Raw genomic sequence first — 144179 nt, 5'->3', positions numbered from 1 at the left:
TATTTAATATAGCTACATTAATTAGTAATGAACTAGACCATATTCATATTACTTATATATATATATACTCGATCAGCCACGTACGCATCGCGTGGATGTATGGCTAGTTAGTATTAAAGCGCAGACTTAGCATAACATCAGTATCGATTGGAAATATATAGAAAAATAAACAATAGTAATTGTTTATGGCAAAATAACATTTGATAGAACAATAATTATTAATTCTTGTTTTTTTTAAAAAAAAAAATAAGAATCCAGTTTAATTTTCAGCAACAAAGTGAATTCCTTCAATCGAAATACACAAATTAATTATAATGTCTTTTTAATTATTTGATGATCTATATATTATATATATCGAAGCTTCTAGCTAGGTAGGTGGAGCGTAGAAGTACAAGCAATAAAAAGTAAAATAAACAAGTTGGATGGGAGATATATAGCCTCATCAGTTCCATCGATCACAACCATTTCCTTTCAACAAACCCTAGAAACGAAAAATGGAACCCATAATCACCAACCAAATTGCATAGAAGCTAAGAAACATGAAGTACGTACGCACAAATTAGTAAATTACTAACAAAATTAGCTAAATATATATCTGCACATGATTACACGCACGTAGATTACTTAATTATTTTACCTGCGTTTTAGTACTAATTAATTTACTCAATTTTGAAACAAAAAATGATAAAATATAAAAATCCAACTGTTACGTACACAACTGTATATGAATCTATGATATATCTAATGAAATTTTTATTCTTTTATTTTTTATTTTTTTTACACCTTCTTTGACTTGATGTGTTTGAATTCTTAAAAGTTATTATTTTCTTACGGAGCTGTGAATTAGTAGTTGTGAATTCATTTGTATTTTCTTTTTAAAATATTACTAATTATTGGGAACAATTAAAATTGAGTCAATTGGGATTTAGGAGCATTCGATCTTTGCTAGCACGTTTGATTATTTTTTGTATTATTCCGTCAAATTATAGAGATGTTTGAATAAAAAAGAATAGTGCTACACATATATACAATGCTATACTTACTGATGAGTAAGCTGATCTATTTTATCCTTGTTTTTTTTTTTTTTTTTAACTTGAATTTCAAATTTTGGGTTTTTTAAAATCTTCACCATTTTTTTTTTTTTTTTGATAACCAACGATTCATTCATTCCAAATAGAAAAGTCCTTACAAGATCTTCACCATTTTAAATAGCTATAGCTAACACATAAGTAATACGTATGATTATGTAAGTAACATTACTATATAATATTGGCATTCATTTTGGATAGATTTAGGTGTCGTTTGGATTCGAAAATGAGTTGAGATGAGTTGAGATGGATTGTGAATAGTAGTGAGATGGGTTGTGAATATTAGTGAAATTTGTGAGTTAAAGTTGCTGAATAGTAGTAAATAGTAATTAATGAGATGAATTGAGATGAGTTGTGAATATAAACCGGGTCTACTCATAAGGACTTCATGCACGTACATGATAATGATCATTATAAACGAGTTGGGAAAAAAAGTTCTTTCATGGAAACACTAATCTTTAATCATCCTTTAATTAAATTTGAATAACATGACTATCATCTGAAAAAAAAACGCTAATATTCCTTGACAAGCCTGAGTCTAAGATAAAACTTTCATGCATTAATTAAAATACGTACACATAATTAATCCTGATCAGATATATATCATTCGGTCATGCCGATTGATATATATGTTTATTAAGGTGCTACGCCTGGAGATCGAGGCCGAAGAATTAAAATCCATGTCCAACAGTACTACGTACTTTTGTTTGAGCAGCCCTCGTAGCAGGATTCCACATAACTTCCCACTTCATAATATGAATCTATCACAAAGAAACAAATACGTAAAACTTTTATATATTCTCTTCAACCAAATAGTATAAAATAGAAATAGAGAGAGATCACGAGTTAAAATTATTAGAAAAATTCAGTGGAATATCATACCAGGTTTAAACGCGGTGGTGGTCTTGAATACAACGCACTTTTGAGTACAATCATAGACGACTTCATTCGGAGAGTGTATGCATCCTATCAAGCATAGACTTAAGCAAAGTCCATACTTTACATAACCGAATTTAACGCTCGGCAAGCATTTGATACCACATTTTAGAGGGCATGAAAGAAATCCTTGTTCATGCTTATAAGGGAACCCAGGAGAGGGAGGAGGAGAGACTTCTTGTGCTTGTACAACAATAATAGCAAGCAAAAGCATCATCACCACCAACACCCTTTTTGTTGCACCAATTGCTCCCTCCATGGCTCCTTTAATTTTCTTACTCTCAAGACTCTCGAAATATTTTGCTTTAGGTACTACTTATGCTGCTGTTGATTAAACATGATCATGTTAACCCTCTATTTATAGGGACTGAAGTACGTACAGTACTTGTCCATCTAATTTTTAGTCCAATGAATATGTACACGTACAGTGTTCTAGAATAATGCAAGATCATAATTTAATCTATATGTGGAAACTTGTTAGGAGTTATATATAGTTGTTGTTACCTATGCAAATGTCGGTAATCAATTGGTCGGGATAGATATCTCATGTGGTGGGTTTAAAATCTTCATAGATTCCACATGAGCTTTTCTTTCTTGTTTTCACTTTTTTAATTTTAATGAAAATATACACATTCTAAATAAATGTTATGAGAGCATTTGTTTTTTTGTTGTTTTTAGTGGATGCTTTTAAAACCAAACAAATCAATTTTGGTATACATGTATGCAGTAAATTTTGTTAATTTAGCATTTATTTTTACGATTTTTTTTCTTAATGCTTGGTAACCATTTCAATTTAATATCATTTAGGAGATTTCTTACCACTTTCGTTCTAGAGATTTGATCCTTTTTATATTTTGAATTTGATTTTTCACCAAAGATTTAATTAGTATGACATGATGTATATATATATGGTTCGGTTTAATGACCATGCATGCATTATATTCCTAAACAGAAAATGAGATGGGAACATGCAATTTATTGTTGTTGTGGTTTTATCATTATCGTTAGAACTTTTATTTTTTAATTTCCTAATTATATTTTTTACGTTGCTCATGAGTGTAAAAAATAGAAGCTGTATATATACTGTTGTGTGTTACTTATTTTCAAAATGTGCATTCTCATAAACCTGTTTCAATAAATATTAGCCACAAAATGCGTAGATAAAGAATGAAAATAACATCGTGCAAGATACTAATAATAATACGAAGTAGGAAATATGGGTGACAATATATGACACAATTCATGAACCCAACATGACCACACACAAAATTAACTAGTTTGAGTTTGATATAAATGGGTTCAGATCAACCCATTTACAAGAAATTAGTTGAAATGAGTCGTGTCATATATTGCTGACCTAACATAGGTTAAAACGGGATATGACACGACCAGTTATTTAAATGAGTCGGGTTAGGATTTGAAAAATTGACAGGATTAGCTTAACGGATCAGGTTCGAATTAGCCTATATATATAGTCTAATAATCATGACTTGACATGATACGAAATCGACTTGTAAACATGAATTACCACCAGCCCCTAATAGGAAATATGTATGGAAATGGTGAAATATAACAACATTAAAATATTTCACAAACCAAATTTATTGTTAATGCAATATCTAGCTTTTGGATATGCATATAGTCTTTTATTTACACCAACGTATTCTCTCTGTCTCTCTCTCTTCCTGCCCTTGTTTTATTTTCTCTATATTTAATATAACTACATTAATTAGTAATGAACTAGACCACATTCATATTACTTATATATACTCGATCAGCCACGTACGCATCGCGTGGATGTATGGCTAGTTAGTATTAAAGCGCAGACTTTAGGGGCTGTTTGAATTCAAAATTCACCTCAATTCATCTCAACTCATTTCATCTTCATCATTACAATTTTCTTAAATTCTCTCATAAATATAATAAACAATTCAACTTTTTCAAATCTCAAAACAATTTTTCCAAATTTACACATAAAATATAATAAATAATTTAACTTTTTCAAATCTCAAAACAATAATAATATAAAAAAATAATATTTTAAAAACATTTTATTCTACTATTCACAAACCATCTCAACTCATTTCTGAATCCAAACCACTCCTTAGCATAACATCATTATCGATTGGAAATAGAAAAATAAACAAAAATAATTGTTTATGGCAAAATAGCATTTGATAGAACAATAATTATTAACTCCTGTTTTTTTTAAAAAAAATAAGAATCCAGTTTAATTTCAACAACAAAGTGAATTTCTTCAATCGAAATACACAAATTAATTATAATTAATTATTTGATCTATATATTATATATATCGAAGCTTGTAGCTAGGTGGAGCGTAGAAGTACAAGCAATAAAAAGTAAAATAAACAAGTTGGGTGGGAGATAGCCTCATCATCAGTTCCATCGATCATTACCATTTCCTTTCAACAAACCCTAGAAACGAAAAATATTGAGGAATAATTTTACATTCTCTGTAGATAAGGTCTTGAATATGTTTATAAGAAATGAGTAATTCTCTCTTATTGAACCGGTTTTATGAGATGACTTAAGGTCATGAATTTCTTTATGATATCAAAGTCTGTCACAGGACGAATGATGACCCACACTACTTATTCTGTGACGAGGACCATAAAAAAATACTGGCTTGCACGTTAGGGAGGGTATTAATAAATAATCTCACATTGTCCGTGGACAAGATCTTGGACATGCTTATAAGGAATGAACAATAATTTCTTGTTAAACCAGTTTTATAAGATGAGTTAGGTCCATAAATTTCTTTAGAAACCGATGATCACCAACTAAGACGTTGTATAGAAGCTAAGAAACAGGAAGTACGTACGCACAAATTAGTAAATTACTAACAAAATTAGCTAAATATATATCTGACCATTATTACACTCAATTTTTAAAACAAAAATGATAAAATATAAAAATCCATGCAACTGTTACACATAAAACTATGATCTAATATATGAAATTTTTATTCTTTTATTTTTTATTTTTTTACTCCTTTGACTTGATGTGTTTGAATTCTTAAAAAATATTATTTTCTTAGGAAGCTGTGAAGTAGTTGTGAATTCCTTTAAAATATTACTAATTGTGAACAAAATTGAGTCAATTGGAATTTAGGAGTACTATTCAACATGAATGAATGTTTCATTGACCCAAAAGGAAGATATTGGGAAGTTTAATTAATTTGGGCTTTATGAAGATCGATTGTTTACAGCTAATTATGGAGATTGATTTTTTGGTTTTTTAGATGACAAAAGACTGCTAGCACGTTTGATTATTTTTTGTATTATTCCGTACTCAAATTAAAGAGATGTTTGATTAAAAAAGAATAGTGCTACACATATATACAATACTATAATTACTGATGAGTAAGCTCTATTTTATCCTCTCTTTTTTTTTTTTTTTTTTTTAACTTGAATTTCGAATTTTGGATTTTTAAAATCTTCACCATTTTAAATAGCTAACACATCAGTAACGTATGATTATGTAAGTAACATTAAGATATAATATTGGCATTCATTTTGGATAGATTGAGTAAACTCATACGAACTCCTGCATGCACATACATGATAACGATCATTATAAATAAGCTAGGAAAAAAGTTCTTTCATGGAAACACTAATCTTTAATCATCCTTTTATTCCTTAATCATCTGAAAAAATGCTAATAATATTCCTTGACAAGATTGAGTCTAAGATAAAACTTTCATGCATTAATTAAAATACAAATAATTAATCCTGAGATATATATCATTCGGTCATGCCGATTGATATATATATGTTTATTAAGGCGCTACGGCTTGAGATCGAGGCCGAAGAATTAAAATCCATGTCCAACAGTACTACTTTTGTTCGAGCAGCCCTCGTAGCAGGATTCCACATAACTTCCCACTTCATAATATGAATCTGTCACAAAGAAACAAATACGTAAAACTTTTATATATTCTCTTCAACCAAATAGTATAAAATAGAAATAGAGAGAGATCATGAGTAAAAATTATTAGAAAAATTAAGTGGAATATCATACCAGGTTTAAACGTGGTGGTCTTGAATACAACGCACTTTTTAGTACAATCATAGACGACTTCATTCGGAGAGTGTATGCATCCTATCATGCATAGACCTATGCAAAATCCATACCTTACAGAACCGAATTTAATGCTCGGCAAACATTTGATACCACATTTTAGAGAGCATGAAACAAATCCATTTCCATGCATAGGGGACCCAGGAGAGGGAGGAGGAGAGATTTCTTGTGCTTGTACAACAATAATAGCAAGCAAAAGCATCATCACCACCAACACCCTTTTTGTTGCACCAATTGCTCCCTCCATGGCTCCTTTAATTTTCTTACTTAACTCAGACTCTCGAAATATTTTGCTTTCGGTACTACTTATGCTGCTGTTGATTGAACATGATCATGGCAACCCTCTATTTATAGGGACTGAAGTACGTGCAGTACTTGTGTCCATCTAATTTTGAGTCCAGTAAGTATGTCCACGTACAGTGTTCTAGAATAATGCAAGATCATAATTTAATCTGTATGTGGAAACTTGTTAGTAGTTATAGTTGTTGTTACCTATGCAAATGTCGCTGATCAATTGGTCGGGATAGATATCTGTGGTGGGTTTAAAATCTTCATAGATTCCACATGAGCTTTTCTTTCTTGTTTTCACTTTTTTAATTTTAATGAAAATATACACATTCTAAATAAATGTTATGAGAGCTTTTTTTGTTGTTGTTCATGTTTCTAGAGGATGTTTTAAAAACCAAACAAATCAATTTTGGTATACATGTATGTAGTAAATTTTTTTAATTTAGCATTTATTTTTACGATTTTTTTTTCCTTAATGCTTGGTAACCATTTCCATTTAAATTTATTATTTAGGAGATTTCTTACCACTTTCGTTGTAGAGGTTTGATCCTTTTTATATTTTGAATTTGATTTTTCACCCCCATGCAAAGATTTTAATTAGGATGACATGATGTATATATGGTTCGGTTTAAATATGGCCATGCATGCATTATATTCCTAAACAGAAAATGATGATGCGAACATGCAATTTATTGTTGTTGTGGTTTTATCATTATCATTAGAACTGTTTTTCTTTTTAATTTCCTAATTATTTATTTACGCTGCTCATGAGTGTCAATAATAAAAGCTGTATACCATGTTGTGTGTGTTACATCTTTTCAAAATGTCCACTCTCAAACCTGTTCAATAAATATTAGCCACAAAATGCGTAGATAAAGAATGAAAATAACATCGAGAAAGATACTAATAATAATATGAATAAGGAAATAAGGGTGAAAATATATAACATAATCCATGAACTCAGCATGACCACAATATAAAATTAACAGGTTTGAGTTTGATATAAATGGGTTCGGGTCAACCCATTTACATGAAACGGGTTGAAATGAGTTGTATCATGTTAACCTATTTCTAATTAATTATTAAACAGGTCAAAACGAGTGACACGATACGATCAGTTATTTAAATGACTCGGGTTAAGGTTTGAAAAATTGACACGATTAGCTTAACGGATCAAGTTCGGATTAATTCATATATTCAAATGATTATGACTTGACATTATACGATCACGCCTTGCAAACATGAATCACCACTTGCCCCTAGTAGGAAATAGGTATGGGAATGGTGAAATATAACAACACTCAAATATTTCACAAACCAAATTTATTGTTAATGCAATAGCTAGCTTTTGGATACACAAATATAGACTTTTATTTACACCGACTCTCTCTCTAAAAAAATAATATTCTCGCTCTCTGCATTTTCTCTCTACACAAAACAACCGCCCCTAAAAAAAAAACTCAGACTAGAGGGGGCTTGGAGCTTTGGCTCCTCCCTCCCTCCCTCATCCATCCTCCCCCTTCTCTTTAGTTTTTCTTTTATTTTTTTGGGTTTTTTTTTTCCGTTTATAATAGGGTGAAAGGTATATCTGTTGTTCTTCAGAGCCAGCCGATCACCACGCGCCCCACTGCAAGATTCTCTGTGGCGCCCCAATCCCCCTTATATAAATACACAGGGATCGAGATGCCAGGATGGTGACAACACGGTCACACATCCCAACGAAGTGCCAGTGTGTGTACATGCAACAGTGTTCCAATAAAATAACGCAGCAGATAGTCAACTAAGTACCAGAATTAATCACAATCAAACATCAGTAAAGATTTAAATAGCAGTTATACAGTCATCCATAAAATAATTTACAATAGTTTTAAAAGTACAAACGAGTGATCCCAGATCACTCCTCAGGCGGAGCCGTCTCCTCAGGCTCGCCCTCCTCCTCCTCATCAGCATCAAAATCTGCGACACCACAAAATGGTCTCGCAGGTAAGTATAACCCAAACAACAACGTAATATAAAATGCATTAAACGCAACTAACACGCATGCACATGAAAACATGCATTTTTCACAAAACATCATTTTCCCCGAAAATGATAAATTTTCCAACACACACCAAAATCTCATTTTGGTCCAAATTATCCGTAAATCATTTTCCCAGAAAATGATTTACCCAAAAATCAACTCGCACTATTTTCTCAGAAAATAGTGCATTAATCCCAAATGCGCCATGCATTATTTCTCTATGCACCATGGTCTCCCCTATGGACCATCCGCACGTCCTGGCTTCGCAGCGGTGCTCAGTTCCGCGCCCAGCGCGTACATGGCCAAGCACTCACACTACGCAACGAGCGATGCCCAGTTCCGCGCCCAGCGCGTACGTGGCCAGACATCCTCTAGTCCCCGCCAGTAGAAGGACCACGGAGTCGGCACGAGACCATCTCGTCCGATCCCATTGTCGCCCGGCGACAATCCAGGGGACGTTACTCAGTATATTCCGCTCCCGAGTAACCAGAGGAGCTCCACCGAGTTAATGCCCCATCTCGGCTTGGGGTCGTGATACACACGCACCAAAAATATTATCACATAAATTCATAGCTTTAAAAATCACATGAACATGAATGCAATACACGAAAACCCAGTTTTCTTTTACAAACATGATCATGCATGAAATAATGAAATGCACATGTACCAACACAATATCCAAACCAACAAATCCAACCAACCCATCAACAACAAATATCCAATCAACCAAATCAACCAAACAACTCCAATCACAAATCCATCCGACCCCCGAACTCCTCGGACTCAGTCCGGCATGCCAAAAACACAGTGAAATGGGTTAGTGCAAAAATACATTTAAATTACGAAAGTTCTTTGGAGAAATACTTACAGTGCAATATAATAATTTTCCGAGGATCACGAAGTTGAAAAATCGTTTGAGCAACACCACAGTGTAAAATACACTGGCCGTGGGTCACAAATACCAACTTTTCAACGAGGACAAACGAAGACCCAAGATTGATAGGGTAGGGCCTAGGGAGGTCGGTGAAGCTAGTGGTGGTGGTGGTTTGCCGTGGGTGGCGGCGCAAGGGGTGGTTTTAGGCCAAAAATGTGCAAATCGGAGATGGACTTGGTGGGGCTTCACCGGTGACGGATCGGAGCTGGGGTTGGGTCCAATGGGTTGCTAAGAGGCCGGGGATGAAGTGGTAGGAAGATGGTGGCCGGAGGTGGCGCGACGGCGGCGCTGGAACGAAAGTGACGCCGCGGCTTGAATGGGCTCGTGGTGGCTAACGGCGGCGCGAATGGAGCTGGAAACGGAGGTGTGGCGTCGCCGGTGGCTGGGGAAGCTGGGGAGCCGGGCGGTGTCGACCACCGCCGGCGCACGGCGGCGGGCTGGGGGAGAGATGAATGCACGGCGAGAGAGAGAGAGTGAGAGGGAGCTGGGTCCGCGCCCGGGGAGGGGAAATAAGGAGGAAAAAAAGAAGAAAAAAAAAGAAAAGAAAGAAAAGAAAAGAAAAGGAAAAGAAAAAAATAGAGGGAAAAGAAATGAGGTCCAATCCTCATAACTTGGGTCACAAAAATGATCCAACGGAAACGATTTCAAAACCTCAAGTTAAATAAAATAATTTAAACGTAATGGTAAAGTCAAATTGAAATAATTAAATCCCACGGTAATTAATTAAATATGAAAAACAATTTAAATGCACAACAATAAATAAATATTAAGAAAGCACATAAAAATTAATTTCCACCAATTAAAATCATAGAAATAAACTCATTAAAAATCCAACCAATTTTAAAATACAAGAATAAAATTTAAATAAATAAAAATAATCCTTTAGTAAAAATACACTAAAATGCGGGGTGTTACATTCTCAATGTGCCGATCTTTCAGACGGACGAATAATCTCGTCGAATGGAGCAGTGCGCGAGCCACACGCTCAACCCAAAGTTCGTGCATGACATCCATGCGCCACCGCAAGGAGAGCTCTATCGCCGCCATGCTCTGCTTTTCTGGGACTTGGGCCATCGGATTCTTTAGACCTAACATTCCACCGTACTTCCAGGGTGGCCCTCACACGCTACCACTGTCTCAATGTTTACTTTTTTTATTTCCTCTAAGGTTGAAAACGTGGATCTACAGCTTTCCAAGCTGTAATTCGTTATTTTCTCGTGTATCTTTTACGTTTTCTGTTATTTCTTTTATTTTAGGTTAAAAAAAATCACAGTCTCTTAGATTTTTGTCCATAGACTGTATCATCTACTCTGCCTTAGACAAAGTGTATGTTGTTTAATTCAATCTTAGAACAAATTGTGGGGTTTGTTAAATCTGTCTTAGGACAGAGTGTTGTCTCTCAGATGGTTTGTCAGTAGAGACAGTGGCGAAACCAGCAATTGTGTCGAAGGGGCCCAATTTTTCTACTATGTGACACATTTATGTAAAGAGTAATGTTAAATACAGTCTTAAGGTGTGCAACTTCTACGCACTCCTTTTGAAAAAAAAAAGTGAGGTCCAACATTAATAAATGATTTTTTTCATGTGGGTCCTAGATTTACCTACTTTTTTCAAAGGTAGTGGGCGGGGCTTGCACATGATCCTAAGACTGCAAACATCATTTCTCTTATGTAAATTAAAAAGATATTGAAAAATCATAAAAACATAGCTTCAAACTATTTTTCATATAAATCATTGACCTTAAATAATTTTTCTTGTAATTTCACTTTGTATTCCAAATTAAGAAACTCAATATTGTATAACAAAAACTTTGTGATATGTATTAATAAGTTTATTATTTCTCCTAAACTTAGTTTTAATTTTAATTTTGGAGAAGCCACATCCTTGAAAATAGATAATATATAGAAATAAAACAAAATTTTGGGACTATAAAAAAAATGGAGAGAGACATTTTTTGGTATATTGAAATTTTAAAAAATTTTAAAAAGCATATGGAGATTATAATTTTTTTTTTTTTAGGGGGGAGGGAGGGGGGATTTTCAATATTTGTAAAATTATGTATAAAATCTAGAGGGTATTTTATGATTTCAAAAAGGTTTGGGGGGGCCATGGCCCCCTTAGTACAAAGTGGTTCTGACACTGTGTAGAGAATTACAACAATAAACTAGACCATGTCAGTAAAAAAAAAATTTGTGAATTGGGAAAACTTAAAAGCAGTAGTTGACTTGTATTCTATATGAGTCAAAGTTGTAATGTCTCGTCATAAATGAATGGAGTTTGTTCTACTTTAAAAAAAAATGAAAGGTACTCTCTCTCTCTCTATCCTTTGAGTAATGAACTAGACCACATTTATATATATATATATATATATATATATATATATATACACACACACACACTCAGCCACGTTCGCATCGCGTGGATGCATGGCTAGTTAATTAGTATTAAAGTGCAGACTTAGCATAACATCATTATCGATGGGAAATAGAAAATGAACAACATTAATAATAGCTTATGGCGAAATAACATTTGATAGAACAATAATTATTATTTCTTGTTTTTAAAAAAATAATAAGAATCCAGTTTAATTTCAACAACAAAGTGATGAATTCCTTCAATCGAAATACACAAATGAATTATAATGTCTTTTCAATTATTTGATAGATATATATATATATATATATATATATATATATAATATATATATCGAAGCTTGTAGGTGGAGCGTAGAAGTACAAGCAATAATAAAAAGTAAAATAAACAAGTTGGATGGGAGATATATATATAGCCTCATCATGAGTTCCATCGATCACAACCATTTCCTTTCAACAAACCCTAGAAACGAGAAATGGAACCCATAATCACCAACCAAGTTGCATAGAAGCTAAGAAACAAGTACGTACGCACTAAATTTCTAACAAAATTAGCTAAATATATATCTGCACATGATTACACGTAGATTATTTTTTTTTACCCGTGTTAGTACTTTACTCAATTTTTAAAACAAAAATGATAAAATTTAAAAATCCATGCAACTGTTACACATTAACTATGATCTAATATATGAAATTTTTATTCTTTTATTTTTTTATTTTTTTTACTCCTTTGACTTGATGTGTTTGAATTCATAAAAAATATTATTTTCTTATGGAGCTGTGAAGTAGTTGTGAATTCATTTGTATCTCACTTTTCTTTTTAAAATATTACTAATTATTGGGAACAATTAAAATTGAGTCAATTGGAATTTAGGAGTATTCAACATTGAATGTTTCATTGACCAAAAGGATGATATTGGGTAAAAACAGTGCACACAAAGTGCTTGATGAAATGCCTCAACTGACGTGAGAGTTTTTGAGAGTCTATTTTATTTATATACTTGGCATATTGTATCAATACATGAGAGTTTGTACTGATTGGAAACCTACGATATATGCAGTAATGGAAAGTAATTACAAAATAATAAAGATGTTAGCCGTTGCACGATTTATGGAGATGGGCTGGCTGTTCCAAAATTCATGGACGTAATCTTGCTTGTAGCCGTTGGTTCTGTGTATGGAAGGTAGCCGTTGGGTTCTTCACAAGGTAAGTTTCCTGCTGCCTTGTCTTCTATGTTAATATTGGGAAGTTTAATTAATTGGGCTTTATATAATATGAAGATCGGTTGTTGACTTATGGAGAGTGGTATTTTTGGTTAATTAGTTTTTAGATGATAAAAGACTGCTAGCACGTTTGATTATTTTTTGTACTCTTCCGTCAAATTAAAGAGATGTTTGATTAAAAAATAATAGTGCTACACATATATACTATACTATACTTACTGATGAGTAAGCTCTATTTTATCCTTGTTTTTATTCTTTAATTTGAATTTGAAATTTTGGATTTTTAAAATCTTCACCATTTTAAAAATAATACATTATGAGTAACATTAATATATAATATTGGAATTCATTTTGGATAGATTGAGTAAACTCATACGTAAGGACTTCATGCGCGTTCATGATAACGTACAATCATTAATGAGCTATGAAAAAAAGTTCTTTCTTGGAAACACTAATCTTTAGTTAAATTTGAATAACATGAATATCATCTGAAAAAACGCTAATATTCCTTGACAAGCCTGAATCTAATATAAAACTTTCATGCATTAATTAAAATACACATAATTAATCCTGATCTGATATATATCATTTGGTCATGCCGATTGATATATATATGTTTATTAAGGTGCTACGGCTGGAGATCGAGGCCGAAGAATTAAAATCCATGTCCAACAGTACTACGTACTTTTGTTTGAGCAGCCCTCGTAGCAGGATTCCACATAACTTCCCACTTCATAATATGAATCTATCACAAAGAAACAAATACGTAAAAATTTTATATATTCTCTTCAACCAAATAGTATAAAATAGAAATAGAGAGATATCATGAGTAAATTTATTAGAAAAATTAAGTGGAATATCATACCAGGTTTAAACATGGTGGTCTTGAATACAACGCACTTTTCAGTACAATCATAGACGACTTCATTCGGAGAGTGTTTGCATCCTATCAAGCATAGACCTAAGCAAAATCCATATTTTACAGAACCGAATCTAACGCTCGGCAAGCATTGTATAGCACATTTTACAGAGCATGAAAGAAATCCATTTCCATGCATAGGGGACCCAGGAGTGGGAGGAGGAGAGACTTCTTGTGCTTGTACAACAATAATAGCAAGCAAAAGCATCATCACCACCAACACCCTTTTTGTTGCACCAATTGCTCTCTCCATGGCTCCTTTAATTTTCTTACTTAACTCGGACTCTCGAAATATTTTGCTTTCGGTACTACTTATGCTGCTGTTGATTGAACATGATCATGGCAACCCTCTATTTATAGGGACTGAAGTACGTACAGTACTTGTCCATCGAATTTTGAGTCCAGTGAGTATGTCCACGTACAGTGTTCTAGAATAATGCAAGATCATAATGTATATGTGGAAACTTGTTAGTTGTTATAGTTGTTGATACCTTATATGCAAATGTCGCTGATCATTTGGTCGGGATAGATATCTGTGGTGGGTTTAAAATCTTCATAGATTCCACGTGAGCTTTTCTTTCTTGTTTTCACTTTTTTAATTTTAATGAAAATACACATTCTAAATAAATGTTATGAGAGCTTTTTTTGTTGTTGTTGTTTCTAGAGGATGTTTTAAAAACCAAACAAATCAATTTTGGTATACATGTATGTAGTAAATTTTATTAATTTAGCATTTATTTTTACGATTTTTTTTCTTAATGCTTGCAGGTAACCATTTCAATTTAATATCATCTAGGAGATTTCTTACCACTTTCGTTCTAGAGATTTGATCCTTCTTATATTTTGAAGTTAATTAGGATGACATGATGCATGTATATATGGTTCGGTTTAAATACGGCCATGCATGCATTATATTCCTAAACAGAAAATGATGAAGCGAACATGCAATTTATTGTTGTTGTGGTTTTATCATTATCATTAGAACTATTTTTCTTTTTAGTTTCCTAATTATTTTTTTACGCTGCACATTAGTGTCAATAATAGAAGCTGTATACCATGTTGTGCGTGTTACTTCTTTTCAAAATGTGCATTCTCAAACCTGTTTCAATAAATATTAGCCACAAAATGCGTAGATAAAGAATGAAAATAACATCGAGCAAGATACTAATAATAATATGAAGTAGGAAATAGGGGTGATTATATATGACATAATCCATGAACTCAACATGACCACAACACAATTAATAGGTTTGAGTTTGATATAAATGAGTTCGGGTCAACCCTTTACATGAAACGGGTTGAAATGAGTCGTGTCATGTTGACCTATTTCTAATTAATTATTATACGGGTTAAAATGAGTGACACAACATGACCAGTTATTTAAATGAGTTGAGTTAGGATTTGAAAAATTGACACGATTAGCTTAACGGATCAGGTTCGGATTAACTTATATAATCAAATGATCATGACTTGATATTATACGAACACGACTTGCAAACATGAATTACCACCGGCCCCTAGTAGGAAATATGTATGGGAATGGTGAAATATAACAACACTCAAATATTTCACATGCCAAATTTATTGTTAATGCAATCGCTAGCTTTTGGATACGCAAATATAGGCATTTATTTACACCAACTCTCTCTCTAAAAAAATCATATTCTCTCTCTTTCCCTTTTCTCTCTACGCAATAGCCCCCACAAAAACTCAGACTAGAGGGGGCTGGGAGATTTGGCACCTCCCTCCCTCATCCCTCCTCCCTCCTCTCTCTAGTTTGTCTTTTATTTTTCTGGTTTTGTTTTTTCTTTTCATTCAAAGCAGGGCGAAATGTAGATCTGTTGTTCTTCAGAGCCAGGCGACCACCACGTGCCTCACCGCAAGATTCCCAAGGTAACGATCTTTCAGACAGACGAATAAATCTCGTCGAACGGAGTAGTACGTGAACCACATGCGCAACCCAAAATGCGTGCGTGACATCCACGCGCCACTGCAAGGAGAGCTCTATCGTTGCCACGCGCAGCTTTTCTGGGACCAGCTCCATCGATTTCTTTAAACCTAACATTTCGTCGTACTTCCAGGGTGGCCTACGCGCTACCACAGTCTCAGTGTTTGCATTTTTTGTTTCCTCTAAGGTTGAAAACACGGATCTACAGTTTTTCAAGCTGTACTTCATTATTTTCTCGTGTGTCTCTGTTATTTCCTTTGTTTTAGGTTTTAAAAAAAATCACAGTCTCTTGGATTTTTGTCCATAGAGTGTCTTCTACTTTGTCTTTGAAAGAGTGTGGGGTTGTTTAATTCTGTCTTAAGACAAAATATAGGGTTTGTTAAATCTGTCTTATGACAGAGTGATGTCTCTAAGATGGTTTTGTTTGTAGAGACAATGGCGGAACCAGCAATTGTGTTGAGGGGGGCCAATTTTTCTACTGTGTGATACATTTATGTAGAGTAATGTTAAAAATAGTCTTAAGATGTGCAAACTCTACATACTTCATTTGAAAAAAAAAGGGGATCCACCATTAATAAATGATTATTTTCATGTGGGTCCTAGATTTACCTATTTTTTTCAAAGGGAGTGGGCGGGACTTGCACATGATCATAGGACTGCAAACATCATTTCTTTTATGTAAATTAAAAAGAGATTGAAAAATCATAAAAACATAACTGCAGACTATTTTTCATATAGATCATTGACCTTAAATAATTTTTCTTATAATTCACTTTGTATTCCATATTAAGAAACCCAATATTGTATTAACAAAAACTTTGTGATCCATATTAATAAGTTTATTACTTCTCTTAAAGTTAGTTTTAGTTTTAATTTTGGAGAAGTCACATCCTTGAAAATAGATAATATATAGAAATTAAACAAAATTTTGGATCTATAAAAAAAAAAAAAAAAAAAAAAAATTGGAGAGATACATAATTTCTAGGTATATTGAAATTTTAAAAAATTTTAAGCATATGGAGATTATAATTTTTTTTTTGCCGGGGGGGGGGGGGGGGGGGTTCTATATTTGTAGAATTATGTATAAAATCTAGGGGGTATTTTAACAGATTTCCTTGTTTTTCTGTTAACTTTTCATGTATTCCGTTAAGTTCCCTTAATTCCGTTTGTATAGTAAAATTAAAAACAGTGTGAAGAGTTACTGGAATGCCTATTGAATATACCACAGATATATTGACCCTTCGACTTCACCGATGATCTGCAACATGTTGGAAGACCAAACGTCTCCTCCACCAACGGTGCGAAGTGGCCAAGAATCACCAGGTTTACTATGCCTACCATTTATTTCTTTCATCATCATAAATTTTTGGTACACAGACGGACTGAGGCAAGTTTTTTTTTGCAGTTTATAAGAAGTCTGTGTGTCGTCTCAAGTTAAGGTTTGCTATGCCTGCCGTTTCTTTCTTTCATCATCATAAATTTTTGGTACACAGATGGACTGAGGCAAGTTTTTTTTTCTGTGTATTCTTCGAGGTCGATTCTAACAAAAACCCAGTTGAAAGATAAATTTTTTTACAAGTTTACAGAAACAGAGTGAGAGAAAGAGAGAACACGGGAGGAAGATACAAAAGCTTACGACAGTGTAATGGTGATCGACCTGGGCAGTGTCTCACGGCTGGGCTATGGTGCACGACGGCAAGTGGCTGGGAAGCTTCAGTCGTTGGCAGCGGAGGTGCAACGGTTGACTCTGTTTTTGGCCTCCTAAAACAGAGGCTCACTAGCTCGTGCTTTGTTTGAGGCTAACGGGAAACGATTTAAATATAAATAATATATATATTTTGGTCTGGCTTCGTAGGGGGGAAAACTATAATTTCCAAGGACTTTTGGTTGCTTGGGAGGTGATTCTGAAAATTGATAGTTTAGGGTATCATTGCAGCTTGTATGGTTTCTCATATATATATATATATATATATATATATATATATATATATATATATATATATGTTTCATCGATTATTATATATATATATTTTGGTCTGGCTTCAGTTTAAATGTAATTCGGTTGTATAGAGACATTTGAGCTCTTATGGTGTTCTTAAAAGAAAAGATTCATGCTTTCTTGATTGGTTGGCAAATGAAAAGCTCAACGTTATATACGAAAAGTTAAAAGGTCTTCCAGATCAAACAAACTGGATTGGGGTTAATCATATTTAAGCGAATTTGAAGTTATATTAATGAGCAGTTGTTCTGAAAAAAAGGATGTAATTGGCAATCTAGATTTTTTTTTTTTATATATATAAGAAGACAGTCTAGACTTTAAGGTACCTCTAATTGTTGAGTTTTTTTTTTTTGATCGTCCATTACTTTCGTCAATGAAAAGTTTCATATTTTGTTTCTATCGTTTGTGAGGCAACTCATAATCCAATTATCTCTTTTTTGTTTTTGTTTTTATTTTTATATTGTTTGTTTATGGATATGTGATAGCCTTTACCATAAAGACTATGCAAATATGGCACCCTTAAAAAACGACCATGTCGATATAGTTTTGAAGCTGTTTCGTAGTTGTTCATTTTTAAGAGTGGTATCATGTTGTCTGGTTGGCTTTTACGATTACATCTGGTGGGCGCTGGTTTCCCCTTTAAAACTGTGTAAATTTAGTCCTGAAGTTTTCTTAATTTGTTATTTTCAAGCGTGATATCATCTTGTCTGGTTTTTAGAATTATCCATGGTACACACTGCCTGGTTCTTCCATCTAGCCATTTTAATAATATCATGCGAGGTGCTTTATGATGGAAAATTTTAGTGTTAGGTCGAATGCCTATAGTACAAAAACTTTTCATTTAGTAGGAGAGTTGTTTGGCACCAATGATTATGAGATTTGTTTATACCATGTATCTTCATGTACACACATAAATAGTTATATAAGTCACTTGTTTTTCTTTGGATCAGTTAAACAATAATTTCATTAATGAAAAAGTTGTAAATCACTTGTCCTAAGTGCATATAACATTGCTTTCTATAATTTAGTTGTATAGATGTTGCTTTCTGAATTGTCTTTTGTTTACCAAACTGTTTAATTTCTACTGGCTGGAATACAGTTATATTAGCAAACGCAACCTAAACAAAGTTGTAATGCTTCTTTCCTTAGAAGAGCCTATAGAATTGCACTGTTTCTGATTGAGCATCCTATAGTCTCTTTGCTCTTACTATATTATTTGTATCCTTAGTGGAGTTGGAGATGGGCATTGAATATGCTCCTCATATGTTCTAACTTCTCATAGCAATGCATCTACACAATGGTTGTTGCGTCGTCCCCAATTACTCTTTTCGAATTTGGATTATTCAATGGTTTCAGCATCCTAGGTAAAATGTAGCTTAAAGCTGAGATTTACATCTTATGTAAGCATAGAATTCGTAAGTCAGAGGTCAGCTCTTTGATTTGGCTATGATAGTTTATTTGATTTCACTTTTGATGGTTTTTGTAGGAACCTATTCGATGTCTTAAGAGAAGCAATTTCTACCCATCAGGTTCTTTCACTATACAAGGGTCTGGGTACAAAAAACCTGCAATCCTTCATTGCACAGTTTGTCTACTTTTATGGCTACGGCTACTTCAAAAGGCTATATTTGGAAAGAAGCGGTGCCAAAAGAATAGGAACAAAAGCAAACCTAGTTATTGCAGCTGCTGCTGGAGCTTGCACTGCCATTGCAACACAGGTAAGCCATTGAAAGGCCACACCTCCTTCATTTTGGTATTGAATCATCCCTCATTACACAATGTAAAATCCAAAATCTAATAGGTGCCAAAACTACTGTTCTGGACAACTATATTTGTGATTTTCTTTTTATAACTATATTCCTAATGTTAGTATCCATGTTTGCAGAATATTTCAAATATGATGTTGGGAAAATAGAATATGCTATTGGAACCAAAATTAATTATATTTAGAAATGTCTATGTGAAACAAACATTTCTCTTTAGAAATATATGTATATATATATATGAATTATATTTTCATGTAATGCTTCATTTGGTTCTTTAAAGATTGCAAAAAAAGGTGTGATGAGAGATCTGGGGTTTCAAATTTCAAACGGAATTTTGTTTGACACTTTTGTTCCGCTTATACCCTGTGTGACCGAGTGTTATTAAGCTTCTACCCCATCTTCGATCCTCGATCGTTCTTACCCAGCACAAAGATTTCGGGAGTGAGGCCACGAAGACGAAGAAAACCTTTCTCTGGCCCTCTGTATTTCTCGATTCTTTATCTTTGTTCTTCGTCCTGGTGCGTTGTGGGTATGATGTTTCTCGATCCTTGGGCAATAAAATTGAGATTTTCTCTACTATACCTTAAATTATTAAGTGAAATCAATCATTTTTATAAAATATATATTATTTTTTAGGAATAATCATTTCATAAAACTAGGTAAATGTGCTTTGCACGTTGCTCCCACCTAGTATATATATATATATATATATATATACACACAGACACACCCAGCCATGCGGTACGCATCTCGTGAATGCATGGCTAGTTATTTAGTATTAAAGCGCAGACTTAGCATAACATCATTATCGATGGGAAATAGAAAATGAACAACATTAATAATAGCTTATGGCAAAATAACATTTGATAGAACAATAATTATTATTTCTCGTTTTTAAAAAAATAATAAGAATCCAGTTTAATTTCAACAACAAAGTGAAGAATTCCTTCAATCGAAATAACAAACGAATTATAATGTCTTTTTAATTATTTGATATATATATATATATATATATATATATATAAAATATATATCGAAGCTCGTACGTAGGTGGAGCGTAGAAGTACAAGCAATAATAAAAAGTAAAATAAACAAGTTGGATGGGAGATAGCCTCATCAGTTCCATCGATCACAACCATTTCCTTTCAACAAACCCTAGAAACGAAAAATGGAACCCATAATCACCAACCAAGTTGCATAGAAGCTAAGAAACAAGTACGTACGCACTAAATTTCTAACAAAATTAGCTAAATATATATCTGCACATGATTACACGTAGATTATTTGTTTTACCTGTGTTAGTACTTTACTCAATTTTCAAAACAAAAATGATAAAATATAAAAATTCATGCATTAACTGTTACACATTAACTATGATCTAAGATATGAAATTTTTATTCTTTTATTTTTTATTTTCTTTACTCCTTTGACTTGATGTGTTTGAATTCATAAAAAATATTATTTTCTTATGGAGCTGTGAAGTAGTTGTGAATTCATTTGTATCTCACTTTTCTTTTTAAAATATTACTAATTATTGGGAACAATTAAAATTGAGTCAATTGGAATTTAGGAGTATTCAACATTGAATGTTTCATTGACCCAAAAGGAAGATATTGGGTAAAAACAGTGAACACAAAGTGCTTGATGAAATGCCTCAACTGACGTGAGAGTTTTTGAGAGTCTATTTTATTTATATACTTGGCATGTTGTATCAATACATGAGAGTTTGTACTGATTGGAGACCTACGATATATGCAGTAATGGAAAGTAATTACAAAATAATAAAGATGTTAGCCGTTGTACGATTTATGAAGATGGGCTGGCTGTTCCATAATTCATGGACGTAATCTTGCTTGTAGCCGTTGGTTCTGTGTATGGAAGGTAGCCGTTGGGTTCTTCACAAGGTAAGTTTCCTGCTGCCTTGTCTTCTATGTTAATATTGGGAAGTTTAATTAATTGGGCTTTATATAATATGAAGATCGGTTGTTGACTTATGGAGAGTGATTTTTTTGGTTAATTAGTTTTTAGATGACAAAAGACTGCTAGCACGTTTGATTATTTTTTGTACTCTTCCGTCAAATTAAAGAGATGTTTGATTAAAAAATAATAGTGCTACACATATATACAATACTATACTTACTGATGAGTAAGCTCTATTTTATCCTTGTTTTTTTTCTTTAATTTGAATTTTAAATTTTGGATTTTTAAAATATTCACCATTTTAAAAATAATACATTATGAGTAACATTAATATATAATATTGGAATTCATTTTGGATAGATTGAGTAAACATACGTAAGGACTTCATGCGCGTTCATGATAACGTAAAATCATTAATGAGCTATGAAAAAAAGTTCTTTCATGGAAACACTAATCTTTAATTAAATTTGAATAACATGAATATCATCTGAAAAAACGCTAATATTCCTTGACAAGCCTGAATCTAATATAAAACTTTCATGCATTAATTAAAATACACATAATTAATCCTGATCAGATATATATCATTCGGTCATGCCGATTGATATATATGTTTATTAAGGTGCTACGCCTGGAGATCGAGGCCGCAGAATTAAAATCCATGTCCAACAGTACTACGTACTTTTGTTTGAGCACCCCTCGTAGCAGGATTCCACATAACTTCCCACTTCATAATATGAATCTATCACAAAGAAACAAATACGTAAAACTTTTATATATTCTCTTCAACCAAATAGTATAAAATAGAAATAGAGAGATATCATGAGTAAAAATTATTAGAAAAATTAAGTGGAATATCATACCAGGTTTAAACATGGCGGTCTTAAATACAACGCACTTTTGAGTACAATCATAGACGACTTCATTCGGAGAGTGTATGCATCCTATCAAGCATAGACTTAAGCAAAGTCCATACTTTACATAACCGAATTTAACGCTCGGCAAGCATTTGATACCACATTTTAGAGGGCATGAAAGAAATCCTTGTTCATGCTTATAAGGGAACCCAGGAGAGGGAGGAGGAGAGACTTCTTGTGCTTGTACAACAATAATAGCAAGCAAAAGCATCATCACCACCAACACCCTTTTTGTTGCACCAATTGCTCCCTCCATGGCTCCTTTAATTTTCTTACTCTCAAGACTCTCGAAATATTTTGCTTTAGGTACTACTTATGCTGCTGTTGATTAAACATGATCATGTTAACCCTCTATTTATAGGGACTGAAGTACGTACAGTACTTGTCCGTCTAATTTTTAGTCCAATGAATATGTACACGTACAGTGTTCTAGAATAATGCAAGATCATAATTTAATGTATATGTGGAAACTTGTTAGGAGTTATAGTTGTTGATACCTTATATGCAAATGTCGCTGATCATTTGGTCGGGATAGATATCTGTGGTGGGTTTAAATAAATGTTATGAGAGCTTTTTTTGTTGTTGTTGTTTCTAGAGGATGTTTTAAAAACCAAACAAATCAATTTTGGTATACATGTATGTAGTAAATTTTTTTAATTTAGCATTTATTTTTACGATTTTTTTTTCTTAATGCTTGGTAACCATTTCCATTTAAAATTATTTAGGGGATCCCTTACCACTTTCGTTCTAGAGGTTTGATACTTTTTATATTTTGAATTTGATTTTTCAACCCCCATGCAAAGATTTTAATTAGGATGACATGATGTACATATGGTTCGGTTTAAATATGGCCATGCATGCACTATATTCCTAAACAGAAAATGATGATGCGAACATGCAATTTATTGTTGTTGTGGTTTTATCATTATCATTAGAACTATTTTTATTTTTAATTTCCTAATTATTTTTTTACGCTGCTCATGAGTGTCAATAATAAAAGCTGTATACCATGTTGTGTGTGTTACATCTTTTCAAAATGTCCACTCTCAAACCTGTTTCAATAAATATTAGCCACAAAATGCGTAGATAAATAATGAAAATAACATCGAGAAAGTTACTAATAATAATACGAAGTATGAAATAGGGTGACAATATATAACATAATCCATGAACTCAGCATGACCACAGCACAAAATTAATAGGTTTGAGTTTGATATAAATAGGTTCGGGTCAACCCATTTACATGAAACGGGTTGAAATGAGTTGTATCATGTTAACCTATTTCTAATTAATTATTAAACAGGTCAAAACGAGTGACACGACACGATCAGTTTTTTAAATGAGTCGAGTTAAGGTTTAAAAAATTGACACGATTAACTTAACGGATCAAGTTCGAATTAATTTATATTGTCGAATAATTATGACTTGACATTATACAATCACGACTTGCAAACATGAATCACCACTTGCCCCTAGTAGGAAATATGTATGGGAATGGTGAAATATAACAACACTCAAATATTTCACAAATCAAATTTATTGTTAATGCAATAGCTAGCTTTTGGATACACAAATATAGACTTTTATTTACACCAACTCTCTCTCTAAAAAGAATCATATTCTCGCTCTCTCCATTTTCTCTCTACACAAAACACCCCCCCCCCCCCAAAAAAAAACTCAGACTAGAAGGGGCTTGGAGCTTTGGCTCCTCCCTCCCTCCCTCATCAATCCTCCCCCTTCTCTCTAGTTTTTCTTTTATTTTTTTGGTTTTGTTTTTTTGGTTTTGTTTACAGTAGGGTGAAATGTAGATATGTTGTTTTTCGGAGCCAGCCAACCACCACGCCCCCCACTGCAAGATTCTCAATGTGCCGATCTTTCAGACGGATGAATAATCTCGTCGAATGGAGCAATGCGTGAGCCACACGCTCGACCCAAAATCCGTGCGTGACATCCATGCGCCATCGCAAGGAGAGCTCTATCGCCGCCATGCCTGCTTTTTTGGGACTAGGGCCATCGGATTCTTTAGACCTAACATTCCACCGTACTTCCAAGGTGGCCCTCACACGCTACCACAATCTCAATGTTTACATTTTTTATTTTCTCTAAGGTTGAAAACGTGGATCTACAGCTTTCCAAGCTGAAATTCGTTATTTTCTCGTGTATCTTTTACATTTTCTGTTATTTCTTTTATTTTATATTAAAAAAAATCACAGTCTCTTGAATTTTTCTCCATACAGTGTGTCATCTACTCTGTCTTAGACAAAGTGTGGGGTTATTTAATTCTATCATAGAACAAATTGTGGGGTTTGTTAAATCTGTCTTAGGACAGAGTACTGTCTCTCATATGGTTTGTCAGTAGAGACAGTGGCGAAACCAACAATTGTGTCGAGGGGGCCCAATTTTTCTACTATGTGACACATTTATGTAAAAAGTAAGTTGAATTCAGTCTTAAGGTGTGCAACTTCTACGCACTCCCTTTGAAAAAAAAAGTGGGGTCCACCATTAATAAATGATTTTTTTCATGTGGGTCCTAGATTTACCTACTTTTTTCAAAAGGAGTGGGCGGGGCTTGCACATGATCCTAGGACTGCAAACATAATTTCTCTTATGTAAATTAAAAAGATATTGAAAAATCATAAAAACATAACAACAAACTATTTTTCATATAGATCATTGACATAAATAATTTTTTTTGTAATTTCACTTTGTATTCCAAATTGAGAAACTCAATATTGTATAACAAAAACTTTGTGATCTGTATTAATAAGTTTATTATTTCTCCTAAACTTAGTTTTACTTTTAATTTTGGAGAAGTCATATTCTTGAAAATAGATATATATAGAAATTAAACAAAGTTTTGGGACTATAAAAAAAAATGGCACTACAAGGAATATTGTCATTTTCGACGAACTCAATCGCCCCAAAAACATCAAGTTTCAATCACAAGTAACCAATTGCGTCTAAATTAGACTCTCACCATATCGCGGCAATTAAGTTGACTTAATTGAGAAGTTGTCGCGAGAAATCAACTGAGATGCAACAGATTGATTTTTTGCAGCGCCTGATGCTACCGTAAAAAGATTTAATTACCGCTGCAAAAGTGGTTTAAGTATTTGGAGTCCTCGCCGCAACGCATAAATCTATTATTGCGGTTATTGCCAGCCACAAATGATCTGGAGTACTGGTCTGCATTACCGACGATAAATTTATCATTGTGAATAAGATATTGCCGCGACACAAAGTCGCCGCTATAAGTTGTTGCAGCGATATTATTTAGAAGAGAAAAATATTGTTGGTCGATGCAAAAAAACAAATGTGGCCACACGCTATAGCCACAATTGAACGGTTGATGCATACCCTTTTCTGGCAATATTGTAATCGCAATAAATAGTATTTTTGGCGACAATTTTGATCGCCACCAAGGGCAAAGACTTAATTTTGTTTTCTGGCAATCTTAGATCACCGGAAATAGTGTGGATTTTTTTTTATTAAACTTTTTTTATTGTTGTAGATGAGAGTGTGTAGTAGGCAATTTGCATTTGTTAAATTTTATTTCCCCCTATTGATTTAGCATGCTAAGGTGTTTATTCAATGCATCGGTTTAAAAAAAAAAAAAAACTTAGCTCATGTATATAACACAATAGAAATGTAGGTACTTCATATAACACAACAGCTAGAAGGGGCTAACATCATCCATTCATGAAGAACATGCAGGGACAAGCGCATGCCTAAAGCCATCATACAGCCTACTGTCTATTGCCGTTCATGACAAACCCAAAAATCACATGCCAAAGCTAGCCACAATGTCATTGATCATACATAACTAAAGATGCAACAACCTGTCTAACTATTACTGGCCTAATAATATTCATCCACCCAACTTGTGATCGATGGAACTGATGAGGCTATCTCCCATCCAACTTGATTATTTTACTTTTTAATATTGCTTGTACTTCTACGCTCCACCTACAAGCTTCGATATACATATATATATATATATATATATTTATATATCTATCAAATAATTAAAAAGACATTATAATTAATTTGTGTATTTCGATTGAAGGAATTCATCACTTTGTTGTTGAAATTAAACTGGATTCTTATTATTTTTTTAAAAACAAGAAATAATAATTATTGTTCAATCAAATGTTATTTTTCCATAAACTATTATTGTTGTTCATTTTCTATTTCCCATCGATAATGATGTTATGCTAAGTCTGCGCTTTAATACTAATTAAGTAGCCATGCATCCACGCGATGCTTACGTGGCTGAGTATTTATGTATATATATACTATTCAACATTAATGAATGTTTCATTGATCCTAAATTAAAATATTGGGAAGTTTAATTAATTGGGCTATATATATGAAGATCGGTTGTTGACTTATGGAGAGTGATTTTTTTGGTTAATTAGTTTTTAGATGACAAAAGACTCCTAGCACGTTTGATTTTTTTTGTACGTACTCTTCCGTCAAATTAAAGAGATGTTTGATAAAAAAATAATAGTGCTACACATATATACAATACTATACTTACTGATGAGTAAGCTCTATTTTATCCTTGTTTTTTTTTTTTAATTTGAATTTTAAATTTTGGATTTTTAAAATCTTCACCATTTTAATACATTATGAGTAACATTAATATATAATATTTGCATTCAATTTGGATACATTGAGTAAACTCATACGTACGGATCTCATGCACGTTCATGATAACGTACGATCATTAATGAGTTAGGAAAAAAAGTTCTTTCCTGGACACAATAATCTTTAATCATCCTTTAATTAAATTTGAATAACATGACTATCATGATCTGAAAAAACGCTAATAATATTCCTTGACAAGTCCGAGTCTAAGATAAAACTTCCATGCATTAATTAAAATACGTACACATAATTAATCCTGAGATATATGATCATTCGGTCATACCGATTGATATATATATATATATATATGTTTATTAAGGTGCTACGGCTGGAGATCGAGGCCGAAGAATTAAAATCCATGTCCAACAGTACTACGTACTTTTGTTCGAGCAGCCCTCGTAGCAGGATTCCACATAACTTCCCACTTCATAATATGAATCTATCACAAAGAAACAAATACGTAAAACTTTTATATATTCTCTTCAACCAAATAGTATAAAATAGAAATAGAGAGAGATCATGAGTAAAAATTATTAGAAAAATTAAGTGGAATATCATACCAGGTTTAAACGCGGTGGTCTTGAATACAACGCACTTTTTAGTACAATCATAGACGACTTCATTCGGAGAGTGTATGCATCCTATCATGCATAGGCCTATGCAAAATCCATACTTTACAGAACCGAATTTAATACTCGGCAAACATTTGATACCACATTTTAGAGAGCATGAAACAAACCCATTTCCATGGATGGGGGACCCAGGAGAGGGAGGAGATACTTCTTGTGCTTGTACAACAATAACAGCAAGCAAAAGCATCATCACCACCAACACCCTTTTTGTTGCACCAATTGCTCCCTCCATGGCTCCTTCAATTTTCTTACTTAACTCAGACTCTCGAAATATTTTGCTTTCGATACTACTGAAGTACGTACGTACGTGCAGTACTACTTGTCCATCTAATTTTGAGTCCAGTAAGTATGTCCACGTACAATGTTCTAGAATAATGCAAGATCATAATTTAATGTATATGTGGAAACTTGTTAGTTGTTATAGTTGTTGATACCTTATATGCAAATGTCGCTGATCATTTGGTCTGGATAGATCGATATCTGTGGTACTGGGTTTAAAATCTTCATAGATTCCACGTGAGCTTTTCTTTCTTGTTTTCACTTTTTTAATTTTAATGAAAATATACACATTCTAAATAAATGTTATGAGAGCTTTTTTTGTTGTTGTTGTTTCTAGAGGATGTTTTAAAAACCAAACAAATCAATTTTGGTATACATGTATGCAGTAAGTTTTGTTAATTTAACATTTATTTTTTACGATTTTTTTTCTTAATGCTCGTAGGTAACCATTTCAATTTAATATCATCTAGGAGATTTCTTACCACTTTCGTTCTAGAGATTTGATCCTTCTTATATTTTGAATTTAATTAGGATGACATGATGCAGTATATATGGTTCGGTTTATGCATGCATTATATTCCTAAACAGAAAATGATGAAGCGAACATGCAATTTATTGTTGTTGTGGTTTTATCATTATCATTAGAACTATTTTTCTTTTTAATTTCCTAATTATTTTCTTACGCTGCACATTAGTCTCAATAATAGAAGCTGTATACATACCATGTTGTGTTACATCTTTTCAAAATGTCCACTCTCAAACCTGTTTCAATAAATATTAGCCACAAAATGCGTAGATAAAGAATGAAAATAACATCGAGAAAGATACTAATAATAATACGAAGTAGGAAATAGGGGTGACAATATATAACATAATCCATGAACTCAGCATGACCACAGTACAATTATTTAAATGAGTCGGAAGTAGGAAGTAGGAAGTAGGAAACGGGTTGAAATGAGTTGTATCATGTTGACCTATTTCTAATTAATTATTAAACTAGTCAAAATGAGTGACACGACACGATCAATTATTTAAATGAGTCGGGTTAGGGTTTGAAAAATTGACACGATTAGCTTAACAGATCAAGTTCGGATTAATTTATATAGTTGAATGATTATGACTTGACATTATACGAACACGACTTGCAAACCTGAATCACCACCTGCCCCTAGTAGGAAATATGTATGGGAATGGTGAAATATAACAGCACTCAAATATTTCACAAACCAAATTTATTGTTAATGCAATAGCTAGCTTTTGGATACACAAATATAGACTTTTATTTACACCAACTCTCTCTCTAAAAAAATCATATTCTCGCTCTCTCCATTTTCTCTCTACACAAAACACCCCCCCCCAAAAAAAACTCAGACTAGAGGGGGCTTGGAGCTTTGGCTCCTCCCTCCCTCCCTCATCCATCCTCCCCTTTCTCTCTAGTTTTTCTTTTATTTTTTTGGTTTTTTTTTTGTTCATAGTAGAGCGAAATGTAGATCTGTTGTTCTCTAGAGCTAGTCGACCACTACGCGCACCACTGCAAGATTCCCAAGGTGCCGATCCTTCAGACGGACGAATAATCTCGTCGAACTGAGCAGTGCATGAGCCATACTCCCAACCCAAAGTCCATGCGTGACATCCATGCGCCACCGCAAAGAGAGCTCTATCACCGCCATGCTATGCTTTTCTGGACCAGAGTCATCGAATTCTTTAGAACTAACATTCCATCGTACTTCCAGGGTGGCCCTCACACGCTACCACAGTCTTGATATTTGCATTTTTTATTTCCTCTAAGGTTGAAAACGTGGATTACAGCTTTCCAAGCTGTAATTCGTTATTTTCTCATGTATCTTTTACGTTATATGTTATTTCTTTTATTTTAGGTTAAAAAAAATACAGTCTCTTAAATTTTTGTCCATAGAGTGTGTCATCTACTCTGTCTTAGACAAAGTATGAGGTTGTTTAATTCTATCTTAGAACAGATTGTGGGGTTTGTTAAATCTATCATAGGACAGAGTGCTGTCTCTCAGATGGTTTATCAGTAGAGACAGTGGCGAAACCAACAATTGCGTCGAGGGGGCCCAATTTTTCTACTATGTGACACATTTATGTAAAGAGTAATGTTAAATACAGTCTTAAGGTGTGCAACTTCTACGCACTACCTTTGAAAAAAAAAGTGGGGTCCACCATTAATAAATGATTTTTTTTCATGTGGGTCCTAGATCTACCTACTATTTTCAAAGGTAGTGGGCGGGACTTGCACATGATCCTTGGACTATAAACATCATTTCTCTTATGTAAATTAAAAAGATATTGAAAAATCATAAAAACATAACTACAAACTATTTTTCATATAGATCATTGACCTTAAATAATTTTTCGTGTAATTTCACTTTGTATTCCAAATTAAGAAACCCAATCTTGTATAACTAAAACTTTGTGATTTGTATTAATTAGTTTATTATTTCTCCTAAACTTAGTTTTAATTTTAATTTTGGAGAAACCACATCCTTAAAAATAGATAATATATAGAAATTAAACAAAATTTTGGGACTATAAAAAAAAATTGGAGGGAGACATTTTTTAGTATATTGAAATTTTAAAAAATTTTAAGCATATGGAGATTATAAATTTTTTTTGGGAGGGGGGGGGCGATTTTCTATATTTGTAGAATTATGGATAAAATCTAGGGGGTATTTTATGATTTCAAAAAGTTTTTGGGGCATGCCCCCTTAGTACAATGTGGTTTCGACACTGTGTAGAGAATTACAACAATAAACTAGACCATGTCAGTCACAAAAACATTTGTGTATTGGGAAAACTTAAAAACAGTAGTTGACTTGTATTCTATATGAATCAAAGTTGTAATGTCTCATTATAAATGAATAGAGTTTGTTCTACTTTAAAAAAAAAAAAAATGAAAGGTATTCTCTCTCTCTCTCTGTCTCTACCCTTTGAGTAATGAACTACTAGACCACATTTATATTACTTTTATATATATATATATATATATATATATAAATACACACACACTATCAGCCACGTACGCATCGTGTGGATGCATGGCTAGTTAATTAGTATTAAAGCGCAGACTTAGCATAAAATCATTATCGATGGGAAATAGAAAATGAACAACATTAATAATAACTTATGGCAAAATAACATTTGATAGAACAATAATTATTATTTCTTGTTTTTAAACAAATAATAAGAATCCAGTTTAATTTCAACAACAAAGTGATGAATTCCTTCAATCGAAATACAAAAATGAATTATAATTTCTTTTTAATTATTTGATATATATATATATATATATTGAAGCTTGTAGGTGGAGCGTAGAACTACAAGCAATATTAAAAAGTAAAATAAACAAGTTGGATGGGAGAAATATAGCCTCATGATCAGTTCCATCGATCACAACCATTTCCTTTCAACAAACCCTAGAAACGAAAAATCCTAGAAACGAAAAATGGAACCCATAATCACCAACCAAGTTGCATAGAAGCTAAGAAACAAGTACGTACGCACTAAATTTCTAACAAAATTAGCTAAATATATATCTGCACATGATTACACGTAGATTATTTTTTTACCTGTGTTAGTACTTTACTCAATTTTTAAAACAAAAATGATAAAATATAAAAACCCATGCAACTGTTACACATTAACTATGATCTAATATATGAAATTTTTATTTTATTTTATTTTTTTTTTACTCCTTTGACTTGATGTGTTTGAATTCTTAAAAAATATTATTTTCTTATGGAGCTGTGAAGTAGTTGGGAACAATTAAAATTGAGTCAATTGGAATTTAGGAGTACTATTCAACATTAATGAATGTTTCATTGACCCAAAAGGAAGATATTGGGAAGTTTAATTAATTTGGGCTTTATGAAGATCGATTGTTTACAGCTTATGGGGAGTATTTTTTTGGTTAATTAGTTTTTAGATGACAAAAGACTGCTAGCACGTTTGATTATTTTTTGTATTCTTCCGTCAAATTAAAGAGATTTTTGATGAAAAAATAATAGTGCTAAACATATATACAATACTATACTTACTGATCATGAGTAAGCTCTATTTTATCCTTGTTTTTTTTTTTTTAATTTGAATTTCAAATTTTGGATTTTTAAAATCTTCGCCATTTTAAATAGGTAACACATGATCAGTAATTAATACGTATGATTATGTAAGTAACAATATAAAATATTTGCATTCATTTTGGATAGATTGAGTAAACTCATACGTACGGACTTCATGCATGTTCATGATAACGTACGATCATTAATGAGCTATGAAAAAAAGTTCTTTCATGGAAACACTAATCTTTAATCATCAATTTATTCCTTAATTAAATTTGAATAACATGACTATATTTATCTGAAAAAACGTTAGTATTCCTTCACAAGCCTGAGTCTAAGATAAAACTTCCATGCATTAATTTAAATACACATAATTAATCCTGAGATATATGATCATTCGGTCATGCCGATTGATATATATATATATATATGTTTATTAAGGCGCTACGGCTGGAGATCGAGGCCGAAGAACTAAAATCCATGTCCAACAATACTACTTTTGTTCGAGCAGCCCTCGTGGCAGGATTCCACATAACTTCCCACTTCGTAATATGAATCTATCACAAAGAAACAAATACGTAAAACTTTTATATATTCTCTTCAACCAAATAGTATAAAATAGAAATAGAGAGAGATCATGAGTAAAAATTATTAGAAAAATTAAGTGGAATATCATACCAGGTTTAAACGTGGTGGTCTTGAATACAACGCACTTTTTAGTACAATCATAGACGACTTCATTCGGAGAGTGTATGCATCCTATCATGCATAGACCTATGCAAAATCCATACTTTACAGAACCGAATTTAATGCTCGGCAAACATTTGATACCACATTTTAGAGAGCATGAAACAAACCCGTTTCCATGGATGGGGGACCCAGGAGAGGGAGGAGAGACTTCTTGTGCTTGTACAACAATAACAGCAAGCAAAAGCATCATCACCACCAACACCCTTTTTGTTGCACCAATTGCTCCCTCCATGGCTCCTTTAATTTTCTTACTTAACTCAGACTCTCGAAATATTTTGCTTTCGGTACTACTTATCCTGCTGTTGATTGAACATGATCGTGGCAACCCTCTATTTATAGGGACTGCAGTACGTACAGTACTTGTCCATCGAATTTTTAGTCCAGTGAATATGTCCACGTACAGTGTTCTAGAATAATGCAAGATCATAATTTAATCTATATGTGGAACTTGCTAGTAGTTGTAGTTGTTGTTACCTATGCAAATGTCGCGCGCTGATCAATTGGTCTGGATAGATATCTGTGGTGGGTTTAAAATCTTCATAGATTCCACATGAGCTTTTCTTTCTTGTTTTCACTTTTTTAATTTTAATGAAAATATACATTCTAAATAAATATTATGAGAGCATTTGTTTTTTTGTTGTTTTTAGTGGATGTTTTTAAAACCAAACAAATCAATTTTGGTATACATGTATGCAGTAAGTTTTGTTAATTTAACATTTATTTTTTACGATTTTTTTTCTTAATGCTTGCAGGTAATCATTTCAATTTAATATCATCTAGGAGATTTCTTACCACTTTCGTTCTAGAGATTTGATCCTTCTTATATTTTGAATTTAATTAGGATGACATGATGCGTGTATATATGGTTCGGTTTAAATATGGCCATGCATGCATTATATTCCTAAACAGAAAATGATGAAGCTAGCGAACACGCAATTTATTGTTGTTGTGGTTTTATCATTATCATTAGAACTATTTTTCTTTTTAATTTCCTAATTATTTTTTTACGCTGCACATTAGTGTCAATAATAGAAGCTGTGTATACCTTGTTGTGTGTGTTACTTCTTTTCAAAATGTGCATTCTCACACCTGTTTCAATAAATATTAGCCACAAAATGCGGTGTGTCATGTTAACCTATTTTTAATTAATTATTATACGGATCAAAATGAGTGATACGACACGACCAGTTATTTAAATGAGTTAGATTAGAGTTTGAAAATTGACACGATTATTGTTAATGCAATCGCTAGCTTTTGGATACGCAAATATAGTCATTTATTTACACCAACTCTCTCTCTCTCTGTAAAAAAATCATATTCTCGCTCTTTACCTTTTCTCTCTACACATCAGCCCCCACAAAAACTCAAACTAGAGGGGGCTTGGAGATTTGGCACCTCCCTCCCTCATCCCTCCTTCCTCCTCTCTTTAGTTTTTCTTTTATTTTTCTGGTTTTATTTTTTCTTTTCGTTTAAAGCAGGGTGAAATGTATATCTGTTGTTCTTTAAAGCCAGGCAATCACCGCATGTCTCACCGTAAGATTCCCAAGGTGACGATCTTTCAAATAGACGAATAATCTCGTCGAACGGAGCAATGCGTGAGCCACACGCGCGACCCAAAGTGCACGCGTGACATCCACGCACCACCGCAAGGAGAGCTCTATCGTTGCCACGTGCAGCTTTTCTGGGACCAGCTCCATCGATTTCTTCAGACCTAACATTCTGTCATACTTTCAGGGTGGCCCTCACTCGCTACCACATTCTCAGTGTTTCTAATTTTTTGTTTCCTCTGAGTTTGAAAACGCGGATCTACAGTTTTTCAAACTATAATTTGTTATTTTCCTGTGTATCTTTTACATTCTCTGTTATTTTCTTTGTTTTAGGTTTTAAAAAAAAATCACATAGTCTCTTAGATTTTTGTCCATAGTGTGTGTCCTCTACTCTATCTTTGACAAAGTGTGGGGTTGTTTAATTCTGTTTTAAAACAGAATGTGAGGTTTGTTAAATCTGTCTTAGGATAGATTGCTGTCTCTAAGATGGTTTGTCTGTAGAGACAGTGACAGAACCAGCAATTATGTCAAGGGGCCCAAATTTTGTACTGTGTGACACATTTATGTAAAGAGTAATGTTAAATATAATCTTAAGATGTGCAAGCTCTACGCACTTCCTTTGAAAAAAAAAAAAAGTGGAGTCCACCATTAATAAATGATTTTTTTCATGTGGGTCCTAGATTTATCTATTTTTTTCAAAGGAAGTGGGCAAGGCTTGCACATGATCCTAGGACTGCAAAAATCATTTCTTTTATGTAAATTAAAAAGAGATTGGAAAATCATAAAAACATAACTACAAATTATTTTTCATATAGATCATTACCTTAAATAATTTTTCTTGTAATTTCACTTTGTATTCCATATTAAGAAACACAATAGGTATTTTATGATTTCAAAAAGTTTTTGGGGCATACCCCCTTAGAACAACATGGGTCCGCTATTGTGTAGAGAATTACAATAATGAACTAGATCATGTCAGTCACAAAAAAATATGTATATTGGAAAAACTTAAAAGCAGTAGTCGGCTTGTATTTTGTATGTCTCAGGTCTCCCGGGCGGGGGGAGGCCCCCCTTAGACATGAGTCTACTACTGTGTAAAGAATTACAACAATGTACTAGACCAAGTCAGTCACAAAAATATTTGTGTATTGGGGAAACTTAAAAGCAGTAGTTAGCTTGTATTTTGTATGTCTTAAGTCAAAGTTGTAATGTCCCGTTATAAATTAATGGAGTTTGTTCTACCAAAAAAAAAACTCTCTCTCTCTCTCTCTCTCTCTCCCCCCTTGTTTTCTTTTCTCTATATTTAATATAATTACAATTAGTAATGAACTAGACCACATTCATATTACTTATATATATATACACTCAGCCACGTATGCATCACGTGGATGCATGGCTAGTTAATTAGTATTAAAGCGCAGACTTAGCATAACATCATCAGATCGATGGGAAATAGAAAATAAACAACAATAATAGTTTAGGGCAAAATAAAATTTGATAAAACAATAATTATTGTTTCTTGTTTTTAAAAAAATAATAAGAATCCAGTTTAATTTCAACAACAAAGTGATGAATTCCTTCAATCGAAATACGCAAATTAATTGTAATGTCTTTTTAATTATTTGATATATCGAAGCTCGTTGGTGGAGCGTAGAAGTACAAGCAATATTAAAAAGTAAAATAAACAAGTTGGATGGGAGATATATAGCCTCATCAGTTCCATCGATCACAACCATTTCCTTTCAACAAACCCTAGAAACGAAAAATGGAACCCATAATCACCAACCAAGTTGCATAGAAGCTAAGAAACAAGTACGTACGCACTAAATTATTATTTTTTCTTATGGAGTACTAGTTGTCTCACTTTTCTTTTTAAAATATTACTAATTATTGGCAACAATTAAAATTGAGTCAATTGGGATTTAGGAGTATTCAACATTGAATGTTTCATTGACCCAAAAGGAAGATATTGGGAAGTTTAATTAATTGGGCTTTATATAATATGAAGATCGGTTGTTGACTTATGCAGAGTGATGTTTTTGGTTAATTAGTTTTTAGATGACGAAAGACTGCTAGCACGTTTGATTATTTTTTGTACTCTTCCGTCAAATTAAAGAGATGTTTGATTAAAAAATAATAGTGCTACACATATATTCAATACCATACTTACTGATCATGAGTAAGCTCTATTTTATCCTTGTTTTTATTCTTTAATTTGAATTTTAAATTTTGGATTTTTTAAATCTTCACCATTTTAAAAATAATACATTATGAGTAACATTAATATATAATATTGGAATTAATTTTGGATAGATTGAGTAAAGTCATACGTAAGGACTGCATGCGCGTTCATGATAACGTACAATCATTAATGAGCTATGAAAAAAAGTTCTTTCATGGAAACACTAATCTTTAATTAAATTTGAATAACATGAGTACTATCATCTGAAAAAACGCTAATATTCCTTGACAACCCTGAGTCTAATATAAAACTTTCATGAATTAATTAAAATACACATAATTAATCCTGATCAGATATATATGATCATTCGGTCATGCCGATTGAGATATATGTTTATTAAGGCGCTACGGCTGGAGATCGAGGCCGAAGAATTAAAATCCATGTCCAACAGTACTACGTACTTTTGTTCGAGCAGCCCTCGTAGCAGGATTCCACATAACTTCCCACTTCATAATATGAATCTATCACAAAGAAACAAATACGTAAAACTTTTATATATTCTCTTCAACCAAATAGTATAAAATAGAAATAGAGAGAGATCATGAGTAAAAATTATTAGAAAAATTAAGTGGAATATCATACCAGGTTTAAACGCGGTGGTCTTGAATACAACGCACTTTTTAGTACAATCATAGACGACTTCATTCGGAGAGTGTATGCATCCTATCATGCATAGACCTATGCAAAATCCATACTTTACAGAACCGATTTTAATACTCGGCAAACATTTGATACCACATTTTAGAGAGCATGAAACAAACCCATTTCCATGCATGGGGGACCCAGGAGAGGGAGGAGAGACTTCTTGTGCTTGTACAACAATAACAGCAAGCAAAAGCATCATCACCACCAACACCCTTTTTGTTGCACCAATTGCTCCCTCCATGGCTCCTTTAATTTTCTTACTTAACTCAGACTCTCGAAATATTTTGCTTTCGGTACTACTTATCCTGCTGTTGATTAAACATGATCATGACAACCCTCTATTTATAGGGACTGAAGTACGTACGTACGTGCAGTACTTGTCCATCTAATTTTGAGTCCAGTAAGTATGTCCACGTACAGTGTTCTAGAATAATGCAAGATCATAATTTAATGTATATGTGGAAACTTGTTAGTTGTTATAGTTGTTGATACCTTATATGCAAATGTCGCTGATCATTTGGTCTGGATAGATCGATATCTGTGGTACTGGGTTTAAAATCTTCATAGATTCCACGTGAGCTTTTCTTTCTTGTTTTCACTTTTTTAATTTTAATGAAAATATACACATTCTCAATAAATGTTATGAGAGCTTTTTTTGTTGTTGTTGTTTCTAGAGGATGTTTTAAAAACCAAACAAATCAATTTTGGTATACATGTATGTAGTAAATTTTATTAATTTAGCATTTATTTTTACGATTTTTTTTCTTAATGCTTGCAGGTAACCATTTCAATTTAATATCATCTAGGAGATATCTTACCACTTTCGTTCTAGAGGTTTGATCCTTTTTATATTTTGAATTTTATTTTTCACCCCCCATCATGCAAAGATTTTAATTAGGATGACATGATCATGTATATATGGTTCGGTTTAAATATGGCCATGCTGCGCATGCATTTTATTCCTAAACAGAAAATGATGATGCGAAGATGCAATCAATTTATTGTTGTTCTGGTTTTATCATTATCATTAGAACTATTTTTCTTTTTAATTTCCTAATTATTTTTTTACGCTGCACATTAGTGTCAATAATAGAAGCTGTATACATACCCTGTTGTGTGTGTTACTTCTTTTCAAAATGTGCATTCTCAAACCTGTTTCAATAAATATTAGCCACAAAATGCGTAGATAAAGAATGAAAATAACATCGAGCAAGATACTAATAATAATATGAAGTATGAAATAGAGGTGATTATATATGACATAATCCATGAACGCAACATGACCACGACACAAAATTAACAGGTTTGAGTTTGATATAAATGGGTTCAGGTCAACCCATTTACATGAAATGGGTTGAAATGAGTCGTGTCATGTTGACCTATTTCTAATTAATTATTAAACAAGTCAAAACGGGTGACACAATATGATCAGTTATTTAAATGAGTTGGGTTAGGGTTTGTAAAATTGGCACGATTTGCTTAACGGATCAAGTTCGGATTAATTTATATAGTCAAATGATCATGACTTGACATTATACGAACTCGACTTGCAAACATGAATTACCACCTGCCCCTAGTAGGAAATATGTATGGGAATGGTGAAATATAACAACACTCAAATAGTTCACAAACCAAATTTATTGTTAATGCAATAGCTAGCTTTTGGATACCCAAATATAGACTTTTATTTACACCAACTCTCTCTCTAAAAAAATCATATTCTCGCTCTCTCCCTTTTCTCTCTACACAGCAGCCCCCCCAAAAAATTCAGACTAGAGGGAGCTTGGAGCTTTGGCTCCTCCCTCCCTCATTCCTCCCTCCTGCATCCCTAGTCATCTCTCTAGTTTTTTTTTTTTTTTCTGGTTTTATTTTTTTTTTTTTGTTCACACTAGGGCGAAATGTAGATCTGTTATTCTCCAGAGCCAGATGACCACCACGCTCCCCACCGTAAGATTCCCAAGGTGCCGATCCTTTAGACGGACGAATAATCTCGTCAAACGGAACAGCGCGTGAGCCACAAGCGCGACCCAAAGTTTGCATATGACATCCACACGCAGCCGCAAGGGGAGCTCTATCGCCACCACGCTCTGCTTTTCTGGGACCAGGGTCATTGGATTCTTCAGACCTAACATTCCGTCGTACTTCCAAGATGGTCCTAACGCGCTACCACTGTCTCTATGTTTGCATTTTTTATTTCCTCTAAGGTTGAAAACGTGGATCTATAGCTTTCCAAACTATAATTCGTTATTTTCCCGTATATCTTTTACGTTTTTTGTTATTTCTTTGTTTTAGGTTAAAAAAATACAGTCTCTTGGGTTTTTGTCCATAAAATGTGTCATCTACTCTGTCATAGACATAGTGTGAGGTTGTTTAATTCTATCTTAAGACAGAATGTGGGGTTTGTTAAATTTGTCTTGGGACAGAGTGCTGTCTCTAAGATGGTTTGTCTATAGAGACAGTAGGGGAACCAGCAATTGTGTCGAGGGGGCCCAATCTTTCTACTGTGTGACACATTTATATAAAGAGTAATGTTAAATATAGTCTTAAGGTGTGCAAGCTCTAAGCACGTCCTTTGAAAAAAAAAGTAGGGTCCACCATTAATAAATGATTTTTTTCATGTTGATTCTAAATTTGCCTACTTTTTTCAAAGGGAGTGGGCGGAGCTTGCACATGATCCTAGGACTGCAAACATCATTTCTCTTATGTAAATTAAAAAAAAGATTGAAAAATCATAAAAGCATAACTACAAACTATTTTTCATATAGATTATTGGCCTTAACTAATTTTTCTTGTAATTTCACTTTGTATTCCACATTAAGAAACCCAATATTGTATAACAAAAACTTTGTGATCCATATTAATAAGTTTATTATTTCTCATAAACTTAATTTTAATTTTAATTTTGGAGAAGTCACATCGGTGAAAGTAGATAATATATAGAAATTAAACAAAATTTTGGGACTATAAAAAAAAATGGCACTACAAGGAATATTGTCATTTCCGGCAAACTCAATCGCCCCAAAAACATCAAGTTTCAGTCGCAAATAACCAATTGTGTCTAAATTAGACTGCCTCCATATCGCGGCAATTAAGCTGACTTAATTGAGAAGTTGCAGCGAGAAATCAACCGAGACGCAACAAATTGATTTTTTGCGACACCTGATGCTGCCGTAAAAAGATTTAATTATCGCCGCAAAAGTGGTTTAAGAAGTCAGAGTCATTGCCGCAACGCATAAATCTATTACGGTGGTTATTGCCCGCCACTAATGATCTTAAGTATTGGTCTACATTACCGACGATAAATTTATTGTTGCGAATAAGATATTGTCGCCACACAAAGTCGCCGTTATAAGTTGTTGCAGCGATATTATTTAGAAGAGAAAAATGTTGTTGGTCGACGCAAAAAAACAAATGCGGCCACATGCTATCACCACAATTGAACTGTTGATGCAAACCCTTTTCTGGCAATTATCGTCAGAAATAGTATTTTTGGCGACAATTTTGGTCGCCACCATAGGCAAAGACTTAATTTTGTTCTCTGGTGACCTTTGATCGCCGGAAATAGTGTGGATTTTTTTTTATTTAAACTTTTTTATTGTTGCATATGAGAGTGTGTAGTAGGCAATTTGCATTTGTTAAATTTTATTTTCCCCCTGTTGATTTAGCATGCTAAGATGTTTACGCTCAATGCATCGTTTAAAAAACAATAACTTAGCTCATATATATAACACAATAAAAATGTATGTACTTCATACAACACAACAGAAGGGGTTGACATCATCCATTCATGAAGAACATGCAGGGACAAGCGCATGCCTAAAGCCATCATACAGCCTACTGACTATATTGCCGTTCATGACAAACCCAAAAATCACATACCAAAGCTAGCCACAATGTCATTGATTACACATAACTAAAGATGCAACAACCTGTCTAACTAGTACTGGCCTAATTATATTCATCCATCCTACTTGTGATCGATGGAACTGATGAGGTTGTCTCCCATCAAACTTGTTTATTTTACTTTTTAATATTGCTTGTACTTCTACGCTCCACCTACAAGCTTCGATATATATATATATATATATATATCAAATAATTAAAAAGACATTATAAATTTGTGTATTTCGATTGAAGGGATTCACTTTGTTGTTGAAATTAAACTGGATTCTTATTATTTTTTAAAAAACAAGAAATAATAATTATTGTTCTATCAAATGTTATTTTGCCATAAACTATTATTGTTGTTCATTTTCTATTTCCCATCGATAATGATGTTATGCTAAGTCTGCACTTTAATACTAATTAACTGGCCATGCATCCACATAACGAGACAATTTTGAGTTGAGACATACAGAATACAAGTCACCTATTGCTTTTAAGTTTTCCCAATATACAAATTTTTTTATGACTGACATGATCTAGTCCATTATTATAATTCTCTACATAGTGGCAGACTCACATTATACATGGCCCCCCAAAAAAATTTATAATCTCCACATTCATATTACTTACATATATATATATATATATATATATATATATACACACACACACACACTCAGCCACGTACGCATCGCGTGGATGCATGGCTAGTGAAGTGTTCAAGAAAATGTAAGTGTGAGTAAAACCCCATTCTCGACAGAAAGGGGTATTTATACCTGGTCGGGATGGGTCCCGAGGTGATGGTGATCGGTGTGCGGCTTTGTACTGGGATCCCATGTCCCTGGCAACCTCCTACTTTCTGCCAGTCCTGACCAGGGTCGTTGCTAACACCTAGGAGGGCATGCCCGTTGTATGTCGTCCAGACAGCAGTGTCAGGGATGGGGATAGGGCTGTGCATAATGGGCTGTAAGCCCGATCCGTTCGCCAGAACCGACTTCTCCAACCCTTGAAAGACGAGTTCATCAGGTCAAATGTATAATACCGGGTTTTAGTAAAATCAACCCGTCGAAACCGACTCTGAGTTGAAGAAGAAAACAGAGCTGAAGATGACTAGAACACTTACTAGGCTGAAGACGAAAACACTCTCCTATCCACTGCGGAAACCCTAGTCATTGTCGCTATTCTCCGTCGCCGTTCGCGTCGCCGGTTGCCGGTCGCAGCGGTCATCGCAGAGGTGCGTTCTCTCTCTCTCTCTCTCTCTCTCTCTCTCTCTCTCTCTCTCTCTCTCGGTAAGATTTAAGTTTTTGAGCTTTGTTTGGTGCTCTGTGTGTGTGTGCGTGTGTTTGTTTGGGTATTAGATGTTCATAATTTTTGGGTGATATTTTTAATTTGCACACCACAGTTTGATGGATTTTTGCATGAAATCCCTACTTTGTGATGGGCACTTTCTCTGGGTTGCAGAGTTTGTTGAAATGTTGAACTAGTTTGTGAGTTTGTTGTTGGGTAGAGCAACTTAAATTGCACCGAAATGGAGGACCCCTTTTATCCATTAGTTTCTATTTCTCATGGGTTTGAGAGCTGTAAATGGAGGACCATGGAATGCCCATTTAAGCATGGGTACCGAAATGGAGGACCATGGAATGCCCATTCTAACAATCTTTATATATTTTGGGTTTTTTCTCATCTTGACAACGATGGGTACAAACCCAGAAAAGCTTTTGGGTTTTGTTCACTGATTGGCATGGTTAATGTGGATTCATGTGCAAATTTTCTGGGATAAACCCTGTTTGGGGATGCCCTTCTGATAAGGATGTTTGGCCTCTTTGTTGTAAAAAAAAATTGAAAGTGTAGTCTTCCTTATCTCAATTTTATGGACCTGGTTCTTACCATAGAAGGGTATTTAGAAGCTGCACATTTTGAACTCTTCTTGGTTATTGCTAGACTTTTGTGGCTAAGACGCAATAAAATTTTGTATGAATATGATGGTATTTTCCAATATGCCTCTTTATTTTAGATTGTTTTTTCGAGTTGTGTCAATGTGTTGTTATTATAAGAACTAAATAAATAAATACATTGGGGTTTTTGTTTCCTCTGGGTAGCTTTCCTAAAACTGGTCTAAGTACATTGTTTTTTTGCTGAAATTCTGTTATGAGGTTGAGTTTGAGGTTGCTGAAATTCTGAAATTTTTTGAACTTTCTTTAGCCAGGCATGAGAATGGAGGCAATATCATACTACATCGATTTCCAACACATGTTGATTCAGTTACTAACATTACTCTTGGAGTAGAGCTCTACAACTCTACAATAATCTCTTGCTCATTGGATTGTATATGTAAGTTCTAGAATCTTTCACGTGGGACACATCTTAGGACAGTGGCATTCCCATGCATAATTTTTGGAGTTGCACTAGACCCAACAAAGTCTGAGTTTCATGTAGCAAGGTCAAATGGTTCTGTTTACAAGGGAACATTGAAGGTTGGAAGCAAAAAAATTGTTAGCCAACGGGGGGAACTGGTGAAATGACCTAAAAACATGATGGGGGAGTCATATCTTTGGGGATAACAAATGAGGGGCGGAATTTGGTATCTGCAGCAGAAGATGAAAGTGTATGGATTTGGGTAATCAGGACTGGAGAGATCATTATGGCTCTTAAAAATGAGATGGGGAGCATTAGTGATATGGTGGTGAGCACAGGGAGGATTAGTTATGGCAAGGGGCATGGCGTTGGAGGGACTTATGCAACTGATATATCAAGGAATCGGAGTCTTTTTGGTAGAGAGTTGAGTTTTCCCATGAAGCAAACACTAGAAATGGAAGAGATATTGACTTTGGTGGCAAAGGACAGGAGCAGAGCCATTGACATGCTTGAATCTGCCATCGATATGTACGAGAAGCTCTTGAAATTGATTCTCAAAGAAGCCAAGGAAGGCACCGGCACGGGTAGTGAGTAAGCGAAAGATGTCATGTATACTTTAAGTAGCTAAGTTTGTTATCCAAACAAATAAGAAAGCAGCACAACTGATTTGATGGTTCTTTTTAATCTCATTTAAAAGCACAAAGAACAATTCACTATATTACATGTCACAATAACCACCATGGCATGTAGCAGGCAGGCAGAGAAAAAAAAAAAAAAAGTCTGTGACATGTAACAAACCCAACCCGACCTTGTACAGTAGCGGGTCGGGTCAGGTCGGACCGGGTTGGCCCGCAAACAGTGCCGGGTCGGGTCGGACAGAGTCCAGACCCGGTTAAATGTCATCGGGTTGCAGGCCTAGATGGGGATGCCCCTGACGTTCGGCCAGTTTGGAGTGTCAGGTTGTCCTGCCATGTCAAGGTCTGGGGTACCTCTGCCAGTGGTGCCACGGTACACATTCTCTCATCCTCTTGTCATGACTCTTGCCCTGTGTCTTCCTTTATGGGCCATCTCAGCCAATCCTGGTTCTCATACACTAGCCCGGACCAACCCTTGGGGAATTCTCCCCTCACAATTGTTGTTGTGGTTTTTAATATATATAAATATATATATTATCATTATCAGTACTAGCTTTCTCAATCTTCTAAACATAACGATTTCCGTTGCTGTTTGATAAGTGTCAATTATACGAGTATACTAGTGTTTTGTGTGTGTGTGTGTGTTTCTTCTTTTTCATGTGTATTCTCAAATTTATTTCAATGAATATTAACCACAAAATGCGTAGATGAAGAATGAAAATACCGATAGAGCATGATAGCTAATAATAATAAGTATGAAATAGGAAATATATATGGGAATGATTAAATATAACAACAGCTAGCTAGCGCACTCAAATATTTTACAAACCGAATTTATTGTTAATGCAATAGCTAGCTTTTGGATACCCTACATGCATGTTTGGATTTGAGTTTTTGTGCTTAAAAAGTTATTTTAATAGCCAACTCTTTTAAAGAAACTATAGTACGTTTTTTTTTTTTTTTCGCTTGTAAAACTATAGTATGTTTGATAAATTTATAAAAAGTGCATTAAGCACCTTAAAAAGTCGAAAATCTATTTTTTTTTTTTTAAAAGCACCAAATTGAAGTTTTTGTTGAAAAGCTCAAGAAGATAATGCTATATTTAAAAAAAAAAAATAATAATATAACTAACTTTAAAGGGTGGTGCTACTATACCGCCTAGCATTTACCGCTGGCATGCCGCCGCCCATGCTTTTTTTTTTTTTTTTTTTTTTGCTTTTTCCTTTCACATTTTTTTAATATATTTAAATATTTTAAAAAATTAAAAAAAAAATCAATACACTTAAAATCACTTCCTTAATCACTAAGTAAAAAAAATATATATTTTGACCAACAGTCAACAAGAGTAGTCAAACTAGGTGGGCAAAGAAGCTTTTCCGACTTACTTTGCCGCCTAGAGTAGCCCACTCAACTTGACCGATAGGCAAAATGTGTATTTTATTTTTTTCTCATTTTTCTTTTTACATTTTTTTAATATATTTAAATATTTTTAAAAAATAAAAAAAATACACCAATATACTTAAAATTACTTCCTTAATCGCTAAGTAAAAAAATATATATATTTTAACCAACGGTTAACTAGAGCGGTCAAACTAGGTGGGCAAAAAAGCTTTTCCCAAATAGTAAACAATTGTTTGATAGTAGAGTTTTTTAATAAAGATCTATAATTAAAAACACTACTAAGCCTTATTTCTTACTGCAATCTCAAACATATATTGTTATGTAGTCTTTTATGTAGAATAATTATCTGATCTCTCTCTATATCGCCCCCTTTGTTTCTCTATATTTAATATAATTACAATTAGTAATGAACTAGACCACATTCATATTACTGTATATAAGCAGCCACGCATCACGTCCATGCAGGATTCATGGCTAGTTTGTATTAATTAAAGCGCAGACTTAGCATAGCATCAATCTTATCGGAACTAGAAAAGAAACAACAACAATATTAATCTATGGATAAATAACCTCTGATAAAACAATAAATAACACTTGTTATTTTTTAAAATAATAATCTAACTTTCAACAAAAATGTGCATTCCTTCAATCGAAATACACAAATAATGTCTTTTTATCTCATATATTGAAGATTGTAGGTGGAGCATAAAACAAGCAATACAGAGTAATGCTAGATATCTTCGAATGTGCAATCATCGTACACTTCATTTAAAAAATAATGAAGTTCACAATTAAAAAATTTTGTCATTTTTTTAAAAGAAGTACACGGATCTTGCACACACTAAGAATGCAAATATCATTTCTCTCCTGGAAAAACTATCAGGCTCGGTCCCTCAATTTGCAGCAAAGTGGACGGTCCAATGTTCGCCTGTGTTAGATTACTCAATTTTTAAAACAAAAATGATAAAAGAATGAAAAAATCCAACTATTACTCATGAACCATCTAATGAAACTTTTACTCTTTTATTTTTTTATTATTATTATTTTTTTTTTTTACTTCTTCTTTGACTTGATGTGTTTAATTGAGTTCTTAAAAGTTATAATTTTATTATGGAGCTCTATAGTTGTTGTGAATTAATTTGTATAGGAAATAAAATAAAATAGAAAATAAAATGGAGAAGAGAGAATGAGTGAGAGATCTGAGCCTCTAGGGGCTATCATGGATGAAAAAAACGTTGTGAGACATGACTAGGAAGCTGATGGCTCTAATACTAAAATGCAACTCATATAGTCGATTGATGGTCTAATATGAGGAAAAAAATATAATGAAAAAAAGATGAGAAAATTTTGTGAGAGCTGGATCAGCGGGCGGAAGAACTTTAAAAGAAATAATGCACAAAAGCGAGCCTGTCATTAGTCAAGGGCTCTAACACCATGTAAAAAACAAAATAAAGTATTAAAGGAGATGGAGAGAGAGAGAGAGAGGGAGTTATGTCCCTATTTATAGGTGAATATTGAGACTAGAGAAAGAATGAAAATAATATAAATCAATGACATTAATTGATCTACATAATAAACTAAATATGATACAGAATAAGTCATATTATGATACATATTAGAATATTATAAATATATTCTATATTAAGTATGGCAATATTATGAGATACTTTGTATTGGTTTACACAATTTGTATATCACTTTCCTTTTAAAAATATTACCAAATGGGAACAAAATTGAGTCAATGGGATTTAGGAGTGATCATCAAAACTATTGAGATTAAAGGATACAACTGAGCATATAGAACCCACGATTCCACCTGATAAAGATGCAGCAATTACATGAGGCCATTCTGTTATGCATTCTGTTATACGCTATCAATTATTTCTTATTTGTTATTATTATTTCATTCCATTTTTGTAATCTATAAATAGTAGCACACTGCTAGTACAGACATATAAGAATTTCCAATACAATTTAATTATTCCTTCTTCAATATCTGTGGCCTTCTTCTTCTTCTTCATTGTCTGCTCTCGTATTTCTGCGTTCTATGCACTACTGTTAACATGGTATCATGAGCCATGACAGACCTACCTCCATCCAACGATAAAAATATGTCCTCCAATCCTGAGACCAATCCACACCACCCAGCTAGTCCATATTATATCCAACCCGGTGAAGGAGCTTCTTCTCCACTGGTTCCTGATCTTCTAACCACTGAAAATTATGTCACCTGGGCAAGGACCATGTGCCGAGCCTTGAATATCAAAAACAAATTAGGATTCATTGATGGCAAGATTCTCAAATCATCCACTGATTCCGATCCTCTCTATACTGCTTGGGAACGTTGCAATGATCTGGTGATAGCTTGGATTCAACACTCCGTTGGCTTTGAACATCGAGCAAGCGTTGCTCATGCAAACACTGCCGCAGCTGTTTGGAATGATCTCCGCGAGCGATTTTCGATTCAAAACGCTCCACAGATTTTTCAGCTTACTAAATCGATCTCAACACTTACTCAAGATGATGAATCGATTAGTCAATATTATAATAAACTTAAAGGTCTCTGGAATGAGTTAGAAATATATGAACATATGCCTTCTTGTACGTGTGGAGCAGTGAAGACTTTGCTGGATTACACTCACCGAAGCAAAGTCATGCAGTTCCTCAATGGACTGCATGAATCATTTGATGCCATTCGTGCACAAATATTACTCCATGATCCTCTCCCAGCATTAAATCGAGTTTTATCTCTTATACAACAAGAAGAAAGGTGCCGACAACTTAATTCCCCTCCTTCACCAATTACAATGGCAGCACGAGAACCTAATCAACGCAACCATTCCTCCTCGCGGAAAGATCGACTGTTTTGCACTCATTACAACATCCAGGGACACCCATTGGACAGTGCTTCAAAGCAAATCCTAATTTCCCTGTGTGTTCTCACTGTCGCATACCAGGACATACCAGAGAGAAGTGCTACAAGCTAAATGGATTTCCTCCAGGTCACAAAAATAATTCCAAGTTTAAATCACATGCTAATCAATCTTCACTTGACCAGGAACAAATCGGCAATGGCTCACCTATTACTCAAGAGCAGTACACTCGCCTCCTTGCCTTACTCCAATCTCCTCAACTCCCAGTTACTACATCAGCTGCAAATCACACTTGTTCAAATTCATCTACTTCTGGAATTTCTCCTGTTTCTGGTACTCCTTGTTACATTTCCACAAACACATCACATAACATCACAAAAACCACTCACTCTTGGATAATAGACACTGGAGCTACAGATCACATGATCTGTAGCCCCAGTCTTTTTACTCATAATATCACCCTCATCTCACATATAATCAGGTTACCAAACGGCACCACAATACCCGCCACACACGTTGGTGACATTCAACTTTCTGATCAACTCATTCTCAAACATGTGCTTTATGTACCTGCCTTCTCCTTCAATTTACTCTCTGCCAAGTCTTTATCCATTCATTCCAATTGTTGTCTCATTTTTTCTTCTAACTCTTGCTACATTCAGGACCTTTCATCATGGAAGACGATTGGCATGGGGACAGTGCATAATGGACTCTATCATCTTCAAAATACCAAACCAGATCCCACGGCTTTACAATCTTTTTTTTCTATTTTCTCTTCCAGCTATGTTAACACTACACATGCTTCAAAATTTGATGAATTCACACTATGGCATTACAGACTTGGACATAGTTCCATGACACAGCATGTATTGAATGATATTCAAAAATCAAATTCAAAGTCCACATTTCCGTCCAACATTCCTTGTGAAATTTGTCCACTCGTAAAGCAGCGCAAACTGCCATTTTCTCAATCAAACACCATGGCTTCAAGCCCATTTGACTTAATTTCTGTTGATATTTGGGGTCCCAATCCGATCCAAGCTTACAATAATGTCAAATATTTTCTTACAATAGTGGACCAATTTACTAGATGCACATGGATATATTTACTCCAAAATAAATCTGAAGCTCGCACATCCATTCAAAATTTCTTTTATCTTGTGACTACCCAATTCAACACACAGATCGAAACTATAAGATCTGATAATAGTGCCGAGTTTAATATGCCCTCAATCTATGCTTCCAAAGGGACATTGCATCAACTCACTTGTGTTGCCACTCCTCAACAAAACGCCATTGCTGAGCGTAAACATCAGCACATATTGAACATTGCATGAGCCTTGAAATTTCAGTCAGGTCTACCTATGAGATACTGGACCGAATTCATCAACCATGCCGTCTACTTAATCAACCACACCCCTTCTCCAAACCTTCAAGGCAAGTCTCCTTTTGAAATGCTCTATAACAAGAAACCCTCATATTCCCACCTCAAAACATTTGCATGCCTCTGTTTTGCTTCAACATTAACCCATGGAAGTTCCAAGTTCGATGCTCGGGCCAGAAAATGCTTGTTTATCGGCTATCCCTATGGGGTTAAGGGATATAAACTCCTCGACACCGCCACAAACCAGATATTTCTTTCCCGCAACGTCATATTTCATGAAGATATTTTCCCTTTGAAACAAACCAACATCGAACCCCAAGAATTACAAGTCTCGCCTCCTCCTCCCTCACCTACGGCACTTATTGACACCAACCATCAAACACCTCCTGTGCAACTCAGTTCTGCAACCCCCATCGACAGCCATCAAACACCTCTTGTGCAACTCAGTTCTACACCCCCCATCCACAACCAAGACATTCATACCACCTCTTCGATTCACTCATCCCCACCAATTACTAATATCTCTCATCAAACACCTTATCTACTCCCAGCTGACAATCAAAAATTTGCACCAACTGAATTGCCCTTACGGCGATCCACCCGAACTCGAACTGCCCCTGCTTACCTCAAAGAATTCCATTGTAATGCATTGTCTCCATCTCTGTCCTATTCTGAGTTGAAAGCTACTGAATCAAGCAAAAGAACAGGTTCGAACATTCTATTTCCCCTCTCTTCTGTGTTGTCTTAGGATTATTTATCACCATCATTCAAAGCATTTATAGCTTCCATATCCGTTCACACCGAACCAACATCACACATTCAAGCTCTCAAAGATCCCATCTGGTGTAAGGCAATGGATCAAGAGCTCACTGCTCTAGAGCTCGGTGAGACATGGTCCATCATCGATTTACCCCCAGGCAAGAAGCCGATTGATTGCAGGTGGGTGTACCGATACAAATTCAAAGCTGACGGCTCAATCGAACGTGCAAAAGCGAGATTAGTTACGAAGGGCTTCACTCAGCGTGAAGGAATTGATTTCCATGATACATTTTCACCGGTTGCTAAGATGGTATCCATCCGCACTCTTCTTGCTGTGGCTGCCATAAAGGGATGGGACTTACAGCAATTGGACGTGAACAACGCGTTCTTGTATGGAGAACTTAACGAAGAACTGTATATGCTACCTCCACCTGGCCTTGCTTTGCCACATGCAAACAAAGTATGCAAACTACACAAGAGTATCTATGGTCTACAACAGGCATCCCGTCAATGGAACACAAAGCTTTCATCCACCCTTGCTGAATTTCGCTTCGTGCAGTCTAAGTCTAACTACGGCCTCGTCTTTTACAGCTTTGTTGATCTACGTTGACAACATTATTTTGATGAGTTTGGACCATAAATCAACTGATGAAGTCAAGCACTTCTTATCCACCAAATTCAAAATCAAAAATCTGGGTTCACTCAAATACATTCTGGATATCTTATCCGAAACTAGTATGCTTGCTGCCAAGCATTCACCCATACCAATGGAACCAAATATCAAGTTTCAAAAGGAGGAAGGAGCAATATTTCATGATCCCACTCTGTATAGGAAACTGGTTGGTAAGTTACTTTTTCTGACTAATACACAACCAGTCATCAGTTACAACGTGAATCTTCGAAGTCAGTTCATGGAAGCCCCACGGATACCTCACTATGATGCTCTCATTAAAGTCATTCGGTATCTCAAAAATGCACCAGGCTAAGGTCTTTTTTTTTTTGACCAATTCACCGTTAAAACTCAGCTTACTCAGATGCTAATTGGGCCAATTGTCATGATACTCGACGATCAACCACTGGTTTTTGCGTGTTCCTTTGTCAATCTCTCGTTGCCTGGAAATCAAAGAAGCAGAACACAATATCACGATCCTTAGCTGAATTAGAGTATAGAGCCATGGTTGCCGTAGTTTGTGAGCTCACATGGCTTCGATACTTTCTCAATGACCTCTGCATTACAATTAATGGTCCAGCCACTCTGTATTGCGATAACTTAGCCGCATTGCACATAGCTGCCAACCCCGTGTTCCATGAGCGCACCAAGCACATCAAACTAAATTGTCATCTAGTTCGCGATAAAATTTCAGCTGGCCAAATAGCTATTGCACACGTCCTTTCCTCTGAACAGTTTGCTGATCTTCTTACCAAACCAGTGCACTCTCCAGCACTCACTAGATGTTTGTCCAAGATGGGAGTTTTAAACATCTACTCTCCATCTTGCAGGGGGCTATTGAGATTAAAGGATACAACTGAGCATATAGTGCCTATGGTTCCACTTGATAAAGATGCAGCAATTACATGAGGCCATTCTGTTATGCATTCTGTTATACGCTATCAATTATTTCTTATTTGTTATTATTATTTCATTCCATTTTTGTAATCTATAAATAGTAGCACACTGCTAGTACAGACATAAGAATTTCCAATACAATTCAATTATTCCTTCTTTGATATCTGTGGCCTTCTTCTTCTTCTTCTTCTTCATTGTTTGCTCCCGTATTTCTGCATTCTCTACACTGTTGTTAACAACGGTGGGTTTGGATATGCAAAACATCTCATCTCATTATTACAATATAGAGATCATTTGTTGACTCAATTATGGAGAACCATTCTTTTCTTGACGTTAATTAATTTCTAGATAACAAAAAGAGCACGTTTCATTCTTTGTATTCTTCCGTTAAAAGAGATGTTAGATTAAAAAAATGGGAGTCTGACAAAAAAGAAGCGTCTTGCTTTATTTCAATGTCTCTATATTAATGTTAGATAAAGTGTGTAAATATTGTGTATTTATTTTTAAAAAGATGGGATTTACTATTTTAACATTATTTTTTTTTTTTATATAGAGATCCCATATTTAACCATTTTTCAAAAAAGAAATGCACAAGATTTCCACATCCAAGAATATAAATATCATTTATCTTTCTTGAATTAAGCCAATTTGTGGAGAAAATAAAAGAATTGGAACCAAAGAGCCGGATGGCAGCTAATATATATAAAGAATAATATTAGTATGTTCTCTCAGACCCCTTATGTATTTGATATTTTTTAATTTTTTTTTTCCTTACTGATGAGAGTGCTTGCATCGTAACAAGCAGCGGCCGAGGCAAACCGAGTACTGTACAGGGCCTTCTTTTAACTTCAACAAGCATGTAGGGACCATACTATAGAGAGCGGTTGGGACCGGAGGCAGAAAAAGTGACTGTTTCTCACCCTCCAAAGACAGGTGGATATGGGCTGGTTGGAGTCTATTAATTGGAGCGAATTGAAGGTGAGGTGAGAAAGGGTTAAGAAATATATATCCATACTTGACAACAGAATATAGCCTTCAATTGAAAAGATGTTCCACGTGTTACAAGGCCATCAGAAATGGAAAGTACACGTAATCTGAATCAATACAAGCAAATACATCTATAACATCCAAAAATGAGCAGAGAAATAAGAACATAAAACTTTATAAAAAAGAGGAAAAATTGAATAGAATATAATAAATGGATTTCGAGTGAACCTTGAATCCATCTATGTGACACCGGCCCAAGCCATGAGAACTTGAAACCGACGAGCTGTAGTCTTTTATGTACACGAACTCTCTCTCTCTCTCTCTCCATTGTCCCTCCCTTCTCATGATTCTAACACAGGAATAGAGAATGCATTCAGGCTGAATGGTCTCACCCACCAAAAATGCGATGAAAATACGAGTCGTCAACCAATATACGTCCATCTTTTAATAATATTTGTAACTCGAAGAACCAGACTGTGGTGGTGCCGGGGGCAACCGATTAGGAGTACGACGGCTGCTAGAGTTTGAACCGGAGTTCACATCCCCATTTTGGGCTGGGTCGCTGTGATGTCGGCTGTGACCATTGGATCCGGATCTAGAAGTATCGCCATAGGAATTATAATCAACAGAGCCATTAGCAGCTGCATCAAAAGCAGATCTCCAGTCATCTCCAGATGGACCATTGGTCCTTGGGCTGCTTTCTGCAAAGGTAACAGAGATTTAAGAAACATGTACTTACTATCTATTTCCTATATAATGTTTTTTAACATGTCCTTTTGCTTCTATTGAGTCACCTCAATATTTTTACCTAATTGCCGGCACAAGACCCACGTCTCCTAAATATATTAAAAAATATATTGTATATATATATATATATTTACCTAATTAATTTTATTCTTTTTTAACTTTCATTATTGAATATCAATAAATTTTTTAATTAAATTTTAAATAATACTATCATGTCAAAAAATTTATGCAATTCAAAATTTTAAAGGTCTTAGACACTTCCCCCATATTTCCTATGTAACCCTTGTTTTCTTTTCTTTTCTTTTTTCTCTTTTTTGATAGGTAAAAATGTAACCCTTGTTTTCTTTTCTCTATATTCAATGTATTACAATTGATACTGAAGAATAATACCACGTTCAGATTTGCTATATAATCAACCACGCATCAATATTTAAGCGTAGACTTAGAATGGCATCATTATTCGAAACAGAAAAGAAACAATAAAACACAACAATAATAAATCTACTAAACAACATCTAGGCCTTGCCACGCAACATAAATTGCATTCTTATTAGAACTATTTCAATTCAATTCTTATTGTAACTATTACATGTTTTCATATACTTAAATTGCATTTTAAGTAAGATTGAAATAGGTGATTCAATCTTGTCATGAGTTGCCCGGTTCAATGCATCGGTCCCCAATTTTAATTCCAATTCGAATTTTTGGAGCCTTGGTTTTAATTAATGATTTGGCATTGCTCAAGTGTTTAGAGAATGTAAATAACAAAGACCAAAGACCTTTTGCATTTAGACCACAGCTTTTAAATAGATACCTGTTCCACCACCATTAGACCAGTTGGAGGCAGCAGCGGCCCGGTTGTCATGAATGCTAAGTTGGCGAGTTAATTTTGAAAGAAGAGAAGACTGCTTTTGGTAGCGCTCCCTCCTACCTTTTACATTCTGGTCCTCCTGAAGCAACTCTTCAATCCTTGCTGTGCTTTGTGCACTACCCACCAACAAATATAAACATGATTATTGTTATGTAACAAATATAACATGATTAAAATTATTTTGTTCTCGTATGAATATATAAGAATTTTGTATTCTAGTGGTCATTTTAATAACAGTACATTCAAGAGCCAATAATTGCAGGAAAATATTGAGGCACATCACCAGATGGAGCTAAACAACAAGAAAGGCAGCCTGCAAGAGCCCATTGGACAAGCACATGCTTGGACAAAGAAAACATCTAGTGCAAATGCACGCAGCAAATTCAGAGCAAATTCAGAGCAAATAGAGAAGTTTTCAACCTGACGGAGCTATACAACTGATTTAACATGTCTTCCTTCGCTTTCTCGACTTGGCAAAGAACAACTGCCTGCTCAACCAGTCAATCCCAAATGTTTTCAATCATTTCAATATTGATTCTAAGCATGAAAAATGTAAAGTTAATGATATAAGCTTACTTTGGGAACATTTGCAGCCAAACTGTTCAAAACTGCTTCAACATAACCACGTACTTCTTGAGACATCCACCGAAGCTCTTCTTCAGGATCAGCAGGTTTTCGAGCCATCATATCCTTAAAGAGGGGAGGGACAGCAGGGAAAATAATACTTGATTAAACTTCATAACTTAGTGCAATAACATGTATGAGTTGCTTAAAGCAAAATAGAGGTTAGCAGTCTTAGCAGATCTAAAATTACAGAGAACTAAATCATTCACCACGAGAAATTGAGTGCAAATAGAACATAAAAGCTACCATAAACTGAATGAGAAAATGGCATTTATCGAAAATTTCCATAAAAACAAAGTTACTTACCAGATAACCATCAGAATGGCTTTGTCGCATACCACCTTCACTCTTCATCTGTCCTCCTCTAGAAGGTTGAATAACATTTCTTATCTTATTCATCCATTCACTCTTATCGGCCACACTCTCAGCCTTCAATACAACAGCACTATGGGCTGAAAAATAAATCGAGAATGGATTCAAGATACTCTTAAGTCAAAACAATAAATGGAGGGTGTGAGGCAGTATCCACATCTAAGTAATTGACTGATGAAAGGAATGGACGTGCCTTTCAAAACGGTTTTATATGGAACCTTGCTAGTGATCTTGAACAAAAGACTTGGTGCTTTTCCAGAATCTGGCCCATTAGCCTTCTTATCCTTCGAACTCTTTGATGAAGGTTCTTCCTCATCCGATACCTCTTCAATATTACATTCCTGCATGATATGCTTTGAAGGTTTAATTCTTTATTTTTTTTATAGAATGGGTGATCACTATTAGAATGAAGTACTCTAATAGTGATTCTCTGAAGTTTAGACTACTCTTCATTGGCAAGGGCACACACATATAAGCTGTGCGTCTGTATATAGTTCAATCATAAATGCATCCAGTATGAAAATGGAAAGGCTACTATGGCATAGGGTTCTCCCAAACCAAAAAGACATGCATCCCTAATGATATATGTCCAGATCTACAAAACCATATGTGCTATAGCTTGTATTGCTGAGAGCAATTAATTTTCTAAAAAGTTAGAAACAACTCTAACATTTACATAAAATGTAGAGTTTCCGGAGACCAAATTCGCTCCACAATCGCATAGTGTCTAAAATCTAAGCAAGATAGTCAGCAAGAGATTTTTCCTCCTTCCCTGTTGATATTGAGGCATGAAAAGGGAAAAACAAATATCAAACCTAGGGTTCCAAATTAACACAGTTGCTAGGATGAACTTTGCATATCTGAATGCACAGTTTATTACCCAAGAACCATCGATGCATCCTGTCCAGCACTACTGACCATGATAGAATTCTAAATGGTAGAAGTCTTTCTAAAACTTGTGAACTGCACAATTAGAAAACCTGTATCTGAGTAGAAAAATATCAACAGCTGTCCTTACCTCCAAAGTGATGACTCCTCGAAAATTTCTTTCCTCCTGCTTTTTGGTGTAACCAAGCTGTCAAATAAACGAGAGGTCAATCCTAATCATAGGTATAATAATGACACAATCATAAGTATCATAATGATAAGATCATAAGAGTCACATCAGCTACTAGTACACACCATATTGCAAAAATTCTCATGTCTCAATATAAGAGACCTCATAACTTAAAATCTAAGCTTGAATTTGGCAGGCTTGGAAGTAATGTCACATACCTTTCCAGTCTTCTCATTCAAAACAAACCACCGACGGCTCCATCCATTAGTTTTTGCACTTTTCTTTAACATAAAACCTGAAAAAAAAAATTAACATTTAATAGAATGCAACTCCAGAGAAAGGTAGCCTACAGCTCAAGTCTTTGAATTCACTCAGGATATTTTTTCATCAATATATGCCCCAAAAACCGAGATGAACCCAAGAACCATCCATGCTAATTGCATCATAAATTCTATTTTGGCATAAAAAATATTTTTTATTATGCAAACATTTAATAAAAACGACCTAGGGCAGAACTATGCAAACAAAAATCGTTTTACGTAGAAGTCATTTTCCTAAATAAAAAAGTATCTTCATAAAGTGACACATTTCAATGATCTAATATAAACAAGTGACCAAACCAGCATCAATTTCCACAACCAAAATGTTGTACCTATAATGAAAAGAAAACTACCCCCGAGATTTTCCTTGCATTCTTCTATAGGGAGATTTATATTTTCTGCATACTCTGCTGTAGCGTTTCTTATGATAGAGAATTAGGAATAGAGTATCTCCATTAAAGAAAGATCTAAATGTTGCATTTTGAAATAGTGGCATCCATATTCTCATATGAATTGTAGAATAATGTGCATGTAATTTGAAGACAAACCTGCTGTTATTTCTCCTTCAGGACCTGCAGTCTTTAAACCTGAATTCTCCTGAACGTCTTTCTCTGCCTGACCAGATTTGTCCTTCATTGTTTTCAAACTTCCACCAGCCTGCTGACCACTTGTTTGAGGACTAGTTGCCTAGGACAGAAAAATATATATATAATGAGCAAGGCATACAAAGGACAAAACAACTGAATTAATGAGATATACAGTTCAAGGAAAACATGGACAACCAAACCCACTCAACGTATTCCTTCAAAAACTTGTATTCAAATTGACAAAGAGAAGGAGATCTCCTACCCTGTTTAGTGTTGCCTGCTCTGCCTCTTGCCCCTTTTTTGAAGATCGAGTTTTAAGCTCCTCCTCTCGGCGCTGTCTCTCCATCCTAAAGAAGAAATTTACAGATCACCCTGGTAAGTTGCAGGTAAATATTGGAAAAGGGTAGATACAACTTCATTGCTACATTGTTGCAGGTAAATATTGAACTCACAGCGACATATAACACACTTAGGAGCAAGACATACTTGTGAAAGGGGGTAGAGAGAGAGAGAATAAATTCTACCAATCTAGGTAGTAACAACATATCAGTTAAAGCATATTCATGGAGAAATGATGCAAGGCATGCCATCATGTTACAAATGTTTACAGTTTAACTCGACCACTTGAATAACTTGCAAGCATTTCACCAATGTCAAGTTATGTTATAATCTAAAACGAGATACTAAATAAAATGTTTCAATATGAAACCAAATGCTAAAATATTATTTTTGTTCAAAAAAACATTTTAAGAATACCTCCTTTGCACTAAACGTATGAAGTGTTGTGGGGGTACAAAAGCTCGCTCCATATCCACAAGCGCAACAACCATTTTCTTTGCATCATTCTTAAACCCATCTAAGGCAGCACTTGCAATGGCCACAACCTTGTATAATATTAGCATAGTTTAATCCACAAATCTAAGAATAAATAAATAAATAAAGAAGTGAATTGAAAACTGCAGAGACTTATAGTCATACTATTGAACAGAGTGTAATTTATAAAAAGCAAATTAACAAACAGGAAAACTTGAACCGAGAAAGTAAGGCACCATACCTCTCTCTTGAAAGGAGGGTATCTTCCAAGACCTCGGGTAGCATTTGCAGAAGCAGAAACTATATCTACCAGGACGCGATGCACCTAATTAATCAGTCAGTAATCGATGCAGACAAGGACTTTATTAGACAGTTTGTACAGAATAATCTAAATAAATATTATATAGAAAAGCATAGATGACATGAATCAACCGTTTCCAAATCAAATAATTAAAAACACTAGTTGATCCAAAAGTTTAATCATCTTAAGTATAAGTATCAGAAGAGAGATTGAAAAGCTCATGAAATGAAGCATCGTTCTACAGCCCAACCCATGCAAAACTAAACATACAGTTAGGGGTGGCAATATGTGACACGACCCATTAACCCAACACGAACACGACACGATAATAGTAGGTTTGGGTTTAGTCTTAACATGTTTGGGTCAAAACGGTTTGATCTGTTAAGCACGATTGCTTAACAGGTCAAACCGTTTTGACCCGTTAAAAAAATTAAAGTTACAATTATATCCTTATACCTAAAAGAAAATTTGTTGGGATTTTAATTTCGATATTTTTATTGTTTGGATTGTAATTTTGGACTTGTAGTTAGTTTTATATTTTTTTATAGATATTGTGATTTTAACATTTATACAAAATTATGCTAAACTTAATCAGGTCAAACAGGTTAATTTCGAGTCTGTTCAACCCATTTCCATAAAATTGTCGAAACAGGTTAGGTCGACCTATTTTGTAGTATTCACTAATGGGTCAAAACGGGTCGTGTCGTGTCAATCCATTATGTTAATGGGTCGTGTTAAGATTTAAGATTTTGACACGATAAGCTTAACGAGTCGTTTTTGGGTTGACCCATATAGTATAATATACATGTCTTGACACGACATAAACACAACCTATTAACATAACGGGCTGACACGACACCATACATACAGTAGAAGAAGAGAATATGGGAAACCACTAACGATCATAAGTTAGAATCCAGATGGTCCACCATTATAAACAATACCAAAGCTACAAGAGATTCAAATCATACTACGGCAAAAAGCAGCAAACGCCCAAGTTTACCTCATCAACACAAAGCCTTGATGGTTCTTTTGCAAGCTCCAAGACACCTTTAATCAAGGATCTTAAACCCTTTTCAGGGGAAATGAGATATGGTTGATAGCCATCCGCTTCCAACACAATCTAGTACAACATTTTAAAAAAATAAAAGCTCATAAGACACAAAAAACCCTTGAAATCAATACAAGGTAAGCTACAATAACAAAATTTGAGAAAAAGAGGAAGGCCAAAATATACCCTCTTGACATTGTTAATATCGAAATGCCTGTCTAAAGGAAGCTGCTTCATTCTATTTGGAAAGGTCCCTTCAAAACTGGCAACAATTTTCCAACCAGCACCCTTCAAAAAAATAATTTTAGCACCAGCTAAGACTTGTAATAAGAAACTCAATGACAATTAACGGAATGCCACAACTAGCTTCAGCAACTCTAGAATATGAGGAAACTTGTACTGCCACAGGCTATCCAAGTGCAAGACCAGAGTCACAAATGTGAAGAAAGCTGGGGATGGCACCAGATAATTTAACAGAAAAATTACTTTCAATAAATACAATTACAATATTTGAAGTGAACTGTCATATCATAGACAGCTTCATGAAGAAAAAAACAAAGGACAAACAGGAGGAATTTAACACAATCAAAGTAATAATTTCCATGATAATCCACTCATCAACAGAGGCATACCCAAGTAATTTTCACTCGGTCTAAATTTTTTAAAAACTGATTAAAAAAAAAACGAGGCATACCCAAGTATTACAAAAATTTCTTCATAATATTCTTCCAATAAAATTTGTTGCATGTACTAGCCTATATCATCAATAAAATCCTGTTTACTAATAAAAAAAGTCTTCAAATAAAGTTCAAACAAGCTGCATCTAACAATTCTTGACTCACTCAGTGCCTTATAAGGACCTTTATTGTGTTTATCACTGCTTGCTGTGCGCCTAACTAAGGGCTTGTTTGGACACTTCGAATATCTTGGAATATATGTGAATAGTAGTGAAATTGTTTGAGTTAAAAATTTTTATTGAGTTTTGAGAAATGAGAGAAAAAGTTGAATAAAAATATTATAAAGTTAAAAAGTTGTTTGAATATAATTTTTTAAGATAATTTTTGTTTTGAAATTTGAAAAAGTTGTATTTTTTTTTTTTTTGTTTAGAAGTTTGGGAAAGTTGTAATGATTAAGTAATTATTAGATAAAAAAGTTGAAGATTTAAAATTGAAAATTGTTTTGTGTACGAGTGATGTTTGGGATGGAAATATCTAAGAATATATGAGAATACCTGGGATATTCTCAGTGTCCAAACTAGCCCTTAATTAGAGGAATTCTTTAGCAGTTTTCAAATGTATGCCTCTCACATTCACCGTCCAAACCAAACAGCTTCGAGAATTTACGAGAGTGGCATTTGTTCCATTTCTCAAAGGTTCTCTTCAGGGATCTACCCATTTGAAGTTGATAAGCTTGGTTCTTAAATAGTGAAGGGTGTGGCGCAACTTCAAAGATCTTTAACCTCAAGAGAGGAAAAACTTCCTGACTGATGGTAACAAGAGCTTCTACAATATAAGTAGGTATATTTCATACAAAGGTTTTAGAGCACACTTATATCCACCTTGGAGGGAAAATGTTTATTTCTCTCTCTAACATCAGTTTCCTTTATCTTTCGCCTTCAACTCCTTATCACTCTTTATTTGCATTTCATGTAATATCTTAGGGTATGTTTGGGTAATGAGATGAGATGAGAATTCGGTGAATAGTAATTAAATGGTTTGAGTTAAGATGTTTTATTGAGTTTTGGGAAATGAGAGAGAAAAAGTTGAATAAAAATATTATAAAGTTAAAAAATTATTTGAATATAATTTTTTAATATAATTTTTATTTTGAAATTTGAAAAAATTATATTGTTTTTTATGTTTTATTTGGAAGTTTGGGAAAATTGTAATGATTAGATAAAAAGTTAAAAATTTCAAATTGAAAAGCGTTTTGTGTTTGAGAAGGAAATTATGAGAAATTTTGAGATGAGATGAGATGAGTTGCACACTTCCCAAACATGGCCTTAGTGTAATATCACTCATAGACCTTATTAGTAATCAGCAAAACTGCATGCTCAAATCAAAATTTAAAATTTGATCAATACATATATACTCACCTCTCCAGATGTAACATGCAGGAGAAACCTATCCTCAAATTCACGGCAAAGTTCCAATGCTAGAGCTCGGGTGCCCTCGGAACTTTGGACCATTTGCTCACCAAGCCTTACTAGCTCATCCTGAACTATTTGAGACTTCCCTTGTAACCTGCATAAATGAGAAGGACAGGCATTGATAGGAACTCAATTTATAATGCTTGATGGAAGAAACAGTATATGCATCCACTCAAAAGGAGTAGTTTCAAAAAAAGGCAAGTGGTCTTGTGATTATATGCATGGAATCCATATATCTACAAGCAAAGCACTTGATCAACTGGATTCATCGGTTCAATGTAGCCTCCATGCTGGTCGTTACTCGGAAGTGTCAACTCTGGCCAAAGTAGACAGCTTGAAATTTGAGCTAGATTTTACATCAATTGATTTTAATATTATAATAGCATCTGAAAACTTCCTTGGCCGAGTTTTTTTCTTCGCATCTTTTAACTCCAAAGCTCAAATTTCTCGAGTTTTAACAATATAGAGGAAACAAAGTCGCCTAACTAAAAACGTATTCCTTCCAATAATTAAACTTATTTTTTTAAAAAAAATACTAATAGATGCATAAAAAACACAACAAAAAATGACAATATAGCATCAGGAAAATTCTCACCCAGAGAGGAGATTTGGAAGCCGAACTTTCATGCGATTCCGAATCTGCTGTCCCAGAGCATCCACCAAAGCTATTCTCCCAAGCTTACTTTGTGGGGCTCCAGTTAGAATGGACTTGAGACTTTCACTCTCTGCCCTCCATGCAGTTTCCAAAGAACTCTCTGAGCCAACTGATCCAGATTGTGAAGAGGCTATTGACACTGATTGACCTATCAAAGCAACCCACGGGATATCGGATGCCCTTGATGGCCCCTGATTTAACAGGAGAGCCCGAACTGCAGCCAGAGATTTCTGATCCGATGCAGCTTGATCTATTTTACTAATGACACCAATGGTTCTGGTACCTGTAATAAACATTTAATCACATGATTATTCAATAAAATAGGATGGGAAAGGAAGAGGACGAATGCATCAGACACCAAAGGGCATTAAACATTTGAACAGCAATGCCTCGTGCATTCATACTAGGGAACAAGACCAAATTTAACCTCCTTTCCCCCAGGAAAGGATCATGGATAAAAAAGCAAGTTACCATCTCCATCATATTCCTTGACAACTCTGATGGCTCGAGATGAAGCTATTTCAGGTGCCTGTGAGGCAGGTACTATAACTAGCAGAATGGCGTCGTTGTGCTCAGCATATTCACTAACCTATGCAAGGACCATTGAAACGTTATTAATAAAAACTACTCTATTTTTAATATAAATTTATATGCCCTAGCGCTATGACAGAATGACTAATTGAGAAACTATCTAAAGTGTATATATAAATAAATTACACAGATCGGAAAGAATTTATTGCCAAAATGATGAGCTCCAGAGTCTAGGCCACATAAATCCTTGAATTTAAAAAATATTTTAAAAAAAAGGTCTATACATGCTTCATTCTACTCACCAGCGAGTCATCCATGATCCGTTGATCCAGCCCGGGTAAATCAACCAACTTCAAGGGAGGAGCTGAGGAAAATTCGTATTAGATAGAAATTCATGAAATAAAATAACAGGAACCAACTAATAAATTATACATGATAGCAGGGAATCAGATGAACCAAGCACAAACCCAAGACAGATGTCTGTATAACATGGAGTGAACTTTAAGAAATCTTCTGATGGTGGATCATAAGAATAGCAAATAGATTCATGCAAATATAAACTCCTCGTGAGGTAACATCCAGTTTTACCATCTACAGACAATATCAGTCAATGGCCATATTTCGAGATATGCATCTACACATGTAACATGTTAAGATTTACCCCAAAGTTGAAATGTAACAACCATGCACGGAAGCACCTAAAGCTCTTGTCTTCAAGTTTTCACAGTTGCATGAGTTTAATATCAAAATAAATTAACCAAACTTCATAGAATCATATATAATTATATGAAGCACAAGTAATATGGGCAACGTTTATTTAATGCAGTGAGTCTTAGTCCCACCTGCTAAGAAAATAGATGGGACAAAGTATCATACTTAATTCTGTTTTATTTACTAAAAAAAATATTTTTCACAATCATAGAAGGTCCAACGCAAAATTTTCCAATTCAAAAGTTTTTCTTCAAGGAGATAATCTACCCCAAAAACTGTAATATGACGTTAAAAGAATTGCGTCACATGTCATAGATAAGATATCTTCTTCTAATCATAAAGGGAGAAAGGGTAACAGAGCATACAGAGTACCTTACAAACTTTGTAACTGAGAACAACCAAACATATATATGACATTCTTTTAATGTGAAATGACATGTCAAATTGTCAATACATGTCAATATCAAAGCTAATTAAATTTCATGCATCTATCACGGAAATGAAAACAAAAGGATATAATTATGGTTAGATTCTGTCTAGTGTCAATACTTTTAGCCATTGCATATCCGGACACTAATATCTTTTAAATATCAAAATGTTGACTGGTGCTCCATAAGTTTATGCATATTCCGAACCTCTTTCAGTACCAATATAATCATTTTAGGAACAATTTCTCATTTTGAAAAGTATGAAATCATCCAAAAGACAAACATTTCTAATTAAACATTTAAGCACATAAGTAAAGATAGATCAAAGACTATCAATCATAGACCAACCTGTACTTGTGCGTAGCTTCAAATATATTTCATCTCGACTCTTGCCCGTGGAACCCTTACTCAATCTATCCTGTAGAGAATGACGTAATGCACCTGCAGAAGAACCACAATAATCAAATAAACACAAAAAAGACTTAAAGTTCATTTAAAAAAAAAACCATTATTTCTCATATTTTCACTAAACACCATATAACATGAAGATTGTAGGTTTCATTGGTCACCCTGACCTGACCCTGCAGTTCTAGAATGACCAATGAAATCTGCCTAGCAAGGACTTTATGAATTAATGGTAATGACTACTAATTGAAGTTACTGACTTGCAGAAACTTGTTGAGACTTATTGTCAATCTGCAAAATAATCGATTTGCTGCTCAAAGAACCATCCCTCTGTAAATCAATACTTATGGGAGCTCGAGTGGCACCGTTTTCACCAGTTGGCTGGATGAAGAAGAGGAAGGAAGCTTAATAACGAAGATAAAGCTCAACTGGGTTCTATGCTTTATAAGAAGTAATAATTAAAAAAAAAAATCTAGTACTCCACACTTACCAAAACGGGATGCCCTATTAAACTGTTCAAAACTGCAGATTTACCAGCACCCTACAGAATTTGTGGCGCACCAAAAGATAACAAGAAAATACATCAGGATCTCCATACAAAAAAAAAAAAAAAAAAAAAAGCAGGCAATGATGGTTATAAAAAACACAGAGAGTCTGAATTGATCTTCAAACAGTTTCTTTTCTTTTTTTGTGATAAGTAATCAACGGTTTCTTACAGTTTATAATCATCAATGAAACACAACTTGGACATTACACTTGAAGCTTAAATTAAATCAGAGTATAATACTTCACGGAGCATTCAAGCGCGAAATCTGGTAGGCATCAGCATTAACCACCGAGTGAGAAAGTATGAAAAAAGCTTACACCAATCCGAATTAAATAAACTCCGTTATTTCAAGCAAATATAAAAAAATAAAAAATAAAAAATAAAAAAAACATCATGATGAGATTGAAAGTAGTTAGCTAAACACAACTAAACAATCACAAAAGTAAATTATCTCTCCATAATTTTTTAAAGCCCCAGAAACGCTTTCGAGTAATGAAACTATAGTTTTTCTTAGTAAGAGCATCTACGAGAATTCAGTCAGCGTGCAGACGACAGTGCTACTAAGACATATAACAAAAGATTAAACATATCTTCCTTTACATAAGAGAGCTCGAAATCTACAAACTTAGGCGTAGAAAAATCGATGCGATCTCCCTCTCTCGAAGAGAAAAACAACTATTACGCATTTATATAGTATATAATATATATATACACACACAGAGACACGAAAACAGAACCAGAAGTAGAGACATGAACGGGTGGACTTACAACATTGCCAAGAGCTACGACATTGAGGAAAGTAGATGCCCTTCTAGAAGAACCGGATGAGGACCCGGGGTTTTCGTCAACGTCTTCGTCGGCAAGCAGAGCCGCAGCTTGCCGCATCGACTCCGATAGCTGAGCCAACTCTTCGATCGCCTCCATAGACCCGATATTTCAGAGATCAACGATCTGATCCCGACAGATATAACCCCTTCAGACAATAAAAAGTAAGAACGAGGTGCGAGGGCGATCAATCGAGTGAAACCCGAACAGAAGGGAACGGAATCAGAGAGATCTGTGGGAATTAGATCTATTCGTGACTTGATTAGAAGATTTAGGGCTTGAATTTCGATGAATCGAAGGCAAAAAGACGGACGAGAGGAAATGCTCAAGAAAGAATAACCCCCCTCTCTCTCCACTGCCTCTCTCTCTCTCTCTCTCTCTCTCTAAATTTTGAACCTTGTTTTAACTCTGCAGTCGGTCCTCTTTTTTTTTTTAAATTTTAAATCTGTCTGCCAAACTCTGTTGTTTTCTTTCTTTACAGTTTTATTTTACTCGTAAACTGGATCCGTCTTTTTGTATTTTTTGATTTTCTTTTTCTTTTCTCTTTCTTTAACCTTTTTGTCTCCCTTTTTTTTTCCTTTACGTTTTCCTAATTTTTCTCAGCCTTCATTAAAAACTCACTCTTGCGGTTGGGATCGGGTGCTGCCATATCAGCGTCCAAAGAGACCCCCCACTGCATTAGCATTTCCTACTGACATGCCAGCTTTCTCCTTGCCAATCCAATTTAACATTTAAATAAAATAATAAAGAAAATTTCTGTCTAATCTATATATTAAAGCATATATAAATGAACGAGCACGCGAGTATTCTATATGAGCGGTCCTGTTATATCTCTTCAATTTAAATGCACAAGGAATCAAAATAAGCGATCATACTAACGTTATTTTATATAAATTAAAACTATTTTTTTTCATTTTTGTCATGGACTTTCAACTGCATGACGAGAGAACTGTATTCACAAGAATATAAATAGAATTCCTTCTCAACGAATAAGCCATTTTTAGGCCCTCAACGGCAACAAATGAAATTCTTACACATCACTAATTTTCATATAAATTTTATGAGCCACATTATAGGATAACAAAATCAAATACACTATAAATTTCTTTTCTCCCTCTGCACTCCCTTCTGAGTCCCCACTACCCACACCGTCGCAACCCCCTTTGCACTCCACACCGCCGCACCTCCACAACAAACTTTTGCACCCACCCACATCGCTGCATACGGTAAGAACTTCATACTGCCGCACAAGCTCCATACTAGCGCACCTTCAAGCCGGCCAACTCTCTCCCTCTCTCGAGGCTCTTGCTTTTTTTTTTCTAATATATTGCACTGCCACAAACTATGGGGATAATATTTGAACTTAGTTTAGTTGCAAGCTTCCATATATATGAATGGTGTAAAAAAAATTTTGAAATCTAGAAATATGAGAACACTCAAGTGCAACATCACAAATAAAATTAAAAGAAGTAAGTTCAAAAGAAAAAACTCAAATACAACATCCAATTGTAGCATCAGAATAACTATGAGAAAATTTGTATGCAATATAAAAAAAAATTGAAATCTGGAGTTACGAGAACACCCAAATGCAGCATCATGATTTTGCACACACAAAGAGATAGAGAGGGGGGTGGGTTTCCGTAAGGAAGGAAGAGAAAATTGTTTACTCAATCTGCTGCAGTGTGGCTACACCGTTAGTAAATTAAATGCCTACGTCTCACATGCAATTTTATTGAATGCCTTTTTGAAGGAAGAGCAGTGATGCCTACAAGAAGATATTCTCATGTAAATAATTAAGTGGCTCACAAAAACCTTTTATTATTATATTTTTTTTATATAAGTACAACAGTAACTCAAAATTTATTGATATAACCTCCCTATTATAGTAAGAAAATATCAGCGGTTACAAAATCTAAAAAATAAAATATTGTAAAAACATTGTTAACTAGTTTTTTTTTTTTTTTTAAAAGGAACTTCCATTTCGTCAACGCCTAGCTCTATTATAAAGTTGTGAAGCTACTCGATCGTTTCCATGCATCGACCCGATACACTCTTAAATGCAATTATTATTCCTTGGTGAAAAAATATACTAATTACTTTAATGTAACGCACCCACATGCTACAAGTTTTCCCCTTCAGACAAATTAAAAATATATCATGACGCAAATATCAGATAAGAAAGCACACCCAAAATCTCTCATCCGTATGACAATTGAAGATAAAGCAAGAATGATCATTGTGATATGATGATGTACCTATACTATCTCCTGCCAAACGCTAATTAACGAATATTAGACACGTATTTTGATTCCGTTGAGTCATGCATGCATGCATGCGCGCGGTACTTCGTGAAAATAAGTCTCGTTTGGTTGTTAAATTCATTTGAATTCAATTTAATTCAATCTTATTTTTAGTTAAATCTAACGTCAAAATACCTAACTTTTAAATTATTAAACTCATCTTAACTCAAAATCTGTTTATACGTGAGATTCACAATTTTTTTCAGTTTCTGATTGTAAATACTTATAAATTCATCTTAACATCCAAACACATTTAAATTCATCTTAAGTAGACTTTACAAAATTCATTCTACCATTTCAACTCATTACTATTTATAAATAATTCAATTCATCTCAATATCCAAATGCATCATTTATCACAACGGTTACTACTTCATGCATGCATTTTCTCAAGCCCCATGCAAGCATCTCACATTGCCAGAGCAACACTTCCTGGTTCCACGCAAGTTCTAGGCAATCTATTGGACACTCAACGAAACGTACGTAGCCTAAACATGCAAGTATCTCGATCGTAATATATAATACATCTTTAAATTAAGCTACTGAATATGAACACAGTAATTCAGCTGTGGACACAATAACTCAATTTTCTCCCCTGATTGGAAAATAGCGTACAAGAGGCCATTCGCATGAGTTGAATTGAGAATTATGCGAAAAGTGATCAAATAGAGGTGAAAAATGAAAAGTCAAGATGTAGTTGGTGGTATCCATAATGATGGAGCCCCAGGCCCTCCACATATATATCGGCATATTGCTTCTTTGTCCATCCTGTAATGATTCTACAATCTTCAAAATTAACTTGAATATCAATGTGTGAATCCATCAGAGGAGTTGGGCGTTTCCAAAGCGGAAAAAAAAAAAAAAAAAAAAAAAAAAAAAAAAAAGAAGGTATGTGGGCGTCGTTGGATGGCGTGATGTAAATAACAATGAAAATGATTTCTTCACAGTACTGGCTTTCAATATGGTCGGTGCATATAATGGGGTGACTCAATAAAAGTAAGTTGGTTGTCCTGCTTCGTTGGAAAATGACGTCTCCAATTGGAAGAAAGAGGATTAGATACATTAAACATGTCCACTTCCAACTTCAAAAGATTAGGCAGGCTCAAGCCCAGCATCCACAAACACGAAGTAGAGAGTGGGTCTGGGCGTTTACAATCGTGACAATTTACAAAGTGTCACGTCTGCATTAAGGCTAGGGTGTTTGAGTTGCATCTGCCTCGTTAATCTCTAACGTCAGGTCGTTGATCAGAGCTTTTCTCCAGGAGAGAGAGAATCTTTTGAATTTGAATATCAATGGGAAACGATATTGTAAGAATAAAATTATAGTTCTATTTGAGATTAATATTTATTAGAGCTCATATTAGAACTCCAATATTTAATATTGTCCGTATAAGATTTTCAAGTAATACGAATCAATTAGAACTCTTCATTTAATCATTTAATGTTTTAATTACTTCTCTTTATATTATATCGTCAGACTAATTCTGTCAAGCAATTTGCAGAGAGTTTGTTGTATGATGGGCTTTCATGTGAATTGCGTGAATTGCGAAGGATGAAGGCTCGAATGAAAGCGAATGAAGGCTTCATGACCCTTAAGCTTAGCATAAGTAAAGCTTATGACTCAATTGATTGGTATTTTCTTAAACATGTAATGGAAAAGATGGGATTTGATCAAAAATGGATAACACTGGTGATGAGATGTGTCAACTCAGTTTCTTATTCTCTGATTATCAATGGTGCCCCACAGGAGCAGTTCTATCGATCTCGGGGGTTAAGGCTGAGTGATCTATCACCTTACCTTTTTATTATTTGCTCAGAAGTTCCTAGTAGCTTATTAAACTCAACAAAAGGAGCAAGTTTGATCACTGGTTTCACCATGGCCAGAGGTCAAATCTCTATTGACCATCTCTTTTTAGCAGATGATAACTTACTATTTTGTAAGGCAAATTCTTTAGAATGGAGTAGGCTATTCATGCTGTTCGATTCTTATGAGAAAGCATCAGGACAAAAATTGAATAAGGACAAGACTTCCATCTTTTTCGATAAGAACACTCGAGAGGCTACAAAGATGTCATAATCAACATAGCAAGTGTAAGGGCCACAATCTCGTATGATAAGCATTTGGGCCTCCCAGCACTAGTGGGGAGATCAAGAGCCAGCATTCTCAGAAACTTAATAGACAAGGTGAATGACAGGTTGAGGAATTGGAAAACCAAGTTCCTCTCTTAGGCAAGCAAGGAAATCCTTATCAAGGCAGTGGTACAAGCGATTCTCACTTACAGCGTGGGTCTCTTGAAAGTTTCCAAGCAACTGTTATACGAGCTCAACATATGTATGAGAGATTACCAGTGGGGACAACAAGCTCAAGAGCACAAGATACATTGGATAAGCTGGCATTAAATAGGGAAAGCTAAAAAGAACGGAGGTATGGGGTTCAGAGATTTGAACTATTCAACATTACTATGCTAGCTAAACAAGGGTGGAGGCTTATTTAAGATCCATCCTCCATTGTTGCACAGGTACTTAAGGCCAAATACTTCCCTGCAACATATTTCCTCAAAGCCAAAATAGAGAGTAATCCCTCTTATATCTAGCAAAGCATTATTGGGGCTCGACCTCTTCTTAAAGAATGACTTATATGGTATATTGGAAATTGGTAAAGAAGTAAGCCTATGGATTGATAGGCGGCTTTTACATCAACAACTTTGAAACCCTAAAGTTCCATCAAATTTTTACATGCAGATACCAAGGTGTCTAATCTAATAGACTGTGATACACACTAGTGGAAGAAGGCTCTTGTGAATATCACTTTTAACAATGAAGAAGCTGCTCGCACCAAAGCCATTCCAATTAGTGATTGCAATAGGCTTGATAAATTAATTCGAAGATGCACTACTTCGAGAACATTTACAGTTAAGAGTGCATATCACCTCAGTGGGGAGATACATGATCAGACGAAAGAGTAGTCCTCAACTTCACACACTAAGCAATAAGAGTGGACCAAACTTTGGCATCTGCAGGTACCTAATGCTTGCAAAGTTTTTCTCTAGAGAGCATGTCTTGATGGTCTTCCTACGAGAGTCAGCCTATACATAAAGAATGTTGTTGATAATCTTGATTGTGTCATCTGTAAGCAAAGGACTGAGACAGTGGATCATGCACTAAGGGAATGCCCTTCGGCTAGTGATGTATGGGGGCTATGTGCAAGAAGCATTCAGCAGAGTGGATCAAATAATCAAGCATTTAAGGAGCAAATAGATAAGTTATTGACTATTTTAACTCAAGAATATATGGAAGAATTTGCTGTAGTGTGCTGGAAAATTTGGAAGAGGATAAATGAGTTTATTTTTAAAGACATTTTCCAACATCCTCTAAAACTAGTTTAGGAGGCAAAGCACTTATTGGAGATTAGACAACGTCCAACCTTTCATAGAAATAACATATCAGAACATAACATCTCTGTTGAATGACAAGCTCCTCCACAAGGTACTTTTAAATTAAATTGAGATGTAGCAATGGACAATACTCATTGTTTGGTAGGAATTGGTGCCATTGTTCGTGACTGGAAAGGAAGCGTCAAATCAACTCTAATAATGCAAAAAGACCCTTTACTCTGATTCATTTTTAGACGAAGCGGCAATTGCTCTCTAGAAATCTCTGTTTTGTCAAGATTTAGGCTACGTTTGGGTATCGAGAGTACTTCAAGTACTCTCACTACTATTCTTTACTTTATTATTACTTTTCACTTACTTTTTTACTATTCATTACTTTTTACTTACTATTCATTATTCTATTATTACTTTTTCACTACTATTCACAAATATTCTCAACACTTTTCAAGTATTCTTACTATCCAAACGTAGCCTTAGATTTTAAAAATATTATCCTAGAAGGTGATACTTTGCAAGTGGTTAAAAGCATTAACTGCAATGAAGAGATTGGAACCAATGTTGGTATGATACACGATCGGTTCTAAACAATTTTGATTCTTGGTCAGTAGTTCATTCCGGTAGGAATAACAATACACTTGCCCATGTCCTTAGCAAGGATGCTCTTAAGCAACAGAATAAGTTTATTGTATTGGAGGAAATTCCTCGTTGTATTCGGTCTTTGCGATAGGGATTGATGAATAAAGTGTCTGCTGGTCATAAAAAAAAAATATAGAGAGAGCATAAAAGGCATGAATGCACCATTCATGCAGCAACTCATAAGATTCCAAGTCCCTTCTATACTTTCTTTTTTGCTTGCTACAATTTGTGGGGTACACTGCTCATATTTGGACCATTCATGTCTTGCCTACCTTTGGTGGGACAACATTAATTGGCCAGCAAGAATTTTCTTCCTTCTCATCATTCCATCAATCGTATCATTAAAGGGTTCGTTTTTTGTTTTAAATTTTTTTTGAATTGGACCGCCAAAAATTGCAAGACACTAGTCGCAGCATGGCAGAACAAAATTAACAAAATTGCCATACTGAGTTATCAGTTTTGGATACAAAATTAAACCACGTTACTAATACAGCTAGGTTTGGATAAAAAAAAAGTATTTTATCTTATTTTATTTAGTTCTCGCTTGAATATAAAAATAATCTCATCTCATCTCATTTAATTTTTATAATTTTTTTAAATTTTTACATAAAATATAATAAATAATTTAATTTTATTAAATAAAAATAATAATATTAAAAAATAATATTTTAATAATATTTTATTCAGACTACCTAAATTTAATTTTTTATCCAAACTCCCTCTAAAAGCAAACAAGATTATTCATATCAGATCGATTTCCATCTCATCGATGTGGTTGGAAAGTACGAGCCTCGTACACATTGAAGTTCACGTGACAGGTTTACACAGGGCGAGTTCCTTGTAAGCGGATATAAGATATAAGATACGGTAATGGTAGATATAAGATACGGTAATAAATTATGTAAATTTTGAAATTATTTTTTAAAATAGTCTAATATTAAAAAAATAAATTTTTATATAAATCTCAGATTTATACTCATTTTTCAAAGGGCGTGAGACTTACCTACCTTATAACTATAAATATTATTTTTTTTATAAGAAACTCCTTCTCTTATGACAAAGGAGTTTGGTTTTGAACTCTTGTCATCCCATAGTTTATATGCAAATTAAGGACATTCTTATGTGATAAGTGAGAGGTTATTCTTAAGTTGATGTGTAAAACTTATTATTTAAATAATAAGATTTAAATTTTAAAATTTATTTTTTAAATTAAATTATATTATGTAAATATTTTATAGGTAAATTCAGTAGTCTGTATACGGACCGGAGAATTTTTCTCATGAGTATGCAATATTCAATTGATTGAGCGTTGATTGCTGCCATGTTCTCGGGTTACATACATCTCAACAAAAAACCTTCTTCGGTAATCGCCAAAGGTTATCAAATTGAGTAATGTTCGCGCCCAATAATGGACGGGGCCCTTGAGCAACAAGCGGGAATTCCTATTCTCTCAAATTGACAATTGCAAGTTCGCTTAGATTGAAACCGTCGCTTGAACGAAAGAACTGACACGATAGTTCTTCAAGAAGAAGGTGCCGTCTACACCCTTCGTTTCCATTCTTCCAATTTAGATCAGTACAGTACGCGGCCCAATCTCTGTGCTCTGTATCTCGATTCTCCACTCCAATCCAATAAAGTCCAAAACTTTGTGCGGGCACCGGAACTCCCCAACTTATATTTTGGGAAAGTGGAACTCCCGACTCTAGGAACTCCCAAATCCCAATCCATCCAGGTCCGGCCCCTTTCATACGTATGGTCGGTTGTCTTTCTGGCTTATTTTCCGAACAGGAGTTGCTCGACCAAATGCCCTGCTCAACTTGCCACCCCGGATGGAGAACCTTACTTTCTTGGTTCCACTGTCCAAAGATGAAAGGTGGTTGACTGGTTTCTGGGTGCTCAAAAAGGATAACAAAGGCAAGACTTGGTAGGTTTCCAGTCTCGGGACTAGTAGGTTGTCCACACGGGAGTGTTTTATTGCTAATGGCAACCTAATCACAGTTTTTCGAATAGTCAAACTGCTTCTTTCTCTCTTTCCTCTCTCTGAGGTTAAGAACGCTGAATGATAACAATATCTCACAGGTTCAATACGTCCTTCAATCAGTTACCAACCTGCATCATGGCATTAGCAACATCATTCCTTCTTTTCTTGTCCTTTTCCTTTTGGTTCAATGCATTAGCAACATCTCATGCATCGCCAACCGCTCCATTTCTCTTCCCTGAAACCAAATCAACTGTAGTTCCAAATCCTCGACGTTTCTTCTCTCCCCATCTCCTCTCGGCTCCTCTTCCCACAAACTCGTTTTTCCAAAACTTTGTGGTCGGAAAAGGTGAGGAACCCGAATACATTCATCCATATCTCGTTAAAACCACAACCTCCTCTCTTTCTCTGTCCTACCCATCTCGCTTGTCCAACTCCTCCCTCGTTCGCCAGGTCTTTGTTCCTGACCTCACCATCACTTCCTTGAACAAAACTAGCCCACGATCTATTCGGAACACACGGCATAGAATCTCTTCTTTTAGTGATCTCAGCGTCACTTTGGATCTAACTTCCAGTAATCTCCGCTTCTTCCTCGTTCGGGGAAGCCCTTTCTTGACCTTTCGTACTATCAGTCGCAGCACCACAGGTCTTTCCATTTCAACCACCCATCCCATCCTCTCGTTCTCTTCCACTGATTCTCTCACCAAACACACTGCCAAGCTCAACAATGGCCAGACATGGCTATTCTATACTTCAGTGCCTTTACCTTTGACTCATAGCACATCTCAGATTACTTCCTCGGACTTCTCTGGAGTTATACGGATTGCTAACTTACCTGATTCCAACGCAAAATATGAGGCAATACTTGATAAGTACAGCCCGTGCTATCCAATTTCAGGTCATGTGGAATTGACTATGCCTTTTCGTTTGGAGTACACATGGAAGAAAGAGGGGAGAGGAAAGCTGCTGCTGCTGGCACACCCTCTCCATCGCCGCCTGTTGTCAGGCAACAATGTCTTAGCGGGTTTCAAGTACAAAAGTATTGATGGTGATCTTGTGGGTGTTATAGGATATTCGTGGGTGTTGAAACTGAAACCCGTTCCAGTTACTTGGCATTCCATTGGAGGAATAAGGGGGAAACACTTCCCTGAAATTGTTTCTGCACTACAAGACGACGTTGATGCGCTGAATTCAACAACAATATCAACATCATCATCTTATTTCTATGGAAAATCAGTTGCGAGAGCTGCAAGGTTGGCCCTGATTGCAGAAGAAGTGAGGTTTCCCAAGGCAATTCCGCTGGTGGCCAAGTTCTTGAGAGATTCGATTCAACCGTGGTTAGATGGAAACTATGGCAGGAATGGGTTTTTGTATGAAAGGCAATGGAGCGGTCTTGTCACTAAATTAGGATCCTCAAATTCCACCGAGGACTTTGGGTTTGGAATATATAATGATCATCATTTCCATTTGGGCTACTTTGCTTATGCAATTGCAGTGCTTGCAAAGATTGACCCGGAATGGGGGAGGCAGTATAAGCCACTAGCTTATTCACTCATGGCCGACTACATGAACATAGGCCTCGGATCATTTTCCTATTCTTTTTATCCTCAGGTTAGATGCTTTGATCTGTGGAAATTACACTCTTGGGCTGCAGGGCTGTATAATTTTTCTGATGGGCGAAATCAGGAGAGCACAAGTGAAGCAGTAAATGCATATTATTCAGCCGCACTGTTGGGATTAGCCTATAAAGACAACCATCTTAAGGGTATTGGATCAACACTTGCCGCATTGGAGATTCTGTCTGCTCAAACATGGTGGCATGTGAGAAAGGGAGACGATATGTATGGGAAAGAATTCACCAAGAAGAATAGGTTGGTAGGCATTTTGTGGGCTAACATGAGGGACTCCAAACTTTGGTTTGCTCCAGCTGAGTTGAAAGCTTGCAGATTGGGAATTCAGGTCCTTCCCATATCACCAATCACAGAGGTATTATTCTCTGATGCTGATTTTGCTAGAGATGTTGTTGAGTGGGCATCCCCATCTTTGACCTTGAGTGGAGTGGGAGAAAGCTGGAAGGACTTTGTCTATGCTTTGAAAGGAATATACAACTATGGCAGTGCGATAAACAGTATCAGGAAGTTGAAGGTACATGACGATGGAAATTCCCTTGCCAATCTTTTATGGTGGATTCACAGTCGAGGGGGTTGAAATCTTTAAACAAGCAGATCTCCTTGAAACAATTTTCTTATCTTTCTCTGCAAGCTTCCTTCGATGGTTGCTCTTAAGTTTTTTGGGTGCTCAAAATAGTATCGTCATCATTGCTCATTAGATGAATGCATGATTTGTCAGTTTAAATCGATTACTCGTATTCAGTTGGATTTCAATAAAATTTTATTCACTTTAAACCTAGGAATCTTTTTGAGTATATTGTTATGCCTATCAATTAGCTTGATCAAGTATTTCATATGTTGAGTTTAATCAGATTAACACGAAAGATTATCTGCATTCTGCAAAATAGTAGACAGCTGCAGCTAGCAGATACTGCAAAATTAAATTCAATTAGGGTTCCCATTAAAGTTCTAGATCGATTATCCAAACTCCAGATTTCCATGCAACCACGGCAAGTTATACTTCTTCGCATAAAGAATGTCAAAAGCTTTCATAAGTTACAAAAAAGGGAGGTGATCCTGAGCGAGTCTCTAAGATCCCGTCAACAAAACACGCACGCAGCGATCACGGCGTATCTCACATTTGAAAACTTCTGTTGAAACATGCACGTTGTCAATGCACACAAAATAAAATGATATAATAAAGCCCAGTTGCTACCTAGAGACGTGTTCTCTCGAACGAACTACAATGCGAGTTGAATTAGAAATCACGAATATATATTGAATATTGGGGGGGGGGGGGGGGGGGGGCATGCATGTCGTTCACAAGCGTGCGTGGGTTTGGGTGCATGGCAACGTGGTTTTCACGACCGTTGGAAGTATTTGACTCTAAATTAATGTTAAATGAACTAACATATATAATGTAAGTGGTCAAAGGGCCATTTGGAATGGCATGGAAGACTATTTGTTTTGCCGGGCCAATGCACATTAATTTTCATTTCATATCAGGATTATTGGCAACGTATTAATTGATTCTGTCGCCCAATTAAATTAATCGCTACTTTTGTGTCAAGTGGTTGGTCTGAATTGGATAACTAATTTCTTGTCGACCATTTGGTCCATCAATTCAAGAAGCGCGCATATTTTGGACCGCATGAAAAAGTCAATGCTCTAACCAAGTTTGTATCGTAGCGTTGACCAGAGAAATACTTGAAAATGAAATGGGACGAGAATTTAATGAATAGAAGTAAGATAATTTACGAATAGTAATGAGATAATTTGAATTAAATATTTATTAGATTTTGAGAATGAGAGAGAAAAAGTTAAATAAAAAAATATTATAAAGTTAAAATCTTGTTATAATATTATTTTTTAATATTATTTTTATTTTAAAATTTGAAAAAAGTAATTTATTTTTTATTTTTTGTTTGGAAGTTTGAAAAAATTATAATGATTAGTTTGAAAAAATTGTAATGATTAATTTAAAAATATTTATATTTAAATAATGTATGAAAAAAAGAAATGAGATGAAACAAGATGAGGCATAAATTATTTTCATACATTCCCTAAAATGGATGCCAAGCACCAATGCATTGGCTAAGAACGTACATCTATCAATAAAATCTCTATAACAACCGGCAAAATGTTGCTCTTTTTGGAGCAAGGAGGAGGTGGAGGGTTAGGTTATGGGGAATTGGTGATGCCTTCACTGGAGAAAAAAAAGGTGATGGCTCATTTTGCTAAGTTAAGTTATGATCAGTACGTAATCTTCCATTTTTCTTGCTATTTCTCCTCGATCGCCCAAATTCTGCTGCTAATTCTCATTATCATTTATATTTATCTCAACCGGACCAAATCTGCTCAGCCTCAAACCAAACTGGCAGACCACCAATTAGATTATCTTCTCAGCTTGATCTCTTGTCAAGCCTAACACTTTCATTCTCAAAATCGTACGGCACAAGCATCTCATGTAGGGGTGTACAAAATCCGTTTAAACCGGCCGGGACCGACGAGCACAAGCTGCCGGAGTACGAAACCGGCTGAAACCGGTAGAGAACCTATTGGCTGACAGTAGATATAAGTTTAAACCAATGTCGACTAGTTCGGTTCTGATTTGAACCTGATTAAAACCGTTGAACTGGCCAATTATATATCTCTATTTTGTTTATATATATTTTAGGTAAAACGACATTGTTTCATTTAAATGAAACGGCATCGTTTTACACGTATTGTCTAGAAAAAAAAATGAATGAAACGACACCGTTTGGTTTAACACACCAAACGACGTCATTTCAATTTAAGGTTTAATACCCCCTCTTCCCTCCTTATTCTTCTTCTCCAAACTCTCTCTCTCTCTCTCTCTCTCTCTCTCTCTCTCTCTCTCTCTCTCTCTCTCATATCTCACCTCCCATCTCTCTCTCATCGCGATGCCAAGCCATCTCTCTTTCTCTCTCATCGCACGGTCGAGACTCGTAGTCTCGCACCTAAATTTATGAATTTTGAACCATTCGCAACACCAAAGGGACATCGACGACTGATTGGGATTACACCGAAACTGACGTCGCCGATTTTCTCCCCCTTTACCGGTCGGTTTGGGCCAATTTTGTCCATGTATAATAGTTGTCGGTTCAGCTTTCACCCTTAATCTCATGGTTCTATACTTCTATTCCAACGGCCTAATCAACTACTTCAAAGCCACACCAAAAAGGTTGTCTTGTGCAACCCTAATCCTCAACCCCATAAAAAGAGCTTGGTCCAATAATCTTCAACCCCATATTATATATATACTCATTTTTAATCACCTAAGCATGTAATTTGACACTTATTCCAAAAGGTTAGACCAGGCTAGGGGTGTTACTTGCATATGTTGGAGGGGGGTCGGGCGGGGGCCGACATCTCATATGCCCTGCCCCCGCCCATTCTAATGGTACCGATGACCCATTGGACCTAAAACTTATTTATGATTTTTGGACCCAAACTATTATATAATTTAACTTGTAAATTTAAATTTGTAAATATATATATAACCATAATTTATAAACTAATAACCTAATTTTTAAATTTATTAGACTTATATTCACAAGATTGCATTACATTGCATTGGCCTCCTAGGCTAACTTTTATATAGGAGACCAATGTATTACATGAGTCTTACTTAATCAATGTCTGACTCAATAAACGAGGGCAGGGAGGAGAAAATGCAGGTCGGGATTGGGCCCAACCCACCCCCGCTAAGGGGCCAGATGCCCACCCCTAAGCCAAGCTAATAAGAAGTGTTAAATTTTGGCTGTGTTTGGTTGTAAGACTCAGCTGAGTTCAGACTAATTTTAAACTGAGTTTAAAATCCAAACACCCAACTCTTAAATTACTAAACTCATCTTAACTCAAAACCACCTTACACGTGGGATCCACAACTTTTTTAAACTTTACATAAAAAATACTAAACTTATTTAATATCTAAACACACTTTAAACTCAGTTTAGATAGACCTCACATAACTCTTTTCACTACTCAACTCACTATTATTCATAAAGATATAAGTTCTGCTCAACATCCAAATGCTGCCTTAATCTCTCATAGGTGGATCCCAACACTAGTGGCGGCCGAGCCACGTTAGGCCCAAAGTTGGTTTTTCAAAATTAAATTTTTTTTTTTCTATTTTTTCTCAAAACTTTTTTATATGAAAATTGGCTCCCCAAAAAAATTATATACATAGAAATGCTTCTCTTCCATTTTTTTATGTAGTCCAAAATTTTATTTAATTCCTATAGATCATGTATTTACAATAACGTGGTCCCTTCAAAATTAATTTCTTTACTCCTAACCGTTCTTTCAATTTGATTGGTAAATTCTAAAAAACGCCTAAAACTAAAAGTAAATGTATGAAATATAATTTTATGGACTCCAAACTTCTTGATTGTATTAGATTAAGTTTCTTAATATAGAATTTAAAGTGACATTTTATATGAAAAAATAGTTGACAACTTTTATTTTTTAGATTTTATTAAGCAAGACAAAATTTATTTGAAGCCTCAATTGTAGCATTATATAATGAATGTGGCACCAAAACATCCATATTTAAAATAAATAAAACTGCTAGTATAAACTAATTTACGTACTAGCTGAGTGAAAAATGATTTTATAAAAAATCACCTGTTAGTTTTTATTGAGAACAAAATTTCTAAAAATATATTTACAAAAATGATAATTGATGAATATTATTACATGAAATACGATAATAGGAAATCTAAACGAGATTCTAAGTTGTGTTTTTTAGAATCTTATTTCTAAATATATATATATATACACATGAAAAACTTTATATTTTTTCTTCAAAATGAAAGTTCTCTTTAAAGATAACTTTACCCAGACGTAACTTTTATTATATATAATTATGATTTTAAGATTTACTGTGAAATTGAACTTCAAATTTATTTCTTTTCACGTTAAAAGATGCCGCCACGGTAGTACTACAGAACAATGCGTATTCCGTCATTGGCCAACACATAGAATGCTTAATTAAATTGATGAAGCATATGTAGAGTCAGCTCTCACATCATAGATCACCGCTCGTCCTGTTTAAATTAATTAATTCATAAATTTAATTTTCTAAATCATATCTTAACTTTATGTTCCCGTTAATCCTATCGATGCTCACATGCGGTTTCCCGTCCAAGAATTTTTAGAGTTGCACTAATATTTTAATGAGCCCAATAATCAATATTGGTGCATCCGCTTTTATTTTTCTCGGTGTTTTCTCTGAAAGAATTCACGCTTAACCTTTTTCTTAACGAGGAAAATAATGATTTAATTCATCCTTACAACAAGTCAGCGTAGCTCTGCCGTTGTTGTCCAGCTATTTGATGTATATATATTTTGCGTTGACTTCTTTTGTGTCATCTAGCAAATGCATTGACACTTAACAGATTTTATTTATTTTTTTCAGGTGAGTAAGTTCGAAATCATCGCTTGTTGTGTAATTTGATGGTAGATTTAATTATTTTATCTTTACAGTACCCTTTTAATTCTTCTTATATCTGGATTAGACATTCTCTCAATAAATTAGCTAGAATTTAAATTTAAGAATTTTGCTTTGATACCGTGTGAGATAATCATTTATTTAAAAAATTTAAACTTATAGAAAGATGTAGATTTAATCATTTGTATTAATTTATTATCTTAGTAAGAAGGAAATTAATGGGGTTCTAGTACTACAAGTTATCGTGAGGGGTGGCCAATTTAACTTAAGGTCTAGGCAAAAATTTTGAAAAACCTTTTTAATTCCGATGCAATAATGTAATAAACTATATATCATGCTGAATATAAATATTATAAATTTCTACTTTATTTTAATCATTAAACTATATATTGTAATTGTTTCCGTTTGCTTCATTTAGTTTTTTTCTCAATTACACCAACAATTTTCTCTTTTATATAAACTAAAAAAGTTAATAATTATTTATATCATTAATAAGAAATAGTTTTTTGTTAGAAGCTAGTTTTTATTTCTTAATAGTCTTTCCAATCTCTTTTTTAGAGACTTTAATTCGTGAGGCATTAGAATATTATTTCCCTAATTAGTAATTTTAAGATCAATATAATTTCTTAGGGAATCTAAGGGCTTTTAATTCTTAATAGAGGCCATTAATATTTATTTTCACAAAGAGGCGCGCCTTGAGGGCTTCAAGCAATTGCCTAACATGCCAAGACATGATTGAACGGCGCGGCCTGGCTGTCGTGATTGGAGATAGAATTATAATTGTGATGATCAAGATGGCCTATATATAATTATTCATGTGATCAAGACACTGATATCTACATGATGATCTACATGCAAATTTGTACAGGACTCCGGGGACCGGACTCCATTATATATCGTTCAGATCAATGGGCTCTATACTTCGTTTCGTTCAAAGAAACGGTTATTCTTTTATTTATTTGTTTTGTAGTTTAATGAGTTTGGATTGATGTTGGACCTAACATTCCCTAGCACTCCGGCCTGCTGCCACTTTCGTCCAAGTTTTCATTAATTAAATTTTTTTATTTAAGTTGTGCAATGGATCATGACCAATTCATTGGTATACTCTTGTGCGCGCGAGAGAAAGAGAGGCGGGGAGAGAGAGCGAGAGGTCATTCATGGGTGAAACGGACGAAGAAACCGCAACCCCCAAACCAAACCTGCCATGGAAGCTGAAGCTCTTTTTAGGAGCAATTTCTTGGGTCATCGAGCGCTCTCTCCGCCCCAATATGACCGTCAACCGCCGCCTCATCAACTTCTTTGACCCAAAAATTCCTCCCTCTCCCAATCCCCGACGCGGTTCTGATAGCGTTGCTTCCTCCGACATCACCGTTGACCATTCTCGCAATCTCTGGTTCCGCCTCTTCAACCCAAGCCCCACTACCAGTACTGGCAGTGACAACGGCGTATCCGGCATGCCCATCATCGTCTTTTACCACGGCGGCGGCTTCGCCATTGGCCACGCCAACTCAATGATTGTTGACACTGCGGCACGCCGACTCTCGCGAGAACTTCGAGCCATCATTGTTTCCGTAAACTACAGACTCGCGCCGAAACATCGGCTTCCGTGCCAGTACGAAGACGGGTTCGACGTGCTGAGATTCATCGACGAAATGGACACCGAAGGTTTACCAGCCAATGCTGATCTTAGCCGTTGTTTCCTAGCCGGAGAGAGTGCCGGAGGGAACCTGGCCCACCAAGTGGCGGTTAGAGCTGCCGAGCACGACTTCAAGAGGGTGAACCTCCTCGGGCTCATAGCCATACAACCATTTTTTGGAGGGGAGGACCGAGTTAAATCGGAGATACGATTTTCCCGGGGTCCTTTTCTGACATTGGATGCGATAGACTGGTATTGGAGGGCTTTCTTGCCGGAGGGGACGGACAGGGACCATGCGGCGGTAAATGTATTCGGACCTAATGCGGTTGACATCTCAGGATTGAGATTCCCTCCCACGCTTCTTTTCATCGGAGGGTGTGACCCGTTACGTGATCGGAATATAATGTACTACGAAGGGCTGAAGAAATCTGGGAAACAAGTGTATGTGGTCGAGTATCCGAATGCTGTGCATGGCTTTTCAGGTTTCAAGGAGATACCCGAGTCTTGTTTGTTCTTGCGGGAAGTGAAGGATTTCATGGAGATGCAGATGGCCAAAGAAAAGGTGTAATCTGCATTGGTGTACTTGTGAACGTTGATGATGACCTGTGACTGCTCTTTCATTATCGTTTTCTTGGTCCGTTACGGAATAAGAAGGAGAGAAGACATACGGACTCTGTTCATGTTAGAAGGCACTAATGAGGGGTCGTACCCTGTCTGTTTAGCATTATTATAATAAAAAATCCAATAATCTCAGGTTCGAATTAAATAGCAATCCAACTTCGTCCAAACTCCAACTACGTTAATTAGGCCGATTGAGAAGTGTCAATTTATTTTATGTTATTATTATAATTATTTTAAATTTTTACATCAAATATAATAAATAATTCAACTTTTTAAAATCTCAAAATAATAATAATAATATTAAAAAATAATATTCTAACAATATTTTATTAATTCATCTAAAACTACCTCATCTCATTTTTCAATCCAAATAAGACCTTAATGTGAGTGTCAAATAAATCTTACTTTATTATGATTTAATGTTTCCAAGTATATATTTATAAATCTCTGAAGTTTACATACATGATCAACTGTAAAAATTACTTCAAACTGAGATTCATAAGTAAAATTATTATATTTCAAGAAGTGTAAATACATCATGAATTCAATATTGGAGGCTGGAGCTGGTTCCATGCTCGTGAAGAAACACGAGCCATACCATGATACTCTGGTATATATAGGCTCCATCGTGTTACGGGATGCGTGATGGGTGTTATAGTGAGCTATATATATATATATATATAATGAGATCATTAATACAAGAACACAACTTGTAATGAAACTCAATCGATATACGAGGACTAGATACTAACTACTAGGACTGAAATACAGCTACTGATCAATACTTGACTATGACTACACGTAAATTAACTCTAGGAATATAATTACTAACAAATAAATAAATAATTGTCTCTTGACTTTAATTAGGACTCGACAGAAATTAAATTGACCAGCTTGACTTCTACTCATAGTCTCATATCTCAACTAAATGGACTGACTTGTACTTGAATTGTTACTGAGTGAAGGTATATATGGAGATCATGTGAGAATTATTCTCCAAAAACAACTCCGCGCGTAGAGGATGCAAGATCAAGCTCTGGTTGTGTTAATCATGAGAAAGAATTTAGGGAGGCGTTCAAGGAATGACACTGAAAGACATTAGCTTCAGTACTATTAATGGTGAAGAGTAATGATATACCCACAATATTTTGTACAACACATTGTATAACAATATATTAAATAAGAAATATTTTTATAAAATTATGTTACTTTTATAAGATGTTTTATAAAAATACCCTTCATTTAATACATTGTTGTATAATATGTTATACAAAATATTATAGGTAAATCATTTTCCTATTTTTAATTCTATTTAGAATTTAGAAAGACGCAGGCCAGCGCGTTACGTACAGCGCTTAACGTACCATACATCAAGGGCATTAATATTGCATATACAATTTATATTCTTCCCCTGCATTTAATTATTTTTTGTTTGTTGTCTTTATGTTTGCCGGGCTGCCCTTTCTTCCATCTTTTTAATGTTGGACTTTGCTTTCAAGAACATTATTCGTCATGTGCCCTTTCGATGATGTCAATTGGTTTGGAGGTATTGTTAAGCATGCATGGATCAGAGAATGGGCCAAAACAAATAATTTCATGTGCATTTCCCACAAATGCTAACCTCTTTTGCATGTCAAAAGGTCTGAAGGCACATACTTTTAATGTGAGGTTTGAATAATGAGTTGAGATGAGATGAAATTTAAAAGTTGAATAAAATATTATTATAATACTATTTTTTAATGTTATTATTTTTTTGAAATTTGAAAATTTTGAATTTTTTATTATATTTTTGTATGAGAATTTAAAAAAATTGTAATGATTAGTTGAGATGAGTTGTAATGTTTATTGTATTTTTATGAGTTTTTTTTCTTGAAAAACTCTGTATACAGGAGAGTTGGCGGAAGATGCGCACGAACAAACGCGAGAGTCTACGGCGCTTTTAAGAATTTTCCTAAACGGTGCGTTTCATCCCAGTTTCTGAAACTCATCTCGTGCTCCCCTTCCCAGTTTCCTTCCTCTCACACCTCCATCTTCACCCTCCTTCAAGAGGCTCCGCTGCTCCTCTTCTTATTCGATTCTATTTTCTACGCTGTCGCTTCTTGATCAGCTCCGCTCCGTCTTTCCTCATAAGGAACTCTATGTATCCATCTCCCTTTCTCCAACTAATTTTTTAGTTAATTTTTGTGTAATTTATTGTGGGAATTTGTTTTCAATGGAATGGTTATGATGATTTAATTTACTGGAGAAGTTCTATCTTGAAAGTTTAGATTTTTTTTGTCGCGCTTTAATATTAACCTTTCTTTTTCTTATTAGCCAAACGGAAATAGAGACTTTGTTTTGTTGATTGTAACATGACTATTCAGTTTTGTCTAGGGCCTTTTCAGAAGGCTAAGATAATTTCTGATAGATCAAATTTGAATTTAGTATCCTTTTATGTGGAATTTCTCCAATTAAATTAAGTTGAAAGACAAATTTTTGCAATGTTCTTATGACTTGGACTTATAATTTTTTTAATTGTAGTGCCAGGTATGGGTTCTCTATTCTTTGTTCTATGTTCTCTCTCTCTCTCTCTCTCTCTGAATCTGAATGTAGTTAAATCAAGGTTGTTTAAACATTTAATCTGAAATTGCAAGACGAGTTGTAGAATTTTTTGGCAAAGAAGTCCGAGGGATTTTTCATAAATATGTTTAATTTGAGTAGTCTTTGACTCGGCCATGTCATCAAGGCCGTTCTGTATAATGCTAGAGATCATTTTTTGCCTTGGATTGCATGAGTTATAGCAATGGATTTTTCCTTTTAGATTCTTGAGAGAGCATTACAAGAATGTGATAGTGATATGGATACTGCCATCAAGAGCCTACATGAGCTTTGCCTGAATCTGCAGAGGGAAATTCAGGTTGTGCTGAAGAATCAGATGTACATGTGGAGAAGGGTATGTAGTGTGTTGCCATTGGAAAATGCTAGACGCTTTGCGCAGGAAATGGATTACAGCGATGGAGAACTGTAGTTTCCCTCCTCTTTGTTTCTTTTTCATCTTTATTGCAATTTCCGTATGCATTTTTTTCTATCTTTTATTTAGTTTTTTCTTTTTTTAATACACGCTGACATAGCATCTCAGCGCAGCTCTCCTGTGCAAAGTCTCCTGTATGTAGCGGGATTGTAACTCATGTAATATTAGAACCATGAAAGCTCAAAAGGATACAAGTTCGTGCCTTTGAACCCTATCGACGTCCGATGTCACGTGAAAAAGGATATGTACAAGTTCTTTCGGAGATGTCACATTGGTTATACCGTCGACTTAGAGCTCTTTATTATGCAAATGCAAAGTCATAATTTGCATAATATCACATAATTTTACATTTGGTTATTTCACTTAAAATCTATTCTCATATTAGATTATCAATCTATTAGCTAAAATAATAAAAAAATATTATTAATTTAATAACAATATTTTTTTTTCTAATTCATTTTTGTCATATTTTACAATTCTACTAACTATATGTTAATTAATAATCAAATTATAATTAACGTATGATTGGTAGAGAAACTCTAAAAATCATAACAAAACAACTCTTCTACAGTAGAGACAATGAAATTACAACATCTAATTGCACCAATAAGTAAAACACTACATCATTCCACAATTAAAATACTGCCAAACAATTCCAAGACAACAACAAGTGTAATTAAAACACTCAGATGTAGCAGTGTTACAATTCCACAATTCACAGCACTGTTAAGATCTGGAAGGATCTTGTTGCCTATTTTCATATGAAGGAAGAACCTCTTGGGGTCGAGCCTCATCAAGTGGTTTCTGATTAAGAATCTTTGCCCCTCTGGAGATCTCCACATCAAATTCACAGTTCTACATTTGAATTACTTCGTCAGATGTTGCATGTAATGGAAAATCATTAGTACTATCTTTATAAACTAAATAACAGAGAATTATATAACGATTCAAAATGAAATTAAACAAACAAGACTACCTAGATGATTTTCCAAGGGCCACAGTAGGCATTGCATTTCAACCATGCAAATCCACTTTAAATGATTGATTCAATTGAATATTGAGCAATTTAAATTTTTTTATAGATTAGGAAAGTGCAATCAAATATGAGACAAAGACCAGGTTGTACTTTGCGTGGCCTCTAAAATCATGTCGTTAAACTAAGTACCAAAGTCATAAAACTATAGAAATCAATGCTAAGCTCATCCAAACTTTCATGGATCCTCACCTCCCCTCTATCATGACAAGCCCCTGAGAGAGTCATTCATTCAACAAGTTTAATAGCTCTATCCTAGAAACATAAGAACGAAAAGAATACCAAAATTTAGATTAGTTTATTTTTCACAAATACAATCTGACCTTCATAGAGTGCCATGCTTTCAACAAGCTTAATTAGAATCAATATGACATCAATCCACAAAATAGTCACCCTCCTTGTAGCTCATATGTAGTGAATTATACTAGTACATGTGAACATAAAAATCTAGATCATTTAAAATTCTACAGAGTTCATGACTGAATGTTTAATTTTCAAACAACAAATTGAGATATTAGAAAAAAATTATGAACAACTATGTGGTAATACAAATCAATTTGTGCATGGAGTCAAAATTGACGAGAAGAAGACAATCCAACAAAAAGGTATGATAATTATATAGTTTTTACTCCAGAGATCAAGGCAAAGGAACTAAAATCAAGTCAAACAGACAAGCTTCACAACAAATTCAGGCATCCATTATAGCCAGATTGTAAAGCACTCGAGAACCCTATTACACCAAGAAGGCTGAAAAAAAACTAAGAAATAAAATAAAATAACAAACCCATATAGTCTCGGATTCCCGACACCGTAGCATGTCAAAGAACAAAAATACAACAAAAGAGAAATGCTTACAAAGGTCGATGAGAGGAAGTGTTTCAGAGAGAAGTAAGAAATTGGCGAAGATGGAAGATTGGTATGAATAAGGAATTATATCATACTGTAGAAAATTATTATTTTCTAATTCATACTGCGAAGGTGGAAGATTCTCTCTCTCTCTCTCTCTCTCTCTCTCTCTCTCTCTCCACTTTTCACAAATGACGATGAGAAAATTTCTCAATCCTAGATTCTCTATGAAAACATCTGAGACAAAAACCAAAATGAAAATAAAAAATAAAAAGTCAATAAATACATGTAAATCTTGAGTTAAAACTGTCAAAGAAAACAAAAGTTCTACTTTTTACAGAAAAGTAGAGCCATGGGAGACTGACCGAACAAAGGACTGTTGTTGTTGCGATGAAGGTCTATCTAAAACTCAGACAGAGGTTTTTCTCATTTTCGTGCGAAGGACGAAAGAGAAAAGATACGAGGGCTTCAACGACGAGAGAGAAAAGGCACGAAAATGAAACCCTAGTAGAAGATAAAAGGCATAAGGGAAAAACAGAGAGATAGTTCATGCAGGAGGAAGAAACTGAGGGAAAAAAAGGAGTTTGGTAAACACAAAGGAAAAATTGAGGGAAGAGAGAGACTATTTCGGGAGAAAGAAAGAATTTTTTATCCATTTTGGTCGAGCTACAATTTCAATCAAATATAACCGAAGGATGTAGTTTATTGTAGTTAAAAGCCACCTTATTTTAAACTTGTATAATCCAACGCAACCTATTTTTCAGTTCTATTAGCCAAACACCTTAAATTTTTTGCATTTGCGAATGCTCTTACTCAAGCAAAATGCTTGTCACTAACTCTTACAATCACTTTTTTATTTGGAAGCAGCTGTAACCAACTGGGTTGAGCCCAAGTAACTTCATCGAAGCTTGTGACCCATGACTTGGCAGGTGAAGAATTAAAGAGGGAAGCCTCGGTCGGCCTAAGAAGGGAGAAACAAGTAGCATTCTCTCAAATTCGGCGTATTAATAAGGAAAAGACCGATCGAGATCCTGTCCTCGACAGAGTTAGTCGTACTAAATGCAATGTCACACGATCGACGCTAGGGTCGAGTTCCTGTTACTAACAAGAGTGGCTACATTAAATGTAGCGCCATGCTACTAAGAACATAATGTGATCATTACAGCGATAGAAGAGTCAAAGATCCTTCAAGAAATTAGGTATAAATAAGTGAGCCGATAAGAAAATGAGGTTAATCATCCTAAACTCTCTACTCTTACTTTTTTCTTCCCAACATTTAATATCTTTTGACATTGGCATCGGAAGTATCATTGATACACCATACCACTACACCCTTCTCTTTTACAGGCATTCGGAGTCGAGGCCAATGGTTACAAAACACACTTTAATAATATTTTTATAAATTCAATCTTAAATCAAAATTATTTATAAAATAATTATAGAGCTTAGAGATGGCAAGTACCAAAAAGGACCAAGGAGGCAGTCAAAAAGTCAAGTACTGTCCTTCGAAAACACTTCATTTCATGGCAACGCGTAACATTTGTCGCATGACCTTTCTAATACCGATGATCAAAAGTCAAGACTCTCTCTCTCTCTCTCTCTCTCTCTCTCTCTCCAAGCTCGGCTACTGCTATTATTCTTCTGCTGAGCTTCTAATGCAATTCTCTTTGGAGGATTCTCTGCAAAGGTAAGTGCTTAGAGAAACTTCAGATTATCTGCTTGGCAACCCCGATCATGGTTGAAGTATTATTTTATATATGTATTTGTCTCTCAACTGCAGAAGTTTTAAGTCCTCTCTCTCTCTCTCTCTCTCAACATTTCTCGGCAATCAGAGGTTGATTGTTGTTTAGTCGTTACTTTAAATAAAATTCTTGCCTTTGGATCTTTAGAGATTTTGATCGGTTTCCCTCAAAAGTTGATGTTTTTGGTAATTGTTTGTGTCGAATTGTTTTCAGCTTGTTTCATATATTACAGTCGTGGGCACTCTTGGATTCAGTACGTGTATTGGGTTGTGAAAAACCCAGGGTGTCTTTTTTTATTAAAATTTTTTAAATTGATTTTCGATTAAAACTCATTTGGGCTTGTTCAAATCTATGATATATTTTCGCTGATTTTCTGTATTTTTTGTTCTGCTGATTACAGAGTGCATGCCATGGCAGTGTAGTGCTTTTGTTGTTTGGGTGTGCGAAGAACCCTATGCAGGCACGAGGGACTTAATTCCTGATTTGAATATTTTGCCGAGGAACTGGGTGGGCATTAATTGAAGGCTTTTGCGCTTGTTGCAGAGGAATTACTTGCACTTTGTTTGGTTATTGCCTCTTTGGCTGAGGAGTTTATTGGTCTTTTTCTTTTGCAAAATCTTGGCTGCTTAGATTGTTTATTATCCAGAAAAGGTAATAGCTTTTTAGTTATTACAGAGCTTTATATCAGAAGTGGTGACTCTCAAATTTGTATGATGATAAGAATGCTTGGTCCACTTTAAACTTAAGCTGCTGTTGAAGTTCTAGAACCCAGAAAGAAAGATACCAAGATAATCCACAGTCAAACTTGGTTTCCAAGTAGAGTTGGCTGCCGACCAAACTGAGGGAGTTTTTAATCGCTATATTAATGGATACAATTCAGAACACAGTTTATTATTGTTGCGTTTCAAGGGGTAACAGAGTTTTGTACACCTATAGTGGTGGAGACCAAGAAGTTGAGAACTTGGCTGTTTTGTGCTTGGAAAAGACTCCCCCGTTCCACAGGTGGTATTTTGAGACGGCGTGTAAAAGAACTTTCGGGTTTTTTATGGAAGATGGGTATGTTTATTTCACAATTGTTGATGAGGGTCTAGGTAACTCAGGTGTACTTAGATTTCTAGAACGTGTGAGAGATGAATTTAAGAAGATTGCTAGAAAAGGTTCAAGGGGAAGTTTTTCAAGTATGAGCTCAATTGGCTTACAGGAGCAATTAGTGCCTATCATCAGGCGCTTGATCACTACATTGGAGAATGTTTCTCATGGTGGCAGTGATTGGACTGGTGAAACACCCTCATCACTTCATGTAGGTCTGTCTCAATTACCAAGTAATGTAAATGGACAAATTGAACCTGGTAGTTCTACAAAATCCCCTTTGTTGGGAAAATCTAGCAAGCAAGATAAGAAGAGGGCAAAGGATAGTGTGGTTGCAATAAGAGACATTGAGTTGGAGGAGAACCGAAGATCTACAGATAGAGTCGTCAAGGTTGATTTGGACAGTCTGGATTCTCATAATCAAGGTGGGGTAGGTTCCTCAGTCTCACTACAGAAGGATTTAGGTTCTATGAGGGTTAGATCAGGCTCTCAAAGCATTCGAAAGAAGTATTGGCGTCAAATACGGATTGTTCTTGCCATTGACGCAGCTGTCTGTATAATACTGTTCGTGATCTGGCTATCAATCTGTCACGGTATTTCTTGCCACCATTAAAAGGTTTGTCGTTTCTGTCAGATTTTAAAGATTAGTTGAAGTTTCAAAGTTAAGTTCGAAATTGGCACCATCATGATTTGGAAGACAACCATTCAAATTTCAAATTCTTTGAAGAATAATTGGCTTGTGCAGAAAGTGAATGAGGGAAAGCCACGTGCTAATCTTGTTGATGAGATTTTTAATGTATAACTGAAGGTATGATCTAGGAAACTCACTGTGTCTTTATAGTTTTTGTATATGTATGTGAAGTGTTCGTAAGATTATGAAGTTGTTGGTTTTAATGATTCTATATTTTGATTGCTAAGACAGTGAGAGATGTTCTTTAACCTCCAATCTTTGCTACGTTCTTTCTATTTATTTCTTGCAGTGAAGCATCGTACTTATTTTGGGGCTTAATAATGCTTTCATTTTTTCATTCTTCTCTTCAATCATCATGAAGCTGTTAATTCTCATGTTAAATATTTAATCTAGTTTTGTCTATCATTGGTTATATTCAATAATTTTTAAATCTATTTGGGCTAGATGGCTAAAGAATTATTTATGAAATTCTTGCATCATTGTACAGGACATTTTTATTTTTTAAAGGATAGTGCGTTTTCCTTGTGAACTGAAGACATTGAGTTAAGAATGTGTGTGCACGCGCGCACAGGACATACTAACAGCTTTTGTTGAGAAGTAGAACCATGAATTCAATAGTCAAAGCGTGCACACACACATTATTCATGTGGCAAGATCTGCATTCAAGCCTGACTATGATGGTAATTTGCTGCCTTTGTATTACGGTGCCTGCCTGCCTGCCAACCAGTTCATCCCTCATTCCTAGTTACAGTGTATGCCTTCATTAAAATCAGGCAGGCATGGCAGAGCAGTTTATTTTGTGTTTTTGTTTTGGATGCGGTCTGGAGAAGTGTGTTGAGAATGATCTTTTATACCTTTTTATATCTTTGCTACGTTTTTTCCTAGATAGGGCCCGGGGAAGCATAGAGGTTTATCTCTTTCCTTTCTGAATTTTCTATTGAGGCATCGAATAGATTTCCTTGACAGCAGAGCGAGGGGTCTCAATTTTGTAAGTTTTATTGCCAGTATGCTTGAAATATGTCCTTCGGGGGCCCAGTAACAAGTTCATCTTCATTTATGGTGAGTGTGTTCTATTAAATTTCTTCTTCTTGCAGTGCCTTGTTAACTGTCTATTTTCAACATGATCCATCAGCAAGGGTCTATGATGTCTGAGTTTGTTGTCTATATGCTAAGACTTGCCATCTTTGTTTTGGTTCAACTGGCTTCATGAGGCTCTTGGTTCTACCATTGCATTGTCATCCTACTTGGAGTGTGTCTTTCAGTTTATGTGTGAAGGAGTAGGAGCAATTTCTTTCGAAAATCGCAGCGTAAGCATTTCAGCCAAGCCTCAGTGGGATAATATAGAGAGGACCGGGTCTTGATTGTTTGAATGAAACTTCTGATCTCAAATTGTGTGATAGAATTCTTGGCCTTTAAATAGACTCTCAGTAATTCACAAGGAAAACACCACCCAAATGAAGTAATTGATGAGAAAAGTATACATGACAAGCCAGTTTATTGATGTACCAAACATCACACACGTGTGTTGGTAAATTTGCATTGGTAAAGTTTGGTACATCGTGTGATCTTCAACTTTAAAGAAGCTATTATTCAGCCAGTTATGGACTATTTTTTATTTTTACCCCAGTTATCTCCCAAACCGGCTCAATTACCATACCACGCGACGCCTAATGCATATTAAAATCAACGAACACCGCTTTGAAGACATATGCTTGGATGCAAAGAAGAAGCAGCATCATTTAAAATGTCTCTAACTTGACATGAATTACCATACCAATCTTAATGCAAATATCAAGACAATATATCAACACAATCCTTGAAGAGGAACAAAAAAGTAAATGGTTTTCTGCATAGGAAAAAGGCAAAAGGCTGTAACAAACCGACCGCATACAATGGAAGAATGCATTTCAGTATCCAAGGGCCTTCTTTCTAGTTAATATTTAGTTAAGATTCAATTACAAAGAACAAGCAAAAAGATCACACTCTCCTTGAGCTATTACAAATGAGGAACTTGAATAATGGTTTTTGGCATTACCCGTCTTTATTTCAGACCATCACTTCTTCGGGCAACAAGACCCTGAAAACAGCGTAGTGATGGTTTAAGCTCTTCTCCCCCTGTAATCTGTGAACACTACCCAAGGCACCAGCATTGGGATTTGTGAAAGCATAAAATATGCGCCTAATTCTTTGATGGACAAGTGCCATTGCACACCTACAATCAGAAAAATAGATATCATTCAAATTAAAAAAAAAAAAAAAAAAAAAAAAAAAAAAAGAAAAAGAAGACTTGATAACAGGATAGAATCATAGAAAGGTTGAGCGAAGTGGAGAAGCATTTTTTGACAGGAAAGATACTTTTAGAACTACAGCTTACATTGTGCATGGCTCCCAAACAAGGTATATGTCGTACCCAGTGCATAGATAAGGTCTGGCTGATACAGAACTATTACCTTCAGCAAGAGTATCCAGTTTCGCATGATCCTCAACCTGAAATAAAGTACCGACTTATACCTTCCAACAGTATGAATCTTCCAAAAGAAGGTTCAAACAATTTATTCAAGGGATATGATTATTTTGGACAATTTTTTGTTGCTCTGGCAACAAAAAATATGGTTCCAATAAATGAGTCAAAGACATGCCAAAAAGATCTGTGGTTTTTTGGATTCTTTTATACAAAATAAATTTTCTTTTAACTATATCAGGTTAAAACATAACTGTGCTTTTGAAATTTTGAAAAACAAAAGAGAACCTTTTGAGCTGCTTCATTGTCTGTGCACCCTGCACAGAAACTAGCGGATCCCAAAATAGGCCCTATATGAAGTTCTCCAGTCCTGACAAAGATAAAAGTAACTCACATTTTTCATATTTAGTTTTTGTCTTTTTGCTGGAGAGCCTGTGGAAGGAGACTGTATATGTTCCATGTCAAAGGACTTATCTTCAATCTCTCTCGAACCATGGAAAAGTAGTCTGTCCCTAGCAGCAGAGGATTCAATGGCCACAAGGGCAGCATGTCGTAAAGGGTGCCAGTAACAAGAATTTGGTGAAGACAATTGTTGCTCAGCCCACCGCCAAGGGTATAAACAAGAAACATCAGTAAATCGCCCGAGTTCATTGGTGGAAGCCTTTGAAAGTAGAGAGTCATCTGTTACGACATTGGAAATGGAACGGGTAATGCAGACTTCTAGCTGTTGAGAGGAGCTAGTTTGAATGCTGCTTTTGTTATTACAAGTATTCCAAGAGCAGATTTCATCACGTGCACTTGCAATTACTTGCTTAACTGAAGGATCCACAATCACTGCAGCATTCACTATCTGAAAAAGCAGAGGAGAATAGGCAGGCAAAACTAAAAGAAGTGGTCACAACTTCAGCAGTGCTAAGAGCGTGCTTCATATGTGCTTCAATTAACATCATAGCTTCACTTCCAAGATAACCTCAATTAGTTCACTTAGTAATACTAATACACTGCAAAGTCTCTAGGACTAAACATCAGGGTGTCCTACAGTCCAAATACACAATCAATTTTAGACCAGACTAATAACAACAATGAAAAATAGCCCAAAGAAATAAGGTGCGGAAAAATAAAATTCTAAGATCCTCTATTGTCCGGTCCTTATCTTCAAATGTCCACTCGTTACGCTCTCACCATATGCACCACATAATGCAAATAGGAACCATCTTCCACACAGCTTTGATTTGTGGAGCACCACCTAGCATTATCCAGCTAGCCAATAACTCTACCACTATAGTAAGCATCACCCAATTTAACCTTATTCGAATGAACACGTCGCTCCACAGGGCTCTAGCTATCTCACAGTGTAGCAAAAATGATCCACAGTCTCGTCAGCTTTCTTGCACATACAACACCAGTCTAGAATAATAACCCGGCGCTTCCGCAGATTATCAGTGGTCAGAAGCTTACCCAGAGCTGTTGTTCAAGTGAAAAATAGTGCTTTAGGAGGCGCCTTATTCCTCCACAATCCTCTCCAAGGGAAATGAGTGTTTGGAAGCAAAGTAAGGGACTTATAGAAGGAGCAAACCGTAAAAAGACCCTTACCTACCTGATTCCACCACAGCTTATCTTCACGCAATCCAGACATCCTCAAAGAGTACACTTGACTGAAAAACACCTCAAAACTGTTTAGTTCCCAGTCTTGAGCTGCTCTACTAAAGTTGACATTCCAATGGACTTGATCCCTTGAACGAACCATGAGATTCACCACTGAAGCCTCTTGATCACATGCCACACAAAAAACGGATAGGAAGGCGTCCGCTAGAGCCTCCTCCCCACACCATATATCCCTCCAAAATTTTATACGAGTACACTCCCCCACCATAAATTTAGTATGTCAAGAAAACACCCCCCATCCACGTCTTATGTGCTTCCAAACCTCCACTCCATAGGACCCATTCCCCTCTCTAGTACACCAATCCCCCCCCCCCCCCCCCCCCCCCCCCCCCCCCCCCCAAATCCTAAAATGTTTGCAATCAACCACTAATTTCCATAGAGCTTCTGGTTCCAAATTGTATCTCCAAAACCATTTTCCAAGCAATGCCCGATTAAAAGCTCCTCAAATTCTTTATCCCCAACCCACCTGAAGGAATTGGTCTGCACACCTTATCCCACGCTTCATAGGTTGAGACCTTGCACAAACCAACACCAATTTTGCTGTGATCTATTTTATTCTTTGACATAACTGTCTTGTATACTTATATTTTTTTATGGACATGAACATCCTTATATGTTACCCAGTGTTATTAGCCTAGTACCACCAATTGGCACCACTCAAGGAAGTTGAGATTTGAGTACAAGTTTTACGGCGGAAACAATTTTGCTTCTCAGCTGACAAAGAAGAATCATACTCCTATTCTAGATTAACTAACCAGTTAGCCCCAAGTCAAACAAATGAATCTACTGCTGTTGAACTTAGCTAGAGAAAACCAAATAAAAAATTAGCTTTTGACTTAAGTGGCATGAGCAGAAGCTTGGTCAAGCAGTCCAACAGATGAATCACTCCAATCATGAGAATGGGCTTCAATCAAGTAATCCAATCTAGTAAAGTTCATCATCCCAAATAGAAAAAACTAGTTTGGGAAAAGACAAGTAATAGTACCAAACCATCATCAGACTTTGCCAACTCCACAGCGAATCTCATGAAGCTGAACACTAACTGTGAGTCCTCTTCACTAAATCCAGTAATACCATCAATATTGCTGTAATTGAAAGAAAATAATAAATGGCACAAAAATTCAGTATAGTATAAAACAAATAATAATCTTGACAAATATATACTAGGATCGTCCTAAAGAAGAAAATCAAAAAATTGATTGAGCCTATACCGAACAATAAAACTAGAAAATGATTACCAATTCCTAGCTTTTTTTTTTTTTTTGATAAGTAAATAAGTAGCTTTATTGAATAGAATGAAACTAGGCAACGCCCAAGTACACAGGAAGTATACAAAGTGAGACACCTAATTACATTCTAGTGAGCTGAAAAGAAGAATAGATGTTCAAGGTATTCCCTTTGTACTTGGGCTATGCCTAATTACGTGGTTTAATAAATTTCTTTTTACCTAAAGAAAAAAGAGAAAATGATTACCAATTCCAGACAGCATTAAAATATGTATCAAAGCTCTTTTTAGGAAAAGAACAATAGATGTTCGAGCTGAAGTTAATATATGATCTGAAACAACATATCCTTGCCACACATTTTTGTTGTTGTAAGTATCCTTGCCACCCAAGTGTGGAAAGAAATTCTAAATATATGTCATTTCAGAAGCAAGTAAAGTAAACTAGTAGGAAACACCCACATGCACATTGTCTTGTACTCCTTAAAGTGTAAATCTCCCGAAGTACATAGCAACAGATACAATGCACCGCATACCCATTCAGCAGTAGAATCATTGGCAGTGGAATAGCCAATTTACCTCTAAGGCTGCAAATAAGCCAAGTCATTCACAAGTTTCCATCCAGGTTTGGCAAGTGCAGCAGTCCAATTTGTTTTTAGAACGCTCAAAGAGCCAACTCTTCAGCTTTGCTCAGAGCAGCTTGTTTGAAGCTCTATTTCTTTATTACAAACTCAAGAAGACTACACCCTAAGCCTAAAAAGAATTATATAAACAATTCTAAATTCCTTAAAGATTCAAAGATGTGTAAAGCTAGAAAACAACTTGGCAAAACAAGTTTATTTTCTTTAACCAAATAAATTTATTACACAAAACAATGTAACAAGGATGTGATTACTTGTTTTCTTTCAATAAGAGTGGATAACTAGTCATTTTCATCTGTAAGACCACTAGACATAAAATATCCCCCTTTTTTTTTTTTAAAAAAAAGGTTAAAGACCACTGGATGTATATCAATTAGCCTTTTACGATAAAATAAAATAAAAAACCATGAAGAGATGATGGATAATATGAGAAAACACCAATAAATTAAAATGATGGCAAAGAGCATACTAGGTTGGTGGATGATATGATGTTGGCCAAAGCTTGCATTGTTCTTCCCACTCTTCTTTTGATGACGCAGCAGATTTGCTAACCTAAAAAAGAATAAACCCATGAGAAAAACTTATGAGTCTTAACTAGATGCTTAGTCCCACAGCAGAACATACAAGATGAATAATAGGAACTATCTTTGATTGGTAAGATAATGATTAAGAAAATTTCACTTTGATGATGGATGGATAACTTGTTTCTCTTGAGAAAGTTTAAGAATCAAATCACTAATTTGAGCTTATGATGTTTCTCTTGCATGTATTTTAAATGCAAGTGTTTTGCGCAGGTCACCACTGATGTAGCTATGGCACTAATCAGAAGATATATATTACTAGTTCTTCCCTAAGCTTGAAAATAGTTTTCAACAAGAATTCACTTGCAAATTAAGATATCAAAAGGACGACCCACTTTTGTAATAAAAGCACTAAGCCGGTAGGCATTGACTATCTCTCGTACATCATGTTGCATGCTGTCCAACTGATTGTCATTTTCACATGCTAGACACAGGATTACTGCTAACTGAGTTTTCCCTATCAAAAAATTTAAAATTCGCCATTATAAACTGCAGATATTGGAGATATGCTAAAAATTTATATATAAAAAGAAGAAGAATCCTGTGCAACTCATACCTCCTTCAAGATATTTCTTCTGCACACGCTTCACATGGCGGAGATTCTCCAGAGGCGCTATTTGATTTAAACGCCTAACAAAGAACAAGACGTTACTTAACAATATTACAATAATATATAACTACATGATATCAGTTTATGCATGTCCATGCGAATGGCTCCATGCCGGTTATCTAAATACCATTTTTATTTATTTATTTATAGGTGAACAAAACTTTATCGATCAAAGAATAAGCCATATCCACATACAAATAAAAGGACACTGAGTGCCTAATTAAGAAGACGCCAAAGAAATAAGAAAGGTTATCTAAATACCATTATACACGAAATGTTTGGATTAGTAACAAAAAATACAATCAGAAATTCGGAAATCAATTAAGATAGCCACACCGTCTTTCCAACAAAGAAAAAAAAAAAAAAAAAGAAGAAGAAGAAGGAAATTGAAGCTAACCTTACCAGAGTGTTGGCGATCTTTGGCTCAATGACTGAAGCTAAAACATTAACTGTACATACACAAGAGAACCAAAAAATGAAAAAGGAAAAAGAAAAGAAGACGTTATAGAAGTTCGTGGAAAAAAAGAATCGGAAAACTGCATAAAAGCGTGGGGGGGGGGGGGGGGGGGGGGGGGGGGGGGGGGTGTTGTAGATTTGAGAAACAACCCGTGGGTTGTTGGCCGGGCGGGATTGGAGGCTTGTCTGGGACGTGAAGGATTTGCCACGCATCAGTGCGCTTATTCATTGGCTCTGTTGCTTAACCCCTCAAAACACTTTGCGCTCCACTGACTCTGAGTTAGTATTGCAGTTTGCAGAGACACAGTCCAGTGGCGGCACTCCAACTCCAGGCAACCTTCATTGCTGCCTTTCGCATCTACCGTTGGTTGCGACGATCTTCATGGGCTCAAGATTCGGGGCTTGAGTCAAATCTTGATGTGGACCTCAACCACGTGGGTGGGTGGCCTCTCTAACCCAACTGTGCGGTCAGTGTCTTTAAGGTTCGTGCTGGGCTTAATGTGTAATCGAGTGAGCCCGAGCCGAAATTTCAGTCAAGCCCAAGACCAAATTATGGAAAAGTTGATGATAATGGAGCGGTGTCGTTTCATGCAGGGTCGTGACCGTCGTCACATTTCATGACCCGTGTAGATAGAATAGTAAATTATGATAAAATAAAATAAATTAATAATTAAAAAAATTAAATATTTTTAAAATTATTAATTATTTATTATTATATAAAAAATAAATATATAATTTAATGTAAAAACTTAATGTGAATAATTAAAATTAAATTTATTTTATATTATTTTATTATTATATAATAAAAAATAACTATTTTAATATAAAAATTTATGTGAATGAAATAATTAAAAAGTAAATTTCTCTTATTCATAAAAAAATGTTAACTTTGGCTAATGAAGAGTGCTCTAACAACATCGAAATTTCCCTGGCTATCAACCAATGAGTTTTCGCACGGCCTGATAGGCATCAAGGTTTTCCTCCTGCAAGACAGGAAACAATCGCCGAAATCTGCTTGAACCCTACCCCCTCAGAGTGGGAAACTTATTTCTAATAGACGTTTAAACAAACAGATAGTGACCCCGACCATATTTGTCATGCATGAAGCTTTGCAAGAGATATCTCCACATATCACAAATAGTCATCAATATGAGCCCAGGGAACATAAAGGGTTCGTACACACCTGGTTCTTGAAATGTGTTCTATTGGTTAGAGTGGAAAAACCAAAAAACCGGTCTGTGTCGGACTGGATTGGACTGATTTTACTTGTTTTGAATCGGTTCGATTCGAGACCGGTTTATAGAATGTGAAAATCGACCGGTTTTGGTTTTAAGATTTTTCAGACCGGATCAGTTAATAAAAAATATATATAAAAAATAATATTTGTATTATTGTATATATAAGTTTTATACAAAATATTATATATATATATATATTAATATATATAAGTTTTATATATTATGTGTAATTATAAATTTTTATGTGAAATTTTTATATATAATATATATAATTATATATATTCATATATGAAATAATTTATTATTATAATTTATAAATTATTATATAAAATGTTAATACTAAATCACTAAAAGTTTATAACTAATATTAATAATCTAATATAGACTAATGACTATAGTTATACTTATAATTAATACTATAAGTTTTTACTAATAGTTTATAACTAATATTAATATATAATTTATAACTATACCAATAGTCTAATATTAATATTATTATATAGTATAATATATTAATAAAAGTATAAAACATTTTTTTTTTATTTTATAAAAAAATTTTTAATGATAAATTGTGAAATTTATATTTTAAAAAAATTAAAAAATTAGACCGAAAATCAGTAAAATTAGAAATATAAATTTAGAAGGATAACTAATACTAATCGATTTTAGAAAATATAAAATTAGTATATACCGATTGCTTCCTAAATTTTATTCAAAACCGAATCAAATCAGATCGATTACACAGCATTGGTTATCCCTGTAGAATGCATGAAAAAGATGGTTGCTTTTACCTACAGACCAAGTCGAATCCGAAGTAAACGATATAAATATTCCCGAAGAGTACTTTGTGAGAATAGAGTCTCAGTTTCAGCTTGAACAAACGACCGTGTTATTCCGGCACTTCAACGAAGAAGACGCTTGCTTTTACCAACAAACCAAGTCGAATCCGAAGTAAACGATATAAATATTCCCGAAGAGTACTTTGTGAGAATATAGTCTCAGTTTCAGCTTGAACAAACGACCGTGTTATTTCGGCACTTCAACGGAGAAGACAACGGGGGCTTCAGAACAGGCGCCGATGGAAGACGCCGGAGTACGTAACCACGGGAGTTGGGGGAGCTGAATGGACTGGTCTAAACTTACACGCATCGGGATTCATTTTTTCTTTTTAAAAAATTAACCCCATTTTACTAGTCTAATGACGTGGCAGAGTCACGTCGGCGTGTAAGAAAGTGCCTGTGAAATGGCCGTGGAAGTATAAACGCAGTCCATCTAAATCTAGCGTTAAGAACAAAACAAATTATCCGATCTGAGTCTGAAATTCTCTTTACCTTCAAGGCTTCAATGCCTAGAATCTGAACATTTGCTACTGAAGAAGCTCTCTCATTTGTATTCATTCTCTGTGGCACTTCGTGGGTTCAACAATTATGGCCGATGTCACGATGAGCAATGTGGTTGGGCTTCAAATTTAAAAATTTTCAGTGATTGATCGTTTGATACTAATTCATAGCTTTTCGGATGCGCATGAAACCAAATTTTTTACTGGTTGTATGATCCAATAGATTTGTGTGCTCCTTCTGAAGCCAGTATATATTGATCTTCTTATTAGTTCTCAAGAAACCCCAGTTATGTTTGCTAGCATTTGTTTCCAGACCGGGCAGCACCTTGTACCCATCGAACACTAGCTTAACACTCTGAATTGAAGAGCTGAAAACACCGATTGTTTCATTTGATAATCTCAATCTTTTACATTTTGAATGGAAACCAAAGTTATTTTCGATGGCATGTTTTGCCATTCAACATAGCCACAGTATAGAGATTAGAAGGCAGAGGATCTTCATGTCTCAGGCCTATACTTCCTTCAAAACATTCCACCAGATTCCAAAGCGACTGGGTAATTGAGAGAGAAGTTATACAAGCTTTTAACCCATTCAACAAGTACACGAATACTAGGATTAGGAACGAGCAGTCAGGAAATAGAATAAATTTCTAATTCACATGGTCCTAACCTTTTGTTGGATCAACTTTGATTATGCGCCTAGCAGTACACCGCTATCCTTCTTAACCAATTTTTGTGCAACCAATATGTACTCGCCTATTTTCAGCTTTCTCTTTATCTTTCTTATGCTTGTAGGAGCAGTCTTATGGTGAAACGAATGATGCTCAGAAAAATGTATTTGATTTAGGAGCTTTTGTTGGGGACTTGACTATCGAGGAGGATGTGAGCAGGTATAATCGGTTGCATGAATTAGTGTTACTTGTGCATTATTTGGAAATTATTGATCAGATATCTTGTCTCAGCACATTGATGAGTTTACAAATAGATTATGTGCATTATTTTATTTTTATACAATGTCAGTTTTCATGAGCTTCTAGTCGAAATATGGAATCTTGAGAAGACATTTGGTTGCCATGTTATGCAGTGATGACATATCATTGGAAGGCCTACAACAAGAGCTAGAAGAATGTAAAAATGATGATGTAAGTAATTTCATTATCATTTTTTTTGGACTCTGGATGTCCCTTCGCAAATAGCAATGCATTTACCAATGTTTCTTTAAGATGCAACTATTTTTTAATTGTATTTATTTATTTTTTCTCCTTGTACTTTTTGTTTTTTAACTTAATTTTGTTTTGTTTACTAGAAAATGTTTTCTTATGTTCTTTTTATAGGTTTATATAATCATGTTCCCTCCCCATGTATTTGGTCTCTTTAACATCATAGGTAGTTGCAAACATACTATCGAAAGGTGCGAAATTAAGGGAGTATACAAAGGGAGTCGAGAACAATTTACGGCAAGTCGAATTTGATTCTATTCAGGTTTGTGCTTACTGAAAGAAATACTTCACCTCATCGTTATTTGATTTATAAATTTGTATCTTCTGGGCTTTGCTTGACGGCAGTCTGACAATTGCCTTATATAGCGCATACTACCATGGTGTTCACTGCATAAAGCGGATGCTTTGTTGCAATAAATCCTTTAATTCTCTGTTTACTAAAGATGGTGCAAAGAGTATTCTCTTTTATCTTAGGAGGTCAGCTCCTTCAAAATAGTCTGATTTCCACTTCTTTATCAGATAATTTTGTTCAAAGACTTTGGGAGTGTAGCATTACATCCCTATATAGATTTTCTTCTTAAGAGACATATTTTTTGCTAGAGAGGCACTTTCTTATTGGATGGCTAATTAATGCACTTTCCAAGTCAAGGTAACACAAGGGAACTCCTAGCGCGGAACTCCTAGCGCAGAGCCGAACATTGGGTGTCCAAGTCCATAACTCAACCTAGTCCCCCATCTTTCAATCATTGTACATGAGGCACTTTCTCATTTCATTAGAGTTTGCAAAATAACCCTTACCTTTTATGTCGGCTCTACTTGAGCTACTTATATGACAGACAAGAAGAGTTTTTAACTAGCCTGAATGTAAGGTGATAATAATTGGGTGGGGGAACTTGGTTCCTATGGGCTACGGAGCATAGCTTCAATGTTAAATACTTTTTAAGAGGATAGCGTTGATAACATGTACATTTTGATTATAAAAAAACATGGACTTTAGTTGGTTTTATCCTTTGAGAATTTTGCTTGGATGTCACAAAAGCTCTCAATTCTGCAGCCAATTAGACTTCAAAGAATTTTGCTGTTTTTTCTCCTTCTTGCTAGTTGGGTGTATCTTTTTGTGCACTTGAGTTGTGCCCCTCCTCGATCTTAATAAAATTTGTACTACTTTAAAAAAAAAAAAAATGTACTTCATTTATCGTTCATGAAGCTTTGGCCATTACACTTGCATTTTCAGAGCTCCTAAGTTTTAGTTGGAGACTCATTGTTGATGTTGCAGGCTATCTCGTATTATGTATATGTGGAACTGCGTACAAACATGTATATGCACATCAATCAAGAGTAAAATATTTTGGACCTGTTGGAATGGTTGTCATCCTTACTGTATTGCTCATCACAACACTATACAAATTAGATGATTAGACTTTAAACATGTAGTGTGATTTGTTTTCAATCATTGTAAAGTTTTGTGTAGCAGAGATACTATTCCTTTTTGAGTACTTATTTTAGAAGGTTCACTTTTCTTGACTGCTCTGGTCCTTCTATATTTCCTCCATTGCAGGATTATATACAAGAAAGCAATAATTTAGTGTCTCTTCACGATCAAATTCGTGAATGTGACAGCATCTTGTCACAGATGGAAACTCTCCTTGGTGGATTTCAGGTATGTTGGCTAGTGTTTTAAATTTCATATCGTACTGGCCGGTAGGGCCGAAATTTTTCGTTTCGGCCATCTGGCCGGTACAGGTACTATACCTGTTTCATACCGGCCAAAATGCCGGTACCTCAATTTCGGCCTGTACCGGCCTATATTTCGGCCTTTTTTTTTTTTTTTTTTTTTTTTTTTTTTTTTTTTTTTTTTTTCAAACTACAAACTTATTTTTTAATCCCCAATTCAGACTAGACTATTTATAATTTATATATATATATGTATTTGTATATAATTTATTTATATATAGACTATTATTTTGGAATATAATTTTTATATATATTTATATATATAATTTATTTATAGATCGACTATCCTGAAACGTTATCCCGAAACGCTATCCCGAAACGGTACCGGTACCGAAATATTTCGTTCCAGTGCCTTGACCGGTACGGCGTCCGGTACAGTATTCAAAACATTGATGTTGGCCCTTTCTTGGCAGTGAGCTAATGAAAACTTGCATGCAGCTTCTTCAGTGAGACTGTTTTTATATAATATATGTTAGATATTTTTTAAAACTAATGAAAGGCTTGTTAAGCATATTTGTCTGAATGTGAGATTGTGAGTTCAAGACACATTGTCTTAGCATGTAACTTACCAATCATAAAAGGGAAGAAAAGAACTCATTGGCTATCCTACCTATTTCAACAAGATTATAACATTGCTATGCAAAACTTTCCTTATTATGATTTTGTTTGCAGTGCTACTATATTTTTTTTTTATAAATAAGTGATCGTATTAATAGAATAGACATAACCCAAGTACACAAGATGATATACAAGAGAAAACACCTATTTAGGAAGGAGAAAAGGAAATAAGAAAATCATGCAGGTCTAAATCATTAAATCTATAGCTATGGCCCATAGGAAAAATGTTCTAACAAAAAAAGATCTAAGATCCTCAAATGATTGCTCCTTGTCTTTGAATGCAAATAGGAACCATCTTCCACACAGCTTTGATTTGTGGAATACCTCCTAGATTTGTCCAACAAGCCAAGAGCGCCTCCACTGTGGCGGACATAACCCACACTACCTCTAATCTGCTGAACACCTTAACCCGTAACGCTCTAGCAACATCACAATGCAGTAGAAGATGATCAATAGTTTCGCCGCTCTTCTTGCACATGCAACACCAATCTATTATGATCACTCTACATCTTCGCAAATTATCCGTCGTCAAGATCTTTCCTAGTGAAGTTGTCCAAGCAAAGAAAGTCGCTTTGGGAGGTGCCTTATTACGCCAGATCCTCTTCCATGGAAATTGAGTGTTCTGCACCTGTATGAGAAACTTATAGAACAATCGAACCGAGAACGTGCCTTTACTTTTCGGTACCCACCACAACTTATCATTTCCTTAGATGCTCGATTTCACAGAATACAGAAATCGAAAGAACTCCTCAAAATTACCAACTTCTCAATCTTGAGCTGCCCTACTAAAGATTATGTTTCACTGTATTTGATCCCCAACTATCACCATAAAATCAGCCACCGAAGCTTTTTTCTCACATGCCATCCTGAATACTGAAGGGAATAAATCTTTTAGTGTATTATTTCCACACCATACGTCGCTCCAGAATTTTTAGAACCATCTCCCAACACAAGTCTAGTGTGACGAGAGAACACCTCCCATCCCCGACTAATATGCTTCCAAATCCCCACGCCGTGAGGCCCATTTACCTTTTTACTATACTAACCCCCCCCCCCCCCCCACTTCCATATCTATAATCAATCACCGACTTCCATGGAGCTTCCGGTTCCGTGTTATATCGCCACAACCATTTCCCAAGTAATGCCCTATTGAAAGTCTTTAGATTTCTAATACCCAACCCTCCCATGGAAAGTGAGGAACATACCTTAGTTCATTTGACTAGATGGAATTTAAAATCATCCCCCATGCCACTCCAAAGGAAGTCCCTGTACAGTTTCTCAATCCGGATTGCCACACTTGCTAGAATTGGAAATAGAGATGTTCCTCCATTGTTCTGATTAAAACCTCTCCCTTCAAACACAGCCTCCCACAGTGCCTCCACCAACCTCCATCCTTGACCCTCCTTCTCCTCAGGTATAAATATAAAACTACGCCTGCTACCACTACCATACTCTACAATCGCCATGTATCGACTGTGAATATTTGAACATCTTTGCGCAATGAAGCTGGGATGTCCTTCCCTTGCCATGGTGTAAAAGTCCTTTCTTCCTTCCTTTTGACACTGCTCCAAGGATTTAGCAACCCATTGCTCCATGGGCAGCCCCTACTTCAACTCCTTCACCACCTTCTAGCTTTTCTCAGTAATACACAGAGAACTTCCTACCTTCGATATTGAAAAAACCTTGGATTCTATCACCACATGTTTAAGGAATTCCATCTTGACCACCTATAACCTCTAACAACAATCACACTCTCACCGATGTAATTACCAGACCGTCGCCGGATAAAGAACTATCATTTTTCAAACTCGGGGTTTTTCTTGATTTTACGTCTCACCATTGTCATCCACTTAACATCATATATTTCAAGCAATAAAGGAGATGGGTGCTTTTGATCAAACACTCGTTTGACTCATACCCAAAATGTATTCCAAACAATAATTAGGCATATGAGGTACCAATCAACTTATTATTTATGTGTGGAGTTAATCTTCATGGTAAATGCTTGTAACCCATTGCCTTATCAATGGGGATAAGACCCAACTTCTTTTACAGTCGTACTATGCCCATGAAGCCCAAGAGCAGACTAGTGCATGAGCTGTTTATCTCTAGGTTCCTTCCCACAATAGTTTATGGATATCCTAAATATTTAGATAGCACTACTTGGATCCCACACCCAGCATCTTATACGAGTAAAGATTTTTTTTTTTAATTAATTTTTATGTCGAGGATCCTCTCCAAGGTAGGGTCCTTCGGACCCATCCCTGCAGAATAAACCCGGTCCTTTGCACTACACCCTCAGAAGTTTTCCTACACGGAACTAGTTAAATCGTTGGCTTTTCACCAGGGGGTGTGGCCTCAAAGGATTGTTTGCATCTATGAGGTGTTGAACCTTGGACCTTGAAGGGAGTGATACCTCAAGACCAAGGCTTTCACCACTTGGGCCAACCCCTTGGGGTTAGATATGAGTAAAGAACTAATAATTAGTAACTGGAGGAATATACGAAATATACATTTTAGAAACTCTTATTGCTTTTTGCAAGTGGACTATTCACAGGCTGTGAAAAAGAAAACATGGATAGTAGGCACCAGCTTCATTTTGCTGTTGCTTAAAGGATATGTTGGAGGGCGTGGTCATTTGTTTCCGACAACCATTGTGAACAATGATAGTTGTTTTGTTTTAGCTGTAAGATGTGTAACTAAAATGCCATGAAAAAGCTTTTGATGCATTTCAAATAATATACACTCTCTGTTTACATGTTGTTTTGGATTGATTCTTTCAGCATGATTTGTTATTATAATGTTTTGTTTCATATCCATTGCTATTCTTGCATTATATTTATTTCATTGAATCCTGAGCACTTGGGTTTGTTTCTTTCACTTTTCAATGGTGGTGTTCATGGACGTTTTATTGTCTAGGCTGAAATCGGTTCCATAAGTTCAGACATAAAAACCCTCCAGGAGAAGTCTATGGATATGGGTCTGAAGCTTAAGAATCGTAAGGTATTATTGTTTATATGTGAAGCTATGACTTATTGTTTAGTTGGAGTTTCAATTTTGAGAATCACAAGAACATGGCTTGTGGATCATATCAGATCTTAGTGATGCTTTCATCTAGTTACTTGTCCATGTAAACCGTTTGATCCAAGATATCTTGTGTGGAAGGAAAAGTGAACCAATTTAGTTAGACAATAAACGCAAGAGTAGAAAAAAAACTCTACTCATGTAAAGTTCCATTTAGGTATAATTTGTGCTTTTTCTTAGATACTCAAATCCCGAATCTTGGTAATGAAGCAGGCAGAATAATGATTCTTCAATTGGTGCATTGTTTTATAACCTGTTTGGATTGCATTCTCTTTATAATCTTAGTATTTATAAACCATTCCTTTTTTCTCATGTGCTATAAGTAAAATGATTGTTTTCTGTTCTTTGAACAGGTAGCTGAATCAAAATTGGCAAAATTTGTTGAAGACATTATAGTTCCTCCACGGATGGTTGACATAATTGTTGATGGAGAGGTATCACTGGTTTCTGTATGACAATTTTTTTTCCGTTCTTGTTATAATTGATATTGTTCCTTCTTAGTGTTAGTTTTGGGACTTCTCATAGTCATCCAAAAACTACTCTTTTTAACCGTCCTTGTCTTTTCCCAAATCAAGGAGTTTCATTGATTAACCTATCAAAAAAGATTATCAGGACTTGGTTACTATTAATGTGTAGGAAGTGAATTATGGAACAAATATTGATGAAGGTGATTTGAGAGCATTCTACACCTGTGCTGTCCATTTTGTTGCTGTTAACATACTTGCAATGGAATTTTTGTCCAGGTCAATGATGAATACATGAGAACTCTTGAGATTCTAAGTAAGAAGCTGAAGTTTGTAGAAGTGGATCCTATGGTCAAGGCTTCAAAAGCTCTAAAAGATGTTCAACCTGAGCTAGAAAAACTACGGCAGAAAGCAGTTTCAAAGGTTATTGACTAGGATTTCCTGATGCATAGGCTGATGATAATTAATTATTTCCCTTTATTATATACACTGTACATCTCTACAATATTACTAAGACTAGTTTGATTCCCTTTACAACATCATGCATATCATATACACGAATCTGTAATTGCTTTGCTGTTTTCACCCATGGAGATATTTATATATGGATGATACCTTGTTTATACTGGTTAGTATTAATTTCTAATAGCTAGTCATTATAACTTCAAGAGGAGATAAATAGAATAACCATCCTTAGTAACAAAGTCTTGAGTCTTAGAGTCCTTGGCGAACCCAAAGCTTTGTTGACATGTAGAGTTTTTGACCCTATCATGTTGTCTATTTCAATCATATTGTCCACTTCTAACATATGTTGGAAAATACTACAATTTGACATTTTGGTTATTGGTATGTAGGTTTGATACTCGAGCATAATTACATCGAAAAAGAGTACAATTGCATCAACTTTTAATCTAGCATTTTATTTTGTCCTCTAGCACAGAAGTTGAAGACTGAGGTAATGTGCTAAGACCAAAGATTGCCATGAGGATAGGAATTAAGGACTCTCTTGAACACCTTTTCTCCTGTTTAGTTGCAGGTGTCCGTAAACCTAGGAAAAATGTCACACATTTAATGGGCATTAGACATATAAATTGTAAAGTATTGGGGCCGAATGCTTAATGAATCAAATTTTAACAGTTTCCATTTTCTGCCATATTATCAGTGGATTAATGATCACATATGAAATCTTTATACTGTACCGATCTTTCCGCAGGTCTTTGACTTCATTGTTCAGAAGCTTTATGCATTGAGAAAGCCCAAAACAAATATCCAGATCCTTCAACAGAGTGTTCTTCTAAAGTACAAGTAAGTAGTGTCTAAATCACTTTCTTAGTTCTTACATTTTCTCTCCGTACATTTTCTCTCAACGATGGAAAACAAACACTTGTTCTTTCAACTGAGTTTGGGTGGTCTGTGACGATGTTACACGACTGGGTTCTGGGTGTTGGTGTGCTTAGAATGGGTTTTTCAAAAGACATTGCAATAGAATCAAATTTTTTTTCACTTGTGAAGGAGGGGGGTCTCTTGGTTATTACAGAGAGAAGCTGAAGGGTGGTGTCAAAGTTGGTTATGGTACTCCCAACGGTGCAATGGCTGGCAAAGGCCTTGGAAGCTTGCATGAAGTAAGAGAATAGAGATTTCTTCACCATAGTCGATGAAGGTAGTCACAGTTTTATAGCACAACGTTGTTCAAATGGTCGAGGCCGCTATATCGCGGTGGCGGAATATGGTGGTGGTGGTAGGAGGAACTTTATATTCGTTCTTGAGGAGGAAGGCAGAGGGTGGAAAAGGATGGGGGAGGCTTTGTGGGAGTTTATTCACGACGGGAGGATCACTTACAGTGACGGAGTAATGAAGAGATCACAAGTGGCAAAGGTCCAGCCACAACCTCACTCCTATAGGGAGGCGCTGATGGTGGAGCAACCCAGTGAATTTTGAAAAGGGGACGACAGCATCGAAGGGCAGAGAGGTACTGCTACTAGGAAGGGAAACAGACATGGCTCTGATAGAGATTTTTGTCTAGTACAGTGGCAGGGTGGCGGTGGCAGACCTGCAGGTGGCGTGGCAGAGGGGGAAGTCCTTAGTACACTTTCAGTTGAGTACTTTACAAAATAAGGTGGATTGGCTTATAAGGGAGGAGGTGGGCTTGGAAAGAAGTGGGCCTTGTGTGGGTTTGAGTGTGGGATCAGATCAGTGTAACAAGGGCCTAGGCCTGTTAACTCAGGGCCCCAGCCAATTGGGCGCTGTAAGGCCCTAGTTAGTTGGGCCTAAGCCCGTTAGCTCAAGGCCTCGTCCAGTGGGGAAAAAAGGGGAAACCTCAATTGTTGTAAGGCCCCAGTCAGTTGGGCTTAAGTCCGTTAGCTCAAGGCCTCAGCCTGTCGGGCCTCTTCCAGTTTGGAGGATTTGTAAAGGGGGAGTGACCGTTGGCCCACCACCAACGGAAACCCCGCAACCTTGCCGAAGAAACCATCGGGTGCATCGCGACAAGCTACAGTACCATAGATGGTGGTCCAGAAAGTCTCGACATTCGCATTCCCTGTTTATTGTGGCCAGAAAACGCCAATAAACACCCTGGAAGCACCACTTTCTTAGGTGGAGACCCTACATCAACCTGAGGAGCTTCTCGAGTTGCCGTCGGAAGGAGGGGCCGAGATGAGGATGGATTTCATTGAGGATAGTGTCAAGGTTGTCGTAGAGGGGCTATCTCATATGCTCAACCCCATTGGTGGTAGTGATGTGGTGATGGTTCCTGAAACACAAATAATAACTCCAATCTCTGGCAATGATGTGGAGTTCAATATGGGTACTGTGGTCGAATAGGAGGGTAGAAATCTGATTTTTTTTTTTTGGGGGGGGGGGGGGGGAGGAGGAAGGGATGTCATCGAATTCACAGTGGGTTTCTAGAGAAGGGAAGCCCATTCCTCTAAATTGTATGTTACCAAATGAGTTCAATGTGTTTGACTGGGTACTCCGAAAGGTAAAGGAAATTCAACACTATGTGAGAATGGAGTGTGTGGGTTTTGAGGAACAGTTTATGGCTCTTCTCACTGCCATAGAGGTGGATCACTCTCAGTCTAACAAATCTAGAACCAAGAAACAGTGGGAGCTTAAGAGACTTAATGGTCGTTGAACTATGAGGGCAACTCAAGCCGTGATAGATCCAAAGGGAAGGGGATTGTATCTCCTTTATGAAGCTGAAAGTCGTGTCTTGGAACGTCCTCAGATTGAATGAGGCAAATTAGCGTCTTCGCATAAAAACTTGCTTCGGGAATAGAGGGCGGACACAGTATGTTTACAAGAAACCAAGATAAAATTGGTGTCCAGGAAAACAGTGCGAAGTGTTTGGAGCTGTCCTTATGCAGATTGGGTCTATCTGGCATCGAATGGGGGTTCGGGTGAAATTTTAGTGATGTGTGATAGAAGGGTGGTCAAGAAAATGGAGGATTTTTTAGGGAGTACACTATGGCTTGTTCCTTTAAAACTGTGGAAGATAATTTCTTGTGGGCTTTTGCAGTTATATATGGACCGAATGTTGACAGTATCAGAAGAATATTATGGGAAGAACTTGCTGGAATACATAGCTGGTGGGACCTCCCTTGGTGCATAGATGGAGATTTTAACGTCATAAGGTTCCCTAGTGAAAGATCCGGAGACAGCCGGTTGCGCCCAGCCATGACAGAATTTTCAACATGTATTTTTTACTTGAACCTGGTGGATCTTCCCTCTTATGGGGGGCCCCTTTACTTGGTCCAATAATCAGACGTGGTCTCAGTTGGACAGATTCCTAATCTCATCGAATTGGGAAATTCATTACCCGAAGGTGTGTCAAAAGAGGTTGTCTCACCTTTGCTCGGATCGTTTTTCCATCTTGTTGGATGGTGGTGGCATCCAAGGTGGGCGCTGATATTTTAAGTTCGAAAACATATGACTTAAAAGTGAAAGCTTTGTGGACAGGGTAAGACAATGGTAGTCATCTTATTAGTTTCATGGTACCCCCTCCTACAATCTTGTAGGCAAACTAAAAGCTTTAAAGAATTATATAAAGCTTTGGAACTCTCAATTCTTTTGGAGACATAGGGAGGAGTGAAAGAAAACCATGGTGGAGGAGGTACAAGACTTCAAGAGGATGCTTAAGGATAGAGTCCTCTGCCTAGAAGAATTATCGCGAAAGGCAAAGCTAGCTTCAGAGTTGGAAAGAGTAATTTCTCTAAAGGAGATCTCTTGGTGTCAGAAGTCAAGAGCATAATGGTTGAAAGAAGGGGACTGAAGCACAAAATTCTTCCATAGAGTAGCTAATTCTCATAGGAGAAATAATACCATTGAGATGTTGAATATCAATGGTATAGACTGCATGGAGGCTTCTGTGATTCGGGATCATGTGGTGGATTTCTTTGAACAGTTGTTTACAGAATGAGAGGGGTGAAGGCCATTGGGCCAAAGCTTGATGGACTCTATTTTGACTCTATTGAGCCACATACATCATCTTGGTTGGAGAAATCTTTTGAGGAAGTGGAGGTTTATCATGTAGTAAGAAGAATGGTTAAAGACAAAGCACCAGGTCCAGACTGCTTTTCGATGGGATTTTTTCAAACATGTTGGGAGGTAGTGAAGAGGATATAATGAACATGTTTCAGGAATTTTTCTCAAATGGGAAGTTCGAGAAAGGCCTAAATGCTACTTTTATTGCATTGGCCCCGAAGAAGATCGAAGCATCGGAGGTGAAAGATTATAATCCCATTAGCCTCATTAATGGGGTATACAAAATTATCTCCAAGGTGCTCACAAACAGGTTAAGGGAGGCCTTGGGTAAGATAATATCCTGGATTCAGTCCTTATAGCCAATGAATGCCTAGATAGCAGATTAAAGTCTAGTATCGCAGGGATTATATGTAAACTAGATATGGAAAAAGGCATATGATCATGTAAACTGGGAATACTTCTTTATTTGTTAATGAGATGTGGTTTTGGGGTGAGATGGTGTAAGTGGATCAGATGGTGCATCTCAACGGCAATGTTCTCAGTTTTGATTAATGGCAGCTCATCTGGCTTCTTCAGTAGTTCTCGTGGCCTAAGACAAGGAGATCCGTTGTCCCCACTTCTCTTTGTTATCATCATGGAGGCCCTTGGTAGGATGCTATCGGCTGTGGTTAGTAATGGTTTTGTGGTTGGATTTTCGGTAGGTGATCCTAATCGGAGCCTTATTACTATTTCTCATTTATTATTAGCAGACGACACACTAATTTTCTACGAGGCAGATCAAAACCAGCTAAGGGCACTGAAGGCACTTTTACTATGCTTCGAAGCAGCGTTAGGCCTGAGAGTGAACTTCGATAAATCAGAGTTAGTGCCAGTTGGGAATGTCAGCAACACTCGGCAATTGGCTAGCACACTTGGGTGTAAGGTCGCTTCTCTTCCCATGAAATATTTGGGATTGCTGTTAGGGTTGCCTCACAGGCTTTATCAATTTGGGATACAGTTATCGAGAAGATAGAACGAAGATTAACAGGGTGGAAGAGATTGTACTTGTCGAAAGGAGGCCGGGTGACTCTAATCAAGAGTATTCTCTAGGTTACCAACTTATTTTCTGTCTTTATTTCCAATTTCAGCTTGTGTGGCGGCACGGATTGAAAAACTCCATCGTGATTTCTTATGGAGCGAGATGGGGGATGAACTCAAATTTCATCTAATCAGTTGGGACAAGGTGTGTAGGCCAATTTATTCAGGTGGGTTGGGGATAAAAAATATGAGAACTTTCAATCGAGCCCTACTTGAGAAATGGCTATGGAGATATAATATGGAACCGGAAGCCCTATGGAAATTGGTGGTTGATTGCAAATACAGAAGCTTGTGGGGAGGTTGGTGTACTAGAGAGGTGAACGGGGCCTATGGAGTGGGGGTTTGGAAGCACATTAGATGAGGGTGGGGGTGTTTACTCGCCATACTAAATTTGTGTTGGGTGCGGGTACTTGGATAAAATTTTGGAGGGACATATGGTGTGGGAAGGAGGCTCTAAAGGATTCTTTTCCATTCGTTTTCCGGGTGGCATGTGATTAAGAAGCTTTAGTGACGAACCTCATGGATTGATTAGGGGACCAAGTCCAATAGAACATCACCTTCCAAGATTGGGAAGTAGACAGTTTTGATGCTTTTTTCAGCCTAGTGTATTCCGTGAAGTTGAATGGACTACGAGCCAATAAGCTATGGTGGACACCTGCAGGTAAGGGGCATTCTCGGTTTGATCCTTCTATAAGTCCCTTACACATTTACCGAATACTCAATTCCCATGGAGAAGACTTTGGAGAATAAGGTGCCCCCCAAAGCACTCCTTCACTTGGACAGTTGCCCTAGGCAAGATTCTGACAACCGATAATCTGAGGAAACGTCAAGTCGTTATTTTAGATTAGTGTTGTATGTGCAAGAAATCTGGCTAGACAGTGGATCTTCTCTTGCTACATTGCGAGACAGCTAGAGCCTTGTGGATTGAAGTGTTTAGCCAAGTAGAGTTAAATTGGGTAATGTCTGCCACAGTTGTTGAGTTATTGGCCAGCTGGACATTTCCAGGAGGTGCTCCACAAATCAAAGCCGTGTGGAAGATAGTCTCTATCTGCATTATGTGGTGCATATGGCAAGAGCGTAACGATCAGACATTTGAAGATAAGGAGCGGACACTAGAGAAACTTCGATCTTTATTTTTCCGTACTTTATTTCTATGGGCCATAGCTATAGACTTTAATGGCCTAAATTTACATGATTTTCTTGTTTCCACTACTGCGACTTAGATAAGTCTTATCTCTTGTATACCATCTTGTGTACTTGGGCTATGCCTATCATTATCAATAATATCGTTTACTTATAAAAAAAAAAAAAAACTTTCTTAGTTCTTATGTCACAACAGGATAATTTGACAATGGTTTATCATATAATTATTCTGCATTCATCTGATACTTTTTCTTTTTGGTTTTTTCTTTCCATGGGTTTACATTATTATAGCTAACCTGTTAGTTATTCAATTGCTTCTAGATTATATATTCATCTTGTAGGACATGGCAATGTGCCGTGTTTGATCTTTCTGTGATATATTTTTAGTATCTGGCTTGTGAGTTTTATCCTAGGTAAATAGTGAGGTTTTTTACTATATTTGACTTGCAGCTGTAACTTCTTTCTATTGCTGCAACTTTCTTATTTTGTTTACTATTGTACTATGAAGTTTCTTGAGATACATTCATTTCCATTCACCATTAACTCTTATGATATGAGTTCTTCCCAAACACACGTGTGCTGTACTTTTTTGAACCTGTTCGGGAACAACTACACCATATCTTAATTGTCTCTTCTGAGTTGCCAATTAGAAAGACTTTGACTCCACATACATTAGAGCAGTTATGTGTGTGCAATTTTTTATAAGAGGTTGGGGGTGTGGGGACTTGATCTCCGAACATCCCTCGTGAGAGAGGGGAAGCAAAGGCCATCAGATTGGAAGGCCATTAACTTTAGGTGTATATCCCATCCCTTTCACTTGATCATTTTTTTTTTATAGGTAATCAAAAATTTTATTCAAAATTCTTGATCATGAGGTTGAGAGCTTATCTTATACTGTTATTATTTGAGCTGGTCATTTAGCTGTTCTAAGAAAGTTAGTTCTTGATGATTGCATGTTTTTCTGTTCGTCCATTAGGTTCATTCAGGTATCAGTACCAATTTAGCCCACATTTTCTTTTCTACCTTTATTATATATTATATAATCACTGTTTTTTTTTTTGGGTAGGGAAGGGGGTTTAATCATGGGTGTTTCATAGTATTATATGGAACGTGGCAATGATGGTATGCTGTGTACTATTCTACCTTTATATATTCTATGTAGGTATGTTGTTTCCTTTCTCAAAGAACATGGCAATGAAGTATATACCGAGGTCCGAGGAGCATACATTGACACAATGAACAAGGTTAATGCTAATGAATCATCTCTCTTTTAAACTAGCATTGTTCAGATGAGGACTTAAATGCTCACTTACCCAATTCTATCTTTATGAGGACTTGGCAGTGGTCATTTGCTTTAAACTGTTTGTTACCTTGGAAGTTCCTAATGGTGGATGTACTTCGGATATTCAATTTTTTCTACGGAATTTTTACTATATTACACCTAAGCTCTCCTAATCACTCTGAACTTTTCTAGCACATTTTGATAGCTAATCAAGTTGTGCATGTCTTAAAAGGATCACGGTAATTTTTTCATGCAGATGCCATGGCATTGATATTTTTGTTGAGTATTGAGTGCAGCTACATGCTTTTCAGGTCTTAAGTGCACATTTCCGCGCTTATATTCTGGCTCTGGAGAAACTACAGTTGGATATAGCAACATCAAGTGATTTGATTGGTGTGGAGGCAAGAAGCACTGGTCTTTTTTTAAGAGGAAGGGAACCCCTAAAGAACCGGTCTGCGATTTTTGCTTTGGGGGAGAGGATAAAAATTTTGAAGGTTTTTTTTTTTTTTTCAATATATACTTTTAATTCTTTTCCCTGGCAGCTGTGAACAGGGTTTGATTTGTTAATTCCTGTGGAAGTAATGCATGTAGCTTCTCTTGGCAACCCCACACTTATATTTCAATTTCAACTCTTTGGGCATTGATCTCTTTCCTTTATGAAAATTTTATTCTGTAGATTGACAATAATTAGTTGCTTCCTTTATATAATGTAATTTCATCCACACATTAAAATTCCTAGTAGCTAAATTTTACATTGTAATGCTTAAGGGAATGATTCAAACATACTTCCAGCGTATTTAAGTTTCCTTCTTTTTCCAAAAAATTCCTTTATTTATTAAAAGATTTATATTAGTATTCCGTGCAAGTGAATTCAACTCAAGTTCAATTTTTTTATTAGCATTACAGTTTCTAGTGACTTGTTCAAAACTCTTAGACAGATGCATTATATTCTTTACATGAGTTGTGGAAAAGTCAGTTGTGCTCTAGTGTACCTGTAACTTTTCACTTATTCAACCAATTGTCTTCTATATAGAGATATTTTGAGTTGGACCTTTTTCACTAGATTTCTTGTATTTTTTGGTTTTATTTTATTTTTATTGGTATAGATTGCATATATATGGATCCTGTATCTAAAGAATTGAACTATTTTTATCTGGTTAAATATTTATTGCTCAATTGGATCTAGAGATATGTGTACGTTAGCGATTTCTTCATTGAGCATCTTAGGAATTTGCGGTTGGTTGGAGATTGGACTATTTTGGACAAATATTCCTCCTCCTCAGCTGCTGGATTCTTGGACCTTAGTGATCAGATGATGAATTTCATTTTTCCTTATTGCAGTTAATTAAAAACATCAGAGGATGAAAAATTGTAAAAGAGGATTACAATCATCAGAGGATTAAAAACATGTAGAAACTTACTAAGTCTCTGCACTTCTTGATTAGTTTTGTTAAAAGAATAATTTAAAGTATAACTTTTGTTCTAAAAGAACTAGTTTATATGGTTCAATTTTGGGTTACATTTTTGGAACTTGTGTCTTATCCTTTTTCTTATATTTCATACTCTCATTTGTTTTTTTTTTTTTTGTTATAATTTTCAATTTTAAAAATGCATCTAAGACAGTTGTGGTAGACACTGTTACTTAATTGCTTTCTGATGCCATGGTTTGAAATTATCAGGAAATTGATGAACCTGCTTTAATTCCTCATATAGCGGAAGCCAGCTCCAGCAAGTATCCTTATGAGATGCTCTTCAGGAGTTTGCACAAGCTGCTTATGGATACTGCTACTTCTGAGTACCGTGGAGTTTGCTCGTCCCATTTATACTGTTTTCCAAATGATCACGAATTCTAATCCTCTCATGATAAACATTTTGACATTTTTGTGTCTTGTCTACAGGTATCATTTCTGTGATGATTTCTTTGTTGAGGAATCCATGTTTTATGAGATTTTTGCAGGTAATTTATGAAATGAGTTCCAGTGGTTCTTATCACGTTCTATTAGAATTATTTATTAAAAAACACTGGAGACCATGACGTGTATGTGTTTAATTAAAAAAAAAACATAGTTAAAAAAGAACATGCATTGAAGGCATTTTTCTTATATTTGTTGTCCGAAAGCAAATAAGATAGATTGGTGATTTTTCACATTGTCTTTGAGATTATCAGGTCCATTCGCTGTCATTGATGAGCATTTCAATTCAATACTTCCAAATTGTTATGATGCTATTGGCTTAATGCTAATGATTCGGATAATACATCAACACCAGGTAGTGATCCAAACTCTAATTATTATTATTAGTATTATTATTGTTGTTGTTGTTGTTGTTGTTGTTGTTGCTGTTGTTATTGTTGTTGCTGTTGTTCTTCTTCTTCTCCTTCTTAAGTGAAGAACAATTATCAAGATGTTTAAGGGATTCAGAATTTGTTGCCTATTGTACTTGTTCGTTACCGGTGCTGTGTCATGCCTTCTGTACAGTAGATGCTGAGTTCTTCTTCTTCTTATTGTTATTATTAAGTGAAGAATAAGTATCAAGATGTTTAAGGGATTCTGAATTTGTTGCCTAATGTACTTGTTCTTTACCAGTGCTGTGTCATTGTATGATGTTTGCCTTTTGTACTGTAGAGGCCTAGGCACATCTGTGTATGTGCATTCTTTATGGTGTACTTCAGAAGTTGACTAGTTGATTTTCATTGCTGCTCTATCTGATGTTTCAGTTGCTTGCCAGTCAATTATCTAGGTTTCTGCATCGCCATGGCATTGCTATTCTTCATCCGATTGAGTTATTATTTGCTTGTATAATAGTTGGATTATATGTTACACTGAAGTTTCAAATCACGTATAACATTAGAATATCTTTAAGAAATTTTCATATACACGTTAATGCTTCTATCCAAGGAAACAAAAATCCTTTTAAGCATCCATCTGATGTTGGTATGTAGATTACAGGGGCGATTGAATCCCTTATCCTCGTTCAAGCACTTGTTTTTGCAAAAAACTTACAAATCCTGTGGGAAATGATGCTTGAAATAAGTGTGGGCTGTGATTGATTTCAGAGTGTGCACTCAAATATTGGAAAGGCAAATATATTTTAAGTGATTTTTTTCTGCATACTATCCTATTCAAACATATTTCTGCCAGTCTTAGAAATAGTACTTTTGATTTTAGCGGAGTGTCAAATACAATTATCATTATCATTACTCAAACTGTGTTGAATAGTGATACTGTTTGTGGTTAATTTGCTTACTGACATTGTTTTCCTTCTCAGCTCATTATGTCACGGCGACGGATTCCATGCTTGGATTTATATCTAGACAAGGTCACTGTCTTTTAATATGAATATCATGTTTATCTTTTGAGCTTCCTTGTGATGCTACACAGTTCGGCCTGTAGATACATTTGCACAATATTTGTAACTAGGAAGAGGCTGCCCTGATACTTGAAAAGGAGCAATATAACTAGGAAAGTGGTCAAGGACCAAAACATTGAAATAATTTTTTCTTCTCACCAGTTAATTTCTCCATTTTTATGGTCATTAGCTTTTATTTTATTTTTTTCCCATCAGAGATAAATTAGATAAATTCTCCTGTGCACATAAAAGAGCATACCAGATATGAAAGAAGAGGAAGAAAATATGGTTCTTGAATTGACATTTTCTTTGCCAATGAACTCTACCTAAGTAAGGACCTAATGTTGTAGGGTGAAGACCTATTGGCTGCATTTATAAATTACACGGACAGAGGTATAAATGAGAACCAATGTCTTCTTTGCCTCCTTGTCTACCTTTATTTGTCCTGGCAATGCTTCTAAACAAGTTAGAAAACCTCCTTTCCATAGCCAGCTCAAAAAAACATCTCTTCCTATCGCTGCACTACCAGGTGACCTTATTGGTCTATATCCTTACGTGTACCACTTTAGGCCATTTGGATCTAATGGCTCACTTCAGATTTTTCCGGCCACCAAACTTTGGATTCAAAAACAGGGAGTTCTTCATGGAATTGGCAGTATGATGTTGTCATACTTGCATAATACTTTTTAGTTTGATTCCAACCATTTGGGGAGTATTCTTGTTGCTCTCTGTGACTTGCCAATTTTCCTCAATGTTTTTCGTGTTGACTCTATTATCCATTGTCTAGAATGGCTATTTACTAAATCTAAGATTCTTTAATGTTAAGTCTTCAATATGGACAAGCATAAGGGGACACCAAGAAAAGTAAAGGAGGTTCTGCAAAATGGGACGGGAGTAGAAAATTGTTGAAATTCTTTTGGTTTGTGTCTTGGTTCTTTCCTCACCACAAATTAAAATGCTGACCTATTCTGAACTAAACTTGAGCAGGTCAATATATCCCTATGGCCCCGTTTCAAGATGGTATTTGACATGCATCTCAATAGCCTGCGCAATGCAAATGTTAGGACATTATGGGAAGATGATGTTCACCCTCACTATGTCATGAGGCGTTATGCTGAATTTACAGCTTCACTAATCCGCCTCAATGTTGAATATGGAGACGGGCAGGTTAGCACCGAGAACTGAAGTCGTGAAATATATATATATATGTTTAGTTTTATGATGAGATCGGCTTCTAAAACATGTTATTCCTCAACATTGCAGCTTGAATTGAATTTGGAAAGACTGAGAATGGCAGTTGATGACTTGCTTATCAAGCTTGGAAAAATTTTCCCGAAAACAAAACTACAAATTGTGTTTCTGATTAACAACTACGATATGATAATTTCTGTTTTGAAGGTAAGTATTACCATCTCATTTTGTACTGGAAAATGAAATCTACATAATGGTAAAGGTGGTGGTTTTGGCATGTCATAGGAAGAAAATTTTCTATGACAAATTTTCTTTCCAATAATGTTCTTGGGCAAGTTTGCTTCCATTATAATGCCTTTTGGATGGACAGCATATTCGCTCCTATATGTTTCTCAATAAATTTGCAATGTCGTCGGGCTGTAAGTCACTGTGAATTTTATTATGTTGGTTGGATTTCAGGAAGCTAGTCCAGATGTTGGGAAAATTCAAATGCACTTTGAGGAACTGCTGAAGAGCAACACTGCGTTATTTGTGGTAATTGTCTACCAATAGCTTTTAGACAATGTTTAGATGCAAAAGGAAAACTTCGTTATTGATCTTGAAAGAATTGTAATTAAGATAGCCAGCGAAACTTCCTTTTTTGTTTTTGTTGTGTATGGTTATTGTTAAAACATATTGGGAAGCCATGCTGTTGATATAATTACTTTTACAAACTAAATATTTTTTCTAATTCAATGATGACTGCCTATGTACTGTTTGTAGTGTTCTAAGACATTAGGGAGTGTCCCCATCTCCTTGCAACCTTTGTCTTGATTCCTGTCTCAACAGACGGTTGATATTTTCAACATAATCCTCTTTTAGAATATTGTATTGCTTGAAACACTAAAAACAAAATTGATGTGTTGCATCAGTGGCAAGAACTGCTTCCTTGACTGATCCCCTCAGGTAGCTCCTTGGGAAGTGGGAACTAGTTGATATGTGCAAAATGTGCTGACAGCTGACATAAAGTTTGAAAACAATAAAATGCCTATTCTGGAGCTCTCTTTTGTTTAGGCCTTTCTGCCCTTATGCCTTTTTCTGCCTTTCGCCTTTTTTTGTTTGCATTTTTTATTTAATTTGTGTTTCTCCTTGCAGGAAGAGCTGCTACTAGAGCATTTCAGTGATTTAATAAAGTTTGTAAAGACCCGAGCCTGTAAGTATTTAGAATGAACTGATGCAATGTATCTATAGCTTATTATGTCTATTTAAAGGAAATGAACTAGGTGTTTCTCTTGTATACGTCCTGTGCACCTGTGCTTTTGCCTATTTATATTAATATAATTTTTACTTGTAAAAAAAAAATGTTCATTTAAAGGAAATGGATTTAATTTTGCAAGTTGTTAACTTGTTATCAGCGGAGGACCCAAGTTCTGGTTCTGAGAAAGCCATAGCTGTGGGGGAAGTTGAGCTACTTGCGAAGGACTTTGGAAGTAGATGGAAAGCTGCAATAGAGCTGATGCATAAAGATGTCATAACTTCTTTCAGCAACTTACTGTGTGGCATGGAGATTTTGAGGGCTGCGTTGACTCAGCTGCTGCTCTATTATACGAGGCTCACGGATTGCATAAAGAGGATTGTTGGTGGGTCCTCGCTGAACAAGGATCTGGTGTCCATATCTTCAATCATGTATGAAATTAGGAAATACTCCAGGACCTTCTAATTCCCCATTGTTCAGGCTGTACGTGTTTTGATAATCCCATCGAATTTGGATGGTCAATTTTTTAGGATTAAAAATATTTAAATTTGGGTTAATAATATTTCTTCTGATCTGCAACAAATATTATATAAATGAGATGGTACGTACGATCCCTCTTTTTTTTTTTTTTTTTGAAAAAAAAAAAGTACATGTATTTATATACACATGGAATAGGAAGCCCTACATTTTGAATTTTCCAATCCCGTTTTAGAAGGTTCTCTCTCTCGCGCGCGCGCGCGAAAAGGTACGCACACTCGTGCATGTAAAGCAAACAGATATAACTCTGGTCTGGACTCTTATGTATTCGGCTAGTGCAAACGAGGCATTGTGTAAAGGAAAATTACCGGGCCTTCTGATTACGTCAATTGTATTTTGTCCGTGTGACGACCGCCGATGTTTGTCATGTATTAATGTAGAACATCTTGTCATGTAGCCTTGGGATGGATTCGTACGTAGTTTGATATTTGTACTGAAATACACGACATGCGCGCGCGCGCACACAAATAACTATTAAGCAATATTTGGGTATTTCACATGACCTTTCCACACTAACGTGGAGATCGGTAGTTGTCATCGGACCAAAAGTTACTATATTATATTAGAAAAATTTTTCTTATCAGTCACTATTTACTACTTTACATCTCACATGTTATGTATTATATTTAGTTTTGCTCATAAGATGCCATATACCATTTAGTGGTATATTGTTTGAGAAATTCTATTTACAGTCCTGAATAAAGAACTGTGTATGCAATCTCGATAAATAGGGGTAAAAGTGAAAAAAAAAACATCATTTTAAAAAAAATATTATTGTAATTTTAATTTTTTTTAAATATAATTATATGTACTTACATGAATAGGAAACTATATGTAGACTAACCCATGTTGTTTTAAGAAAACCTCAAGCTGCATGCATTCTTTGAACTTCATGATCTCCTATTACATATTAAACTGAAAATTCCAATTTACAGTATGTAAAGCCTGAATGGCTGAGATTGATCACTCTTATTTTTTAAAATCCGAAACTGCTGAGAGAGAATGTTTCTATTTAATAGCTTGTCAAAAATGGAATGATTAATTCTACATACAACCGTGAAGTGTGTAAATATCGCGTAATCACTTTAAAAAAGAGTGGAGTTTACTATTAAAAAATTAATTCTTTTCATGTGAGTCTCATGTTTTATTTATTTTTTTCAAAACAATTACGCAGCGGTTGCACAATTCATAATTACAAATATATTTTTAGATATTATATACAGAGGTGGGGGTGGAGTTCGAAACTGGTTATCCCATTTGGAGCTCAGGCCTTTTACCATTGGAAAAAGCTAGTTTGTCTACTTTACTTGATCGCTCTACTTGACCGCTCGAGAAAAAAACATAATTTTTTTTTTTACTTAATGATTAAGGAAATGATTTTAAGTATATTGGTGTATTTTTTATTTTTAAAAAATATTTAAATATATTAAAAATGTAAATAAAAAAATGAAAAAAAAAATTGCAAAAAGCAACTATCGGTCAATTAGAGTAGGCGGCAGAGTAGCTCGACTCTTTACCATTGGTCTAAAAGATCTTAATAATATATATTGTCTTCTGCAGACCTGTATGGTATTTATTTTTTTGGGGGAGAGTAAAAGACAAGAAATCGGGCACTAATAAATTGGGTTTTGCAAGCATCAATATATAGAACTTGAATGGTTTTCAAAATATATATATATGTATATAGAACTTGAAGAATTTCTCATACATATTTTCATAACAACTTGACTAGACAAAACTTTTTCTCAGTTGAAAACCACGACAAGATTTTGATCATTTTCAGGAACATTAATTTTTTTTTTTTTTTTAATATCATGGACGGAATAAGCACCTGGCAAAAGTAAGCATTACAGTCTCAAATTAAAAGCATAGTAGAATTAAGTATCATATCCACTCTCAACCAGCAATGGATGGAGAATGAACCTTAGTCGTCCTAAGTAGCATCCCTAGTTACAATCCAATCCATAGGCTTATACATATAATTAAAGAGTAGCAAGTTCCGTTCCAAGTGAGAGAGAGAGAGAGAGAGAGAGAGAGAGAGGATGGTGATGCTCTGGTGGTGATGGTGATGATGAAAGATGGGAGAGATTGAGGAGGTCGACCTAAGTCCTAACCATGGTTGGTGGGTCAGAGGAGAAGAACCCAAGGGAACCAAAATATCTCCCAGGGTTCCATGCAGATGCTTTGAGCTAGCTCCACATCCATAGATGGAGTTCTCAAAAGGATGACATTAAAACCTAAATGCATAAAAACAAACACTATCCCTCCTAATGTTCCTTTTTTTTTTTTTTTTAGTTAAAATGGGGCTAAAACTCCCTTGTTTAGCCACAATGAATTTACCGAGTACCAACAAAAAAGAAAAAGAAAAAACTAGAGTTAATGATTGCCTCCCCTTACCCAAAGGGAAGATAGTTGATTAGACGCAATACTTAAAAGTTGAAGTGAAGTTGATAAAAGCAGTAATTTTAAAGACATGATCACTGGTCCTAGCACTAAATTCTTAAGAGATCACTAGCTATGTTAACAGACAAAAAAGCCGGGGCGCCATTCCATGCGCCCCTGATTTTGCTAAAACTGCCTCTTTGATCATCAGAGGCGATTAGCTGAAGTTGGAGGGATTAGCCATTCCAAAACTTAAAATTTTCAGAGTGAAAGGTTCGCAGTATAAGTTGTTCAAATTTACAGTTTTTGCGAACCATACTGTGATTTTTGTTTAGCCTTTCCTGGGCTAAAGTTAAAGTAGTTTTCTTTCTACTCAGCCCTTCCAGGGCCAAGGATTCAAAAACTATATCCCAACTCAGCTAATTCCAAATAGCTTGAGTTGGTGGTAATTACACCAATGCTTTTGGTTCTCTTCAAGGAACCCTTTTTTCAAAAAAGATGCAGAAGGGGGAAAAATGCATGACACTCTCCAATTCTGGAGGTGATTTTTATAGCCCCTATTGGGGCCATAGATGTGTGCAAAAGCCCAAATGACAAGAATGGGCTTGTGCATGTTAGACACTGACAGAGTGACAGAGAGAACCATGGTTAGGCCGAAGGTTGAGTTCAGACTTCAAGGAGCAACTGGGAATTTTGATACATGTAGCCGATGCATGCAGTACTGAGATGATGAATCTCTAGCGATGAGGTATTGGTGCAGGAAGTGCCATGGTCACGCCTGAGGCACAGCAAAACACACTGTCAAAGATGTTAGTAACTCTTTTGAATTTTCTATCGAAAAAAAAAAAACTCTTTTGAATTAAAAAGACGCACAAAATTAACAATATTTGAAACAACTTTTAACAACTACTTATAAAAAATAAAAATAAAAAAGAAAAAGGATCCGGGAATTGTCTAGGAGATCTAGTCCGCTAGTTAGGTACCACAAGTCTCGAATAAACAAACTTCCCATATGTCCTTTGTGAGTGGATCCCACTAAAAAAAATATTTTTTTTACACATTTTTAAGGCAGTCATTTTTTTACAAAAACTTGCACGAAATTCTAAATTTATACAAATCATTTCCCGTTTATAATTGATGCTAACTGCTAGCTAGGGCAGTGAAATTTTTCTCCCATTTGGTTTATCGGTACCTAAAAGAATTTCTATGTACATTATCCTTGTGATCTCTTTGGTTAATTTAGTTGGCCGTTACAAGAAATAATTTCTACATTAACGCTTTAGAATCTACAAAAAATTTTCAAGTTTTGGAATACTGACTGAGATGCATGCAAAATGCTTAATTTTTTATCTAGTGCTTATTTTCACAATGGAGATCGACTGCATATCCAATTTGAAAAATACTAATTGCCAAACCAAAAGCATGATCATGTTTATGGAGTGAAAACCTGATTGCGAGGCTGGCGTAGGTGCAAGAGACATGGGTGCACCATAATGCTGTGGGTAACCCCCACTTGAGTTGATGGCCGAGTACTGAAACAAGTGGTGTGGGTAATTGACACCATAACCCTGTCCAGAAGCGTAGCCATTGGCACCTCCACCACTTCCTTCTCCGAACTGGAGATAAGGGTAGAAGCCCCCCGATGCGGCTGCGCCGGTGATCATTCCTCCAGGCCCCGTTCCGTACATGGGAAATTGGGCTGTTGTACCTCCATACACGCTATAGTAGCTCTGTCCCATGATAACAAAAATTAAAGCCAGCTACTTAGTTTTTCTCACATATAATTAAGCATATATATATAGCAATATTCCATTTTCCGCTTTTGACATATTAATTAGTGTTGTCATGAAATGTGATCCGCCGTTATTGGTCATTTATTTCATGGCGCCATAAATTATGGGTCCAAATTAATTATGATCATGATGAGTCACGTTGAAAAATATACTAATTAAGATTATAATTAACCAAGTTTCACATGTGATTTTATATTTTTTTTACGTTGTACCATCTTGGTGATAATTATGTCCGGTTGGCAGCTACGTCGTACGTAGGAATTAGAAGAAAATCCAAAGTTTAATTTGTTCGCTTCCCAGTCAACGTACGTAGCATCGAGGAAAACAATCATGGAGTTCACTAGTGCTCAGTGGATTTTTGGAAGATCGAGAAAGTGCTACGTATTGGCAGACTGGACCACAAGTAAATAATAAAAGTGATAATATACACGCAACTCATTTCATAAAATATTTCACAATACATATTTAAAAATAGAATATTTTTATAAAATAATATTATTTTTATAAAATATTTTATTAAACTATCCTTTATTTTAAAATATAATTATATAATATATTATGAAAAGTGGGGTGTGTTTATCTTTAATCTCTCCTTCATTCTTTGTTACTTGTATCTATAGTTTATTCATGAGTCACCACATTGATTTATAATCCGCTAACTATTATAACATATAATTAAAGATCCAATAATTAGCACTATATAAATCATATAGTACTGCCGCGTTTATGCTTGTTTAGTGACTCATTTTCTCACATTTTCATATTTTCTTTTATACTTCAAATTATCATGTCAAAAATGGGAAATATATAGGAGATTAATAAATATTTTTAATACATTATTGATATTTTTTTTAAAAAAAAAAAAAAAGAGAGAGAGAGATTTAAAAAGAAATGCTAAGTGGACCCTTGCTGATCAGTTTGGCTACCGGCCGGACATCGATCTGGGTTGCTCATGCTGTGGTGTTGGTCTTAAATAAAATTCAAATCTATGGGTGGAAATTATAGTGGTTGGCAGATAAAATGAATGCGCTGTTAATGATTTTCAGTAATTTTGAAAGATTAAATAAAAAAGTACTAGTTCTAGTGAATATACTGTTGAAATTAAAGACCTATATAGCTACTAACTATTTATATTACTATAAATGAATCGGCCGGCAATTTAAAAAAAAAAAAAAAAATAGATCAAAGAAAGATGGTCGAAAACGGTCTGACCATTTTGGTCAAAGAGTATAGTGATCTCTTGAACCACGAGATCAATTTCCATTCTTATAATTTTAAGGGAAGACGGCTTCTAATTAGAAAATCAGAACATTAATCATGATGCTTTAATCTGTCCAAGAGTCGTTATAGCTTTTACAGGGGGAATGGTCCTCCTTTTTTCTGTTCATCAAAGCAGGTCATGTGTCTCATCATGATACTTCCTTCTTATATATCACCAATAGGATCCGAAGGGTTATTTTAGGTATTAGAATGCCATATTTTCTTTTGATAAAGAAAAGTACTGTGTTTGTATATGTCTCCTAAAAGCAGAATGCTGCTTCCAGACGCATCCTAAGAATTAACTAAATAGTGCTGTGCGGGTAAAGAAATAGAAGAAAAGGGTGAAGTTTGTACAAACCGTGGGGTAACTGTAATCTGGAGAGTATGGAGAGTACCTGAAATAGCGATCAAATAAATAACCAAAGGCAGAGGTTAGAATCTGAAGACGCCTTTGTAATGTATAAGTAACTCAAACAGCTTCCAAACGAAGCAGTTCAAATTTTCGAAGCACATAATTAAAACATGAGCTGATGAGAGAGCCATACCCATCATCGTATGCATGTCGGGGGAGGGTTTTTTTTTTTTTTTTTTTTTAAATGGGTTAGGGTTATGCATTGCATGCATTCATAGAATGAACAGTCGAGGCACATGCATATATATATGCATCATGCTTTGTTTTTGTTTTATTTTTATTTTTTAAAATTTTTTATGGGCTTGCATCCATGAACAGTCGAGGCACATGCATGTGTTCTCGACGTGTTTCTTGCAAGGTACATGATACATGACATGTGATGGTGCGTGCTGTCATGACAGTGCAAATATTGGATGTCGCCTATGTGCATGCATGAATGCTATCGTAGTTACAACACGCTTTAGTCTTTACAAGTGGGTTCAAGAAGAGAGAGAAAGAGAGAGGGAGGGAGGGACCATGATAATGGAAAATTGGAATGAACATGCGAACATAAATGTGTGTGTGTGTAGAGAGAGAGAGAGAGAGAGAGATTCATGAAAGAGTGGCTAGCATGATGGATGAGCATGCTTGATATATAGTAAGCCAAGTTTAATGACTTAGGGTTGGCGTGCATAAGTTGGCAATGCACGTGCTGCTTCCTATGTATACGTACGCAGAAGAGAAGAAAGAGGTGTAAAATAAAAAGCATATTCATACCCATAAAGATTGTAAGGTATTCCTTGTTGGATGGCATAATGAGGGAAGGTTGCTGCTGAAGGAAAAGCTGTTCCCACTCCCCTCCAAACCCTGTCTGAAAAGAGCCCATTACCCTAAAGTTCCTGCCTGCTCCTCCTGCTCAATTCATTATAACAAATTTTTATATCATCTTTTCTTTTATGCTAAAATCATCAGTGATAAAAATGAATGTTCCTTTGAAAGAAGAAACCTGTATGTATTTCGAAAGAAGAAGATCAAGAAAATAAAAAGAATATGCATGATCATGGAGAACGCGCGTATATATATTACAATGAATGTGCATTGGAATACACCATATATATGAGAGATAGCTTCAGGAAAATATCATTTTGATGAAGAGACTGGGTTTTGCGTATATATGTTCGTGTGAAAGACAATTTCTGCAATGTATTTGGGTGAAATGTATGGTGGAACTCTTGCATGGAAACGCAGAATATCACCTTTCTGTTTGGAAGAATATTCATACTGCATTTGATATTAATTTATAGGCATGCGTTCTCAAAACAGAATATTTTCGGATGACAGATCACTACACATGAGATCGCTTTTAATTCAGTCCAGATAATTAGTAAGGAATATCCATAACAACAAAGCGTGGTCGCAGCGTAGACGAATAATTGTGGAAAATATTACAGATATCAATTCATCTCAACATATCAACAAGTAAAAAGCTTAAGGAAGATTTCGTGAAGCTTTTTCCAGATCTGATATATCAAATCAATATTATATATGATAAAACCCCAATAGTGAGGAATAGTTTCTCAGAGAGAGAGAAGAATAAATTAAGGAAAACAAAAAGAGCGGTATACCATTCTTTGGTGTGGAAGGTTTGGATCTCTGAACACCCAAAGAAGCGAGATTGCAATTAGCCCTCCGACCATCTATCACAGGAGCAGCATCAACACAAGCTCTCATGGCGGCTTCGGGTTCACGAAAAGTAACCTAAAACAGAAATTGCAAGAATTGATCTCCATCACATGAAGACTATCGAAAAACATTTAATTACCAATTGGCAATATCTAGTTTGTCGTTTCTTTAGTATTTCCATTTCGTTGAGAAACCCATAACTAGATCTTTCATTTGTTTTAAGATCTAGTACTGATACAATACAGCAAGGAAGAATGAGATTATTATAAGTTCCTACAATTTATATATATAGCAAGAGAATGTGAATAGAAAGTGAAAAAAAGAATCACAAGTTAAAGATAAAAAGGAAGCAATAATATCATACAAATCCATAGCCTTTAGATCTCCCAGTGGCCTTGTCAGTAATAACAACAGCCTCCAAGATCTCACCAAACTGTTCAAAGTACTTCTTCATGGTTTCCTTCTGGGTCTCCCAAGCCAACCCTCCAACAAACACCTTGGTGTAAGTTGTATCACCGAACTGTCCTGCCAAATTAGCCGGAGTCATCTTTATCGATCAGCCCGCGTCACTTGATCTCGAAATAAAATAAAAAAACTCTCACTACTCTCGATCGAGAGCTCTCTCTTTATACAGCTAGGCTAGCTAGAACCCTCTTCTCTCCTCTCTATATACTTCCTCGATCTTTTGCCCGGCCTAGCTAGCTCCAGAGCCGGCAAAAACTTCTGTGTATATGTACGTGCGTGCGTGTGTGCTTTGTGTTAATTAAAGAGTCCTAGGAAGAAGCACTCAATCAGTGTGTGAGGCACAAAAATTAGATGGATGGAGGATAGCCAGGTGGTGTGTGGTGCAAGCTGGATGATGAAGAGGAAGACCCACTAAACCTAGATGGATGGATCTCTCGAGGATTTTTAGATAGAGCCAGAGGCCAGTGAATTCGTTGGTGTGTGGTTTGTTTCTGATATTTGATCAAAGAGACAATTAGGTCAGAGATCAACAGAGAGAGAGAGAGAGGGAGAGAGAGAGAATGGGAGGGAAGAGAAAGCAAAAGAAGGAAAAAAAGAGGAAAGGCCCTCTCTCATAATACGGACATGAATTATATACACACCAGCCCCCACCTCGTCGCATTATTTTCCTTAAAAAAATATTACCAACTCACGCGCCATTATAACGTGTGTTGGATACGTGACTATGATTGACTGATATTATTTGGCAAAGTGTAAGGAGACACGCTCAATGATGAGCGTGGGAGTGGGCTTCATAGTATTATTATGTCCCTGATAGGCTTTAGCTAGCTGTATGTTTGGTTATTTTAAGGGAAATATAGGTATATTACTTCGATGACCAATTAGCCCCTCCCAATTTTATGACAACTACGTAACTCACAATACAGAACTGTGATCATGCTCAGAGCCACCCGGTTGGGGTTAGTGGCAGAAACGGAACGGGAAAAGTTAGCAACGGAGGAAAGTCAATGGTCAACCACTCCACTCCGAACTGTAGCAGATACAATTAGAAACTTGTGAAGACGCATTTTTAACACCTTATGTTGCGTTTAATTAATTACAAATCAATTATAAACATGAGTACTTAAATACGTTGGAAAAGTGGCATATATATATAAGGGTGATTTAAATCATATATATGTTAGCAGTCACTTTATGGTATTATATATAGGGATTTTTGTGGGAAAACGGAGGAAAAACTACAAGTACTATTTATCCATCATAGAGCACATTCGTACAAGTACACTATTAATTTGACCATTTATATAGTCGATTTTTCCGAATTACATAAATAAATCGATTGGGATTAAGGAGGCCTACCCCTTAAAACCATTGCATAAACAAATAAATAAGAGGTCGTTAAAATTAGGAAGTAGCTTTCTGCATGTGGTCGCGATATATCCTAGATGACGATGGATGCATGGCTAGTTTTACTTGATCAACTTAAGTGTATAATTAAAATAATAATAAAAGAGTGGGCTGAGCCCACTACCCTAAAAGCCCATGGATCAAAGGTCAAGATCAGCCCACGATCCAATGATCAATGAAAGGACCAACAAATATTAACCACGAATTAATAACAGAACGGACAAATAATATCTAGCATGATATCCGCCTGTGGTACTCGCCTAGAGAGTTCATTTCCTCTAGCATAATCGCTTATCTTGAGCCCGCCCTAACAATTCGCGATAAAACAAAGACTAGAGAAAATTAAGCCGCAGGACAAGCCCTCTCATCATACGCCCAACTCATTCTAAAAAAAAAAATTAAAGAACATGCCTAGGTAACTTCTAATCATCTTAAAACCAAACACACTTTACATTCTATATTGACTTAAGCATCAGAGTTACTTATGTTCCCTACACACCGAGCCCCATCTATCTTCTAATTGCAAGTTATAGGAAGCTGTTGACAAAGATATGAAACACGTCTGCAGCAGCAGCAACTACAACAACAACAATAATAAAAGAAAACACATGTGAATCAAATTTAATGCGGTTGCAAAGATGCTGGAAAATCGCAAGTAGATTAGACAAATTACTATTAAATTCGCCAAGTAGATGATAAATGAACATGGGAAGTTATCGATCATGCATATATCTAATAAATATATAGGTATTTGTTATTAGGCTGTGGGGGACTGGAGAGCCATTTGTCAGTTCTATCTCTCCTTTGTCATAATCATAGTACTACAAAACAAGAACTAACGTACATATATAGCTAACTATTCCAATTAGTTAATAATTAATTCGAAACCTAATTAATTTATTACTCATTAATTAAGGAGCTAGCCATTAATATGATGTATGGTCCTCACCCTCTTATCTATTGGATTTTGCCTTGCATGTCACATATATTGATAGCAACACTATAGCCTCGTGGTACGTGCGAACGTGGGAAACTTTAATTTCTTTATCTGATCTGCAGCATACATTTACTTCATCCTATTCATTTGAATGGTTAAATATTATAATATTGTTTGCTAGCTAGTAGTCGATCGATCAGTGCTTGTACATGTTTCTATGGGGTCAGGGTTATCCTAAGTCGGGGCAGGAATATGTCGCGTCCCAAAAATGTTCCTTTGTTGTGTAATACATTATTATTAATTTATTATCATCTTGTTTATAATTAAACCGGGCATACATACATATATATATATGTTATATATATATATATATATATATATATATATAAGGTTAATCCGGTAATTAAAGATTCAGAAAGCTTAAAAGGACATGTCACCTTTCACTTTTTTATTCATAAAGTTTACTCTTATCTAGTTTGTTACTGTTATCTGAACGTCAACCACCACATGCACCTGATGACATCAACAACCAAATTATTTAAGAATTCAAACCTACCTAAGAAATTTACAACATATAGCTTTTTTCTTGTCTGTTGATCGAGTACTCTTGATCATAACCTTAATCAATTTACAAGTACTTGTGTAGGCGTAAGCAATCCTAGCCATCAGATCATGAGAATCCCTAATAAGATTAATATATATATATATATATTAATGTATGGGATAGCTATGTGCGGCTAATTTAGTACTCTATCTCAAATCCTTTTAATATTTTTCTTCAATTTTTGTTTCAAATCCATCGGCACGATCAATTTCATACATCAAGCAGGCTTTGTTCTGATCATGCATTAACTTATCCTTTTCATGTTACCTTCTCATGAAAACTCTGCCAAATCTCCCGGCCTTTCTGATATATATAGTTCCAGCTGCATGCATGATTGAGCCACATGAAGATCAGTACTCTTCCAGGCTATATGTGTGTGTTTACATTATATAATAATCGCACATGATTCACTAAAAATATTATTAATTAATGTGCGCCTGAAGCAGGTTATAACAAGTAGATAGGGAGTATCGATGATCGCTATCTCTCTTTGCCCATCATGTTGGGTACTGACTACAGATTCATGCATCCCGTCCTTTTGTCCACTGCCCATCAAAAGAGATCGATAGACATTGGATAGCACCATGCATGCGCCATCAGGATTTCTAATTCTGATCATGATCAGTCATGCAGTCCCGTAAGGACGATCGCACATCTATTTATATATATATATATATATATATATATATATATATATATATATATATTATCATCATCAGACGAAAACATATATATATATATATATATATATATTACAATCTATGCTTTTGATTATCACTTTTGAACTTGCAAAAATTAACATTGCTGAGTTCGCCATCAATTCATGTATACATCAACAAGCAAGTTCTAATAATGAAGAAATTTATGAGCTTAATTTATCTCATAAAATTGGTTCAACAAGAGAGAATTATTCATTCTTTATAAACATATCCAAGACCTTGTCTACAAGTAATATGAGATTATTTCTCAACACTCTCCCTCACGTGTAGGCCAATATTTTTTTCTAGTTCTTGTCACGAGGTAAGTAGTGTGGGCTCTCATTCGTCCTATAGCAAGTTTTGATAACATGAAAAAATTCATAAGCTTAACTAATTTTATAACACCAATTTAACAAGAGAGGATTACTCATTTTTTATAAACATGCCAAAGACATTATCCCCATGCAATTTGAAATTATTACTTAACAAATAACATCATCAACTTCTTTAATTTTTAATTTATTGAGTACGGAAATAGAACAAATTATATATAAGAGAAATTATTTATATCAGCCGCTATAGCCACAGCACATCGTGATGAAGAAAAAAAATTACGGTAAGTGTACAAAAAATACGACTGATGCATATCATTACTCTATATATAATGTTGGAAATTACTGAATGTGGCCGACAGTGAATAAACTCGACGTCCATTACTGTGCGGGCCATTTCTTTAAAAAAATAAAAAGAGACGAAAATATATTTTCCAATTGTTTTGAGAAAAAGTTGGTGGGCAGTACTTGTCGTAGATGACATGAGGTTATACCCATGCCAACTCATCATGTGAACCCAAACAAAATGAGTTTTTTAGTGCCCATTTCAAGGTTTACATGTTGGAGCTGGTTTACATGAATTAATGGAAGGCCGTATTCATGGAGATCGATCGAGGATATCATCTTTTAGTACCTTTCATGCGCTCCTTATTTTATATATATATATATATATATATAACAATGAGAACATAATAAAACACTTTAAATTGTGTTAAAATTTTTTATATATAATTACGGATTGAAGATTTATATATAAAAAAATAAAAAACTTATATATATATATATATATTTCATAAAGTTAGAACGACTTGTAACAACAATAATTCGAATATACAGTGGAACCATTACGCTGTCGGTTTCATCGAGGACGTTAAGGTTTTGGGTGATGATTTTGGTCGGAAGGGTCCAATACCAGAGAGCCACGTGCTTGGGACAGGAAAGCGAACGAGAATGGCAGTATCGAAATAAAAGAAACAAATAAGTGCGTTTTAGTTAAAAGGAAAAGTTGATTGGAGCTTTATGGGGGTACCCTCCTTCCATTCACAGTGGAGACAGGCCTACCAGACGTCCCTTCAATATTACGGTAAAATCAGACACATCCAAGGATCTCTACACTCCACATTCCTTCATATTTTTCGTAGCTATTCTCAGATTATACACGACATTGGACCATGAATTTTGTAAGTAAAATTTCTATAATTCTTTATTTTTTATTTACATATTAAATTCTAATTAAGCACATTAGTTTGTCGTAATTCCTATTATAATTATAAGATATTTAAAATATTTATATTTCTTTTATTAATATCAATTAATGTGTTTAATGCATATGTGTAGGGAATGAGAGAGGAGAAGAGGAGGGGAGGGTGGGGACTGTGGGGGTAGTAGCTGGCAGTTGGGGCAGCTGTCTCCAACTTCTTTGACCAAAGAAAGCGACAATTATCCATACGACAATGCAACATCGCACATTGTCACTCTCTCTCTCTCTCTATTTTTATGTCCGTAAGGGGAGAGAGAAAGAGGTACAGTTGTGTCTGTGTGACCAACTCATACCACATGCCTGTCTATCAGCTTTATTTCTTCTCACACTTCTGTGGAGCCCACTGCCAGCTCGGTTTCGCTCACACCCACTTGCTATTTCAGTTTCTACCATAATTGTTCTGCTTCTTTCTTTCTTTTTCTCTTTTTTTTTTTTTAGTTTCTGTCCGGAAGATTTCCTTTTTGGGCCAAAAACTTAGGTAGTCTACCAGAAATTGTGAATTCTGTCCAACTTTTCACTGTTTTGGTATAAATAAATATTCTGTACTATAACATGATTATCAACCAAATAAAAAATAAAAAACTTTAGTGATTTCCGAAAAATCCCTTATTTTATATTGTTTATTTGTTGAAAATATACGGAAGATATATGTGATTGAACGAAAAAGAAGGAAAAAAAAAAAAAAAGGAAAATGATATGATTATCAACCATAAATACGGAAGATATATGGAAATAAGATCCCTAATAGAGCTGGGTGTTTGGAATGATAAAGAGCCACGTCTTGTGTATATTATAGTACCGAGGAATACTGAAAGAAGGTTTCTTCATCAAGATTTTGTGTTTTTCTCAGATAAGACATCAATGAAGACATGGCCCATTGATTTACGGATCATCGGTCTTCATGTGTGGGCTGACTTTGGGCTACTTCCCAAACAGTCAGTACTTATGGCTTGCCCATTTGAAACCTTACTGCCTAGTCCATGTTTTAAGCGGGCCAAGACTAATGAAGGTCCGGCAAAATCCATTCGGGAGCGAGCATGTTAACAGAAAGAACAATATGCTTTAATGACCAGAAAAATTCCAGAGATATCTATTTGGGATTTGAATAGCGATCCAAAAGATAATTTTATCAACCAAAACGTACTTTATAATGCCGGCTTCAATACTTATACAAGGGGCTAATTCTTCCATTCCAATTGTCAGTCGAAAAAGGGAAGAAAAGGGGCTTTTTCTTCTTGTTTCCATGGAAACCGTTATCCTGCATGATACAAAACAACTACCCTGATAACTAAAACAATCGAGCGACATTGAGCAGGACTTCCCCAACAAAAAGAAAGACGTGATTCGAACCTTCAAGGCACAAGCTGAATGTCCCGTTACGACATATCCTCATGGTAAAGATGAAGTCCAAGCCCAAAGCGTGCACAAGCTCGACGAAATGCCATTGCTTCTGCCTTTTGAATAGGATCCCCATAATTTGTGTCAGCTACCGAAGCAGTTCCCGTCGACTCCCTATATAACTTATGGAAGAAAGAAAGCAAAAGGAAAAAACAAAAGTCAGCTCCTCTCTTTTGTTTCATTACCCTCACTCACTCTACCACAACCACAATGTACCAACTGAATACAAATCATGATTGATTGTCTCTTAAGTTATTATTTTCAATAAATTGTACGGATAATACTGTGCATCTCTGAATGAAATGTGAGCCTTTTATGCCAAACGTAGCCTCTAAAACCTCAGGATAGAGAAGTCCGAACAAGTCATTGGTCTGAAAGCCGTCAATCAAAGAGTATCTAAGATGAGATTGTGAAAAGTATTAAAATAGCAGTAAATAGTTTGTATGATCTTGTTAATAGTATTGAAATAATAGTGAATAGTTTGTAAATAGTAATGAATAGTTTGTGAACAGTAGTGAAGTAGTCTTAAGCTACATTCGGATGTTGAATTGAGTTAAATTGAAATGATAAAATATTATTAGAATATTATTTTTTAATATTATTATTATTATTTTAAAATTTGAAAAAGTTGAATTATTTATTATATTTTGTATTAGAATTTGAAAAAGTTATAATGATGAGTTGAGATGAGTTTATTATACAAACGTACCAGAATTATTAGAACAATTGTGTTCCCAAATAGACTTTCATCACCCAAAATAATATCACATAGCAAATCAATTTCTAATGAAAATCTTATTAATTTGATGCTTCATGAACATTTTGAAATTCCAGAGAAGATATAACCTCCCGGGTCTTTAAGTTTCCATTTTATCCCAAAATAATATCACATAGCAAATCAAGTTCTAATGAAAATCTTATTAATTTGATGCTTCATGAACATTTTGAAATTCCAGAGAAGATATAACCTCCCGGGTCTTTAAGTTCCCATTTATGGGAATCTCTAGTTCCTCTGCTACTAAAAACTTGTAGATCCCAACACCTTTTAAAACTCTAATGTGCAACTGGATTATTTCAAAATGACAAAATTAACCAAACCAAACTAGAGTAGCTATTTAAATGAGAATGCAAGAACAAGAAGGGTGACAGACCAAGCAGGCATGCAATGAATGGGATGGTAATTAATAATATACCTCAGCATCAGTCCCATAGAGAGTCACACGGTAAACAACAGAAACAGTCTTGCCGTCCGCTGAATACGTGATGCTTCGGACCTCGCCCGACCATTCTACAGCAGGTGGCGACAAAATCAACAGAGGGTTTCTTGATCCAGCACTATAAATAATGTTGTCGTAGACTTATTTTTTTCAAGATGAATTAAAACCATGATCAATTTGTATATACAAGTAAGTACAATTAACATACCCGGAGCATGCAAATTCATTATACGATTCACAATATGCCTGCAGTCAATGACATTAAAAAATTTGAAATTAAAAACGCAAAAAGAAGGGAACAAAAAAAAAAAAACAGAACAAAAAAAGTGTAGTAGAAGTAGTGGTACCAGGGAATGTATTTCATGGCGAAGCCATCTTCCAAGCGCGTTTTGACAACGGATTCAGGGACTTTCTTGTTCAGTTCTTTGAGGATTTCAGAGAGCGGCCTGCTGATTCCCGAACTCCCAGCCGCTACGACGTCGTCGTCCGTTTCCGCCGCTTCATTAGAAAAAGAAGACGAGGACCTCGGACTGGAACTGGACCATGAGCGATGTTTGCAATGACTTTGTGATCGTAAGAACACCAGCAGTAGTGATTTCAACGGAGAAGAAGAGGAAGAACCAAAGGGAAGTGCAGATTTTCCCCTACAAATAGAAAATGCCATTTTATGTCTAATACCAAGGACTCTGAACGAGAGAGAGAGAGAGAGAGAGAGAGGACAGTTCAAAATCCCTCTTTTAATTTTATTACAGCACTGTCTTAGGGCAATAGCGCCACTTATTTTAACAGTACTTGGGTCGGTCAGTGGGCCTAACTACAATTGAAAAAATGAACTGGGCCTTATTAGACAATATCTAGTCCAGTTCTATTTCATTAACCCATCAAGAAATACCAATCTTACAGAATTTTCCTTGTCCCGTTGTGTGATGATACAAGTTTTTAATCAAGATTGTTTTCTAATCCAAATGTTTTCTATAATTTATCCATTATATTCACAGAAACTTGTTATTCATGTGCATTTATGAGGAAAATGAAATGATGCTCCAAGCCTCCAACAAAGAGTCCAAGGCTTACTATCCTCACCTTTCTTTTATGGGTTGCTCATGAGGTGCGTATGTATGGTACCAGATCTTTGAGGAGGGAGTACTTAACTCCTGACCATGATGTCATAATAGTAATTCCACATTCAAATTCATACTTCATTCTTCATTGTGATTGCAGTAAATTAAATATTTGACATGTTGAGTCAATTTATTAAAGAAAGTAATGACTTACTCGTGCGAGAAAGTGTTAAAATCTTAATTGAATTATATTTAGAGCTATCTCGTCTCATAAGACTAGACTCGAAGGATTATCGAGACGTAACACAAATGAATTAGATGCAGTAACATCAAACATATATGCTGTAACACCTGATAGTTGGTGTTTGGATGACTAGAAAATATAAGAGAAAATATAAGAAAATTGGTCAAATTTGAGATTGACTTGACCTCCAAGAGAAGAGAGATAGAGAGCAGAATAGAAAAATATGATATTAAGGTTCTGGATTCTATACAATTTCATCATTCTACTACATATACTCTTTCACTAATCAACGGCCAAAGCCCAACACCTAAAATAACAATTATAACAAAAGCCAAAACACACGGTCAACTCCTCAAACAAAAGGCCAAACAGACAGCAAGTAAATAGGCCATGACCCTACTTCAACAAAAGTCCTACAAATAAAAGAGATGCGTACTCTGGCCATAGGCTGAATCTAACTACTAAACTCCTATTATCCAACCCAAGCACGGCCACTATAAATTTGGTCCCTATTATCGCAGTCACAGACGTGTGACACATACGCACATACATGCATGCATATATATTGAGATAGCTTCTAACGAGAGAAACCCAAATATATTTGATCACAGTGGAACCATTTATTAGGAGCCATTCCATAGTAAAATCAATATATATATATAACTTATAATACTTTGTTCTTGATTCCTATTAATATTTCTATGAACAATTTTGCTTGAAGAAACTGATCACAGAGAGAACAGAAAGTTGTTAAAACTTGGACTAGCTAAGCATATACTCACGCTGCGGGGGCGTTAAATACAATGGGCGAGTGAAAAGAGTCATTGTGCGCGTCCAATGGTAGAAGCATTAGATCACTTTGCGCATATAATTAGTACTTGCACTGCATGCCATGAATGGCTTATATATATATATATATATATATATAGCATGCCACCTTACCCATTTACAGCTGGTTTTACGCATTTCATGACTGGCGCCGAAAATGCATGCACTTCCTTTTTGTCGCACAATATTAATGATGCTCTAAATTAACCCCTCAGGCCCCAACTTCCTTCCAACTTTTTTGCCCTTTTCACATATACTCCTTTATCCAACAAAATTTTAATTAGTGATATTTAAGAGGATCTTCAACACCTATTAGTTTTTTCACGAAATAATACAAAAAAGTAAGTCCTCGGATCCTAAACGGGGCTGGTCCTTTTTCTATATGTTTTCAGTTCAAAGAACAAGAAAAAGAGATACATTGGGATGAATGATTTGTCCTTTCTTCTATTAATATTATTTATAGGGAAAAAAATGTGTTCATTCTACATTTAATAAAGAGATAAAGGCTTTGTCAAAACAAAAAATGAAATAAAATAAAATAAAGGCGAAAAATATGAAAGAAACTAAAGAAAATAAAACTTGGTAGGTAGGTCATTACGGTCATTGTGTAGTTAAATGTAACGTCAGTGTGTTTACTCTTTGACACGTCCTATTCAAATCCAGAAACTACAAATTTTGCCAGCTATTCCCTTCCCCCTCTCATTATCAGCCTACCTAGCCAGCATCTCTACTTAAACCCTCCCTCTCGCAGTCTGTTCTCGTTCATTCATTCCCTCAAACAGATGGCATACGCGCACATTCACCATGTCAACCATTGAAGAGAAACCAGAACCTACTCATCAGTTCAAACTAACCAGCCGCTTCGATTCCGATTTGTCGCCCTCACGGGGCTCCAACGACAAGAAGCCAATTCGACAACGCCGAACGGACACCCCGTTTCGTGGGGTCCGTAAAAGGAGCTGGGGCCGCTACGTCTCGGAGATACGATTGCCCGGACAAAAGACCCGTATCTGGTTAGGATCATTCGGGTCACCGGAGATGGCAGCTCGAGCTCACGACTCGGCCGCCTTCTTCTTGAAAGGAAACTCGGCGTGTCTGAACTTCCCGGACTTGGCAGAATGGTTGCCTCGGCCTGAATCGTGTTCGAGAAGAGATATACAATCGGCGGCCGCTAAAGCGGCTCTTTTTAAGGTTGCGGACGATCCTTCTAGGATGATGACCCAAGCTGAACCAGAAATCTCGGGTTCAGAAGACTTTTGGTGCGAGTTTGATATTGATGTTGATTTTGACTTGGGTACGACGCCGTTTGCAGAAGAGAAAGAAGCTCCTCTGCTAACTTCACTGGAGTTTGACGATTCAGTCACTGAAGAGTCGGTACAAGCTATGGACGATGAGCTTTTACTGGCATCCTATTTCCAAGTGCAAGTTTATGAGAATAAAATATAATAAAAAAATAACCGTTTATAAATTTATAATTGGTCTCCCTAGATCCCTGTTGGATATTTCCCTGCGTTTGGTATTTATTTACCGGATCATGTAAAATTACTGCGATATCAGGTGAAATTATCATTTTAAAAGATTCTTTTTAAATACATATCAATCATTAAATAAATAAAGGAAAAAATCAGTTAGTAATAAAAAGAGAGAGTGCTACACTATTTTATTATTCATTTAACGATATTCAAAATATTTCACTATAAACAATAATAATATTGTAAGGCCTACTTGAGACCCTAACGTTCGATAAGTAGCATAACGTAGGAAAACATATATAGAAACGAAAAAAATATGTCAATAGTTATTAATTGTTTCCTGATCTTATTCTTTATGTTTTTGGACAAGTTAAGTAGATCAGTTGCATGTAATAACCTGTTTATTTAGGCCGCCAATCTCGACAATGATAGAGGAGTTTAATATACGCAATGCATGGAATAGAAGGTAGTAGATTAGATTGGAGTTATCTCGCCATGCTAGCTATATATATATATATGCCAATTATTAAACCTACACTATAATTCATGTCCTTTTAATATATATATATGCACGATAGATATATTGCTCATTTGGGAAAGTGACATTATCCAAGCACTCATCTATTGTAATTCAACGTAATGTAATCATAAATGGGAGAAAGAACATATATATTTTACCGTAGGTGGAAGAAAATGATGATCTAACCTCCGGTCATAGTTGCTTAAGTCTCCAACCAAGAAATCTAAAAACCAAAGGCAGAGAGATTTATGAGACTCGGTAGAAAAATTTCATAAACTCTCTATACTTTCACTCTCTGTATGAAGAGTAAAAGAACAGGATTTTCAGCCAAGTATCTTTCACCGTATGCGTATAACTTAATGGCTAATCACACGCAAGTTATAAATTGGCCAGAGACCCATGTCCACTTGGCATATTCTCTCCCACCTTCCTACCATCAAGGAAAT

At 35.5% G+C, this 144179-nt stretch overlaps 8 protein-coding genes and 2 pseudogenes across 11 annotated transcripts; 6 read left to right on the top strand and 4 right to left on the bottom strand.

Annotated features, from left to right (window-relative positions):
* Positions 1–42669: 42669 nt before the first annotated feature.
* Positions 42670–44173, top strand: LOC121252105 (annotated as a pseudogene).
* Positions 44174–53130: 8957 nt separating this feature from the next.
* On the bottom strand, positions 53131–66523 carry LOC121251939 (dynamin-2A-like). Its single transcript, XM_041151353.1, has 22 exons — positions 66040–66523; positions 65215–65265; positions 64985–65105; positions 64668–64760; positions 63483–63544; positions 63121–63238; positions 62590–62932; positions 61941–62088; positions 60032–60133; positions 59798–59917; positions 58735–58818; positions 58437–58564; positions 57943–58027; positions 57642–57780; positions 56992–57068; positions 56735–56791; positions 55910–56057; positions 55651–55796; positions 55297–55410; positions 55141–55208; positions 54664–54836; positions 53131–53803 (listed from the first exon to the last, which is right to left on the bottom strand). The coding sequence occupies exons 1-22, from the start codon at positions 66193–66195 to the stop codon at positions 53547–53549; spliced, it is 2790 nt and encodes a 929-aa protein (XP_041007287.1). The 5' UTR covers positions 66196–66523; the 3' UTR covers positions 53131–53546.
* A 7151-nt stretch (positions 66524–73674) lies between these two features.
* Positions 73675–76809, top strand: LOC121253202 (endo-1,3(4)-beta-glucanase 1-like). The gene has a single exon (XM_041153151.1). It carries the CDS (start codon positions 74484–74486, stop codon positions 76608–76610), a length of 2127 nt encoding a protein of 708 aa, XP_041009085.1. The 5' UTR covers positions 73675–74483; the 3' UTR covers positions 76611–76809.
* A 5836-nt stretch (positions 76810–82645) lies between these two features.
* Positions 82646–83692, top strand: LOC121252104 (probable carboxylesterase 18). The gene has a single exon (XM_041151590.1). It carries the CDS (start codon positions 82646–82648, stop codon positions 83690–83692), a length of 1047 nt encoding a protein of 348 aa, XP_041007524.1.
* A 6461-nt stretch (positions 83693–90153) lies between these two features.
* LOC121251945 (phytolongin Phyl1.1-like) lies at positions 90154–92367 on the top strand. Its single transcript, XM_041151358.1, has 2 exons — positions 90154–90321; positions 90777–92367. The coding sequence occupies exon 2, from the start codon at positions 91242–91244 to the stop codon at positions 92076–92078; it is 837 nt and encodes a 278-aa protein (XP_041007292.1). The 5' UTR covers positions 90154–90321; positions 90777–91241; the 3' UTR covers positions 92079–92367.
* Positions 92368–93335: 968 nt separating this feature from the next.
* On the bottom strand, positions 93336–100411 carry LOC121251944 (tRNA-specific adenosine deaminase TAD3). The gene is made up of 9 exons (XM_041151357.1): positions 99943–100411; positions 99734–99785; positions 99283–99356; positions 99062–99183; positions 98615–98697; positions 97268–97367; positions 95012–95467; positions 94531–94643; positions 93336–94368 (listed from the first exon to the last, which is right to left on the bottom strand). Exons 1-9 carry the CDS (start codon positions 100019–100021, stop codon positions 94203–94205), a joined length of 1245 nt encoding a protein of 414 aa, XP_041007291.1. The 5' UTR covers positions 100022–100411; the 3' UTR covers positions 93336–94202.
* A 1372-nt stretch (positions 100412–101783) lies between these two features.
* LOC121252521 (vacuolar protein sorting-associated protein 52 A-like) lies at positions 101784–124365 on the top strand. 4 transcript variants are annotated; one of them, XM_041152217.1, is made up of 21 exons: positions 101784–102484; positions 103171–103259; positions 103454–103511; positions 103756–103851; positions 105148–105249; positions 108861–108944; positions 109379–109459; positions 109769–109912; positions 110703–110794; positions 117351–117432; positions 117782–117964; positions 119150–119265; positions 119369–119427; positions 119638–119738; positions 120738–120788; positions 121806–121985; positions 122082–122216; positions 122469–122543; positions 123144–123201; positions 123404–123674; positions 123956–124365. In XM_041152217.1, exons 1-21 carry the CDS (start codon positions 102458–102460, stop codon positions 124008–124010), a joined length of 2139 nt encoding a protein of 712 aa, XP_041008151.1. In that variant the 5' UTR covers positions 101784–102457; the 3' UTR covers positions 124011–124365. The 4 variants fall into 4 exon arrangements, 3 of the variants coding, with proteins under 3 accessions (XP_041008151.1, XP_041008150.1, XP_041008152.1); XM_041152216.1 differs by having other exon boundaries at positions 103165–103259; XR_005938231.1 differs by having other exon boundaries at positions 101785–102484; positions 103165–103259; positions 123404–123844.
* A 1191-nt stretch (positions 124366–125556) lies between these two features.
* Positions 125557–132368, bottom strand: LOC121251923 (annotated as a pseudogene).
* Positions 132369–138033: 5665 nt separating this feature from the next.
* LOC121253675 (DNA repair RAD52-like protein 1, mitochondrial) lies at positions 138034–140362 on the bottom strand. The gene is made up of 5 exons (XM_041153682.1): positions 139956–140362; positions 139817–139854; positions 139585–139679; positions 138344–138513; positions 138034–138251 (listed from the first exon to the last, which is right to left on the bottom strand). The coding sequence occupies exons 1-4, from the start codon at positions 140270–140272 to the stop codon at positions 138370–138372; spliced, it is 594 nt and encodes a 197-aa protein (XP_041009616.1). The 5' UTR covers positions 140273–140362; the 3' UTR covers positions 138034–138251; positions 138344–138369.
* Positions 140363–142459: 2097 nt separating this feature from the next.
* LOC121251395 (ethylene-responsive transcription factor ERF039-like) lies at positions 142460–143313 on the top strand. The gene has a single exon (XM_041150649.1). It carries the CDS (start codon positions 142546–142548, stop codon positions 143185–143187), a length of 642 nt encoding a protein of 213 aa, XP_041006583.1. The 5' UTR covers positions 142460–142545; the 3' UTR covers positions 143188–143313.
* Positions 143314–144179: the final 866 nt, after the last annotated feature.

The sequence above is a fragment of the Juglans microcarpa x Juglans regia genome, chromosome 2S, assembly GCF_004785595.1.
Source record: "Juglans microcarpa x Juglans regia isolate MS1-56 chromosome 2S, Jm3101_v1.0, whole genome shotgun sequence".
Taxonomy (NCBI): domain Eukaryota; kingdom Viridiplantae; phylum Streptophyta; class Magnoliopsida; order Fagales; family Juglandaceae; genus Juglans; species Juglans microcarpa x Juglans regia.
This window is presented reverse-complemented; position numbering and strand designations above follow the sequence as displayed.

What these genes read in the sequence shown, in the direction of transcription:
- LOC121251939 (XM_041151353.1), bottom strand. Translation starts at nt 66,195, where the DNA reads ATGGAGGCGATCGAAGAGTTGGCTCAGCTATCGGAGTCGATGCGGCAA. An exon ending in AGCAGGCAACACTAAACAGG is followed by an intron (nt 57,781 to 57,942) that starts GTAGGAGATCTC and finishes TTTCTGTCCTAG; the next exon opens with GCAACTAGTCCTCAAACAAG. An exon ending in GAGGAGTCATCACTTTGGAG is followed by an intron (nt 56,058 to 56,734) that starts GTAAGGACAGCT and finishes CATATCATGCAG; the next exon opens with GAATGTAATATTGAAGAGGT.
- LOC121253202 (XM_041153151.1), top strand. Translation starts at nt 74,484, where the DNA reads ATGATAACAATATCTCACAGGTTCAATACGTCCTTCAATCAGTTACCA.
- LOC121252104 (XM_041151590.1), top strand. Translation starts at nt 82,646, where the DNA reads ATGGGTGAAACGGACGAAGAAACCGCAACCCCCAAACCAAACCTGCCA.
- LOC121251945 (XM_041151358.1), top strand. Translation starts at nt 91,242, where the DNA reads ATGGATACAATTCAGAACACAGTTTATTATTGTTGCGTTTCAAGGGGT.
- LOC121251944 (XM_041151357.1), bottom strand. Translation starts at nt 100,021, where the DNA reads ATGAATAAGCGCACTGATGCGTGGCAAATCCTTCACGTCCCAGACAAG. An exon ending in GAAGAAATATCTTGAAGGAG is followed by an intron (nt 99,184 to 99,282) that starts GTATGAGTTGCA and finishes ATTTTTTGATAG; the next exon opens with GGAAAACTCAGTTAGCAGTA. An exon ending in CAAAGTCTGATGATGGTTTG is followed by an intron (nt 95,468 to 97,267) that starts GTACTATTACTT and finishes CTGCTTTTTCAG; the next exon opens with ATAGTGAATGCTGCAGTGAT.
- LOC121252521 (XM_041152216.1), top strand. Translation starts at nt 102,458, where the DNA reads ATGGCCGATGTCACGATGAGCAATGTG. An exon ending in ATGTCACGATGAGCAATGTG is followed by an intron (nt 102,485 to 103,164) that starts GTTGGGCTTCAA and finishes TTATGCTTGTAG; the next exon opens with GAGCAGTCTTATGGTGAAAC. An exon ending in TGATAATTTCTGTTTTGAAG is followed by an intron (nt 122,217 to 122,468) that starts GTAAGTATTACC and finishes GTTGGATTTCAG; the next exon opens with GAAGCTAGTCCAGATGTTGG.
- LOC121253675 (XM_041153682.1), bottom strand. Translation starts at nt 140,272, where the DNA reads ATGGCATTTTCTATTTGTAGGGGAAAATCTGCACTTCCCTTTGGTTCT. An exon ending in GCCATGAAATACATTCCCTG is followed by an intron (nt 139,855 to 139,955) that starts GTACCACTACTT and finishes CATTGACTGCAG; the next exon opens with GCATATTGTGAATCGTATAA. An exon ending in AATGAATTTGCATGCTCCGG is followed by an intron (nt 139,680 to 139,816) that starts GTATGTTAATTG and finishes CACCTGCTGTAG; the next exon opens with AATGGTCGGGCGAGGTCCGA.
- LOC121251395 (XM_041150649.1), top strand. Translation starts at nt 142,546, where the DNA reads ATGTCAACCATTGAAGAGAAACCAGAACCTACTCATCAGTTCAAACTA.